Here is a 144,179-nt window from a genome sequence, read left to right on the forward strand (position 1 = left end):
ATATTTCCCTATGATTCAATCATTAACATTCATTTAAAAAAGATTAAATTCTATCATTATATATCCATATTTCTTTTATTTCCAACCATATACATTATGTATGATATATATATATATATATATATATATATATATATATATATATATATATTATATATATATATATATGTATATATATATATATATACATATATGTATATATATATATATGTATATATATGTATAATATTTCTATTACACACATTTATTGTCATCCTCAGTCAAAATGATTTGAATTACGCTGTTGTGGTATATACAGCTAGGGTGCCAGTTTTTGTAACTGCGACCGGCAGCCCCACACGCACAGCGTAGATGCGTATGGGGCAGCGTAGATGCGTATGAGGCTGCTGGTCGTAGTTACAGTTTTCGGCACTTCAGCACATTTCCTTGTTTACGCGTTACCATCAATACTGCACCATTTTAGCTCGGAATTTCGATATGAAATTGAACTATTTAAAAGGCCAATATTAATAATAACAAGTTCGGCCTATGTTCAAGCTAACAACCTGTTTCTTTCACGGGACGAAACAATACAACAGTCCTGCTTAGCGACGGCGTTTACGCTCAATCGCACGCACTACCGTATACGGCGATAGCTTGGATGTGTAAGATAATGACCCAATCGCAGGACAGGTCTATCATTAACTATTCTAACCAGATACGGCAGCCCGAATGTAAAATGAAGTGCGTTTGTGTCCGTGCCGCTGAGTCGGTAAGCGTTGTGTGTCGGCTGCGGTGACTTAGTTGCCGCAAGTTTTTAACTCACAAACAATAGGAAACAGTAGAAAGAAAGGCACGCAATGCGTATTACAACAAGCGTCTTTTAGCGAGGGCCTTGATCGCTTCCATTCTCCTCCCATGTTGTTGTCAATGGAAACTAAAGGAGATGCGTTCAGCAAGTACCAATACCTATAGTCCATGGGCCAAGAGCCGAAAAATGGGTTGTTAGTACCACTCGAGGTGGCAAAACCTTTTTGGTGTCATTTTGTTTGTCGGACATAGATACGCTTATCAAGCTATGATAGCATTTCCAAATGAGTAGCTTAGTCATAATAAATTAATTTTTAACCAATTTGGTCTCGCTTTTAAATCCCTATACTTCTGAATCGAAACTAACGCTATACAAAGAAGAGCACTGCCTTCTGTATGTCCACAGGTGTTCTGTTGTTGTTGTTGTTGTTGTTGTTGTTTTGTGTTTAGTGGCGTTTTCCATTCTCTTTAGAATATTTACGCCAAACACTTATCTATAGATTTCTTTTCCTTTTATCATTTTTTTTTTCTCCAAAAAAGAATATTGTAATGAGTATCCTTGGTCAGCTGTCGGTACGTCTATTTGCCTGCTTAAAATATCATATCTTCTGGCCAATCCGGCTCATTGTCTCGAGCAGACTTCTCAGCCGTTAAAACGGCCTAGGCCCCTCCGATATGCAGGCAGTAGAGTCCGATGCTTACCAGCACAGGAACCTCAATTGGTCCGATACAGAGCCAAACAAAACAAACGAGCAATATTAATAAATTACAAATGTATATAATAATCACATATACATTCTTTAATAAAGTAAGCAATCTCTGGGCTGTGGGGCGCATGAAAAGCCTCTTCAGGGTACCTCGAGGCAGAGTTAGTGTAATTCTATGTACACTCAGAACATGCATGAAAGTTTATCTATCAGAAAACTCGTTGTGATCTTTTAACATATAACACAAGAGCTTTTTGGTATACTGGGTTAGTTGAAATTAGTAAGCTTTGAATGCTGTTCTCATGAATTTTTGTTTCAACTAACATCATAGCTCTGGGTATAATATATCTGGGGCAGAACATAAGAAAATGATCAACTGTTTCTGGGACGTTACAATATTCACACATACCCGACACATGTTGGTTTATTTGAAACAAATTGTCATTTAAACCTAAGTTCCCCATCCTGAGGTGATGTAGGATTGTCTCAGCTCTTCTGTCATTCAAAGTGCATAAATAGGTCTGAGAAACCTTTCGTTGAACATATTTCAGGGGGGAGTTTGTCTCCTCCCATTTAATTTGCCATTTTGTCATATAACACCTTTTCAGTTTTTTTTTTAATTCATATTTATTCAACTTGTTATTCACTTGTATGGAAACATTTTGTAAAGCCTTTTTTGCTGCTTTATCTGCCACTTCATTTCCTGTTATTCCACAGTGTGCAGGAATCCATTCCAAACACACTAATATTCCCTTAAAGTATAGATTAGTACAGAAACTTAGAATTTCTGTAACAAAACTTTCTTCTCTTTGAGATCGAATGGCTTCAAGGGCACTGAGTGAGTCACTAAAAATAACTACTCCTGTTTGAAGTGGTGGTAGTTGATCAATCCAATACAAAGCTAACGTGATAGCCGCCAATTCGGCTCTATAAGCAGATGTTTGGTTCTGCATTCTTTTACTCTGAACATAGTTATACACTGGCACATAAAATGAAGAGGCTACCTTGCCTTCAAGTGATTTGGAGCCATCTGTATATACATGTAAATAGTTTTGCCATTTGGTATACATCACTTCCAAGGAGGCCTGTTTTTGGAAGGCTGTGTTGTCAGTCTTTGACACACACTCTTTTAATTGTGTCGATACACACGGAGGCTTCCACATCCAGAAAGGCACGTTGGGAGGTTTTACACACAATTCAACATGAAGTGGATCTAAAAATTCAAATGAGTTTTGAGTCCTTTGTCCGAAAGGTTCTTTTGAAGCAGTGTTTTTACAAAATTCAAATTGCCAACAATTCTTAAGCCCTTCTTTCATAGGATGATTGGGAGTATTCTCAATACGTGCTTTCAGTCTAGCCGAGAGCATCTCTCGACGTAACTCTAGGGGCATTTCTCCGAATTCCACTTGGAGGGTTCTCAGGGCTGTCCCTTTTTTTGCGTTTGCACAAATAGTTAAAGCCTGATATTGTATGGAGTTTAAAACATTCTTGACACTCATAGTAGCAGAATCATAAGCCTCACAAGCATAATCTATTATGGAGCGTATTAAAGATCTGTACACGCCTAACAATTCTTGTATGCTTTGACAAAAATTTGTATGAGCTAAAACTTTCAATATATTCAACCTCTTCTTACATCGCAGAACTACGTCTTGCAAGTGTGGTCTCCAAGTCATCCTCCTATCGAATATCACTCCTAAATATCTATGCTGAGGAGCAAATTTCAGCTCATTTTTCTCCAACAATAGAAGAACACGCTCATCTGTGTTTCCACGAGAGAAAAGAACAGAAGTGGTCTTCAACGGTGATATTTTCAGTCCCCGTGAAGTGAACCATTCATTCAAAACGTCTAAGTATGTTTGAATTTGAACAGTCATTTCTCTAATATCATTTCCTGATGTCCAGATAACGCAATCATCTGCATATAACAAATTATAAACATTATTCGTTCTGCTTACAGGCACATCAGAAATCATTAGATTAAACAATATAGGGCTCAAAATACTGCCCTGTGGGAGACCGTTTTCCATATGGAAAATATCAGATTTCTCGTTTCCTATTTTGACCTGGCAAATGCGATATAATAGAAAGTTCTTTATAAACTGTAAAATATTTCCTTCTAAACCCAAATGACGGAGTTTTACTATGAGTCCTTTTGTCCAGAGTGTATCATACGCCTTCTCTGTGACCAGGTCAATGAACACTGCTAGAGACTTCACACCAGTTTCTAAATTCTTCATTATTTCATTTTCCAAATGTACGATATTATCAAGAGTGCAACGGCCTTTTCTAAAGCCATGTTGAAAATTTGCGAGCAGATCGTGTTTTTCTATAAAATATTGCAATCTGTTTTTCACCAGCGTTTCCATTATTTTCATGAAACATGATGTCAACGCTATTGGGCGGTAGGAGCACAAATGGTGTGGGTCCTTACCCTGCTTGAGGAGAGGAATCAAAATCGAGTGTTTGCATGCTTCTGGAATATCTCCAGTATCCCATATTTGGTTGTACAATTTCAGTAATATCTCCTTTTTTGACTCTGGTAAATGTTTTTACACTTCATATCCTATCTTATCTTCTCCCGGTGCTGAAGCCTTTTTATCTTGCAGAACTCTTTCCAATTCACTCATCACAAAAGGCTCGTTTAAGGCCAGTTGCAAGTCTTCCTTCTCCTGAACCTGGATCACATCAAATTCTTCCTCTATCTCTTTATAAATTTTACTTTCTGTATTTCCTTTCCCTGTATGCTTCAAATATCTTACAAATTCATTTGCTTTGTCTTTATCATCAACAATAATACGTTCACCTACATATAACACAGACATGGTATGGGTTTTATTCCGAGGAATACCGTTCATACTCTTAATGAATTTCCACAACGCCGAAACAGACGTGGATCGATTCAGACTTGCACAAAAGGCTTGCCAAAATCTGGCTCTTGCCTGCCGTATCGTTCGCTGCGTTTCTGCTTTCTTCTTTTTGTACCTGTACAAATTTTCCTCAGACCAACACCTAGAGAGTCTATTTTTCAATCTATTCCTTTCTTTAATTTTCAGAGAACATTCTTTTGTCCACCAAGGCTGTGACTTTTGGTGTTTATTTTTTTCTTCTTTTACCTCCAACTCTATCTTCGAGTACCTCTGTTATGTGTGACATAAACATCTCATAAAACATTTTAGTATCCACGTTAATATTATCTATATTCATAACATTCTCACACAATTGAGCAAATTTTTGCCAATCCATATTTTTTAGATTCCAACCATTGCTTTCATTACTCATTTCTCGAAGGAGAGACTTTCCTCCAACACACAACTCAATACAAACAGGAAAATGATCGCTGCCTAGTTTGTCTGGCTTAACATTCCAAGTGCACTTACTTGCTAACTGAGATGAAATCAGAGACAGATCCAAACAAGATATTTTTCCTGAATGGGGGTCAAGTCTCGTGCCAGATCCGTCATTTAATATGACTAGATCATTTTGTAAAACAAATTCCTCAATCAATTTACCATTTCTATCCAGTTTATCACTACCCCAAAGGGGGTTATGGGAATTAAAATCACCTACAATCAATAATTTTGCAGGATCTTTAGCTTTACTTATAAATAAATCTACAGCCTCACAGCGTATCTCTCTACAAGGGTTATAATAATTAACTACTGTGAGGAAAAACTTACCCCAAAAAATATCAATCACTTGCAATTCAATTTCAGACTCGCCGCCTTTATAATCATAATATAGATAATATAGATAGAAACAACACCCTCCTCTACTTTGTGTTGTTCTATTTTTAAACAAACAAGTATAATTTGGAATCTGCAAAACATTATCACTGTTAAACCATGTCTTCTGTACACATATCAAATGTACAATATCAGATTTATTTGTACTTAAAAATTGTATCAATTCTTGTCCGTGTCCACTCATTCCCTGAGCATTCCATTGGAGAACGAGGAAGACCGACATATATAAACTAGCAAGTTTCCCCAACATCATAGCTGTCTTGTCCAAGAATTTCATCCTTTGATTTATCTTTCATGAGATTCATGATCAAAATAACGATGAAGTTGATCAGCTCATTGTCTGTAGCCTGAGCTACAAAGTTTACACCTAACCTGTTTTTGGCAGGTCCCTCTCTTTCTTGGGGTAGCTTTTGCATGTTTTGCTTGGGCTGAGCTTGGTTTTTGCTTTGGTTGGGAATCAACGAAAAGGACCGTGTAGCTTTTGATGGGGGGTTGTTCACTTCAGCTGAATGTGGGGTATGACTCACGGGTTGGCTTGCCCGAGGGGTACCATGCTTCATTTCTTCAGTGCTCTCTTTAGTTTCTTTCACTGCAGGCTGAGGTATGGGTCGTGTCTCTACTGCAACATTCGGCCTTTGCTCATGTTCTTGCCATTTGCGAGTGGCCTGTGCGTAGGTTAAGTTGTTCATTACTTTCAATTTTTGTATCTCTTTAGCCTTTTTCACCTCTCGGCATCCGCTGTATGCAGCCGAGTGGTTTTCTCCGCAATTAATGCATTTTGGAGTGTCTTTCTGTGGACATTCCTCAAAGGTATGCGGGTCGCCGCATCTCACACATCTTTGTTTTGCCTTACAATTTGCAACTGCATGCCCAAACCTTTGACAATGGAAACACCTGAGTACAGGGGGTATGTATTGTTTGACCTGGAATTTCTGGAAGTACAAATCAATGTCTTGGGGTAATGTGGTTGCTTCAAAAAATAGTATGACACTGCGTGTCGGGGTGAGCTTCATTTGCTCGTTTCCTGAGTTGTTTTGATTTTTCTTTTGTTCCTTTCTCATTATTCTTTTCACATGAGACACCTTTTGCTTTTTCAATTCCATCTGAATTTCTGTCTCAGTCATTTCCGTGGGGATCCCAGATATTACTGCTTTAATGGTGTACATCTGATCTTGCACCTTTACTGGCATTGTACCAATAGATTGAAGTTCCATCAGTTTTCTGTACTGTTTCTCGTTTCTACATTTCACCATAATGCCATTTCGCGTAGACTTAACAAACTCTGGTGGGGATCCACAGCAAGTATGGATGGCTCTGGCTACCGTAGCCAAGCTTGTGTTTTTTAGGGACCTTTTCTTGTCTATTGGACATATGTACAATCTCAGATCAGGTGGTTTAGATCGGGGGGTACCAAACTTTTCATTACCATTCATAGATTTATCATGATGGTCATCCTCCGAAGAGGAGTCTACTCTTGTCGCAAGGTCCTCAACATCAACACTTCCTTCGCGTATTTTCCTCTTTTTTCGACAGACTTGTCTATCAGACACAACAGTTTGAAATTCGTCATCAGGTGTCGCAGTACCCACTTCCGAATCCATAAATGGATCCGGGGGGTTTGCGGCGGCCATATTGGCGCTACTCAATAAAAAGGGCGGGAGATTCAAAATCTATGTGTAAATCTATGCTAGCTCTAATAAATCTATACTAGAATCGTTAGTTGTGCAAAATGGGGTGCAAATGAAGCCCAGAATGATTGCTTACCTCTGAATGATTCTATCCACAGTCATGAATCCATTTAGCCACAAAAATGGAAAAACAACGAGAGACCAACAACCAACAACCAGCAACCCCGTGTCTGCCTGGAGCGCCCCCGAGAACTGTAAACGCGGTGCGCTTAGTCTTTATTCAAGGCAGCAAAGGGAATATCTAAAGGGTTATGATGTCCACAGCTGTCACGCGGTGCGCTTAGTCTTTATCTAGAACAATGTACCGTTATCATATCTAAAGTTCCTAATAAAAGGGATTATCTATACTGTTTTTATACCACCCTCTCAACAAATACATCAGTTATAAACAAAAATCACTCTGTTCATTTACAACATTATTAACTATAATGTATTGTAGTGTACCGGTACATTGTTTTTGCATAATCTTTCATTGTTGAATGGAAATAAAGCGACATTGGCATGGTATTAGCGTTTTCACCGTAGCGTTTTCAGCGGAAAATGATAAATAATTGAAAAATACGCTAAAATTCACGAGAAATTGCTTTGTTGTTGTTGTTGTTGTTTTAGATAAAGGGATATACACTTTATTATAAGCTTTGGATATTCCCTTCGCCGTCTTGAATATTAGACTAAGCGCCGTGGACATCATAACCCTTGGATAGTCCCTTCGCTGCCTTGAATAAAGACTAAGCGCACTCATTGGTGGTCACGGACGCCGGACGTGTCCACCTCTAGCTCCGAACTTGGAATCTTAGTTATTTGGATAATTTTGATATTTTGATATTTTGGACTCACTTTGCATGTTTTGGGCCATAGTTGAGGCATATGGAATATACGTCTTTATAGAAGCACGCCGTCGAACAGTTTTAAGGTAAGCAAACATCCGGAATTTCGCACTTCGCACCAATATAGATAAAACTCAACTTTCCCGCCAATTGGCGTCTTGTGAAACCATGGCGGTGGCTGCCGCCTCACGAGAATACGATAGAGCTGTAGACCCCAAAGGGGCTTTTGACCCCAAGGGGACAGACAGCGACACTAGCTATGATAAAGTTCATGAAGAAGATTACAGAGTTGTTTCAGGCAGACGTAAGAAACGAAAGTACAGAGAAGGCTCAAGTACGGTGGAAGAGATAAGCACCAGAAGGGACTCTATGTCAAATTCCACAGATACCGAAACGGACTATGACAATTACGAAAACGTTTTTCGTACGCCAAAAGCAAATCCTCCAGATCTGAAAGTGTTTATCACCCCCATCGAGCGTTCCAAATCTCTTCGCAACATAAGGTTACTGGTAATTGCCAAATCAATCCAAAATGTGTCAGGAAGCCCGCCAGAATTCATGAAAAGTATGAACGCAGGAATCTTAGTTAAATGCCGCAACGAAAAACAACTCAGACAAATTTCCGATATTCAGCAAATCGGTAATGTCCCGGTCAAAACACAAAAGCATCAGAGCACCAAAGGAGTTATCTCAGGGGTACCCATAGAAATGGGAGAGGAAGAGATCAAGTCAGAACTAAAAAGACAAAAAGTGATTAATGTAAAGAGAATAAATAGAAAAACCTACAACCAGGAAAAGAAAGATACTCTCTACACCCCAACACGCAGTGTCATTTTAACATTTGACTCAAAACAAATCCCTGAAGAGGTAATTCTCTGCTTTCAATCATTTAATGTAAAACAGTGGATTCCACCTGTTGTAAGATGCTTTAAGTGTCAGCGTCACGGTCATACGGCAGCCAACTGCCGTTCAAAGATCCGATGTGTCAGATGTGGGGATTCTCACTCTTTTGAGGAATGTCCCAGAAAAGAAAATCCCAAATGTGTTAACTGTGGCGACGACCACTCGGCGGCTTACAATGGATGTAAGATGATAAAGAGAGCGAAAGAAATACAAAAGCTAAAGACGGTGCATAGTTTGTCATACTCCGAGGCCGCAAGAACGTATCGGGCAAAAGAAGAACAAACAAAAGAAAAGACACAGAAAACTCCTCTTCCCAATCGAGTGAGCTATGCCTCAGCGGCAACCATGGCAACCAATAATGGCAATCTGCCGGTAGCCGGTGCCGAAGGGTTGGCAAGAACAAAACCGCAGAAACAAACGGCCCCACGCATTCTCCCATCTCTCCCTTCCAGTACTGTAAGCCAAGCTGTTGAAACTATCAGCAATCTGATGGTGGGAACAGACAGAAAAACAGATACAAATAAGGGTAATGTAGTGGAAAGCCAAACATCAAACTCAACTACTGACAAAACTGAACAAAAAGGAAATCCACCTGGAAGTAACTTTCTTGTGAATGCTTCAAACGAGGAAATAATTTCCTTTGTGGTCAAAATTGTTCTAATTTTCGTAAGTGAACAAACGGAACCAGAGATACTCGCACTCATTCGTTCTCTTGTGGAACAGGTATTGGTCGAAAGATCAAAATGCAGCCGTTAAACAGAAACCTTTTCATGACTGCGCTGGTCATTCTCCAGTGGAACGCCCAAGGGATGAATGCTCATGGAGGGGAATTGATTAGATATATAAATTCTGAACATGTAGGAGTAATTCATTTGATATGTATACAAGAATCTTGGTTTGCGGAAAATACTGAGTTAAATATTCCCCAATACACCACACTGTCAAGAAACAGAAAAAATGGACAACGTGGTGGAGGGGTAACTATATACGTTCATGACTCAGTAAGTTTTGAGGAGGTTCGAATTTATGAAGAAATAGAGATGCAACTGACTGATATATATTTGGACGATTACGTGTTGTCGGTAGTGAATTATTATAATCCTTGCAAGAAATTAAATGATGATACTCTGAATATGTTACTTTCGAAGGTGAGAGATGTATCGAAAGTATTAATAGTCGGTGATTTTAATTCTCATAATGTATTATGGGGTAGTTTACGAACAGATCTCAACGGTAAATTACTTGAAAAGTTTATGATGTGTAATAACTTAGTTGTTTTAAATGATGGTTCTGGAACAAGACTGGATAGTCACACAGGCAAGACATCTTGTTTAGATCTGTCTATCACATCGGCAACCCTGGCCGGTAAATGCATGTGGCAAGTGTTAACAGAATCACTTGGAAGTGATCATTATGTAGTGTGCACTCAGTTATACATTAGCGCAAATCCTTTTCATTTACGTGAAATCAACACAGGAGGCGAAAATCAATCTTTCAGAAAGATCAACTGGAAGAAATTTGCCTCCTTATGTAATGATCAGTTAACTGTTGATTGTGTTGACAAATTCGAGAAAGACGCCTCTCCAACAACGTTGTTTGAAGAATTTATGGTACGCGTAACCAAAATATTAGGAATGTCAAGCTACCGCCCAAAAGACACAAAGCGCAACCCTGTCCCATGGTGGACGAAGGATTGTACGGACAAAATAAAACAGAGAAACAAAATACAGAGAAAGTTAAGGAGACAATGGTCAAAGGCTTTGCAAAACGAATTCATACAAAGGAAAGCAGAAGCCCAGAGGACCATCCGTAAAGCCAAACACGACTACTGGCAGTCCTTCAGTGCGAAACTAAACCGCTTCTCCTCAGTTTCAAAGGTATGGCAAACAATAAAGAGGCTAAACGGAATACCTGTGAAACAAAAAAACATGCCTGCTTTACACTCCGAAGAGGACATTATCATCAACGATAAATGCAAAGCACATGTTTTAGGAAAATATTTCGGTAGTGTAGGCGGGAAAGAGGAAAATGATGAGAATTATAAGGATATATGTTAATTTTGGGGATCGGTGAGGACAGATTCTGACAGCAGTCGTGAATTAGTTTATAATGAACCTTTTCAGTTCCGGGAATTAGAGAGAGCACTTAGTTCAAGAAAAGGCACTACGCCTGGATTGGATGGAATAGGATATGAGGTTTATTGCAACATGCCCATACATTCTAAAGAACTTTTACTCTTAATCTACAATCGAATTTGGGAAACTGGTCTTATACCACAAGCATGCAAACACTCAATTTTGATCCCAATCCTGAAAGCAAATAAACCCCCCACAGATTTCAGTTCTTACCGACCAATTACATTATTACCCTGTTTTATGAAAATTATGGAAATTATGGTTAAAGAGAGGATAAACTATTTGGTGGAAAAGAATGATTTATTATCTCCGATACAGAGTGGATTCCGTAAAGGCAGAAGCTGTGTGGATAATATAATTCACCTGGAAAATGAAATAAAGAAAAATTTGAAAGTGAGTATTAAAACAGTCGCAGTATTTATTGATCTAGTTAAAGCATATGATAGACTGTGGCCCGAAGCCGTCCTGGTCAAACTGTGGAAGGCAAACATTCGAGGGAATTTGCTACATTTTATAGCAAACATGCTGTCAAAGCGCACCTTTCAGGTGCGTGTGGGCAATGCACTATCTGAAAACATGGAGATGGTTAACGGATTACCCCAAGGAAGCCCTTTGAGCCCCATTTTGTTCAACCTGATGCTCAGGGATATTCCAGTTAGGCCTAACCCCAAAGTCCTATTATACGCCGACGATTGCGTAATATGGCAATCAGGTAACGACATCACCGAGGTTGTGTTATGCTTACAAGGATACTTGAATATACTTAACGAGTGGTTCAAAAGATGGGGCATGCTCATCTCATCCCCCAAAACAGTGCCAATACTGTTTTCACGATCCAACAAAGAAGAGCCCATTTTACTCTATCTAGACAAACAACCACTTATTCAGAGAAAAGAACACCGATATCTCGGAGTTATTTTAGATAAGAGGTTAACGTGGAAATCTCATATACAAGACTTGGCATGTAGAAGTAAAAAGAAAATAAATATACTTAAATGTTTGGCATATGCAAAATGGAGTGGTGGAATAAAGGATTTGATAACAGTATATAAATCCCTTATTCGTTTTTTATTGGATTATGCATGTGAAGCATATGACTCGGCATCTGATTTTGTCAAAAATATACTCAATTCAGTTCAATATCAGGCTCTGACAATATGTTTGGGTAGCAAAGTCGGAACCTCCCTGAGAACTCTCCAAACAGAGTCAGGAGAGATGCCCTTAGATATGCGGAGAAAATTGCTGAGTGCAAGGTATATCAAGAGAATTGAAACAACTCCCGACCACCCCTTGCTGGAAGATGTAGGGGACTGTTGGCAATATAGATTTTATGATAACAAAACTTGTTCAAGTAACTCCTTTGGAAACAGGATAAAGCAGATGAAAGAGGAGGTCTACCTCGATATGCCTGTTGAGCCGGTAACTCCTTTAACTATCCCACTTTGGCATATCCCAAAAGTGAATGTCTCAACTGAGTTAAGTGGATTAATATCGAAGTCAGATAATCCATTATTTCAAAATCAAATGAGTTTAGAAATTACACAAAAGAAGTGGAGTCACTACTTGCATGTATACACGGACGGATCCAGAAGTCAAACAGGCATAGTGGGAGCTGCTTTTTTCGCACCCTATTACAAATATAGTGAATCGAAAAGACTGCAGGATTTCACTTCATCATATAGGTCGGAACTTGCTGCAATTTTTATGGCATTAACCTGGTTGAGACAACTTAGTAATGTGTATACAGGAGTAGTAATTTTTACTGACAGTTTAAGTGCTCTGCGGGCCCTTGAAACATGTAATTTCGAGGATGCTTTTGTGAAAGAAATACACGTTCTTTCGATGCACCTGCTGTTCAGGGGTATGATAGTACACTTTGAATGGGTGCCCGGCCACTGTGGCATCACGGGCAATGAGACAGTAGATAAAGCGGCAAAAACAGCCCTACAAGAGAAACATATCGGGATCAATAATGGACTCAATAAGACGGAAGTCAAATGTGTTTTGAGTAGTCATTTTAATAAGAAGTGGCAAAAAAGATGGGAAGAAACACAGTCCCCTTTAAAAGAAGTACAGAAGTATGTAACTGGAAAATATGAATGCAGATTAAAAAACAGGAAAGAGCAAATCCTTATTCATCAAGTCCGTATGGGTAATATTGGACTGAATTATGATAAGTGGAAAGTAAATTTGCATGAAACAGGCAACTGCCCCTATTGCCCAGAAAAGAAAAATTTAAGTCATTTTTTATATGATTGTCCGAAATATTTGATAGAGAGAGCCATGTTGATCGCAGACATTGGAGGCAAAGATCAACGGGATATCAGAAAAGTATTATCCACAAAAAATGTTGATCATTTGAGGGCATTAATCTCATATGTGAAAAGAACAAGAAGGTTTTCCAAAGGACTTATATAAGTCTTATAGAGTTATACAGATAATTATCTTTTGAGTTTTATTTAATTTAGATTTGCACACTGCACAACCGGATGTTTGCTTATTACATAATGAAAAAAAAAATAATTATTTGTAAATTATATGTTTATTTAATGGAAAGTATATATGAAATAATATTATAAATTTGATGTTTATATATCGCATTCGGGAGTCTGCTTGTGCACCATATATGCGTTGGGCAGAAGGTCCTGAGTGCGGCAAATGAGGGATCTAGGTCTGTGTGCGCGACCGAGAAGCCTGCTCAATGTAACGAGCCGGGCTGATCAGAGTTTGCCATCAGCATGCACCAGAACTTATTTGCCCCAACCGTATAACAGCAGACACATAGCGCGCATAAAAATGATAGTAAAGAGTTATTATTTTTTTATTTATTTATTATATGTAAAATAATCATATTATAAAGATAAAGGCGTAAATATTCACATTTGAATGACGCGCCTCAAATACAAAAACAACAAAACAACAACAACAACAACAGAACACATGTGAACTTACAGAAGACAGCGCTCTTCTTTGTATAGCGGTTGGTCTCGATTCAGAAGTAGAGGGATATAACAATGAGACCAAATTGGTTTAAAATTCATTTACTTTGACTAAGCTACTCATTTGGAAATGCTATCATAGCTTGATAGGCATATCTATGCCCGTCAAACAAAATGACACCAAAAAGGTATTGCCACCTCAGATGGTACCAATATCTGGCCTGGCCCGTGGACTACTTATAGAGTGAATAGAACCTGAGAACCCATTGTAGGCGGATATTCAAAAGACAGCATCAGTAGAGAAAGTTAATGAAGTTAATTAACGATAGTCGTCTTTTCAGATCGTGTTCTTTGTGTGTACTAAAAACCCTCTAATAATGCACATGGTCGTAATGTTGCAGAGCATCAACGACTGCTTTCGTGCCTGCTCTGCTGCAGCTGTATACAGCCGTAACATTCTGACTTCCCGCCATATTAGGCACATTTCCCTTACAGGCGTTGCGTCCACATTATTTATCGCTTTTATCGCGCTTGCCAAAGCTGCACATGATTTATACTATACGTATCAGAAGCAAATGTTGATGTATAGGCCTGACAGCTTCATGTTGTTTTTTATAATTATGATTGTATCATATTAATTTAAAATTATTGTACTTCTTATTCTCGGTCACTTTTGTGATACCATAGCATATAAAGGACCGTTAACATGTAGCTGAAACCTATCTTTATTTATTTATTTATTTATTTTTTACAGAACACCACATTTACAGTTGTAATCTTTCTGCATTTGAGAAGTTGAGTACAGACCGATAATCATATTTACAATTATATTCGGAATTAATACTTGAAAGGCCGTCCTCGTTTCGTTTTTGTATTCACAAATCTTATACTGAAATAAGTGATTGCTTGATTACTTTCGGGTAAAGGAACCACCGGAAAAGGAACGCATTTATCTGTTTATTTTTTTTTTCTTAACGAACCTAAGCTAATAGCGAACCATATAAATTTTGTGATCTATGAACCTTCAGAGTAATCAATAACCCCCCCCCCCCAACAAAAGGAAGCATTTCATTGTCATACGTTGTCAATAGTGATAAAAGGCCAGTTTTTATTTCGTAGTGCGTCTCAGTACTCCTGTGTTTATTTTTAAGGATGTGGCTTCTCTTTATGATTGCGATTGATGTTCAACTATTTCTTTCCCGTAAGCTTGAAAAAGAAGAAGCTAAAATTCAGGTGGGGAGACGAGTTTTCTTCCATAAGATACAATCATTAAGACATACATTTATTCCCAAAAGTTGTGTGATTGCTTATGCGCTAAAGAATTTTGTCCATTACATGTATCAGGCACTAAACAAAACGGTTGAAATCTGCTGAAAATTGAACTTCGTTTTCTTTCTTCTTTTTTTTGTGTGTGTAATTTCATCTCCATTTCAAGCGGGGATAGACGACTAGAAATTAGTTTGTCTATACTGGTGGGAGACATTAGTGTTCCAGTACATACTCCGCATTTAAAGAGTTGTCATATTTTCGTAGTCATCATAATCAGATAATGGACACGTGATATATTATAAAAATGAAAATACAAAACAACAAACACGTCATATTATGTACAAACATTATTAGCTTCAATGAATTATACTTACCTGAAATATTCTGCTTTAAAAAAAAAAACACGCGTGCCAATTAAACAATATCAAATCAAACAATATCATAGAATTAAACGAACACACAGCGATATCATCACGGCAGATCAAATCAAGTTCAGTTGGTGAGAAAGCTAATTGAAGTTATAAAGTTGACTTATTTACGTTTTCCTTTCTATTTATGAAAACAGAATTACATTGTATATCTATTGACGCGGATTGTCTCTTTTGCAAACTATTGCCAATGATAGCATTGTTAATCCTCTGAGCAAATCCGAATCCTTAAGGTACTGTAATTTTTGCTTGATAATGTAATAACCCATATAACTTTATAAAGGACTCGCAAATTTAAAGTTTCAAACCGAATACTAAAACATTACATTGTACACGGTCTATTTAAAAAAAAAAGAAATCATTTGAATGTGTTGTGTTAGGATTTAATAGCATCAATCTGCCTTTTATTTTCCGTATGTAAAGCGCACAAAAACGTAACCGACATTACCGAATACAGTGGAATGCCTTGTACGGCGTGATATTATCATTAGAAGTATATCCCATTCCTTTTCCTTTTCTTTGCTTGAAGCAGTATAGTCAAACCATGTGTCATTTTCGAAGCGACATCACTTGGGAATTAGAATGTATGAAGATGATCGTTACTCGTGTATTTCGCGCTATTGTTAGATATAGTATTTGCATTTTCCAACTGTTATTGACAGTATTTTGTTACTGTATGCTTACGATTACGAATGTCGGTTATGAATTCAAAAGACTAGTTCATCAATCGAACTATAAAGGTAATAGTTGTGTTGAAAGTAGTTCGGTACAAGTTCAAAACGCAATCGAAGTCATCGTCACAGGGTGAACTAATAGCTCTAAAATACTTGCTTAGGCCGTAAAGATTGCCGTATGCAATCTTTGTAAAAAGTTTTGACTGAGGCCATCTTTTGAGTATTTTGAGAAATTACATGAAGATTTTTTTTTTAATTATGTAAATAATTAGTTTGATTTTGACTATGAGAATAAAAAGGCGCGGTTACCTTAATCATGTCGTAGTTCGATTAGGCATGATGGGTAGAGTGAATTCATGACTTGTTGAGAGAGAGAGAGAGAGAGAGAGGCCAAGCAAGAGGCAATAGGCTACTTGTACATAATGCCCACCGACAGACACAAGCACAGTATATCACAGCTAGTAGACGCTTATAATTGACCATGTCAGTTACGCTGGGGTCGCTCATAACACACAAAGGGCATCCATGGAACACGTCAATTTCTATATGTGGGACAGTACAATATTTTCGCGATTTCGTGCCGAGTGAAGGAATGATATCCTTATAATTTCAGCTGGCGCGCGCTGCTGACCCATCTAATCATCACGTTACACCTTAGGTATCATCTTATAGCTGGATAATAATTTACCTTTTACATGGTATGCGTTCGTTAGTGCCCTACAATGAAGAAGAAGACTCTTAGGGGAATTTTAGACGAGTATGTGAACCCATTATTTCCGGGACATCGGTAATGAATTAGCCATGCACGAAGTCGATGACCTTTCATGTCGCTTTTGGAAAATTTAAACAATATTGCATTCAGGTTTTAGCCTTAACCTGTAAAAAAAAAAAAAAAAATCATGTGAAAACGTAATTCAGTGATCATGATCTGCGGGGTCAACTCGATGTCACCTGTGCGAGAACTTGGATATTCTAGACGGGGTGTTTCGGCTTGCCGACTGACTGGCAATGCGCAAGCAAGGGTTTGAAGCTCCTTGGCGCAAGTAACAAGCCTTGTATTGTCGGGAATCGTTTCATTTCACGCTTGCGCTGAAACTGTCGGCCGGGGAATGGCGCATGGACTCGCACGCGGTATACACCTGATACACACGTACCGTGTAAGCACTGCGCGAACCAGGGAGGTGAGATGGGATCATGCGGGAACCAAGCACTGGCGGCACGGGGCCGTGCGAAATCGCACCCCAAAGCCGCACGGGTCCGTGCGCCAGACCCGCACGGGTCCGTGCGACAGCGTGCGAGGGAGTATGGATCCGCACGCAGGCGTGCGGATCTGCACGGGGGCGTGCAGATCCGCACGGAGGTGCACGACTACGCACGGGCGCGTACAGGGGCGCACGGAGCCATACGCTCCCGTGCGAGATCGCACGAACCTGCACGCGGCCGCACGAAGCAGCCCCTTGCGCAGTGCGTGCGGGAGTAACATAACATAATGGTCTGACTGTAAATGTGTGCGGGCTGCATTCGAAACTTGAACTTGGTATTTTGCCAGAATGAAAGATTTTGACATTGCTTGTTTTAGTGAAACTAAAACGGACTGTGTTGATGAAGAGTTAATTCCATGTGGATATAAAGTGTATAGCAAAGAGAATAATAATAGGAAACTACGGCATGGCGGAATCCATGGATTGTGTATTGTTGCTAAGGAAAATTACGACATACAAATATTAACTGATTCAAACTCAAAATATGTTTTATGGGTCAAAGTAGTGATTTCTTCTAAAGTGTCTCTTATTTTAGGAGCAGTTTACATACCCCATGAAAAATCGAAGTACTATGAATCGGATATGTTTGAAGATGTTGCATCCTCTATTGTTGATATCAAGGGTAAATTTGAGCATCCTGTGTGCTTAATTGGAGATTTTAATGCTAGAACTGGTAATTTGGATGATTTCGTAGATGAAGGTTATGGCGGTATCAATACTGATTTTACGCAAAGTTCAGAAACTCCAACTGTTGGTACATTACCTGTTAGGCGGAATGTGGATTCTCAAGTCAATTTGAATGGAAGAAAGTTGTTAGAATTATGTAGAGCGTTCAAGTTATCAATTTTAAATGGGCGCTTTGGTGGCGAATCAGGTGTGTATACCTTTGATAATTCAAGTACTATAGATTATTGCTTGATATCTAGTGATTTGCTTGACACTGTAAAGAAGTTTGAAGTGGACTGTTTTTGATGATACACTATCTGATAAGCATAAAGCACTACATGTTTACTTTGATTTTGATTTCGATGAAATTAATGATGAAACTACATGTGCACATGGAGAGTGTAATGCAGTCCAAGGGTCGACAAAGATTGTGTGGGATCAGGCAAAATGTTCTGATTTCTGAAGTGAAATTAACGAGAGCATCGTAATAGATGACATCTCCGCGAGAATGGACTCTGTTGAATTGAGTAATGTCAGTCAAACCGTGATAGATGATTTGTTCGTTTCATTACAATCTATATACTTTACGGCAGCCTCAAACACAAATATGGTTAGAAGGTGTGTAACAAAGGCTCAGGGTAATTTAGCAAAATCTTCAGATAATAAACCATGGTTTGATGAAAATTGTAAGAAACTTGGAAAAATATTTATCAAATTGAAAAAGAAATGTAAACGTAATGGATTCAATCGTGATGTAATGGATGAGTTTGAAAATTTCAGAAGATTATACAAGAAAACCTTGAAGAAAGCACAATACACGTTCTTTAAGGACACTCATGAAAAATTACGTACGTTGAAGTCTGAAAATCCAAAGGAGTATTGGAATATACTAAATCCCTCCAGAAAAACGAAATCAGAGAAGTGTTCAATTGACATTGGAACTTTCCAGAAACATTTTAAGAGTTTAAATGATATTAATGATGGTATGCTGAGATCAACACCGACGAGTTTTGCAAATACTTGTAATGCAGCACATATCCCTCTTACCATGCATATTGAACATGATTATAATGACCGAATATCTGAAGAAGAGGTGACTGCTCATATAAAGCAATTGAAAAATAATAAGGCACCTGGTTTTGATTTGATATTAATTGAATAAAAAAAAAACAGCAATGCGTCTCTAGTGAATGTAATAACCAAATCATTTAATTTAGTTTTAGATAGCGGAATAATTCCAACGGATTGGACGATTGGTATGATACGCCCTATCTACAAAAATAAAGGTTCTGTTAGTGACCCTGATAATTATCGTGGCATATCTTTATTAAGTTGCATTGGCAAATTATTTACTTCAATAATTAATGATAGATTGACAGATTTTCTCGATGATAATCATGCCATTGGGGAAGAACAAGCAGGATTCAGAGAGACTTATTCAACTGTTGATCATATATTTGTCAATTATTGACTTGTATTTATCACAGAGAAAAAGATTATATTGCGCGTTTATAGATTATAAGAAAGCTTTTGACTCTGTCGGTAGAACATTGCTATGGAACAAAGTTGCTAGATGTAACATACAGGGAAAAGTTTTTGATGTAATCCGAAATATGTATAAAAATCTAAAGTCATGTGTTGTCAACGATTCAGAGCGTTCTGACTTTTTTTAATTGTAATATTGGAGTGAGGTAAGGTGAAAATCTATCTCCTTTGCTATTTGCATTGTATATAAATGATTTTCAAGATTATGTAAGTTCCGCATATAATGGTGTTGATTTTTTGCCTAATGATTTGTTGACCGTATTACATGATAAAGGAATAGATGTATTTCTAAGACTCTTCTCATTGATGTATGCTGATGATACTTTAATCCTAGCTACTAGAGAGAACGAATTGCAATCTGCACTCAATGCTGTAAGTGATTACTGCAAATTATGGTTACTACAAGTTAACGTCAGTAAAACAAAAGTAATGATTTTCTCAAGAGGAAAAGTTAGAAAATTCAAGCCCTTTATGTTTAATGAGAATGTTTTAGAGGTTGTAGATGAGTATACTTACCTTGGAGTGATGTTTGATTATAAAAATGATTTTAAAAAGGCCCCAACTAAACAAGTTGATAAAGCGAAACGAGCAATGTATAGTCTATTGGTGAAGTCTCGAAAGATGCGGCTTCCAATAGATATCCATTTAGAATTGTTTGACCGGCTTGTTGTACCTATTCTTATTTATGGTAGTGAAGTTTGGGGATATGAGAATTTAGTACTCATAGAGAGTCTACATTATCAATGCTGCAAACATTTACTGAGACTAACAAAAAATACTATGAATAGCATGGCTCTGGGAGAACTAGGAAGGCTTGAAATAGCCTGTACTGTTAAAGAAAGAATGCTTAATTTTTGGTTAAAGATTATTACAGGAAAAGAAAGAAAATATTCATCTATTGTATGTAATATCATATCACTTTTGCATAATTATAAGATATATTCATCACCATGGTTGTTGAAAGTTTATGATACAGTAAATGAGTTAGTAATGTTTTTGTTAGGAATAACTTTGAAAACGTAAGTTCTTCGTGGTTTAGTTGTTCGATAAAACTTAGATTAAGAGACGAATTTGTACAGAATTGGCAGTCTAAGATAAGTAACAGTTCATGTTGTACGAATTACAGAATCTATAAAACGAATTTATGTTTAGATCCATATTTGTAAAAAATCCCTTGCATTTTCAGACAACTTCTTTCCAAATTTCACTGCGCCAACCACAGATTGCCAATTGTAACGGGTAGGTATGCTGGTATTGAACATTGTGATCGATTGTGTAATTTGTGTAATTCTAATAGACTAGGGGATGAATTTCACTATTTATTTGAGTGTCATACATTGAATAATGGCAGGAATAAATTCATTAAATCCTATTATAGAATAAGACCAAACACTTTAAAGATGTCTCAGTTATTTAATTCCCAAAATCGTAGTGAGTTGATAGATTTAGCTAAATTTTGTAAGGAAATAATGAAGCTCCATAAGAAATAATAATCATTAATATCATTATTTGTATTTTTTTCATGTAAATATAGCTTTTTACAATGTTTTGTTTGTCTTCCTTCTCTCTTTCCTTCTCTCTCTCTCTCTCTCTCTCTCACTCTCTTTCTCTATTGTGGGTCCTGCACCATTCTGTATATTTTGTATATTTTGTAAATATGCAATTTTCTGTATACATATGTAATTTACAATGTATTAATGTATCAATTAACTGATTTTATCTGTTACGATGTTTATTTGAATTTTCTTCAATACCCTGACTTTGGGTGACATAAGAAAAAAAAAACATTGTCATTGTCATTGTCATTGTCATTGTCATAGGGTCCTACACTGTCATCTACACACAGTGTATTACTGTTATGTAGAGTACACGTTTACTGTCATTCCGCGAGGTGCGTTCAACTCTCCACTCAGAGGGAATTAACCAATCAGAAACGCGTATTCGCGGCAAACTGAAATCTCGTCAAAAATTAACTGTACAACGCAATGATTTATTCGCCAACCTGACGCGTTCATAGGATCAGTCCACACAAAGTCATTATGTTTTCAAAGAATGATATTTCCTCTTTCATTTTATACCTCTTCCATTTTGGTCCACCTTAATTTCGTCGGTCTAGTGTACCCCTTAAAATGAATGAAAAATATGCAAATTTTGTGTTTTATAATTTCTTTGTTCAGTATATTTTATATGTCATAACCTTTCAAGTGGTCGAGTTTTATCAAAGTACAACTCTTCAGCTTTTTATCGATATATAAATCGTGAAGATTGATAATGTCGTTTAGATTTACAGACACTCTAAAAATGTGGTCTCCCAGCTCATTACGTATTCATGTCCGCGAGGTCCATGCATATGCGTACGATAAATGCGAAGGCTTTTCAGGACGTTGCGGTCTGACTGTACGCCCCTGTTCTAAGCTGGGAGAGAAATAAAGATCCCTGACGTCACTATCCTATTTCTCCTCCTACGCGCGGTGTTACAGAATACCAATCGCGTATTTAGGAGCGAGAGCTGTCCTAGGATCGTTACAGAATACCACCACCGGATCTCCCATTCATCGTACACAATTACTGTACTACACGCCGATTGCATTCATATAGTTTTCTATTGTTGTATGTACATGTCAAAGCTACGGGGAACGAACGGGAGGCAATGGGTTACTACCTTGTTATTTTTTCACGAGTATGTAATCTCATTTACGGTTTTTACGTGCTTTATTCCGTTAAGGTAAACAGATGTTCCATTTTAGGAATGCTGTAAATGAACCAAGTGAAGCAGCTTTTTGCTTGCAATGGTAAGACTACTGTTTGTTTACATAATATACACCTGTTGAAGCCAAACGGGTGGTTGCGTTAGATGAATGTCCGTCATGACTTGCATTGGCATTGCGGCCATCAAAGTATAAGTTTTCATATTGATTTTTGTGATCGACAATCATTCAATAATTATAGTGTACGTGGTTTAAACATTGGTAAAACGAAAGGTTAACCAGGGTTTAATAACCGCTGTTCTTATGCTATCATACAAGGTTCCATGGTTAGAAATTCCAGAATATGGTTTTATTACTATTTTTCTGCACTATTATGAAATCACGGTTGAAACCATTGTTAAAATAATGGTGTAGGCCTATAACCACTTTTTCAAACGTGGGTAAACAAAAGTTAAACCACGGTTTTATAACCACTGTTCTTATGAGCTATATACAACTATGGTGAAAATCATGGCTTTTAAACCGCCTCTTCACTCTTATAAAATCACGGTAAGAACCATTGTTTCATAACCATCCTTTGCACACTTTGATAAAAACCATGGTTCAAATCCTGGTGTAGCTACGATCGTTTTCAACTTTGGTAAAATGGAATTTTAACCATTGTTTTAAAACCGCTGTTTTCACACTTTCATTTAAACCACTGTTAAAGCCATGGTTATATAACCATCATTTTTTTTTTTTTTATAACTATGATAAAACCACGGTTAATGTCATGGTAAATAGCCATCGCTTTCAACCTTTAACCATGGCAATATAACTAGTGTTTTATGCTATCATAAAACCACGGTTAGAATTATGGTCTTACTATTGTTTTTACACTATCATAAAACCATGATGAAATCATGGTTTTATAACGATGGTTTTCAACCTTAGTAGAACGAGAGTTACACCATGGTTTCCTAACCATTTTTTATACCTCTGTGAAACCATGGTTACAACCAATGCTATATTATTATGTTATTTTTACCAAAGTAGAACGATGCCCTTGTCGTGGTTTTCTCACCATTGTTTTTTCAATTTCTGAAAACTGTGGTATAACGATGATTTTTTTTTAACCATAGTTTTAAAACCGTTAGTTTTATCATGTTATCATAACTATGGTATTTTTACAATGGTATTACACTGTATTACACTTCCGTCACACATTTATCATGGTTATGAATTAAAAATCATGGACTACCATCGATCCATTGTAAAACCGTCCATAACCATGGTTATGCCATGGTTACGCCGTTGTACAACCATGTTTTTTTTTCTTTTTTTTTATAAGGGCCCACCTCACTCTCCCCCAATTTCAAACGGTAACTTAATCTGTCGTTATCTTCCTACATCAGTGGTCACATTTTTGCTTCTAATATTGAGTAGCGCGCGCACTAGCGGGATCTCATATATGACGTAATCTCACCCTCCAATTACTCATAAGATTATATTAAACTGCAAACGGTAAGTTCTCGTTTAATCTTTCGTTAAATAGGAAACTGTTAGCAATTCAACCTGGCCTTTGACCCTTGACCTTTGACCCCATGACCCTAAAATTCCCAAAAGGAATCACTGTCATGCAGAACATGCATAGAATATGTACTTAATTTAATGATGATACCTTAATCAACGTCTGTGAAATGGAGGAAGAAGTGAAATCCAGCACTTTATTGTTACCGTGCACCACAAAACGAACAAAAAGTCGCACACACTGATTTTGTGTGAGGACTGAAAATAGGTAAAATTGGTCAACCTGACCGATCTTGACTTTTCCATATTTTCTGAAAGAGCAAGTCTTCTACTACATTATGCTAAAATTTGGATTCGTAAAACGGGCAGGAAAGTGTGTTTCTTAGCAGTTTATCTTGAACATTTTTTGATAGAACAGTGTGATTAGGTGTGTTTTTAGAATCTCCTTTCCATTTCTTAAAAACCTTGTACACACTTTTCACTTTCACCTCTAATAACTTTTGAAAGGATGATGCTACTGCTTTGAAAGTTAGCATCAATTATGAACAGAATGTGTGAATAAGGCACGCTCAATTTCACTTTAATCTAATAATCCCTTCATTGTTGTTGCTCTGGTAGTTTACATCCTGTTTTTTGTCCCATTCGTTGCGCAACTAGCGCGGCTTGGTTAAGATTTAGCGCTTGAATAGACACTGCACTTCAGAGCCTCTTTTCTCAGTTCACACTTTTCCTGAGTGTGTGTTTTCTTTCCAATACTTAGATAGGTTAGGAGGGTCCAATTGAATTGAGTTATACATCATTTTAAAGCTTAAAGTCTGCTCTTCTAGATTGTACTCTTAACTAAAAATTCATGTCTGGCGACTTTCTGTGCGTTTTGTGATGCAGGGTCACAATTGATCTTTGACCGTTTGACTTTTGACCCTTAAAAAAATTCCCAGAGAATCTCTATTGGGTAAAACAGGTAGGGTCTTACATCAAGTTCAAAAAAACAAAAAAAAAAAAAAACATTTTTACAACCACTACTACTACAACTGCATGTGCAATTTTCTTGATTTAAGGGATTTATTATCTCTTGCGGATGTAGTTTTCAGATTTCTCAAAGTGCCGTCTTTTTCTTCTTATCCAGGCTGGCTGTCGGTGGAAAACATTGGATCAAAGCAGGAAAGCATGTTGGAAATGTTTTTGATAGAAACTGGTGCACGAATTGATTAACAATCGATTGAATGTCTACATATATTATGTCCGTGGGTGGATGTGATAACAAATATCATGTACAAGGATAGCATGAATAATCATTAAATGGCAGATGCTTATCCCCCTGAATTTACACACACACACACACACACACAAATCATGCGTTTTGGTGCCAATGACCTTTTGCTGCTCATGCGCAAAATAGAACTACGAACTGGCTTATTGACGTTGAGTTTTAAAGCCACTGTTTGTTCCATACGCAATATCGGATGTTTCGTCGCGCTTGCCGTTCCTTTCCTTCACTTTCAACTTCCCTGTATATTATGCACATATTTTGGTGCATAAGAAACATCCTTTCTTGATGTTTTTGTTTTCATGGTTGATAATTCTCTCTTTCGAGAACTGGAAATCAGACCGAGCAAAAACTATTTGCGTGGTGATTTTTCATCGGGGTAAGTTACTCGCCGTATAGTTACTCCAATATGCACGAATCATGCAGAAACAGCCGGAATTAAAGGATTTTCAAAATTTGTGCCTCATTCGGGAGAAAAATACAAATTCTAACAGCTTGGTAGGGAATGGTGTTCGTATATACTTGGAATGCACATCGAACCCTTCTCGAATCATCTTGCACATTGCGAATAAATTAGATCTCGAATGCTGCTCGAATGTACTTGGAACGCTGTAGGAATATTCAGAGTGCTGTTAGAATGCGGTCAGAATTCTTAAGAAAGCATGAATGCCGCACGAGCGCCGTTCCATTACTGCCCTAGGTCTGATGGTCGGAAAGCGCCTCGAATGCAGTACAAACTCATTTCGGTCAGAACGTTCCCGGAATGGCTACTAAGTATACTTTGAATGTTCACGAATTCAAACAGAATACAGCCCGGAAAAAAAAAAATCGAATACACTTATAATGTCATAAGAATGTAACACGAATGTCTCGTGTATGTCAAGAATGCCGCCGGAATGGTCTCGTATAGCGTAGAAAATGGTGATTTTCACCAGTCTCAACCCGACCATCCTTGGACTATGTTGCTATGCTACAGATTGCTGTCCTCCAGCAAGATCTCCTTGAAAGAAAGTGTCTAGGCCAATTACTCCTCGGGCAGTTACCCTAGACAGTTCCCGTGACCCTAACCCTACTGCTAATCATGAATCTAATTCTAACCCTAACCCACACTCTACCCCAAACCTAACTCTGATCATTACTCCAACCTTTTCACTAACTAGTATTTAACTGGGGGTAATTGTATTAACATTTCTAAATTTGAGATATTTTGGCAGAATTTGAGGTGTCACACCGTTCCGATTCTCCCTCAATAATAAGGTTAGGTCGTTTCAAATGCTGTTAGAATGCCGTAGGAATATTTTGGAATGCAATGAGAGTCCAATTAGAACACCCTTCTTGACACACACGGGACATTCGTGTTGCAGTCTAAGTACATTCTAAGTGTATTCCAAATTTTCGGGCTGTATTCTGTTTGAATTCTTGAACATTCAAAGTATATTTGGTAGCCATTCCTGGAACGTTCTGACCGCATTCGAAATGAGTTTGTACTCAATGCAAGACGCTTTCCGACCATCAAATTCGGGCAGCAATCGAACCGCGCTCGTGCGTCATTCGAAGTGCTTTCTAAGATTCTGACCCCATTCTAACAGTATTCTGAATATTCCTACAACGTTCCAAGTACATTCGAGCAGCATTCGAGAGCTAATTCATTTGGAATGTGCAAGAATGATTCGAGAATGATTCGAAGTCCATTCCAAGTATTCGAAGAGCATTTGCTACCAAACTGTTAGAATTTGATTTTTTTTTTCTCTCGAATGTGGCACGAATTTGGAAAATCTTTAATTCCGGCTGGTTCTGCTTGATTCGTGCTGATTCCGAATAAGTGTGACGGGGGGTATATTCGGACTGGCCACAAGAATGGCCCGAATGTTTCGAACGCACTTAAAACCTCGTCAGAATTTTTATAATGCACTTCGAATATGCAGAAATGCGGGAAGAATTTTCATTCCAACGGCATTCCGGCTCTTTTCGCCTCTGGTGTGGTTGGGGTATAATGTACATAAATGTAGGATGATGTGAGAATACGAATTTGGCAGCAATTTTGCAATTCTTTTCGCACAGCTGCAAATTCATAAGTTTACGAAACTAGTACGTAGAGACGTAAGCAAACAACACTTAACATTTTCATAATTGAACATAGAAAGGCCTTAATGTTGTTACACGGAGAGCTGTTTGCAAAACCTTGTTGCCGTTGTTTCAGTTGTCAACTACCGATTTTTATCTACCCGAATTTTAGGTCTTGTCACCAAATCCTCACTGGCAACTAAGAAATACATGAATCATGGCAAGGTTCAATCGCTCTAAATTTTGGCACAATCTCATCATCTCAACATCCTTAACATCTCTTCTTAACAGACTAAATACCAGGCTAATCCACAAGTAACCGGATTATTCGACGAAACAGGTGGCGAACTGGTCATGGAAGAATATGGGGTGAGGATGCTGATACCACCTGGTGCCATCGGGACAGGCCGGAGCGAGCTCATCTCAATGGAGCTCCTTTCTACAACTCCTCGGATTAATCTTTCCCCGGATGAGATGATAATCGGTTGGGCACTCCGGTGCGAGCCGTCCCATCTACAGTTCAACAAAGCAATCACAATAACAATACCGCACTGCGCAGAGATGGTCAGACCAGACAACATTCGTACTGCTTGCTACTGCTGGTCAGAGTATCGAGATGGTAAGACCCTCTTTTTTCTTTCAGTCACTTCCTCGAATTATCTTTCAGTTTTCACACTGCAATTTCATTCAGGAATTAGTAAAGTTTAAAGCCTTACAATCGTGGCGAGTGGTTTGTGCTGCACGGAGACGAACGCAACACTCTGCCTCCCCCATTCTGTACCAAATGTAGTGACACCGAATGAGAATATCGCTGGCTCAATGGGTCAGCGAACAACACTTTAGACTACAAATCTCCTGGCCCAAAATGGCTGCCCGAGCCACGAGAGCTTTCGAATGGACGCACACTCTCAGTGCGCATGCGCATGAAGAGAGGCCAAAAGAGCTTCTGGCCTCTCTCCAATCACCGCAGCTCGCGGTCACAATGTTTGTGTATGATGCGTACACACACACACACACGCGCGCGCGCACACACACACACACACACACGTGTCTCAGTGGCAGCATTGTCCCACACGTTTATGGATATATCACAGAGTCTGGAATTGCGCAATTGCTTGCACAAACTTCGGTCGTTCGGGAGATTACGAAATAACGCACCATTAGGGGTGACGATCGTCCGACTTCAAGACTCATAACAAGCATTTTTAGCTCACCTGAGCCAGAGGCTCAAGAGTGAGTCTTCAGCTCATTTGTCTACATAGTACAATGTACTTGGCAGGTATTTTTTTTTTTTTTTACCAGTGTGATGGAATATGCAATGGACACCATGCGCCAAACTCTTAAAGCTGCCCCCACCCCCAAGTTCCCAATATTTTCAGGTCTGTAAGAATACATGGAAGGTGAACTTGCGATACTCGGGTGAGGGCAAAACCCCGGAGTCTCTTGTATGAATAATGTTTTATTTAGGGACTGTCATTACATCAGATAGAAATGAAAGTGTGAGACTCAGTCAGCTTATTTTTCTTTGGTGTACAATTGAAATTATATTCCTTCCGTTTCTTTCTCCGAGAGTATTGACAGGTTTTCAAGCAATCCTACTTTTCGTACATTTTCCTAGGTTTTCATGGCTCTTCCTACTTTTCCTACCTTTTTGCGCAAAAATCCTAATTTCCCTTTTTTTTTAGATTTTTTTTTTTAAATCAAAATCCGAAGAAAAAAGTGCAAGGCTATTTCCATACTTGATATTCAGAAATAAAAGAAAGTAGTTGCAGATTCTTACTGGGGGAGAGCCTCTTCAGCATGAATGAGGAATAACACAGAGCAATCAACTGCAAGACTGCTGCGAGCCTCAGCTTTTGTTCCTGTGCAGATGTGATTGATCCCACTGATATTGCAGCCTAGGACATGGATTAGTGCTCAACCAGCTCTCATCATCGCTCAAATTTACCAGGTAAGCTTGCCATACGTTTAAAAGTAACATTTGACATGACACTCCCAATGAAGACATGAGGAACAAAATGTTGCCCACAGCCAGGTTTACTTGATGTAGAGTTCAACCATGTCATTAATTAAGCTCAGATCTTATTTTAGGTACCTACCAAGAAAATGGAGTTTGATTGAAGTAGCATGACAAAGGTTCTAAAAAAGGCAAAAACTTGATGGAATATGTGGAAAGATGATTGATTCACATTGAACAAAGCGTGCTAAATTTGACAAAAATTAAAACTTTGAAGATTTTCAAGGTTTGACTTGAAAATTAACTTGTGACATTCATCTAATCATGGGCAGGTGGTAAATAAAACTACTAGATTTTTTTTTTCTTACAGATCTCTCTCTTTTTTTTTTGGCAAGGAATGAGAACAAAGTAATTGCTGAGCCATCTTGAAAGAAAACAGATTGACAGGAGAGCAGAAACCTCATTATGGACCATTTTAAATGTTGTTGGCTGCGTACATCTTGCCCAGTATTGTTTAAAGGTGCATAGTCCCGGTAGTGTAGAGGGCGCAGTTGATGATACTGCCGATCACCGTTAGCATTGATACGAAGATTACCGAAGTTGAGCTGTCATCAAGAGTAAAGTGCGTAAGTGTTGCTAAGTAACGTTGCCTTCGTTGTCTTCTCTGTGCATCGCGCAGTCTGTAGTAATGCCAGGGTGCCGTGCATATGTGCTTGTTATTATGACATCACAAAAGAAGTTTGCTAAAGCTGTCATCCCTCTCAGCCGAATCATGAGCCGAACTGTGATCCGACCACTGACTACAGTGAATCGGACTTCTTCGGACTCCGGGAAGTGGGCCAAAACGTAAGCGATAAAGAGGTGTCGATAGCGTAGGTCTCTATAGGAAACTTGCGCCGTCCGCTCGCGCACGAATTTGACTAAAACACGGGGACCGTGCACCTTTAAGAGTTTGAATTTTATAGGTAGGAGAAATCACCTGGAAAAGCTTAGAATAATTTAGAAAATGGAAGACCTTCATTGAAAACAAACACACACACACACACAAATGTTTCAATTTGTTTACGGATTGATTGAAGTTGAAACCATGAGACATTGAAGTCAACTTCCTGAAGACACCTACAGAACCATCAAGAATATTAAAGGAAGCCAACTACGTAGTAAAGCATACTTGGAAAAAAAAATCAGGAAAGATATGAATGAAACAGTCAAGAACAGTTTGTTAAGATTGGTGGAAAAAATTGCAGAGAGATATAAGAAGCCAGTAGAAATTTCAGCAATGTCTTTTTATTTCACTAATATTGCAAACTTTAGTTGATGAGGCTGAATATTTTTTATTTACACATGAAATTTGAACAAGATAAGGAAAATGGTTTAGCAGAAATATCTTAATGGAGTGGTTAAAATCTGATGGGATCATTTGAAGTGACATACCCAAATATATTGAGCCATTTGAAAAAGTCTTGGTAAGATGTGAGACAAAGAAACTTCCTGAAAAAAAAAAAAGTGAATAGCTGGATGCGTATTCCAAAATATGTGATAAGCTTCGTCGGAATGAGTCAAAAAAAGTCGCAAAAAATGAAATCGTAGTTATGCCTATATTTGAATTCTACAGACTCTAAGCTTTACACTGATATGTAATACAACTCATTTCGACATCCCTATAGATCATAAAAACAAATATTAACTACGCTTATGATGTCAGTCCATTTTCTAAATAACGTAGAAAATCGCTCTCAAAGTTCAGGCTATATGTTCAAGCTCACAACCTGTTTCTTTCACGGGACGAAACAATACAACAGTCCTGCTTAGCGACGGCGTTTACGCTCCATCGCACGCATTACCGTATAAGGCGATAACTTGGGTGTGTAAGATAATTAACCAATCGCAGGACAGGTCTATCATTAACGATTCTGACCAATACGGCAGCCCGAATGTAAACTTCGGTGCGTTTGTGTCCGTGCCGCTGCCGCCGCATGAATGAGTCGGTACGTGTTGTTTGTCGGCTGCGGTGTAGTTTGCCGCAAGTTCTTAACTACAAACAATAGGAAACAGTAGAAAGAAAAAAAGGCACGCAATGCGTATTACGAGAAGCGTCTTTTATCGAGGGCGTTGATCGCTTCCATTCTCCTCCCATGTTGTTGTCAATAGAAACTAAACAGGATGCGATTAGCAAGTACCAATACCTAAATAGAACCTGAGAACCCATTGTAGGCGGGGGTTCAAAAGACAGCATCGGTAGAAAAAGTAAATGAAGTTAATTAACGATAGTCGTCTTTTGAGATCGTGTTCTTTGCGTTTACTAAAAACCTTCAAATTACGCACATGGTCGTAATGTTGCAGAGCATCAAAGACTGCTTTCGCGTCTGTTCTGCTGCAGCTGTATACAGCCGTAACATTCTGAATTCCCGCCATATTAGGCACATTTCCTTTATAGGCGTTGCGTGCACAGTAATTATCGGTTATCACGCTTGTCAATGCTGCACATACTATACGTATCAGACGCAAAGGTTGATGTAGGCTTGACAGCTTCACGTTGGGTTTATATGATTGTATCATAAATATATTTCTTATTCTCAGTAACTTTTGTAATACCATAGCATATAAAGAACCATTAACTGGTAGCTTAAGCTTAATGTTTTTTTTTTTTTTCATCACATTTACAGTTACAATCTTTCTGCATTTGAGAAGTGGAGTATAGATAATTATACTGACAAATAATCGGAATTAATATTGACTTCCTCACTTCGTTTTGTATTCACAAACCTTATTAGAATAAATGATTGCTTGCACTTTCGGGTAAAGGAACCACCGGAAAAGGAGCCGCATTTAATTTTCTTGTTAACGAACTTAAGCTAATAGCGAACCATATTTCATTGTGTGATTAACGAACCTTCAGAATAATCAATTGCATTACCACCCCCCCCCACAATAAAAGCCTTTCAATTCATTGTCATGCGTTGTTAACAGTGATAAAAGGCCTGTTTTTATTTCGTAGTGTGTCTCAGTACTCCTGTGCTTATTTTTAAGGATGTGCCTCTCTTTATGATTGCGATTGATGTTCAACTACACTTTCCCGCAAGCTTGAAAAGGAAGAAGCTAAATTTCAGGCAAGGAGACGAGTTTTCTTCCATGAGATACAATTATTAAGACATGCATTTATTTCCGAAAGTTGTGTGATTGCTTATGTGCTAAAGAATTGTGTCCATTACATGTATCAGGCACTATACAAAACGGTTAAAATCTGCTTCACTATACAAAACGGTTGAAGTCGAACTTCGGGTTTGTTTGTTTTTTATTTCATTTGCATTTCAAGCGGGGATAGACTAAAAATTAGTTTGTCTATACTGGCAGGAGACATTAGTTTTCCAGTACATACTCCGCATTAAACAGTCGCCATATTTTCGTGGTCAGAATCAGATAATGGACACGTGATATATTATAAAAATGAAGATACAAAACAACGAACACGCCATATGTACAAACATTATGAACTTCGATGAATTATACTTACCCGTAATATTCTGCATAAAAAACAAGCACGCCAATTAAATAATTGAATAGAATCAATAGAACACACAGCGATATCATGCATGGCAGATCAAATCAAGTTCAATTGGTGAGAAAGCTAAATGAAGTTAAAAAGTTGACTTCTTTTTGTTTCTCTTTCAATTTATGAAAACAATTGCATTGTATATCTGTTGAAGCGGATTGTCTCTGTTGCGAACGATCGCCATATATAACATTGTTAATCCTCTGCGCTAATCCGAATCCCTAAATACTTCAATTTTTGCTTGATAATGTAATAATCCTTATAACCTTATAAAGGACTCGCAAATTCAAAGTTTCAAACCGTATACTAAAACATTACATTGAACACGGTGTATTAAAAAAAAAAAACACAACATTTTGAATGCGCTGTGTGTTAGTATGTTAATAGCATCAATCTGCCTTTTATTTTCCGTACATAAAGAGTACAGAAACGTAACTAAACGTTACCAAATACAGTGGAATGCATTGTACGGCGTGGTACTATCATTAGAAGTATATCCCATTCCTTATTACTTTTATTTGCTTGAAGTAGTAGTCAAGCCATGTGTCATTTTCGTAGCGACATCACTTAGGAATTAGAATGTATGAAGATAATCGTTACTCATGTATTTTGCGCTATTATCATAGCATTTACATTTTCCAACTTTTATTGACAGTATAATGTTACGATTACGAATGTTGGTTACGAATTCAAGACTGGTTGATTAATCGAACTATTATGGTAATAGGTGTTTTGAAAGTAGTTCGGTACAAGTTCAAAACGCAATCGAAGTCATCGTCATACACTCTAAGAAAAAAAGGTTCTCAAATGGTTCTCGTCGGCTCCAAAATGGTTCTCATCAGATGGTTCTCGGAAAATGGTTCCGATGAGCACCTATAAATGGTTCCCAATCGAAATGGTTCCGTTCGTCACCATTTGCTAGTATGCGATCCAGTCCCTGAGTGTTATTTGTGGTACTCCTGCAGGTCAAACAATATCTTTAGGTCCACTTTCATTTTTCCCCTTGCTGTATATTCGAATGCCAGATGTAAGAATCACCAAAACTGTGGTATTGGTACAAAAATATTGTATGTGTTTCTACTGCTGTGATAATAAAAAGTACATATTGTTTTTTATCGTAGACTAATGACTTCTCTTGGCTGCGTGACAACTGACAGCTGCCACCATCCAATTTTGGCGCTCGATCAGATATGCGTACGCGTAAACGTACACATACTAGTACTGCACTGTAGGACTATGTAACCGCGGCGGCACGCGCCGCGGCTATATGTAGCCCCGTGCTGCCTGCCTGCGCCTATGCAAACCTACCACCGCACAGCGGCAGAGTGCCAATGCAATACCCATGCATATCAATGATATGCAGCAGACGGCTAGTAGACACTTACCGGTACACAATACACATCACACCCATAACAAGCCGCACCCGGTAACGTTAGACATTAATTTTGACAAAGTGGACTGGAAACGTGTCACTGTCAATTCCATTTTCGCCATGGCAGTCATCACAATTTAGGAGAAGAGGTAAGATTTTTAGTTTTAATGTGGTTTTATCTCATTTTTAGATGACATTCGTTGGTACAAAATCAAGTTAGAATGTTAACGTTACGTGTTACTGTTCGATTCATCACTCAATTTTCGTTTTCAGTCAGTGATAAACCTTAACGGTTATAGCTAGATCCTAATGTTAGATCTAATTTGATCGAAGCTGCTATCTTGTGTAATGTTTACCAGGTACAGTAGATCCAGATCTAACAATAACATGTTAAGCCTGACACTTCTCCCAATAGACCTTATGCATTGACGTCATCACTCGCTTGACAACCTCTCGCGACGCCATCTTAGAGGGCAAGCGAAGTCCTTGACATCGCAGAGGCGTGCACTAGTTATGTGCTTTTCCTATGCGCGCTAGCGGCGATCGCCTCACTCGCCGCCAGTCCCCAGGCTAGTGGCAGGTTTTTTTTTTTTTTTTTTTTTACCATCAAACAAGTTTGACATGACATGACACATTATGCAGCAATATTTGGGTAATTTTCTCACATTGTGCAATCGAAATACTTACAGTAACTACAGAATTCCTAGGTTATATATCGCAGAAATTTGTATCCATAGCGCAACATCGCCGTTCGCTGAATGTATGTCGCCATTTTGAATTTCATTAGCCAATCACATGCGAGGTACGTGTTTTAGTAAAAAACACGTAGAAATCTACCTCGCATGTGATTGGCTAACGGATTCGTAGGTTGATGAGCTGTTACGACCGCTGGTAGTTGCATCTTTTTTCATGAAAATTGTGCCAAAATGTTGGATATATCATTAACCTGGTGAGTACAATGCATACATCAAATGTCGATTTTGCTATACAAGCTTGAATTTCCCGATCTAGGGCTGTAGATTACATGCAATAGAAAAGACAGTAAAAGAAACACCGATGTTGTGTGTAAATGCCCATTGCCTCGCGTGTAAAAGCACGCTCTAGCAACGCATCGCTTGCCCTCTGAGGGAGGGCGCCCTTCAGTTAGTAAGACCGTGTGACGTCATATGCATAAGGTCTATTAGAAATTTGGCATACCGGTAGCCCGACCAGACGCTGTTAATATACGCGCTACGTATGTACACAGCGGCGACTGGGCTGTGTAGTTAGCATACCGGTAGCAATGGCTCATGGGCTAGCCCGAACAGACGCCGTGCGGGGCCGGAGCATGGCTGTCACGTTTTTACAGCGACTGGGCAGGGCTAAGTTACTTAGCTAGGTATGCATGTAACGTTTAGACATTTCTATGCCTATTAAAAATAGAGTCTACTGATTCCGAAACATAGCCCAAACGCCGAACGCAAAGATAACTGTACAAGGAGCGCCCCGGGGTAAGGTCTATACCGTCTACATGCAATAAGGAAATTTGTTCTATATTCGCACTTATATGTTATAACTGTCAGTGTTAACGTTAGAGCCAATAGAGGTCTGTCTACAGCCCAGTAGGCCTAACTGTTAGGTCAAAATCTCAGTATGTTTTCAGGCTTGTTCTAGAAAGTGCATAGTCACGTCATGTAATGCCGTGTTCTGTTTATCGAATTATAGCAGTGACATTGTTTTATTAACGCGGTGTAGGTCTATTGTATCTTTCAATTCTCATATATCAGGGAAGTGGACACACCGACATGCACAGAAACCAGGGAACGAGTAACTCTGGCCGGGACAATGAAGCAGTACGTACGTGTTCGGGTCGCTGGTGCGGTTAGGGAAAAAGGTAGACTCTACATTGATCAGAGAGACAGCCCGTGACAGACCGTTGACAACATCGGCCAGAACCGTAGGCTTAACACTAGCCAAGAATGAGGTGGGCGGCCACAAGAATTCATCGATCAGAATAAGAGCCCGGGATAGCCCATTTGCAGCATCAGCCAGAAACCTGGGCTAGTCAAGAATGAGCTGTGTGGCTAAGACGATACATCGATCAGAACGACAGCCTGTGATAGCCCGTTGACAGCATCAAACAGAACCGATGGGCTAGTCAAGAATGAGCTGGGTGACCAAAAGAATACATCGATCAGAATGACAATTTTAGCCCGATAGCCCGTTGACAGCATCGACCAGAAACCTACGCTAGCCAAGAATGAGCTGAGTCAAAGAAAAAACACTGATGCTGCTAGAGAAAACATTTGAGAAATATGTAGATGGGGTAGGTAAGTCCGTTTGCATTGACTTATAGTGTATTTTATAGCTGCTCTTTCAGAATCTGCCGTCAACCAAATATTCATGTCAGGCGACTTTTTGTTGGTTTGTGTGATGGAGGGTCACATATGTTTTGTTATGATCTCAATACAGTATTTGCAACTTACAATGTACCAGTGATAATGTTTCACTATAATTTGCATTTAACAGCTTTGAATCAACTGTATTGGGGGGGGGGGGTAGACGTAATGAGATCAGACCAGATGCCAATCTGAGAAGTGGAGTCATTCATAGTTCTAAACTTTAAAAGCACAAATATATATAAATATACTTCTCCAGTCATTGTGTGGTCGATTTCTGCACACTTTTAAAGTTTGCACCTAGACTGGTAAAACTTATTGCATTTATACCCACGCAGGAATAACATATTGTGTAGAGAATTGAAGATTATGTAATTTATTTCAAAGCATTGATGCACCTCTTGTCACCAGTTTATATTGCTTTTGCAGAAATACAAATTGTACATACGTGGTGGTGGTGCTTAAAAGACTTGGCAAATTTGGTGAACAAAATGACAAATGCTAACAACATATTATTGTCATAGGCAGGTTATAGGACAGCAAATTCAAACCTCAGCTTTAGGCCTGCATTGTATATAGTTTACTCTAATGAATTTGTTGTTCTGCTTTTAAAAAAAAGTGTAAATGAAGAGTTTGTTCGCAAAAACCGATAAGTCCATATTTGCCAAATGGAGATATTTGCGATTAAAGGTCAAGAAATATAAAGAGAACAATAAGAACATTTTTGTTTCTTTTGACCATAACTTGAAAAATGTACCTTTATATGTAGTAACCAATATATAATTTAAAAGGTATTATTTTGTACTTTATGACAGAGACCGTACTTCAAAATCTTCAAAAATGGACTTATCGGTTTTTGCTATCAAACTCTTTAAATTTTTATCGATTCCCAATGTTATATATTTTAGATCATGGTTGAGGAATTTTGTTCATTCATGCTTGTGAAACTCTGTGGGTGTGGTATCCTAGCTCTTTTCCCCTTTGGATTCTTATTATCCTTCTCATTATAAAACAATGTGTTTTTTTCTTTTCTTTTCTTTTCTTTTTGTGTGTTTTCGTAGGACATGCTGTAAATTGTCAGAAGTCATGATTAACCTGAATTGATACTCTTCTTGTATTTGCAGTTGTATAGATGTGTCTATGGTGCTTTCAAATTGCAGAACAACAACAACAAAAAAGGTCACTCGTATACAAACAAAGATAAGTCAATTCAAGTACTCGACGTTATGAATGTGAAGTGAAGTGAAGCGAAGAAGTGTAAAGCTTATCCTATCCCAAGTATCATACCAGCAATATAATATATGTTTTCTGTGACAATACCAAAGGTCCTGTTTAATGGAATTGTTTTCCTGCCCTTTGTAGTTGCTTTTAGGACAAATATGCGTTAAAAGAAAAAAAAAACAACAACACCGAACAAACTAGCAAATAATTATGTGGAAAAAGTTCCTCATACTACTTAAGCAGGTAATGTACTTGACTTCTGCCTATCTGAAGACTTACACAATTACTGTATCTCATCCATGCAGGAATTATTTCACAGAGAATTAGAAATTTTGTTATGTATTTCAAAAGCCTGATGCACCTCTTGCTATTTCATATCATCTGTACAGAGATGTGTGATGGTGTTTCAAGAACTGCTCGGTACACAAATGACAAATATTGTGGGAAAAAATTAGTGAACAAATGAAAATATTTTGTTAAGAATATTTGACAGATTATAACATGACAAATACAAACCTCAACTTTAGATTGTAAAAGTGAAGGTGAATAAATACATTTCTGCGAATTTGTGAAAGAGCAAATTTCTATGGTTTTCAGTTATTGAGTAATGTTTCATGAAAAAATATTGGTGAATGTCATGTACATGTATTCATGCTTGTGAAAGTGTGTGTGCATGGGTGTGTTATCCTTGCTCTTTTTTTTCTAGTGTCAATGATAATGTATGATATGCTGATGTATTGCTAATATACATGTTTTGAACGTATGTTTGACTGATCAGATGAAATTCAGATGAATTCATTTCATTTCAAATGAGTTTGTGATGCACATTTTCAATGCAGATGGGTAATGTACCTTTAAGAATGGTGCCAGTGAAGCACTTTACCAGCACTGCATGTGAAACACACCAAAAATACACAGACATCAATTCACATACTACATTCTAAGAAAAAAAAAGGGTTCTTTTGAGCACCATTAAATGGTTCTCAGCACTGTCACAATAGCGACACCTTTTTTGGAGCCTGTGAGAACCTTTTTTAAATGGTGCCTGTCAACACCTTTTGACATTGGTGCCCATTAGAACCTTTTCCAATGAAATGGTTCCCATGAGCACCTTTTGAAAAGAGTCAAAAAGGTGCCCATCTTTAGTCAAAAAGGTGCCCATGGGCACCTTTTAAATGGTACTCACGAGCACCATTTCATCGGGAAAAAGGTTCTAATGGGCACCTTTTGCAAAAGGTGCTGACAAGCACCATTTAGAAAAGGTTCTCACGAGCACCTAAAAGGGTGTCGCTATTGTGACAGTGCTGAGAACCATTTAATGGTGCTCAAAAGAACCTTTTTTTCTAAGAGTGTAGGGGGAACTGATAGCTCTAGAAAACCTGTTTAGGCCAGTTAAGATTGCCGTATGCAATCTTTGTAAAACGTTTTGACTTAGGCCATCTTACGGAGTATTTTGAGAAATTATATAAAAATTATTTGTTTTGATTATGTCAAGAATTAGTTTGAACCATGAGAATAAAAAGGCGCGGTTACCCCAACAATGTCGTAGATCGATTAGACCTGATGGGTAAAGTGAATTCATGACTTGACTAATTCTTACTGAATTGATGATCACTTCTGTAAACCATCACTTAAGTCTTGTAGATGATACCTCTGTAATCGTAGTCAAAATTCTTTTGAGCGATGAGACGAAAACCAACAAACAAAATGCCATGTATCATCGCTCGAGATTCCAACATTTGGCGTCACCCGACCAACAATAAGTGACAAATCAAATGGAACATTATATTGTGGGATAGCAGACTGTGTTACGATTTTTTGATGTTGCGAGCAATTGTTAAAAAAAAAAGAAAGAGAAAATGAGGCAAAGTTCAAGAAATTAGAAAAAGCACGTAAATGCAGGCGATCATGTTTGATAGTCAAAGTAAGAGATTACAATCGGCCATGCGGATGTGTATGATTGCCTTATTTACATGTCTGATTTCTGTAAACTATGCTATATTTAAATCTAAGTTCCCTTCCCTTCTTGATAAAAGTTGTGTTGGGTTTTCGCTAAAGGCATTTATTGGGAAACGCTGTAAAAACGACAACAAATGCCTACTATCAAAAAAAAAAAAGAGAGAGATGACCTTTACATACATTGAACACAAAAATTCTGTACGTTCTGACATAATGCAACTGCTTGTTGATTTGTTTGTTTGTTTGTTTGTTTTTTTTTTTTTTTTTTTTGAATTACCATGGTCTTTGTCGGGGGAAAGATGAAGAAAAATATTAGAGTGTATCACTCTCAAATCCGGATGATTGCGATAAGTGTGTATTCCCCCCCCCCCTTTTTATACAGGTAAACGATTTAAACTTGGTATGCTTTTACAAAAGCCTGGTGTCACGCAGAAGTCCCTGACTGTGGTTCTGAACACAAAAGGGGACTGAAAAATTCTTTTACAAATTAGCAGACATAATGCCGATCCTCCAACACTGTTGCTCCATTACGTAACTGATTCTGCTATCAATGGCGAAGAAAGAATACTGGTTGCGTGATTATCCACCCCTTGATAGCAGGAAGTTTACCTTTCATTGTTCAAGGCTTCGTTGATGCGGGGTTTACTCGGATACAAGGCGTGAACAGTGTCGCCCGAGTTCTTTCATTCGGAATTCCTCAGAATACACAATTCAATAGGCAATTAGCGCTGCCACTTCGCAAAGCTGTTAGCCAAATTCTTTGCAGACTTGACCTCTCACATGTCAGCTACACGCAATACACGACAAACAGCTATCATTAAAAAAAACAAAACAAAATGAAGAAGCACACTTTTGAGTAGCGACACAGCTTTCTGTCACTTTCTCAAATAGGTCCTACTTCTAAAATATACACAGATGACAAGAGTCAGAATATCCTCCAAAGGGAACACAAGCTATTTGGGCATTAATAATGTTTGTCTTCCGATTTCTCTCCATGCCGTCGCGGCCCAAACCATCATAAGAAATAGGGCAGTAAGTTTTATTAACCAGGGAAATAATGGTACGCATTACATACATTTGGGTAATTCGTCGGTGGTTTCATGAACCGACGCTATTTCGTTTTTGAGCGAAAATACAATTCTGAGAAAATCGCGTTTAAAGATCTCACAAGTTTTAGACAACGTTTTCAATGACTTTTCCTGTCTTGTGTGTGAAAATTTTGACAGGGTGATGAGAGTGGAAGTTGTTCTTCCTATCCATAGTGTAATTTTAGTGTGAATTCAAAAAATTTACGATATCTCTGTCTTCAAACTCACTGCGTCGGTTCGTAAATCCATCGTTTCTTGCGCGCACCATAGATTATGTACTTAAGCGCGGGTCTCACGAACCGACGTAAGTTGTATTACGCCGGTTCGTGAGACCCGCGCTGTAGGGCCTGTACAATAGGTAACGTGCAATACGCGTGTATTTACGAACCGTCGTTATTTCATTTTCGTATGTGTTTACATACACTATTAGGGCTATACCTGCTTATGAACAATAACCTTAATTGAAATCAATTGTCATGTAATGATTGTTGTGATGATTATAATACATTTAGTGATAATTAAGATGATAATACAAGCCAGTTTCTCTTAATTGTTCTAAAAAGCGTGTTGTCATTTTTTCATCTTCATTGAGTATTGTTATTGAGAGCTGTCGTTGATCGTTCCAAAGATTTCTTTGCCCCCCCCCCTTTTTTTTTGTGGATATGTTACTTAACACTTTTGCATGTGGACATCTATCATTTGGTAATACATGTACTCGGTATACTGTGTTTCATATTTTTTACTTTTTACTGGTTTTTTTTACTTTTTTAACTCACTTTTTAATTTTTTTCACATTATTTTTAATTCAAATTCAGTTCACTTCTTTCATAATAATTATAAATGTTTGTTCCAAGATGAAGGATACCACTAAATATTGAGAAAAAGACGTGCCAGTCAGTAATAATTACTTGCATTTACTCATCTTTCATACTCATGCACTCTGTTATTTCTTTCTCTGAAATAATCTATTAATTTCTTTATTTCTTATTATTCCACATATTTGTGACTTTTACTTTGTCACAATTTTTATCGGTGTCATTATTGTCATTTGGCTTGCATGCGAATTCACTCATAATTCCTCATTTTCCATCTTTCTCTTTTCTGCACAACAGATTCTATGATAGCTGCACTTGATCATATAAAAACATAAAACTCATCCTGCATGCACTCTTCGAAACTGATAAACTCCTAAAAATACATAAATATCAACACTATCAGAATTTCAAGCTTCATTTTGAATATGTAATAATGGTCATGTTTTATTATGCCTTTTGCAGCAATATATTGAAGAGATACATTATGAAATCGAAGAAACATAGGTCCTCAATAAAATATCAAATTTGAATTATTCAGAGATGAGTAAATGACAATGGGAAGGATAACAATTGTGGAAGAGCTCCATAAATCAATTAATATCAATTAATATGGCAAATGGAGATGGAATCAAGATTCAAAAATATGTGTAATTCAAGTTCTTGTGTGTTCACAAAAAGAGGAACACAGTTCGAACATGCACACCAAATCTTACAATGTACATTTACATCTATAGCGTGCGGATGGAACATATACAAGAGAAAGAATAACATTCTCAAATTAATATATCAAGCATAACTATGTATATGAACACACAAAGATGTTGCTGCATATGCATGAAGCTTGAGAGTGCTGCAACACCCATATGCTCAGATGGAAACTTGATGTATATCATACAAAAGAGAAGAGGTACTGCATGTACATGTAGTTATACTATTCACAGGACAGTAGAGAAAAAGCAAGAGAGAGAGAGAAGGAAATGGGTGTCTAAAATAGGTCGATGTAAGGAGTGCCAAGCCAATTAAGTCTCTAATAGAAGTCATACCTATATGAAAAGGAAACAAATTAATCACAACATAAATGATCGTGCTCATGTTAACCAATAATTAGCATCTAAAAATATGTGTAGAAAGCCCATAATATCAGCCTTTCGCCCCGTAGGCTTGTTACATATGAGAAAAGAGAAATTTTGGCCGACCCCCCCCCCCCCGTGAATCCTTCATCCACAAGTACTATAAACACATTCTGAGAATGTGTTTTAGTACATTGTACTAGCAAATTCACAAGAGGGGTGGGGAAATTCGGCCAAAATTGTGTCTGGCTAAAATAATTAAAAAGAAAGGTCATCAGCAAAACTACGGGGTGGATGCAGTCGAATTTTCATGTGATGACTAAAAAAATGCAGCTAAAGAAAAAAAAAAAGGACGGTGGAGAGGGGACAAGGCTAATTTGACTCCCCTCCCCCCCCCCCACAAAAAACGCCACTGTTATACAGCACCTTTAAAGGACTCTGCTTTTTTTTTTAAACAAACGTCTCGAAGTAAAGACTTCCATATACTGTAGTAGGCGAAATGTAAACCGATACAGTGTATAAAGTGTACTTTGTTAAAAACAAACGTCTCGAAGTAAAGACTTCCATATACACGTACTGTAGTAGGCGAAATGTAAACCGATACAGTGTATAAAGTGTACATCCCAAGCTATTAAAGAAAAAAAAGAACAGATTATGAATATTATTTAAAGTAAGAATTTCAGTGTGTTTAATCATCTTTAGTTGAGTTGCAAATGACACGTACATACTTAATAAGAGCAGTAAACTTCGAAGTGCCCCCAAGCCCTTTTATATTTAATTATTCATGTGTAAAGGTAGTGCTAGGGCACTCCGGTGGTCTAGTGGTTATGACACTGGTCTAGTAATCCAGATGTGCACTTAGAAATCTACCAAGATGTATCACAAGGTTATGATTACCACACAAAACCTTCAAGATTTATTATCATATACATACCAATGAACACTTTAAAAAAAAATCTAACATTCCATATCCACATGAAGCTTGCCTTGATATAAATGTCTCTCTGTAGTGTTATTAAAGTGTAGCAAAATTGTAATTACGACATCACAGAATGGAATGCATTGTTTTCACCTTCAATCTTAGAATCTCCTTTCATGTTTCCACTTTACAATCACAGTTTACTGTAGATATACCGTCCTTATGTTGTCGCCCTTCATCCCAATTTCTCCCTTCTGTCCTATCTGTAGATTGTCTTCTTTCCTAAGCCATTGTATTCACATTCCTTGATGATAAGCACGATGCTGTACTTTTTGTTCTTCTCTGAAACAGTCCAGCTCTTCGCTACTGCATGGCATCAGTCATCTGAAAGAAAAGACAGAAATTACGAACTTTCGATTAAAATCAAACATCATGATACAAGATACAACTTTCATTTTGAGAAAAAGAAATCAGCCAACTAAACTGTAGTTGAAATTATTTTGCTCTATTTATATTAAACATAAAACAAAATGGTATACAGGATCAAAGAATGTCAAAAAAGACTGCTGTTCGTCTTTGATGCATATTGAAATTGTCTCGCCTTTTACATATTTTAATGATGCAAGATCTTATGTTTAGCACTTAGTAAGTCTCATGTAGAAATTGAATTACAATGTATCATTCACATGAATATAAATCTACATGTCCTTGTAAACAAGGCATTGCTTTGAAAAAACTGAATATTACTAACTGCATTTGGGAAACAGTCTACGACAATCAAACTTGTTTATTATCAGAGACTTTAACATCTTAATTAGACCTAGACTCTACATTACCATTGTATTCACATCCGTTGATGATGTACACGACCCTGTACTTTTCCTTTTTTTTTCTGAGACAGTCCAGTTCTTCGCTACTACATGGCACCAGTCATCTGAAAGAAAAGAAAGAAATCAAGAACTTTTGATTAAAATCAAACATCATGGTACAAGATACAACTTTAATTTTGAGAAGAAAAAAAAAATCAGCCAAGAAAACTGAAGTTGAAATTATTTTGCTCTATTTATATTAAACATAAAACAAAATGGTAGGCCTATGCAGGATCAAAGAATGTCAAACAAAAATACTGTTGTTCGTCTTTGATTCATATTCAAATTGTCTCGTCATTTACACATTTTAATGATGGAAGATATTATGTTTAGCACTTAGTAAGTCTCATGTAGAAATTGAATTACAATGTATCATTCACATGAATATAAATCTACATGTACTTGTAAACAAGGCATTGCATTGAAATAGCTGAATATTACTACACCATTTGGGAAACAGTCTACGACAATCAAACCTGTTTCTTATCAGAGACTGTAACATCTTAATTAGACCTACAATTTGTAGACTCTACATTATCATTTAGCTTTTAAATGTATTAACCATTCACATATAAAACAGTGGCATTGTCATGTGCATCATATTTCTTTGATACTGCACATATTTTCATGAAGTCTGTGCAAGAATGCAAATGAAACACGTCTGCTGTTTGGTATTTATAAAAAAAAATAAAAATCACTAACCCGGAAGTCCTTGGCCTTAGGAATAACACGTGGCGAGTTAGCAGTAATTGACGTTAAAATAGAATAAGAATAGATCTACTAAATAGGCCTTTGCCTCATGAATGTCTGGTCTAATTATAGACTAAGTGAAGTCTAGACCTTTCACTTTTAAATTACACAGATTTTATATTACTTACATCTAGACTACATCTAGATCTAGACATCTAACACTATTAGATCTTGGCAACTTTTGTCTTCGTGACACGAAATTAACACGTCACGGATGATATTTCGGCGATGTCCAACAGGATGACAGTACCACTGTTACTTAATCAGTAAGTTGACATAGATAACTAACATCAACTTGTTAAACACGTTAGAGATGGCACCATAACCGGTGACACTGACACTGACAGATCTAACGACTACGTTTAGACTAACGTTAAAGAGTTTTAGACTCGCCATCTCAGTAAGTAGGCCAAAGACAAAGTCAATACAGAGCTAAGTCAGTGTTACTGTTATGTTAGCCCTAACAAACGTTAACGGTTACTCGGTTAGGTTAGGTTTACCAGGACTCAAGAGTCCTGGTTAAATCAGTCGAGGGACATTTCTTAGGAAGTCCTTCGATTCCAAGAATAAATAGGGTGAAAGAACAAAGGGAAAAAAGGAAAGAAGAAAGGAAAAAAGATTATGTATGGCTGTTGTGGAAATCGACAGCGCCACTGTATCACTATCAATCACGCGTAAATATGTAAAAGCCATTTGGTTGGGCCGCATTCACAAGTTTTAGGGAAAAAAGCCCCACCGCTGTGCTTAGGTACTCCACTCGAACTAACATTAGACATATGAAGAGCTTGCAACCAAAAGGCGCTAAATCCATTCCGGCTACTTTCGAGTAAATTGATGTTTTTTTTTTTTTAATTACACATATTACAGCTTGTTTATTCATTAACTCTATGCTCCTAGTGGAAGAGCCATCACAGTAGGTAATAAAAATGCACATTAAAAAAATCCTGCACACACCATTTATTTTTTATGAATTTTTATATTTCAGATTTTTTTCGGATTTAGCGCCTTTTGGAAGAAATCATGGATTTAGCGCCTTTTGGAAGAAATACTTTTGAGTTGTTCAATAACATTGGTACTAGGGAATGTCATTACTGTGCAATCCAGGTAAATACTAGAGAACTGCATAAATTTACATCACAGTAGCCACACATACCCACACACACACACACCCACATACACATACACACACAAATGCACCAAAACACACACACATCAAAATGTGAAATCTTTCCCAGCATACTGCTTTTAATTTTACTCATAACAGCAGCATACTGTACACCTATTCATTATACATTCCACACATGCAAAATACAACTGCAGCAGCAACAACAACAAATAAAATACTTTGATCTCCTAATGACACTTTGCACTGAATATCATGAAGTCTATACAGAAGGTACAGTGACTCAAGGAAAGTGAGGACTTGCAGAGATTGTGAAATCATGTTGACTGATCTAGTATTTACTTCAGGTGAAAATAAAATACAGGTTGTCATGCAGAAATCTGACTGCAACAGATATGAAAACAAATCACTATGATAAGCCCTCACATTGTATGTTTTACCTATTAATACTAAAAAAGCATCGCAAGGCTTTGCTGGAGGCTTTTTGATTTGGACTAACCAAACATCTGTTAAAAAAAAAAATGTCAATTTGCTAAAACTGTAGTACTTATTAAGAAGGCAACAGATGCACAAGTAAGCACATCTGTGGACAAAACTCTTTGTTTATACATAAGTCAACAGCAATAAGGCCTACATCTAGGCATCTGTGCTGTGAATCACATTGTCTTTTTTTGTCTTCTTACCATGTTCATTTCTAAAAAGTAAAACTTGAGTCATTTACAGCCAAAATAGGAGGTTTACCGCATGAAATGCATGCCATCAAGTCCATGGCAGAATATCTCAACTAGTTAAAGTGCCTGCCCTAGGAATCATAATGTCTTGCCATAAGCTCGAGTCAGAGTTCCGTTCATCATTGGTGGCCACTGTTGCTTCATCCTCATTGCCTGAGATGTCCACTGTATTCAATATCAAGGAAGTCATTCAAAGCACTGGCCACTTGGTTAGTCCCTCGCCCAATTCCTGTCCACTGCCTCAATGCAAGCAATATCACCTTGATGTTGTTGTCCAGGGATGTTTTCTCCTCGTCTCAGCTTATGTTCAATGATGTCAAAAACACATAGCTACTTGAAGTACGTTTCACCTACCGGCGGACTCAAGAAAGCTTGATTCAGCATTCAATGAGATTAAGACCACTGTGATGATTCCGTTGTCTGGTTCAGTACGCACGAGCTCAGAAATGAATGATAAGCTCTGTGATTTCTCGCAATCCTCTGATTCACTTAAGAAATCTTGGCCTTTCATGTACTGCTACGAATGCATCCTGTCACCCTCCTGGTATAAGGCATGGTAAATGTCATCGATGTGCGCTTCTTCTTCTTCTTGCGTATGAGGCAGCGGCAGCTAAATAACGTCCCTCAGTTGTTGTAGCCAAGTTACAGTCTCAGGAGTAGGGTGTGTCAGGTCCATGTTGTCAGGACGGCGGAGATCAGGGCGCTCTCTCAAGATGTGTTGAGCAGTCTGTTCTGGTGCACCACACTGGCAGGCTGCTGACGGGCGTAGCCCCCACCGATGCATGGCTGCGTTGAAAAGCCCAACTCAGGTTCGAATCCGATTTAATGACACCCACTCCCTCCTTGGGAGGTCTGCTCCTGGGGGGACAGATGTATTGGGCGTGACAACGAGTTGGGCAGGTCGTTGGGTGTCTTGCCAGCTCAGTGACACTTGCTGCTTGCAGATATGCTGTAGGTTGTATGACTTCCAAGGATGATTTGCCATTAACCTGAATTGGGAGGAGAATAAGAGAATTCAATCAAAAGTAATTAATACCGATGGCTTAGAATATCTGTCCACGAGTAGCAACACAACCTCAAACTTCCAATTTTGATACATTTCTCAATAGCTTCTAGACAGCCATAGTGATTTGGAGCAACACTTACTCTACTAAAAGACCAAAAAGAAAGGGACTAGTTTGATTTACAGATTTTTTTAACATATTTTTTTAATGTTTAATACAACCATAAAAAAACCACTAATGCAATCATATCAGGATTATAAGATCCATCAGTGAATATTAGACCTGCTCTATCTAATTCTATCATTACCAGGGAAATGCACCCGTGCTGCATAGACCAACTCGAACAGTTAGAAAAGTAGGTAACCAGGTCATTACCATTGCAACACAACATAAGCAGTACTGTATAGACTGACTTGAATAGTTACACGCTGTAGATCTACAGAAAACTTAACTGAGAAAATGAGTCAAGGTAACTTCATTTATTGAATACAGTTCCTTCAACAGATAATTAGTGACATACATAGTACTTGTGAAATGGACCCCACCACTGTCTCTCTATCATCAGTACTAAATAATACGGCAGCTTGCCTGTTACATCCTCACCATGTGGTGTTCAATTTGGTGCTTTCTTGCACAATACAGGGCTAATACTGAGGAATGTATGGCCCCACCAAACGACACTTTAATATGCATGATTGATACAGCAACAGGACCAGTTTCCACTGCATACAATGTAGCAATAAACTTCATTTGGCATACTCGTGAAGTAGGCCCCACCACTGCGTGTCAGTACTAATACTACAGCGGCTCACCTGTTTATACTCGTGAATTCAGCCCCACCGTGTGGCGTTCATCGGTACATAAGCACGGCGTTGGGGCTTTCTTCCACAGTATAATACTTGTGAATGCAGCCCCACCAAACGGTGTTTACGAGCAATTGATACAGAGGTGGGGCCGATTTCCACAGCATAGTCCTCCCTTTCTCCCTTTTTTTTTCCTTTGGTCTCCATGTTTTATTCTTGGAAAGACTCCCTAATGTCCCTCAACGAATTTAACAGCCAATTCAACTATAAGTACAACCCTAACCTAACCTTGCTTAATTGCTAAATGCACGAGTGCAAGCACACTGCTGTGGGGCCGATTTCACGATTTTGCCCTTTATTCTATCCTTGGAAAGACTTCCTCATGACCCTTGATTATTCTTACCATAGGTATACAACCCTACGCTACCGGGCCTAGTAACTAACGGCATACTTGTTTAATAGGCCCCACCACTGCATGTCAGTATTGGTTCACAGCGGCTCGCCTGTTTATACACACGCAGCCCTGTTGCTGTAAGTCCACCCTATGTTAGTAACGTTAGTAGTAATTTACCTTGCTTGGTATTGCATCGCCGAAAAGTACCCTGTTTATACACACGCAACCCTGTTGCTGTAAGTCCACCCTATACGTTAGTAGTAGGCCTACTGGTAATTTACCTTGTTTGGTATTGCATCACCGAAAAGTACCAGTAAATTTACCCTGTTTATACACACGCAGCCCTGTTGCTGTAAGTCCACCCTATAATATCTGTTAGGTCCTAGTAGCTACTAGTGGGCCTAGGCTAGTAGTATAGTAGTAAATTTACCTTGCTATAAGCTTGGTACTGCATCGCCCAGCAGAACCCGTAGATCAAAACGTTTAATTTACTAAAACATATTATATAGTACTAACATTTAATAGAGCTCTAACGTTAGAGCTCTACACTACAGCCTTGTACAGGTAAACATTTAGCTGGTAGCCAACACGTAAATACATAATTTACATTGATGCACGACGAGCCCTGTTTGTTGTGCCGCGGGTGCATGGTGGGGCCCATTTCACAATTTTCCCCAGCAAATTATTGATCCCAGTGAATGATGAATTATAAAATTTGTAACAAAACTCAAATTTGACATTCTACGTTGCTCATAAATCGACTCAACATGTTCAAAGTAGGGTATGATGCCCATCTCGGTCCCAACACCAAGATGCACATATGGGACTGACTTAATCTGGGCGTCGTACAGATAAGTAAACTCACCTTTCACAGCTGTATTTCCACTGCTTAGCCTTGCATTTCTTCAACACTGCTTCATTTTTCCACTTTTCGTACCACTTTTTAGATCACCGGCAGTCTTGGGTCTTTCATCCAATATGAAACTGTCATGTACTTTCGACTGATAGCCATGGTTCTGTACAGCACTACAGACAACAGTGGTAGTGATCCATTGACCGTGAAGAATTGCCATTGAACTATGTAGTGCAGTATCGCTGCATGTAATAGTACGTGTTGCATGTTCTCATTGGTCAGAGCACCCCTTGCTGGCGTGCTTTGACCAATCAGAGACCGGAATAGAGAAATTGGATATAACGCCTTTTGGTTGAAAGCAAAAATGGATTTAGCGCCTTTTGGTTGAAAGCGTGAATTTCATGTTTGATATTTTCATATTTCCTCAAACAATTTTAATAAAATTTTTAGTGCCTTACATGCACATGACAAAGATCTGTTCGAATCATGCGAAAGATGGAGTTCGATAAAAATTGGATTTAGCGCCTTTTGGAAGCAAGCTCTTCATATCTACACACAGTACGGTACTAGGGCTGAATTCACAAGTATACTATAACACTGCACTGTACAGGAAAGCCACCTAACCTGTAGAGTACTCGTAGTGTTTAGGTAGAATCACTAGACCACATACTGTCATAGATGACATCTACACCAACGCTGCACACTGGCACTGGTCCGACGGTCCCTGACCAGGAAAAATCACTGTTGGACACTGACCAGTAACTTTTTCAGGAATGGACCAGTAAAAATTGGGGGAAAAATGGGTGGACTATACCTACTCTTACCACTAGTCTAGATGTATAGATCTAGAGCTAGACTATAGACTCTAACTGTGTTAATTTGACTTGGTCTTAGACTTCAGCTGATCTTAGTTTTAACGCGCTAGTAACTGGTATTACAAGTAAAGTCTTAACTTAGACTTAATAGTTAGACTTGAAAGTTAAAGTCTAACATGTCTAACTGTATTCTTTACTCTTCCTTTGAGTTTTACTTTTAGACTTTTTGCTATTTTTTTTTAAGTTTAGTAGGCCTACTTACTTTGTCAATCTCATGATTTCATTTTCACCTCAACAAGTCAAGGCTTAGCCATGAGTGTCTTCGAGACTTTGACATCTTGCATGTCTTGCACACAGAAATTACGACTACAGTACTCAGTAGTCTCAGAAGTAACGACATAAGTTGAAAAGAAACTATAAATAATATGATTTGGGATCTAATTTGAAATTGGATGGCGTTTACAGACTAGGCTTCATAAGCATCACGCGATTGAATACATGGGACTACACTCTACCGCAATCAATGGTTATGGTAGTCCAACTGAAACTGTTATTTTGAGCATGATTTTAATAGGATTATAGCTTACCATTCACTTCACTCGTGGTCAGTGGGCTGGCTTTGCCGTCATTCATCTTTCAGAAGGTTTGGTTCTCACTCTGAGATCTGGATTAGGGCAAAAACCTAATTCTAGGCCAGTAAGTTGAACAAAGCTGAAAATAATGCAACTGCGACGGTTCGTAAAACCCGCATTGCTCTTCACCCTAACAATTCGGGTTTTACGAACCGGCGTATCTTTATTGCGTCGGTTCGCGAAACCCCTTTTTCTCAATTTCTCGATATTTCGGGTACCGTCGTTTTTTTTTTTCTTTCTTTAATAAAATTAAGAATAATTAATTTTGTGATCTGAAATGTTGGAATTTGGTAGAGTTTTGAAAGCACTTTCATTTGGTACCAATATCTCTTTTTTGAAAATTTTGACCAAAATCGAAATAGCGTCGGTTCGTGAAACCACCGACGAATTATCACCCGAATAGTCGACTTTATAAAAACGAGAATAATTGACAACTTAGGCCTTACTATATCTCCAAAGATTAACTTTAAACAGCAAGTCAGATACCAGGGAACGAAAGTTATAATTATTTGAAAGAATTCATTAATGAGTCCAATAACTGTTGTAAAAGTACACACACGCATAAAGAGGTTTCAAGTTCGATATGTGATCATGTACTAGGTCATTGATAAAGTAACATAAATTTTGCGTGATCGTTCGTTGGAATTAATTTTTTCAGCGCGATTTGTGCGTCACATCAATCACCACTTCATGAAATGTGGTGCATGTATCAAACGCAACTAGCTGGTCATGCAATCGATAGCCTTGGTCAGCTCACTATTATTGCGTAATTCTAAAGCCCTCGCCGCTTGGCCGCCGACGCCGCCGCGCGCACCATGTTTTATTTTGTCTTCAATGGGGTCAAGAGCAATGCTTCACTAGCATACGCCCTAGCAACGGAGGCGGAGTCTCGATCGGGCAAGAACAATAGGTGCGGAAACGCAACGCAAAGGCGAGCGTTCGAAAAAAAAAATGTAACCGAAAAAAATTGTCTCAGAAAAACTGTGATTTGGGACACTTGTACTCATTTTTACATGCTGAAATTTTCTGTACAAATAAATAAAACATCAAGAAATCAAAATCCGTCACAAAAAAAATCCGACCAGAGCAGTGCTTCCCCTTCATTTTTGGCTCATTACGGGAAAACTCCCCGTGCGACTTATGACTCATTTTGTCGGAGCGCCACATATATATGTCAACAAACACAATGTATTAGTTACATGTGAAAACCCAAAGAACAGTGGAGAGTATTACAGATGAAATGTAGTTTGAGGCAAATACACTGTATTTCAGAAAAAAAGTAGGAAATGCGTGGGAAGTATATACAGATTTTGTAGACTGGTTTGCCCTTACACAGCCAAAAAACAAAACAAAACGGGAATTTGCTGAGAAATTAGAGGAGCCAGCAAGGACTTGAATGATGATGACTATTTATTCCCCAGATCCTTCAAGAGGTAGTTTATAAGATTGACTTACTGAATCATTGAGCCAGCATAAAGTGTCTAGAAAAAGGAAGAACAGAATCCCACCCATATAAAATCTCAGAGGCTGATGGATATTATGCTCTCAAGATTGTATGAAGAAAATTGATTACAAGAATACTGAATTGCTCTAAAAGACACTGGAAAATTGCATAATGGAGAAATCACCTGAAAAGAACGCATGGTTGTGTGTGTATTCCAAAAAAAAAGGGTCAAGATGAACTGAAAAAAGTTGAATGTAAAGAATTATTACCTATTTTCAGTGATTGTGGTAAACAATTGAAGAGATTGTTCGCAAAAACCGATAAATCCATTTTTGAAGATTTTGAAGTACGGTCTCTGTCATAAAGTACAAAATAATACCTTTTAAATGATATATTGGTCACTAGGATATGAAGGTACATTTTTGAAGTTATGATCAAAAGGAGTAAAAATTTTGCTATTATTCTCTTTATTTTTCTTGACCTTTAATCGCAAATATCTCCATTTGGCAAATATACGCTTATCGGTTTTTGCGAACAAACTCTTCAATTGCAATCTATAGAAAATAATTGGAAAGTACAGAGTGACAATTTTCAACAACTTTTTTCTAAATTAGTTAACACAAATGTAAGTTAGATCAAGAATACGTGGAATCTAGCATCTAGAGAAAATCCAATAATGAAAGAACACTTGTTATATACAGAAAATTGTCTAAAATTGTATTTTTTGCTACATATAAAGTCAGTGGGAGTACAGGCAATGAGAGAAAAAAAAAACAACAACAACCGGATGTGCTAGTATACTCATGTCTTCTGAAGTGGAGTCATTTGGTTTGCGGTCTTCTGGAAATCTACATGTGACAATACTACATTTCCCTGATTTATGCTGAAATGTAAAGTATATGCTATGTTCTCTCTCTCTCTCTTCTTTGATGCTTTATGCTCTATTGGTTAAAATGTTTAAAATTGAGTATATGAATATAAGAACGACCCAAGTCCATGGAAGACCATTTCGAGTAAACTAAAAAAAAAAAAAAAAAAAAAAAAAAAAACTTCATATCTTTTTTATTTGTCCAATTATATTCTATTTAACTGTGATGGGAAGGCAACATTGTATATACAAATTAGAACATATATTATTATGACAATTAACATTTACATTAATTGTGGAGAGGCCATTTTGTGTGGTGGACTTGGGTCGTTCTTTGATTCATATACATGATATTCTGTTATAGAGATGAGAGGATGAGAGAGGGCGCTATATATATATATATATATATATATATATATATATATATATGAATGTAAGAATGACCCAAGTCCTTCATTCTTACATTAATATAAGATTTAACTCATTCATTTTAGGCACTTTCGGGGGTAATTAGGATTTATCATTTATACACAAGATGAGTCCATGCATAAGCTACAATTTCCCATGTCAAACTGAATTTGGCCAAAAATTGGACTTGGGTCGTTCTTATACTATTCAGGTCTTCAATTGAGCTTGCCCTAGGTTCCCATCTATTCTATGTAATTATACCGAGATAATCATTTCATTTCATTTTTCATTTTCATTTCATTTATTTCCACATCCTGATAAAAAGCATTTACAAAAAATACAGGAATGATACATACACAGTAGGACATTGCAACAATACAAGAAAAATAAGTGCAACTTACAAGGATTTTACAACAAGCAAATACAACATGATACATTACTGGAAATTCAGTGATGTACACTGTGCCATAAACTCACAGTGTTTGAGTGTGTAGATTTGCAGTGGGCCAGGATTTACAAAATAAAGATATCAAGATTGACGGATATAGTTTCACTTCGCAAGAACTCCCTGTCATGAGACATCCCATTTTTCATGCATGTTTTGTCTGTACAGGTTTTATAGTACAAGTATAATGTGGTAACATGATGCTCTCAGCGCCTAATACTGAGCGCTGTAAGTAGTTTTAGTAATGTTATCAATTTTGGAATGTTTTCAAATCACTGCAAATATCAAGTGCTTATTTGAAATTGAAAATTTCCTGTAAAGTTAGTTTATTGCTTATCTCATGATCATTCAACTGGGACTGAAAAGCATACTTATCTTTAGCATCACCTGGATAGCTTTGTCAGACATCCTTATTTCCAGGCTTTTTTGACATTTTGAAATGAAAAACATATCTTCACAACTTTAACATGCAGATGAATGTAGATAAAAGATGTCATTTTCTTTTTAAAGGAGGTGTATAACTTCCATTTGGCATTAGCTTATAACTTACACGTTATGATACATATACAGTATATATATATATATATATATGTATATATATATATATATATATATATATATACATATATGATAGTGTTTATGTTATTCAATCACAGAATTATGTCTTTTCTATGCAGGTATTGTAGTAAGTGATCAAGATTCATATTGCCTGTACTGCTGAACATGTATTATTGTTTGTTTCGTGACATTGTTCTACAAAATGTATGCCTTTTTTATCTTTCAGGCTCTCCTAGGAACAAACGTGAGGCTGGGGCAGCGGGACTGTGAGTAAAAATTAAGATTTAGGCATGCATGTACCATATGGAAAACAACTGTGAAACAAAGGACAAGCAGATTGCAGCACTGCAGAAAGACCTTGACGGCAGGAAAAACCAGATCGAAAGACTCACCGCCAGCACGGAACAGCAAAATCAGTATTCCAGAAGAAATAACTTGAGAATCTTCGGAGCACCACCTGAACAACCTGGAGAAAATACTGATGCCATGGTCTGTAATGTAGCGCGACGAATTGGCATGGACCTCAGCACTCCTGAAATTGAACGCAATCACCGTGTGGGGAAGACAACAGAGATGAGGGACAGGAGTCGCGGAATCATAGTGAAGCTCTGCTCCTACCGTGTGCGCCAGCTTCTAGTCAGGAACCGTTGTAAAGCTGAAAGGCTCCGGCATTTCTATCCACGAAGGCTTGTCATCAAAGAATCTCGAGCTAAGAAAGCAGACATGATGACATTCTGCGTGGTCTTCAGACGGACGCATATTTGTGAATGTAAAGACAAGCTTCAAAAGAAAAATGTGAAGGTTTGATCACACTTAATGAGTGTTTACACAGTCTCAAAACTATGAGGAACAATAAAACTCCAGGGACTGACGGCTTCCCGTGTGAATTTTATAAATTCTTTTTTAGAGATCTTGGAGAAATGTTACTTAATAGATTTAACTTTTCTTTTACTTCTGGCAAATTATCCCTGGACCAAAGGAGAGCAATCTTCAATCTTATTCCAAAGAAAAATCAGGACTTACTTTTTTGAAGAACTGGCGACAAATATCTATTCTAAATACTGATTATAGGATTTTGGCACAATGTCTTGCCCATAGGCTAAAGAAAGTCTTGTCTGACATAACAAGTTGTGATCAAATCGGTTATATGAAGGGCGATTTATTGGTGAAAATATTAGACTGGTATTAGACATGATTGACTGTGAAGCTACTGGTTTTATGCCTTTAGCAGATATAGAAAAGGCATTTGGCAAACTGGAATGGTCATATATGTTTCACGTTTTAAGATACTTTAGATTGGAGATGATTTGATCTCCTGGGTGCAAATTTTGGATACTGATATTAATTCTTGTGGTGTAAATAACGGGCATGCCTTTGAGTTCTTTAATCTTACGCGAGGTGTGCGCCAGGGATGCCCCCTAAGCCCGTTACTGTTTATAATCTGCAAAGAAATAATGAGTATATGGATTAAAAGAGATGATAACGTTAAAGGGATCACAATCAATGATGTCGAAATAAAGATAATCATGTATGCTGATGACACAACTTTTTTTTTAATGTTCAGGATGCAAACTCTCTTGTCAGAATTGTGTATATTATAAATCAACTGAAAATATTTTCTGGCTTGTGTATTAACCGCAATCATTATTGCCTTAGGATATTACAAAGCCCATCCTCCAGATGTTTCTTTTTTGTGTTTCACATATTCATTAGGGCCTTATCACCTTGGGGAATACGTTTTACTACAAAATCAAATGATTTATTTGAGCTCAATTTTAAGCCTAAAAGGGAATCATTGAAAAGAATGCAGGGAGTTTGGGCTCCTAGAAACTTAACCCCAATAGGTAAAATTACCCTTGTTAAATCTCTCGGTATATCTCGATTGGCATTTTTATTCTCTGTTCTTCCAAAACCTCCAGATGATCTTATAAAAGAAATTGAGTCTGCTATATATTCATTTATATGGAGCAAGAAGCCAGATAAGATAAAACGTTAAATTATTATAGGAGATTATAGTTAGGGAGGATTACGAATGGTAGGCCTACACATTCAGTCAATGATTATTGGTTTCAAAACGATTATTGAACCCTGATAGTAAAGGTAGCTGGAAATGCTTCTTTGATTTATCAATAAAATATCTCGGCGGAGACCTATTTTGGATGTGCAATCTCGATTACAAGGATACGATTAGTCAGGTCAGAAATACATTCATACGAGAAATTCTTTTCTGTTGGAGCAACTTAGTCTTTTTTTTTTCCAGAACCCTCCTGAACGCTATATTCATAAACAGGTTATATATTGAACCATTCTTGCATCAGAATCAATGGAAAAGTTATTATTAAGCATAATTTGATAAATAGGCCTAAAGATATTATAAGAACCTATTATTTGTTGAATGAACCGGGTAATTTCCTTTCATTTTCACAATTTAAAAACAAATATGAAAGTCAATGTAACATTTTGGATGTTTTTTTCCAGCATTTCTGCAATTCCTCTTAACTGGAAAAAGGCTGTCAGAAAACCTCAAATTCAAAATAAAAATTATCAAGAATAATTGATTCATGATATTAAGAAAGCTCCTAAAGTATGTAGATTTATTCACAAAAAAAATGCGTTGATAAACTTCGTGAAGTTCAAAATTACAAGAAAAATGGAATTCAAATTTCGTCGTTCACACCACGAAGTGGCACTTTGGCGCGTGGTTCACGAAAACCGCGTTTCGAGAAAAACGCAATCAAAGTTTTACAAGTTTTGAAATCGTCAACTCGAGTGGATTTCTGTAACTAAACATGATAAATTGTACATGAACGGAAAGAGGAGAACTTCTTCTTTACATTCACATGCCAATTTCAAATAATAAAGGTGAAATATTGCGACCACGAGGCAGGGAACAATTGTGCCGGTTCGTGGAATAAATCATACGCGTAAACCGCGGTTCGATTGTTTCCACGAAGTGGCACATTGGGTCGCGCCCCATTGTGTCCTGTGTATTCGCGAGTACAATACGAGGTTTTCTGAGATGCGATATTGAAATTGCTCTTACGATCGGTTTTGGGGGATATATATATGGTTTACTGATTAGAAAATCAAGAAGGATATTTCTCTCACCAACTTCTATGATTTTTTCAAATCAAGGAGATAATATATTAACACCATAAAGTTGCAAACATAATGTGTCACTTCGTGAACGAAATCATACGCCCAAATCGACGTTTCATTAATTCCACGAAGTGGCACATTGCACGCGCGCGCGACGTACCGTACGTGCGCCTTGTTCACAACAATGAGGTATTCGCGCGTGTTGCAATTTCCGAATTACTTTCAATCATTCGTGCAGCCTTTACAGTGAAAATTTAAACAGTTTCGCTATTCTATTATAAACCCCAATGTCTTCTTGGCTATATATCACAAGAACAATTTCATGTAATAAAAACAAGCAGTGTTGCTGTTATGTTCAGGACTTTCTGTGTTTATGATGACAAGGGGTTGATTCCTAATCAAAATTATTCACCTCATCTGTACATTTACTCCAATGTATACTGATCTTTTTTCTTGCTTAATTCTATGTTTCACCATGCTCACAGTTATGTTCAACGTCTCATAACTTCACATGCAGACTTTATTTTACAGTTAAGTCTACTTTCTCTCCCTCTCTCTCCTGGAAGCAATCTCATGCCTACCTCATCCCCCATCAACTGCCCGTATCCAGTCTCTTTTTTATCATACTTATTATTCTAAAAGAATACTCACTACTTTCAATCGTCTATATAAAAAAAAATAGCAAAACAAAAACAAATCCACGTGATAAAGGTTGAAGAAAGAATGTACGAAAGAAATGATAAAATCAATCCCCATAAATCATTTTCTTGTTAAGTGATGAAAGCACTTCATATTTTATTTCGTTCTTCACTGACAAAGAAAAATGGTCAGTTGATAAAGCAATGACAATGATCTTTTACACCATTTCAGACTTGAAAAAGTGCTTACATTTCAAAAATGTAATCGAAATTAAGTATTAAAAAATTGACAGTACCTTTCAAAACTACATTGTCAGCTTATTGTTATAACATAATAATATTCTGAAGGTATTTGAAACAATAGGCCTAGATAATTATATTTCTATACACAAGTTATAGGATAGGCTAGCTGCGGAAAGGGTTACAAATAACACTGAAGAAGTTTCTTTTTTTTTTCTGCCAGATAAGACGAAGAAACTTAATAATTCTGTGGAACACGTACCTGCGTCCCCTTAATTAACATCAACCTCCATTACCCTGCATATCAGCACTTTAAAACGCATCAGCGATCACTAATTCTACGTTTAATTAGATCATTGACTTTCAGCACAGTGTATTACGGCTCAGGAGGTGAAATAATTAAATGAATAGATCAATTTTTTTTTTTCTGAATGTCCAATATACGGGGTATATGTTGTACCGCCAAATCAAGATGCGTGCTGAAATTAACAAAAGCGTGTAATTTACAACCCTCCCATACACTACTGGAAGTAGAAGGGAACATCTATTTATTGGTCTTTGTTGTTGTTAAATTCTCAATTTGTCATTCTTACTCTACTTGTAACGCCTGCAAACATCTATGCTGTGTTTGTATCAAAGATGTATAGGATAATTTTCTTATAACGTTACAGGTTATGTACACTGTCATTCTTGCTATAAAAAACAATATGATAAATTGCCTTGGTTCGTAGATTTTGAATACTTTTTAATTGAGTCTAGTAGAATACAGTACATGAGGTGCTTTTTTTCCATTATTGATTGTCATGATATTCAAGTTCTGCTTGAAACTAACAAGCATGCTAATCATAACGGTATTGCAATAAACATGTTTCAAATTACAGAAAATTGATATTGATATGATACATCCATAAATGGTATCAGTCATGGCATTTAAAAAAAAAGATACATCAAATGCAAGATGCTGCACTAGTATATTTACACGCAAGAATTTTTTTTATAATGATAGATGATTAATGAGACATTAATGTTGTATCACATCTAAACCCATTCAGTTGTGATTATAATACATTTCTCACAAAAGTGAAACTTGAAAAGGCCACTCGAGTGTATATGCCAATGTAGCGAAGTACCCATATGGATATTATCATTAAGCAAACTGATTTGAATTATGGAGTGAACAGTAATGTGTTGTGCATTCTATATTACATTTTGAGCCTGCATCACAAAACCAACAAAAAGTCGCCAGACATTGATTTTCAGTTGAGGGCAGATTCTTATAGAGCAGACTCTGAGCTTTAAAATGATGAATAACTAAATTCAAATGGACTCCCCTAACCTATCTAAATACTAGAAAGCACACACTCTGAAAAAGATTGAACTGAGAAAAGAGGCTATGAAGAACAAGGTCTATTTAAGCACTTAATCTTCACCAAGTCGTGCTAGCTGTGCAATAAAAGGGACAAGACACACCGGAACAACAACCACCGTAACAACAATAAAGGAATTATCAGATTGAACTGAAATTGAGCATGTTCTATTAACACATTCTGCCCTCGATTATTGCCAACTTTCAAAGCAGTACAATTATCCTTTCAAAAGTTATTAAATTTGAAAGTGAATAGTGAGTAAAGGATTTCAAGAAATGAAAAGAGGACTATAAGACATACCTGATCATTCTGTTCTCCCCCAAAAATGGGTTGTAGAAAACTGCTGAAAACACACTCTCTCATTCATGTTATGATCCCAAACTAAAGAATAATATAGAAGGATAGCTCTTTCAGAAAATATGAAAAACTCAGGACTGACTCGGTTGACCCATTTTAACTTTTTGAGTCCTCACGTAAAATCAAGGGGTGCGACTTATAGTTTGCTTTGTGATGCACGGTCCATTTACAGTGGTGAAACATAGTACATTTGTATCACCAAATTTTGTTTGATTCATAGTTCTTCGAATATTTCTAATTAAATAAAAAAAAAAAACACATTGCTCTAGGCAGGTGCTTTCTTTTGCTAAACATGTCTTTTATCATCAATCTTACGACAATAGGATAACTGAACCTAAAGATCATTTGAAATGATTACATGGACACATGAGTTAAAGTAAGGCCTGACATCACTGTCAACCATTGGTGGTAAAGATGTTAGGAAGGGGTGTTTATGCTTGAGAGTCTTGAAGAAAAAAAGAAGAAAAACATTGCAACGGTTGGCATGTATAATTTCTCCACTAGTTGCTGAAGTACACTTTCGTTACACAGTACTGGCGGTGAAACATTGTCCTCTGAATCCGAACCGCTTTCTGTAGAGGTGGGATTCTGGAGATGGAAGTACCCTGCACTGTTGGTATCTGGATTAATTAGATTGCAGAAACACAGACATGTAAATTATTACATGTGTATCTTGGTGACCTTGTAAATCTTAACACATCCAGGGCCTTTTATATCAAGAAAATATATAAACGCAATTTCAAAAATTATTCTGGATAGCTCTGTTACTTTTCAAATTGGTAAATGCATTGTCAGAATAATTGCATATATATATATATATATATATTCAACGATGAAGTAGCACAAGACTGTGAAGATGTTTCCCTGAAAACCTGAATGCATAATTCTCTAGAAATTAGGAATCTATCTTTTTTTTTTTTTTTTTCCGGCAAACAGCCCTGTGATTTTTTTGTTTGTTTCATTTTTAAATGGGTGTCTAGAATTTTCTTTCATCGTGCTATATGGTCTATCTACATCTTGATAAGGTCAAGTGAGGGTGTAGGCCTAAATAATCACATCATGTTTCGCTCCCTCGCAAATTAGTTTCATGTCTATGTAAATTACTAGACTGTGATCCGTTTCATGAAAGCCTTAGGACTCAAATAGGAGAGACTTTTCGCTCATAAGACACATCTATGAGAGATTTAAATATGTGATGACTCCATAAAACGGACCCGTCTGAGCCCTTGTTAATATTATTCCTAGTATTAGAGGTTCTACTGAACTTCTAACTGTTACAGATCCTCTAGGTTTAGAAACTAGACTTTTCTACAGGCACGAACATCATACACATTGACTTCTACGCAACTGACAAGCAAATAAAAAGGCGGAAGGTCTAAGTAGGCAGACGTTTCTCCAGAAAAATAAAAAGGGTAATGCTGGCAAAGCGTGAATTTAATTTATATTTTCTTGGGGGGGGGGTGGGTGTTGATAACTCATAGCATACACGGATCACAGTACGTGGGCCTAGGTTAACTTGAAAGTTGCGTTCTACAGTATGAACATCAGACCCTTGTCTTGAACGTCTCTAATGTTACGTTATAGCGTTGTAATGTCAAGTCAAAATAAAAGTATGCCAAAATAATTTAGACCCCTAAAACCCAGGATAGCCAAAAGTACGACAAAATAAACACTATTTTCACAGATGACTAAAATCTACCCAGAGTTCTTACCTTCTTAAAAGCATGGTTCTTGGTCTTTCACTGGATATAGACGTGATATCGTAGCTTCGCTGCAAGTGGTCCGCGTACGGTGCGCGTAGCACGTCTTAACACAGGGCGTCTATGTACTGTGCCACTTCGTGAACTAAGCAACACACAGAGCAATTAATTCCACGAAGCGGCACATTCGTTAGTGCCACCTTTGTGAAATTACTGATCTGCGTTTTTGTGCATTGTGCCACTTGTAGAAATACTTGTTTTTGCATAAATAAGCATAATTCTGACCTGAGATTCTGTGAAATGATAGAGAATAACAAATACATAACAAAAATGAAAAAAACAGAAAATTGATTTTCTACGCGATTTTGGCCAAAGTGCCACTTCGTGGTGTGAACGACGATTTGATAGAACCAGTCACTGACTGATAAAAAAAAAAAAAAAAAATATATATATATATATATATATATATATATATATATATATATATCATTCCTTTTAAAAGTTCATTGTCGACAAAATTACGTTATTTTCAATCAAAGATTTTATATTACATCCTCGGAATGAATACATTGCTAAAACAAATTGGTTTGTCAGATTCTGATTTATGCAGCTTTTGTTCAGATACAAGCGTGACGATTTCACGTTTGTTTTTGGGAGTGCCCTTATACTTAACGTTTTTTGAAAGAGTTCCAAAGACAAGTTTTGAAAGACGAAGTTATTCTCACATTCAACCATTTCATATTTGGAATTTCAAATGGTCCTTTCACTACATTGAATTTTGTTTTTCTATATGCCAAATGGTACATATTCTTCATAAGATGTAAGAATGGTGTATTATCTTTGGCGTTATTTGAGAAAGCTTTGAAACATTATTATGAAATTGAAAAATTAATTATATCTAAAACAGGGTAAAATCATCATGGTTTAGATAAATTGAGACATGTTCAACTTATTTGAACTGTCTGTTATTGCGTCATTAACATATTCTATTTCATGCTAATTTCGTTGATGATCAAAGGATGGGACTGATGCAACATCTTTATTTGGTCTGTAGTCAAATTTATGGATATCTGAAGAGTTTGTTTGCAAAAACCGATAAGTCCATATATGCCAAATGGAGATATTTGCGATTAAAGGTCAAGAAAAATTAAGAAAATAATAAGAAAATTTTTGCTTCTTTTGACCATAACTTCAAAAATATACCTTTATATGTAGTGACCAATATATCATTTAAAAGGTATTATTTTGTACTTTATGACAGAGATCGTACTTCGAAATCTTCAAAAATGGACTTATCGTTTTTTGCAAACAAGCCCTTCATTTGTTCTCCTTGCACTCTAAAAACGCAAATGTTGAATCAACATTTAAAAGGGCCGAGGAGTGACAGCATTTTTTGAAGTGTTGCATCCAACTTTTAAAATAACATTTTAAATGTTGAATCTAGCAGGAAAACCAACACTTTGAAAATGTTGTCACTCCTCGGCCCTTTTAAATGCTAATTCAACATTTGTGTTTTTAGAGTGTGGTAATTGGTAACATTTACATTGTGTTTATAGAAAATAATTACATTCATGGAATCCATCTTGCAAGCATTAGTTGTTACTACGTCAGGTGGACATCGAGGGGCTTGCGGGTTGCCTGGAGCAACCGTTGCTGGGGAGCTATGCATAAGATTAGTTAAAAGGTCTATGTACCCGTGAGTTTGTTCTTATGATGTAAGCTAATTTATGCATGCTTTCAGCAGGGTATGTCCTTGGCGACCCGGTGGCTTTCTAGAGGCCTAACTGGGCGTGGCGGCGGCGGGTGCATGCGGTCGGTCAATTAATGGATGTCTCTTCTCGTGGGCCCATTGATGAATTTCCTTTCATTAACCTGTACATTGCTGTGATACTGCGGTACTTGATCCAATTTGCATGTACGCGTTGTCTCGCAAAATCTCAAGGGGGGGGGGGTACATTATGTGACGGTGTGAGATCCTCGGCGAGGGAGCGGAGCGACCGAGCGGAGATAAGGGTAGGGACCTTTTGTGAAAAAAAAAAAAGAATAGGGGTAGGAAGTTTTTGTAAAAACAGAGTAAAAAAGTCGCGTTTATGGAACTTTTAAAATCAAATTTGTAGGAAATTAATCATAGTGGAAAAAAATTAGTGCCAAAGACTATGATTATAACATAAGGGAGTACATTTATGTGACGGTGTGAGATCCTCGGTGAGGGAGCGAAGCGACCGAGCGGGAAGTTGGTGAAGGAGGGGGGATATCCCCCTCCCACGGTAGGGACTTTTTGTAAAAACAGAGTTCAAAAGTCGCGTTTGTAGAGCATTTAAAAGCAAATTTCTAGGAAATCAGACATAGTGAAAAAAAAAAGAGACCGAGCGGGGGGCATTTTTTTTTCCCAGGATGGGAAAGTCACTAGTGTGTATAAAGTCTACGGCAGTCTACTGACAAAAAAGGTCTGAAACCTAAGACTATAGGGAGACAAATTGTGTTCGCATACTTCAAAAGCCCAATGACCATCACTCTCGGCAGCTCCTCGCTGTGGCACGATGTGTTAGTGCTCTGATCAAGGAGCTAGCAGTGATGGACGGTAGTACGAACCCCACGCTGGGTTTTGCTCAACATCTTGTCTTCATTTTTGCTTTTAATTTCTAAAGTATATTAAGCTTGTAACGGTTTATTCCGTCAGGCTTAGAGAGAGTAATAAAGTGAAAGACTTCATAGTTATTCTCTATCCAAGTCACCAAGACAAATAAATGCCTTTCCCATCCTGGGGAAAAAAAAAAATATCGCGAGCGGGGGGAGGGTGTGGGAGGGGGTTTCTCCCCTCCACGCTATGGACTTTCTGTAAAAACAGAGTACAAAAGTCGCGTTTATAGAGCATTTAAAAGCAAATTTCTAGGGAATTAAACATGACGAAAAAAAAAAAAAAAAAAAACCTTAGTTTGAAGAACTACGATTGTAACATACTGGGGTACAATATGTGACCGTGTGAGATCCTCGGCGAAGGAGCGTTGCGACCGAGCGGATGTGGGTGTTGCAGGGGGTATCACGGTAGGGACTTTTTGTAAAAGCAGTCGCGTTTACAGAACATTTTAATTCAAATTTCTAGGGATTAAACATAGTAAAAAAACAAAAACAACAACAACAACAACACTGGAAAGAATTATGATCACAACTTATGAAAACTGTTCATTTTATTATAAGTACGGGCAGAGTGAGTGATCCACTTTCACTTTGCCATTCGTCTAAAATGTATTAATTAAAAGCTTAAACGTGATTGCGTAGTTCGAGCAATGAAAATTATTCTTAGTATTGCTAAAAAGCATAGAAGAAAGGGAACATTTAAGGTTTTCTAAAGGTATGTTTTATAGAGCACACTCGAGGACGCGATTAGTTTTACTCATAAGTAAATACTGGTGTACATTTAATCTATATTAGTAGCGTGTTAGGATTTTTGCACCGTTAGGGGCGAAAATTTCTCATTTTCAGTTAAAGAATTGACAATTTTTAGACAAGAAAAATGCCCTTATTGTTAAGTTTGGTCTTTAAATGATTGATTAATTATTCGTTACAGGGGACACGGGGGGGGGGGGGTTTCAAAAACTCGTTTTGAACCCACAACATTTTATGGGGGGGGGGGGGCGGTGCAAGTGCTCCCCCCCCCCGTGCCCCCTCTTCCGGTGCCCTCTTCCAACAAAGTATGAATAAATTACAATAGCATTTTTAATGCATAAAGTCCACTTCGCGTGCATTGGATTCACTTGTAGTTGCTTTCTTCTTGGGGATGTGGAGGTGGGTTATTCCAACAAAATGTGAATAAATCACAATGGCATTCTAGTGCATGGAGTCCACTTCGCGTGCATTGGATGTTATTGTGTAGGGCAGAAACATTTATCATTATTCAGTCTATAGGTAACTGTAAATGATAAAAAGTATTTTTGTTCTATAAAATGATAACTCAAAGCTTGAATTCCGCCTTGTATGCATTAGTTATTGCTACATCGGGCGGACATAGGAGGGGTTTGGGGGTTACCGCGGGCAACCTTTGTTGGAATGGAATGCATGTAGTTATCAAGCGGGCTTCTGTAACTGTAGATTTTTTCCTTTTATGGTATAAGTAAATTAATGAATGCTTTTCGGGCAGGGTACATCCTTGGCGACCCGATGGCTAGCTGGAGGCCTGCCTGGGCGTGAAGACGGCGGGTACATAATGGTTGGCTAATTTATGGATGTTTCTTTCCATGGGGCCTTTTGACGAATTTCCTTTTACACCCTGTACATTGCAATGGTCATGCTGTACTTATTCACCGTGCTTGCACTTGTCGTTGCTATGTCAGGTTGGCCTGGGCAGGCTTTCGGACTGCTAAGACGTATTTTGTCTTATTTTCGAAATAGAATTGAGTGTATGAATGTGAAGGCAGCCCGGGTCCATGGTTGGCCATTTCGAGTAAAGTGGACAAAACTTAATACTTTTGTCATTTATTCTTACACTAAAGCAAGATTTCACACCTTAAATAATTATGAATAATTATGTTAATTAAAACATATTTTTATGTGCACTACGGAGTCGGGCTGTTCATAATCAGCTGCTTTTGTAGGTCCCTGGCAAACCACTTTTGAATGGGTGCAGCCGTTTGTCTGCATTATTTTGTACCCTTGCACGCATGATAGAAATAAAGATATTATAAATGTGACCCTGCATCACAAAACCAACAAAAAGTCGCCAAACACGGATTTTTAGTAAAGGGCAGATTCTAAAAGAGCAGACCCTAAGCTTTAAGATGAAATGGGTTTTCATAACCTATCTAAATACTGGAAAGAAAGCACACACTCAGGAGGCTCTGAAATACAGGGTCTATTCAAACGCTTAATCTTTACCAAGCCGTGCTAGCCGTGATGAAAGGGAATAAACACAGGATGAAAACAACCGGAGCAAAAACAATGAATGGATTATTAAATTAACCTAAAATTAAGAATGATCTATTAACACATTCTGTCCATTTCTGTCCTTTCAAAAGTTATTAGACTTGAAAGTGAAGAGTTTGGAAAGGATTTCAAGAAAGGAAAAGGAGCCTCCAAGACATACCAGGGCCCTGTTGCATTTAAAGCCTTAACCAGAGTTTTTTTCATGGTTAAATCGAGAAACTCTGGTTAAGAATTTTTAACAAGAGTTTTTCTATTGCATAAAGCTTAACCATAGTTTTTTCTCAGGTTAATGTTCATGAAACTCAGGTTATTTAACCTTAGCTTTCTGACCAAAGGTTAAATCTAAATTTCTCTGGTTAGCCCCATTTAGACTCAGCAGAGCTACCAAGGCTGCCATTCTGGAAACAATTTAGCTGGGAAGATTTCGGTGCAGGAGTCAGAAACGCAGTACAACAGCTAGTGTACACTCTACTACTAGGCCTAACAGTTAGATCAAGTTCTCTAATTATAAATTAGTTCTATCTATCGTAGGTCCCTCTCACCTTTATGAATGTAGGCCTTCTAATCGATCTAACGTTAGATCCAGCTAGGTTCTTACTTCCTAAATCCTAGAGTGCTAGACTAGTTAGAATCTACTCATTAGACACTTTAGTTTTAGACGTATAGTATACTAACAGTTATAGACGTATCGTATACTAACAGTTAGAACTAGATCTAACGTTAGACTCTAGAACAATCTAGTTCTAAATTCTAGAAGGCCTGACTTTAGAGCCCTAGATACGTGAATGAAGGTAGCACCAAAGAGGTAGATTCAATAGTACTAACGTTATTACAGGTAGACCTAAGCCTACTGCAAGTAGCTGTAACATAACCGTTGGGTACAAACTGCGACCAGCCCGAACGAAGCTAACGTTATACAGTATCTGTGTGAAGAAGCGCCCCGATGTTGATGCAGCCGAACATTTGAGTTAGATCTAGCCTACATACAGGTACTTACTGTGCCTGTAGATGTGTAGGGTGTTTGCACTTTCGTATCCATGTCGATAGCTCAGCTTCCATAATGTCGTATTGCACCAGAATCACAGATAAATCCCTATAACTCATAACTTATTTCCGAAAACAAAGTGGCAATCTGGAAGCTTGTAGCAGGCTCACTAGCGGACATACCGCTACTCGTACTAACTGCATGTTTCATGTTTGTGTGGCAGCGACAGCATACAACGAGATACTGTCATGTACTACAGTACATTGTACATTTAGACAGCGCGTAGCGGTGATTGCTAGCTGCGCGCGGAGCGTAAAACTGAGAAAACCACTAGCACTTCCGCATTTTGTCCTCGTCCAAGTTTATTTGAATAAAAGAAAGCCGAAATACCGTAACCTTAGTTTTTTTAACCAGAGAAATTGACTAACCATGAAACTGAGGCAGGCACCCGCCTCTAACCCGAATTTTTCTCAGGTTATTTATGCAACAGGGCCTGGTCACTGTACTCTTTCCCGAAAAAGGGGTTGTAGGAAAACTGCCGAAAACACACTTTCCCATTCATATTATTATCCCGAACTTAAGAATAACGTAGAAGAAGGACAGCTCTTTCAGAAGGTATGAAAAATCAAGATTGACTTTGTTGACCAATTTCACCTTTTCTTTTTTCAGTCCTTACGTAAAATCAAGGGGTGCGACTTTTTGTTCGTTTTGTGATGCACGGTCACAAATAGTCTCTGCGTGATATCCATCGGATGATAATATAGCATTCATAATGAGTATATATATTGTGTATTGATGGTAGAAAACATGATTATAGTATATCCATTCATCGTATTTTGCTAGTAAGGAGTTACTTGAATATTTGAAAAAAAAAGAAAAAAAAAAACACTGTCACAGGTAGTTTTTTTTTTTTCCAACAGCAATATTTTGAAATTTGGAGAATAAGTATCAGAAAAATGAAATATCTGAAATCCGTAAACGAAAGTTTTTCTCATTTGCTTTATATTTATATCCCTGACAGGAAGATGTTGTCAAGAAAATACGTTTAGGCACAGTTGTGTTTGTAAATGAAAAAATAAGTAGCTTAGTGGAAATGTATTGAATCCACCCAGAGAGGGAGACAGGTAGTATTATGTAATCGCCTCCAGGCAAGGGTGAATGTCAGGGATACTTGGAATGTCAAGACCCGCCCGAAGCTACAGGTTGTATTGCCACAATGTAGGAGAGAGTCACCCTTCATTCTGGCAGCAGAGAGTCAAGTTGTGTTCTGAGGAGCCAACAGGCTATGTCCCTTGAGTTCGAGTACTGTTAATTTTGGGAGGAGTTGTGAGCCCACAATGGTGGTGAGTTGAATAGTTTTTTTCTATCAGTTTTACAGTCAGCGCTTAAGAAAGTGACAGCATTATTTTGTACTCTGAGAATATTATCTGAATGTCAGAAAATCTGAGGAAGTTGAGATAGATGTGTGTCAGAAACAGAAGAATAACTGAATTTAACTTTAAATCATTATGGTTGTGATGGAATCTGAAGGAAGTTTATCAGTAAATGTTATCTTATAGAGATAGTTGATATGCATGATATATGTATGTTGATGTGGAACGGATAATTGAAACAGGGAGTTGTGTCAGGGTAAGTGATAACTTATCCAGCTGTAAAATGAATTAGCCATAGGTTAATTTATGGCAAATGTATGTGAGATTTATGAGGCATGGATTGAAAATGCGGAGTTATTATATATATGAAATTTGGATGCGGTTTTCAGCTAGTGGAAATTTGTTCCAATTTCTTAAGGGTTTTATCCTGAGTTCATACTCCTACCCGGAGTTCCTGTACTGCACATACTCCGAGCCGAGTTCGTGCTTCACTTTGAGTCGCATTACATATTGAGTTCGTACATCGCCGAGAAAGAGGGGCCAACTTGTTTCAATGCCATGGTACCGTCAATGCAGCATTGATAAGACGAGTACCACAGTATCTACCCACACTGGGGATGCAGCATGCATGCTGCCTCATGAGCGTCAGATGTTTCTTTTGGGCCGCCGTGTAGAGCCCACTAATGTCAAAATCGATCACTAATGTCAAAACAACCACTAATGTCATAACACGTCGACGACATGTCATAACAACCACTAATGTCATAACACGTCGACCACTAATGTCAAAACAACCACTAATGTCATAACACGTCGACGACAAAGGTCATAACAACCACTAATGTCATAACACGTCGACGACAAATGTCATAATGACCACTAATGTCATAACACGTCGACGACAAATGTCAAAATCGGATTAACCACTAATGTCATAACACGTCGACGACAAATGTCAAAATTTCCATTTTTACTGCAAATGTCATAACACGTCGACGACAAGTGTCAAAATCTCTAAATTTTACTGCAAATGTCATAACGCGTCACAGGGGCATATCCAGGAATTCCGTTAAGGGGAGCTAACTACATTGGAAGACAAGATCACCAACTCAGATACACAATCCCTAGATCCACCATTGACTCCCATAAGTATTCATTCTACCCAAGAGCCATAAGACTATGGAACCGCCTGCTGGGACCAGTAGTAAGCACCGCCAACCCAACATCATTCCAAGGAGCTGCGTTGCCCATCCTCAGGGCAATGCAGCCTCCTGCTGGATCTGCCACTGTGTAAGAGGATCGACGCTGTTTTTACTCGCACTGAGCACCTATACTCACATTTTATTGTATGATAGTGAGACATCTGTACATATACTGAATGACACCCCTCATGACACACAGTTCGAGTTCATCCCACTATAGCTTCATGTACAAGCTGCTTCAAGGGATTACTACATCAAGGTCAAGGTCAAGGCTCAGAGAGTGTTTTCTGAGTAGTAACATTACGATTGCGAGATGGCATTAGACAGCAAACTTGCTGTCATGCCCGGAAGAGATCGTGTCCGTTTTATAACTAACTGTTCTCCCACCTGGGTGTTCGACTGAACTGAATGCTGTGTGTGGTGCCATGCTTTGCAGTACATCTATACACTAATTAACTGATAACGAATGTTCCCGGTTAATTCCCTGCGTTCACGTCACAAGCAGAGAAATTATTCTCCCCACTTTCGTTACAATATTGTAGCGCTAGCTTTCTTAAACGCTGCCTATAAACTGATAGGAAACTGCTCAACTCACCAACCATTGTAGGCCAACCTCCCAAAATGGACAGAACTCAAGCTCGAGGGCCATAGCTTGTTGGCTCCTCAGAACATAACTTAACTCTCTGCTGCCAAAATAAAGAGTGACTCTTTCCTACACTGTGGCAATACAATCTGTAGCCTCGGTCTTAGCAATTTCTTTCCTTCAAGTATATCATAAACAAATGAGAAAAAGCCATTTCTTTTGCAGATTTTTAATAGCACAATATTTGTTATACTTATTTGCAAAATTTCAGAATATTGCGGTTGGGATCGAAAAAAAAAAACTAACTAACTGTGACACTCTTTTTTTTTCTATTTTTAAGAGCTCGCGGTCATGCATTTTTTAATTACTTTACATTACTTTACATACTGGTAATTGCGTAGCCGTAGGCGGCCGTACGGTAGCTCGTACCTTTTGTACGTAGCCCTGGGCTATATGCTATACGTTAGAACAAATCTACAATAGATGTGAACCTACCTGGCTACACCTCCACAGTACATGCATAAAATACACATATGATCTTGATTGCTAATTCTAGCTACCGTACGACCGCCTACGGGTACGCCATTACCAGTCAATGTGTCCGTGTTGAAAGTTAATTTTGCCCTAAATAAAACTGACTGTTTAGACCATGTTTCAGGCAATTATTTATATGAGTGTTGTGAATGAGGTGGGTACTCACCGATGAAAACTCCTATGTATTCCTCTATTCCGCATTCCTCTAGAAAAGTGCACACCAATTCCGAGTAATTACTACACCAAAATGGGTTACTTACAATGCGGGAAACGACACCGTATCAGAGTGAAATTGTGATCTTATGAATCGGAAATTCGTGTCATTTTGCTGGAATAGATTGCACCTAACTGACCCCATTTCCGAGTCAAATTTTGACACTTTCCGACTTAATTTGACGCCATAGAAATGACTCGGAAAGTCACTCGGAATCCGAGTGAAATCATTGGACTCGGAAGTCCGAGTAGCTTTCACTCGGAAGGAGTTGACTCCCAGCTGGCGCCATTTCCGAGTCACATTTCACACTTTCCGAGTTATTTTTGACGCCGTAGAAATAAGAGTGTATGTAACTTCTGGTGTTTTATTTGCAGACATTAGTGATCAGTTTCCCATTTTCTGTGTAACCAGTCAAAGTAACGATTTTCGGTCTTGTGCAATTTTTCAAAAACGTGACATGTCTGAAAAAGTATTCATAATTTGTAAATGAGATATCACGAGCATGTTGGAGAGTGGAGAGCAATGATGTCAATGACGCTTACGAAGCTTCTTTTAGCAAAATATTTATCCAGTCATGATTTATGTTTTCCATTTAAAGCAAAAAAAAAAATGAATATTCAAGCAAACTGTGATTTAACAAAGATTCATTGCTGAAATTGTGCAGGAAAAAAATGTAGATTGTGTAAAAATTACCTTAAAAAACCCTGCTGAATATAGATGTAATGTATATTTAAACACAATAGAAATATGGTAACCCGTGAAGTTAAACGTGTTAAGATAAGTTATTATATGATAACATTTGAAGATGCTGCAGGTAATATGAAAAGTACCTGAAAAGGTATAACCGGTATTCGTAGATATAAAAATAAACGTAATGATTTGTTTAATATGGTTTTGCGCAAAAGTAGATGTGCCATTGATTGATTAAAAATATGTGATTCTTTTAATGATTTTTTTTTTTGTAAACTTCGGTTTTGATCTGTTTCGTCAATCTGAGGATACCTTGGTTTAAAGAAAAAATGAACATAAGAAGTACATGTAAGAAAATGATCCAACTGCATTTTTAAACCCATCACTACAAAATAAGTGATAGATATTGTGTGTAGTTTTGTTGATGGTAAAAGTTTTGGGTTTGATGGTGTGAAAATTGATTTGGGGGGGGGGAGTAATTCTTATTATCTGTTATCCTTCATGCGAAATTTTCAACATGTCTATGACAAGTGGCATTGTACCGAATCAAATCAAATTAGCTCAAGTGGTTCCAATTGATAAATCTGGTCATGAGGAAGAGATTTCAAACTATCAACCAATCTCCAATCTCAATTTTGCCTGTATTTTCAAAGGTTTTAGAAAAAGAAATTGTTTATATGATCGATTATCAAATTTTTAGACACATGCATTATTGAGTAATTCTCAGTACGGTTTCCGAATGGGCCACCCCACATCTTCTGCTTTGATTCCGTTTACTCATATTGTTGTTAATGTATTTGAAAATCAACAGATTCTGGCTGGATTCTTCTTAGATCAGGGCCCTGTTTTATCAAAAGATAAATTTAACGTTAAGTCAAAATAATCTATGATTAACCTCTCAAATCAACTCTAAGTCCACTTAATCTATGATTACCTTCCAAGTCTACTTGAAGTCCGTCTTATCAAGACACCAAGAGTTGACATCAACTCCAACTTCCTAAAAAATCAACACATAAGTTTTCTCAACCGCTCCAAATCTATGATTAACTTAACAGGTGATAAATATCAACTTTAAGTAGAAACAGTGTAGGTAGACTCAATTGTAAGGCAATTTACAGAAGAAAGATAACTGTCATACTTTCCTAGTCTAGCTGGGGTCTTGTCACAAATGTTTGTCTGTTAAATGCTAACCTTTCTCTAACATTTTGTTGCGTTTCTTTCATGTAATTATAGTCCTTTGCATGAAATTCACGATCGGCACGCATTGCTTACGCGACTGCTGCACGCAAACACCTTCGACAGCAGTCGCAATCCCAGCCTGCGCGCCCGGCGCCTCGGCACGCCGTCCGCCCGCCAATCAAGCTATCGCCAGCAAGCAAGTAACCGAGTACAGTACTGCGGTTACTGGAACCGCGTCTTAGTCTGGGTGCCAAAGCCACTTTTTGGGCCTAACCTTGTTTTACCGTCCACCCAATGTTTTTTGATGGTTTTACCCTATTTCGGGGGTGCTGAATCCGAATCCGGATGATGCAACTCTTGCATCCTTGAGGGTTTTGAGATATTCAAGATGGCCGCCAAAATGGCCGCCCGAACTGGAAATTCCCACGTATTTCCTTCTAAATGGTGATAGATTGAAAACAATTGACGGTTTCCTCGCATATGGGTTCTTTACTTTGGCAAGATATGCATTACACACAGATAGTCTGGGTGCCAGAGGCTGAACCTTGTTTTACCGTCCACCCAATGTTTTTTTTTTTATGGTTTTACCCTATTTCGGGGGTGCTGAATCCGAATCCGGATGATGCAACTCTTGCATCCTTGAGGGTTTTGAGATATTCAAGATGGCCGCCAAAATGGCCGCCAAAATCGAACATTCCCTCGTATTTCCTTCTAAATGGTGTGAAATTGAAAATAATTGATAATTCTACCCTATTTGGAAGGTGCTGAATCCGAATATGGATGATGCAACTCATGCATCCATGAAGTTTTTGAGATATTCAAGATGGCCGCCAAAATGGCCGTGTCAGTTAAAACCGGAAATTCCCACGTATTTCCTTCTAAATGGTGAGAAATTGAAAATAATTGATGGTTTTACCCTATTTCGAGGGTGCTGAATCCGAAACTGGATGATGCAACTCTTGCATCCATGAAGTTTTTGAGATATTCAAGATGGCCGCCAAAATGGCCGCCAATTAAAAACGGGAATTCCTACGTATTTCCTTCTAAATGGTGAGATATGGAAAACAATTGATGGTTTTGCCCTATTTCGAGGGTGGTGCTGAATCCGAATCTGGATGATGCAACTCTTGTATCCATGAAATTTTTGAGATATTCAAGATGGCCGCCAAAATGACCGCCAAATAAAACCGGAATTTCCCACGTATTTCCTTCTTAATGGTGAGATATGGAAAACATATCATATTGTGATAGTGTACTGAAGTAGAGAAGTGTACTGAAATTACCTAATATTACCTGTCTTAATCCATGAGCAGTTTTAATCTCTTCATCCATGAACACTCAAATTGGTTATTTGGTCTATATTGATGGTCTTGGTGACATTGTTGAAGACACGAGTGGGACATTTTTATAGTTATGCTTCATTTTTTTTTTTAATTATGATGTTACATTATATATACACGAGGGGACGGTCATATCACAGGTAACGCGAAAAAAATTGAGTAAAAAAACAAACGACAACATGGAAGGTAATAATTTAAGTATAAGAAAATGTTAAGGAGTTTCCGTTCATACAGGACATTATAGATGTCCCAAAACCTTAAAAGACCTTCAGCACCCTCGAAATAGGGTAAGACCATCAATTTATTATAAAAATTTTACCATTAAGAAAAAATATATTAACATTGGAATTCTGCCACTTACTTTGGCTGTCATCTTGGTCGTCTAAAAACCATAAAGAATGGATGAATTTAAACAACCAAGTTTCGAGGGTGCTGAATAGGGTCTAAAATTTTCCAATTTTTGGCAGTTATGTTGGCGGTCATCTTGGTCATCTCAAAAACCCTTAAAAAGAATACGAAAGTTGCATCAACCAGGTTCGGACTCAGCACCCTCGAAATAGAGTAAAACCGCCAATTGTTTTCAATTTTACACCATTTAGAAGGTAACAGAGGGCTTACATGGAAAATTTCGTTTTTAACGGGCATTTAGGGGCCATTCTTGCGGCCATCTTTATTATCTCAAATCCTTCAAGGAAGCAAGAGCTGTATCCTGGAGCTTCAAATTCAGCAAACTCAAAATAGTGTAAAACCACCAACTGTTTTATATTTTACACCATTTAGAAGGAAATAGGGGGTCTACATATGAATTTCCGTTTTTGGCGCTCATTTTTGGCGACCATCTTTATCATCTCAAAACCCTTAAGGATGCAAGAGTTGTATCCTGAGCTTTGGATTCAGCACACTCAAAATAAGATGAAAACCACCAATGGCTTTCAATATATGGGAACTTCCGTTTTGGGTGGCCATTCTGGCGGCCATATTGAACATTTCAAAATCGTCAACAATGCAGGAGTTGCATCATCCAGATTCTCATTCAGCACCCTCGGAATAGGGCAAAACCATCAATTGTTTTCAATTTCTCACCATTTAGAAGGAAATACGAGGGAATTTTCGGTTTTGGCGGCCATTTTGGCGGCCGTATTGAATATCTCAAAATCCTCAAGGAAGCAAGAGTCGCATTATCCAGATTCGGATTCAGCACCCTCGAAATAGGGTAAAGCCATCAATTGTTTTCCATATCTCACCATTTAGAAGGAAATACGTGGGAAATTCCGGTTTTGATTGGCGGCCATTTTGGCGGCCATCTTGAATATCTCGAAAACTTCATGGATGCAAGAGTTGCATCATCCAGATTCGGATTCAGCACCCCCGAAATAGGGTAAAACCATCAAAAAAATTGGGTGGACGGTAAAACAAGGTTAGGCCCAAAAAGTGGCTTTGGCACCCAGACTAGAGTTTTTGGGCGCGCAGTCTCTCGATTATCGCAATCAGAAAATTTGTGCCCTCTCTTGTTCGCACCAAGGAAAAGGGGACGGAGCCCAGACTATAACCAACCGAAAGCAAGGACAATGCTCATCGGAGACCCGCCATTCACCTTGACCCGTCCAAATCCATTCAACTACAGGGACAAATAAAAGAGATAATCTCTGCAGAGCCATTTTGGCGGCCATCTTGAATATCTCGAAATCTTCATGGATGCAAGAGTTGCATCATCCAGATTCGGATTCAGCACCCTCAAAATAGGGCAAAACCATCAATTGTTTTCCATATCTCACCATTTAGAAGGAAATGCGTGGGAATTTCCGGTTTTGATTGGCGGCCATTTTGGCGGCCATCTTGAATATCTCGAAAATTTCATGGATGCAAGAGTTGCATCATCCAGTTTCGGATTCAGCACCCTCGAAATAGGGTAAAACCATCAATTGTTTTCAATTTCTCACCATTTAGAAGGAAATACATGGGAATTTCCAGTTTTAATTGGCGCGGCCATTTTGGCGGCCATCTTGAATATCTCAAAAACTTCATGGATGCATGAGTTGCATCATCCATATTCGGATTCAGCACCTTCCAAATAGGATACAATTATCAATTGTTTTCAATTTCACACCATTTAGAAGGAAATACGTGGGAATTTTCGGTTTTGGCGGCCATTTTGGCGGCCATCTTGAATATCTCAAAACCCTCAAGGATGCAAGAGTTGCATCATCCAGATTCGGATTCAGCACCCTCGAAATAGGGTAAAACCAGGAATTGTTTTCAATATCTCACCATTTAGAAGGAAATACGTGGGAATTTCCAGTTCGGGCGGCCATTTTGGCGGCCATCTTGAATATCTCAAAATTCTCAAGGAGGCAAGAGTTGCATCATCCAGATTCGGATTCAGCATCCCCGAAATAGGGTAAAACCATTAAAAAAAAAAACATTGGGTGGACGGTAAAACAAGGTTCAGCCTCTGGCACCCAGACTATCTGTGTGTAATGCATATCTTGCCAAAGTAAAGAACCCATATGCGAGGAAACCAGTGTTTTCTGACGTGCGTAAGCCTACGTAGAGCTAGTTCGGCAATAGATACTAATTAAGAGTTTAGTAGGCATATACAGAAAATAAAGAGTTTATAGCACCGAGTAGTAACTTGAGATCCAGCTTAACATTAGGCCCAACTGGTTATAGATAACGTTCAGCGAGTCGTTTGTACTTACCGTAACACGTAGTGGCGTACTGCTGATTAGAGCGTCTAAGTCATTCTAAAATTTCGACATGTTGATGATGTAGACTTGCGATCTATTCTTTACAAAGCCGATCTGCGCCGTAGAGGTAAAAACAAGCTACTGTAATCACCACACTCTCACAAGTTTCCATAATCCTACACGTAAACACACAGGACTTCAGCCTATAGAATTAAGACTTGAAGTAATCCTACGTACAACTGTATGTGCGGAATCTTTACGGTACACGCGTACGCAGATTTTCGTTGAGCTCGGGATGTGCTAGATCTATCTACCTACTTTTTTTTTTCAATACAACGCAAAACGGCGTATTTTGCGGTTTTGTTGCAAACTTAGTACGTGTACTTTTAATTCAGGGCTGTATAGCGCTAATAATACTGCGTCGCACTAGCAGACTACAAATCCGTGGCCATGGCAAACAATCATGTTTTTGTTGTTTGTTTTGCTTAATGTATTGTTTTGTTTTTAAGCAGACAGTACCGGAAACCAGCCTCGTCCCGTGTTTTTAGTTTTGACTAAATCAATAATTAAGTCATGGTGATGAGCTATAACTATAATCGACTATTAAGTCTCTTCGTAAAACGGAAACTTGCAGTTGATTTAAAGTTATAGCAGACTTCAAGTTGGATAAAGTTAGCGTTGATCTCACAATCAACGCTAACTTTATCTTGATAAAACAGGGCCCTGAGCAAAGCATTTGACACGTTATATCACTCTATATTAATTAATTAATTACATACTTATGGTATCAGAGACATTATCTACAATGGTTTGAAAATTATTTGAAAGATCATAGCAATTCGTTGATATTAATAATATGCAATCTGAAATATCTTCTTTAAAATGTGAAGTGCCACAGGGGTCAATACTGGGACCACTATTGTTTATAGCATTGTGTAAATTACACGTGCAATATATCTCCTGCTTTGGTTATTATTCAATTTGCAGATGACACCAGTATTTTTATTTCTGATGCTTATTTTGACAGAATGAAACATCAAGATCAATGAAGAAATGGGAAAAAAATGATTTGGCTTCAAGGAAATAAACTTTTATTATGTATAAAAAAGACTCATGTGTGACCCGCTACAACAAAAAGGTCCTAAAGTCGCGCACGGTCGAAGCCGTGAAAATCGTGTTTGAAGTCAGAGCATCAAAATTGGTCAAAACTTACGATTTTCTGAATTTGACATATCATTAGAGTCTAACATGTCTTCTATCATCTGTCGAAATTTTGAAGGAAAATGATCAAAGGAAAGACAAAAAATAGCGTTTTTCTGAGCCATGTTTTTTGGCGTTTCAACGAAGCAGAAACTGGTTCGAAAATTTGGATTGAGCGCCACAGATAGGTTCCGCCCCTAACAACGAACAGAGTGATCTCATTGGTCAGTTTGCTGCTTGCTGCTAACCGAAGCGTGAAGCTCGCACACTGCCCAGTCGACTGGTGCGTGCGGGCGGGGTGCGCTATGCTCAGCCGCTTCTCACATCCTGGTCACTGATTGGTTGGTGAGGAGACCGCCGACGCTGATGTGCTTGAATGAACTCGTCGGGGGTTGCTAGGGCTTACCTTCTATTGTCCAGAGGTGAAGACTGACTTGCGTGCCCCTTGATCGCGATTGCGTCGAGAGGAAGACTTTTAGGGCGCTTTTCTCGAAACAGTGATTTCCCAGACGTCTCGACACGCTCTCTTTTAAACATCGATATCTCCGCAGCCGATTATTTTTATAAAATGAGTTATATATCAATTTAAAGCAGAAAGATTGGGGAATTATATCATGCAATTTTCAAATAATCCACCTCGCCCGACTTTAGGATCATTTTGTTGTAGTGGGTCATATTTTATTGTTTTTAGTTACAGATATATAGACCGTGATGACGTCCAGATTACATTAGAGAATTAATTTCAAGCTGTAAATTTTTAGGAGTTACCATTGATGAAAAATTATCGTGCAATGAACATATTGGTGCGATCTGCAATAAATTGGCTAAGAGTGTTCGGGTGTTGAATAAGTTCAGATTTTTTTTCCTAGAAATGTATTGTTGATGTTGTATAATACACTCTTTGCAATCCATATCAATTACTGTATTACGTCACTGACCAGTACCACAGAACGAAATATGAGTCGATTGTTCAAACCACAAAAACGTGCAATGCGAACTATAATTCAATTCCTCATATTATGTCCACACCAAGCCAATGTTTGCCTCTATAAAAGTTCTGAATACTTAAGATATACATATTTTCCAAATTGCTATTTTTATGTTCATGTATTCACACAACCTCCTCCCTATTTCTCTGCAAGAATATTTCACTTAAAATTGGTCCATCCATGATTATCATACAAGAAATTCTTCCCGTCCGTACGTACCTGCATGTATATGCTCAAAATGTTGTTTTCTCTAGAGACCCTTTGATGTGGAATAATTTACCATGTAAAATAAGAACAATATCTTCACTAAATCAATTCAGAAGCTATATAAGTTGTATTTATTAGATTTACTTAATTTGCAATGATCTTGCCACGTATAAAGCGATGTGTCACGTCATAACATATGTGTATGTGTATGTGTGTGTTTGTGTGCTTGTGTACTAATATGTAGATCTGCATGATTTATTTTCTCATCATCAGGGTTCAACTTCATATAAGGCAATTAGCCCTCCTGTTGTGCCCTTACACTTTCATAATGCTTCTTTTCCATCATTTCTTCTTCTGTCCTGCAGAGGGTTGTATGATTTTGTTGTGTGTCTGTTGTGATTTTTTTCTATGAAAGTGTTGATTAAAGAACTTGAACTTGAATTTACAGTTCTTGTGAGTATCAACGAAAACTACTCAAAAAAAAGCCTGCAGGTGTCCTAATTTATTTCTCCTTTTTTTCTAATGCCCTAAGTATTCCCTCTCATGTCCTACCTTTTCCTCTCTTGTTTTGAGCGATTTCATTCCTTCTTTATTCCTACTTTTGTACATATCTCGCTTGAAAAAGCAGCTGGTATGGCTTTCAAATCATAAATAACAATGTTGTAGCATGTACAGAAATACATAGATAGTCAGTAGACTTGTATCGTAGAAAGAGCTCTCGTTATCAAACTCCGAAACGGTATTGGTTACTACAATCTAGGTCAACCGTACGCAGTGACAAAGATTGAAGGACACCAGCGAGAAGGAGGCAGCGATGTCCAGACATGTACAGTTCTTAAAGGGAGTGTGGAGCTTCGCATCAATCACTTCTGTTGGTATCTGGTGACGATGTTTTGGAACAGTATTTTTTCGTGGCGCCGCATAAGGAAACGAGTTCTTATCACGCCGTTCATGCCTAGATCAATGCCGCAGTCCCGAGTCCTGTATTTGAGGATCCACGTGTATGATGACATGCCAGGCATTGATAAGGTAGCTTTATTTATTTCATGTACTGCAAAATGTAGGCACGATATGATTAGCTTAATGATTTTATTGCTAAAATGTAAACTTCATTCTTTTGTTCACGTCGATATACACAGTAGAAAAATACACAAAGACGTCATATCTCCCGGGAGAAAAAAAAAATGAACTGAGGGCCGGTAGTATGCACAAGCTGCAGCAGTGAAACTTAGTACTCATGTATAATAACGGCAATGATATTTTCTGCTTGTGTGTATGTATGATCATACCATCTTCCTCCGTTCTCCCTCCACAGAAAATCAGGTCTGAAGAACACGAGTGGGGATACAACATCGTCCATCCCAGCGTTGATCTCACATTTGATCCAGGAATGGACGTCACTGTGCGATGCTGCGATCATGCTTCACAAGATGTCCACGAAATAGTACTGAGTGTTCTATTTTCTGTTGCTATTTTTGTGAATTCTTTTTTTTTTTTCTCCTACTTGAACGTAACGTTGACAAAGAATCGACCGGAAATGGAAATGGGTCGAAACGAGACAACACGTTGAAGAGATCCAGAAAGTATTGAGTTTACGAAATTCAAAAAAAAAAACAAAACAAAACAAAACAAAACAAAACAAAACGAAACAAAACAAAACTAATCATTCGGAGCTAACGATCTTTTTGAAATAAGAAAGCGTCTTACTTTGTCTCACATGCATGAAGCAACAGACATAGATTCTTCGTTTGACTCTATGGGCAAGTCAAAGATAACATTCACGTTACGTATGAGACATTTCAGAGGCTTATGTGGCCTGAAAAATAGTGTTCCTGGCCTTTAGTTATATTGAACTTTATCATGGTGATTACGATCAAAGAGAAGAATAAGCATGTTGAAAATGGAGAAAAATGACCTTGACAATCATATTTTAGAAGAGAAAATGGAGAGTTCGGTTTCAAAAGATACTACATCCATAATTTCAAGTTCTGATTATCATATTTAGCAAATTCAGACTGGAATTGTATTTCCCCTATTATACTGCTACTGGCGATGAATTAATCATTTTTATATTTTTGTTTGTGTAGTACCTTTTGAAACCGGAACTGGATGTTTTTGTGGATGTATTACCTTTTGAAACCGAAATTTCACATACCGGTACCTGATATATATTCAGTGTGATGTGGGCATGTATCGCGGATTGATTTTGTCTGGCAATAGTGTTGATGGGAATGGGATACGAGGTCAAGGGGGCCCAGGGAATTGCCAATGCCCTGCCCTATTTAGCAGCAAGAATAACAAACCGATGTGCACAGCAAATGCCCCACTTCTCCCTTGCTGACCAATATTTTGAATGAATTATTGTCATTGGTCATAAGCATTCAATCAATTTTCACCTGCTTCAAATGTTCTGGACCCATCGAGCATGGGGGGGGGGGGGAGGGGATCCATTATGCCTAAACAGTTATAGATGGGGAGGGGTCACAATATCTCACCAGGTGATTTCTCTCTTCCCTTTTCTCCTTTTGTTTTCCTGTCACGAGCTTTATCTCATGATTTCTTTGCTTTTTCTTCTTTGTACTAAATTCTTTGGCTATTTTTCTCTCTGTCAATTCTCACTTCACGTGTCTCAAAAATTCTGTTTTCATTATCTTTTTTCTTCATTTTTCTTCAATGGAACTTCGAAGAGAAAAGGTGGAAAAGCAGCATCTGAATGTGCTGTATTTTCTCAACGCTGTAATCAAATTCATTACATGAATTTCTGTCTGGTATGTTCTTTATCAGGTAAGGTGAAACTGGTAATCTAAAAGCTGATAAATTCAAGACCGTCAATGAGTAATATGACCACATATACTAAACGCACACTTGGTATTACCTTTGTGACATTGTATAAGTAAATGTTGTCATTTACATGAATGAATATGAATCTAGTTTTCAAATCTTTATGCCACTACGTACTTTCCAGCCTTGGTATTTTACATTATTATGCATGTATATAATACGACAGCATATCCATTGGTAAAGCACTGTTGGTAGGTATGTCAGAATTTTATGTCATTGTATATGAAGAGTTTGTTTACAAAAACCGATAAGTCCATATTTGTCAAATGGAGATATTTGCGATTAAAGTACAAGAAAAATAAAGAGAATAATAAGAAATTTTTTGCTTCTTTTGACCATAACTCCAAAAATATACCTTTATATATAGTGACCAATATATCATTTAAAAGGTATTATTTTTGTACTTTATAACAGAGACCGTACTTCAAAATCTTCAAAATATAAATATATATATATATATATATTCAGAAGAGCTTGTTTGCAAAAACCGTTAAGTCCATATTTGCCAAATGGAGATATTTGCGTTTAAAGGTCAAGAAAAATAAAGAGAATAATAAGAAAATTTTTGCTTCTTTTGACCATAACTTCAAAAATATACCTTTATATGTAGTGACGAATATATCATTCAAAAGGTATTATTTTGTACTTTATGACAGAGATCGTACTTCAAAATCTTCAAAAATGGACTTATCGGTTTTTGCAAACAAAGCCTCCATATATTGGTGTACTTTTTCTCTTTCTATGATATCTAAAATTTTGAACCAGGAAATTAGACCCTCTCAGAATTGCACTCCTAGAACATTTGACATTAAAAAAAAATAGTAATATAATAATCCTTGGTCTGGTATTCAACTTGATTGTATACTATAGGTAACTTTGTTGTTAAAATGCAAATAATTTGTCTATTTTATTTTTGTCTTTCAATATGTCTATCATTCTAGAACTTAGAAACCACACAATTTATTTTTTTAAGACAAACGTAACCACACAATGTTTGTGTTGAGAGGATTTGTATAAATGTAGAGACTGCAACACAAGTGTAGAAGTGGGTAGACGATACTAATGTCAAGTACGGTCCAGTTATACAGTTGTAGCAAGCTCTTCATATAATGCAAATTTCAGTAAAGTTTCACATAATTGCTACATATTTCATGGATCCTTCCCCCCCCCCCCAATTTGCGCAAAAAAATGCCAGCGATTAAGTGCACACTTTCTGGTTGTGTGTGCTTGTATCTAGAAACAATCCTAATATTAAAGTTGTCATTTCATGGGAAAAAATAATTAGATAAAACAGATGACGATAGATTTCCGTTATATATGCAGTTTGTAGCTGAAACTTCTTGAAAAGTTGGAATGTTACCATTGCGCTATGTAAGACAGATTTTTTTTCCATTCATTTACACACAAAAAATGAAAAATTATAGTTCATTTAAGCAGTAATAATAAATAAACAGTATCCAACCATCATTCATTAAATTCAACATGCAACTATAAGACCAATGTGTGTTTCCCTGTCCCCAGAGGAAACATGTAATCATAGAAGGTCAAAAATGGTGTGTTTATACACTGCCATTTAGCAAATACTTTGGGGCTCTTTTATACCAATTTTCCTGTCTATGACCTTATTGTACACATTTGAGCATTCTTTTTGGGTGTGTATATTTCTTGTGTTTGAATGTACATTTTTTTTTTTTTTGTAAAATATAACGCTTGTAAAACTGAATTGGCATTCACGTAGCTTGATTCGTATTTTGCATTTAATTGTAAATCTCAAAAAGTTTGAGAATTTCTTCAGACAAGATTTCCATTGCAATTTTTGTGTTTTATTTTATGTATCGAACTCATCTTCCTCACAGGTTGTTCCGGCTAAGGAGATATTCCATAATTGCAGGAATATTGTCGAGGTTGAGCTGGATTTCAGGCACCAACGAAGAAACCAGAAAATCATCACATTACAAGTCGACCACGAGAACATGACCAGAACTATGCAGTTCATCACATTTAATGGTATAAAAGATACTGTATAACCGTCTTTGTCTACTTCAAGTTTTGTCAGTTGAAGTATATGTGATTATAACATACATAATATTCATATATATCAACAAATTTACGGGGAATACACGTATAAAAACGAAGTAGGGGTTTAATACAAGTAACACTCTTGACTCCCATTAAATTTGACAGTATTTCTACTAGTTTCTCATCGTCCGACGTATAACCCCACATCTTACTCCATGTAGAGTGGATATTGCTGATGGGATAGTATGTGTAGACTTTGGACTGCATCAAAAGGGGATGGCTAGTAACTGATCAGTGGCAATCAGTGGGAATGCTGGAGGATGATTGTTCCAATCCTTGTTGGATTCATTTGAGAGTACATTATATATCTATTGTTCTGTGAAAATTATTTGCTTCAGAATAGTCTCATATTCAAGTAATGTGCAGTTTAATGTTTCCAGGTTAGACCAGGCGTCCACTAGGGCGCGGACAAGACGCGGACAAGACCCGGAAAGCAAATTTGGTATTCCACACTCGTTCGGCAACCTGTCCGCACGTTCCTGAAAGTGTCCACTCACTGTCCTAAACATGTCCGGGCGTTTCCGCACCTTCGGGAGAGAGAAAATTTCCGCGTCCAAATTTTGATCGAGACCAAAATTTGGACGCGGAAATGAACTTGACACCTTCGGCAACTTGTCCTGACGATGTCCTCGTGACATCCCGCCTGTCCAGAACCCTTCCGCTCCTTCCGCAAACGCCCCTGAACGAATCCCGCGGTGTGGGGAAGCATCGCGAATGAACGCGAAATACACCAGAAATATTTTAGGACAGCGCGGAGCCGATGCGGATCCAATATGCAAGTGTCCGGAGCCGATGCGGACATTTTGTGATCGAGACATAAAGACCCGAATTCACGAAGGTGGTACAAATGAAACCATGGTTTAAACCATGGACAAAAACCATGGAGCGCCAAGTGTTGCATGGAATATTTCGTTACGAAATCAGTCATTTCTTCGATGAAATGACTATTTTGTAACGAAATGACAACATTTTGTAACTAAATGAACATTTCGTCCACGAAATGATAATTTCGTTAACGAAACGGTAATTTGTCGACGAAATGACCAATTTAATAACGAAATATTCCGTGCGACACTTGGCGCTCAATGGTTTTTGTCCATGGTTTAAACCATGGTTTCATTTGTACCACCTTCGTGAATTCGGGCCAAAGAGTCAACACGTTCAATGAGCGAAATGATTTTGAAAGTTGAAAAAAAAAATCGATCAATGCAGCATTATGTCAATGAATCCGCAAAAAGGCCAATAAGGGACGCGAGGTCCCCATGCAAGCTCCACAACCAAACCCCTCTTCCACTGATTAGGAAAAGGTAAATATCAGCATTTTCCATTCCCAAATGAAGGAAGCACAGCAAAAGGCAGTGGATATTTTGCAAATTATAACTAGGAAAAAGAAGAAACAGCACTCTCTGCTACGTTTTGCGTTCTTTTCAGAAGTCATTTTCATTTGAGGGACTTTTGATAGTTGCCATTACATCTATACATAGTGCATCGTTTAGTTCGCTTTAACGTGACCGCCCAACTCAAACACCACAAAAGTGGAACTAGGTCATATAGGCATAGGGCCTATATACTTTTGTTAAAAGTAAGGACTACTATGTTATAAGCTTGAATATTATTTAACTTGTTTGATAATGACCATCCTAAAGGGGCCAGGGCGTACGTTTGTTCGTATTTATTTTGCTTCTCAAATCAAATCAAATAAAAAATAAATTACATCAATGTGACAAATTTAAACCAAACATGGCCAAATGACAAAGGAGCAACACAAACGTTTCTACATTACAATAGTATGCTTTAGAGAGAAAAGAAGATGTGAGTGCTGTGCGAGTGCAATAGGTGAGTTGAATGTTTTTGTTGGGGTCATTTTATTATTATTCTTCAGTATATCAGTTTAATAACACTAATGAATTCAGACCAAAACATGAACAAACTCATATCAATTATTATACTCTATTTTACTAAATATAATGAGTTAAATTATATTTCTTTAAACTAGCTTTGAAAGAAAACAGAGTTGTTCGTGTTTTAGGGAGTCGGGTAAAGCATTCCATGTATCAGGTCCGTGATTTCTCACTGACCTGTGAGCTATAAGTGCTATCTCAGCAATCTGTCACAGCTGGTATTTGAAGCAATAGGGCAAAGCGAATTTCGGCTGGTGTGACCTCCATGACGGCTAGCAGTCAAATGAGGAAAATTCAAAGTCAGCGTCAAATTTATACCTTTCCATTTTCCTGGTATTGTCCGCATGTCTAACTTATGTTGTCCGGAAGACATCCTGATTGTCCGCGTTCATTCCTGGTGTAATCCTAGATGTTTCCGCGCTGCCCGGCTACGATTAGCATATTCCGAGGTATTTTGCGCTCTTCCGGAGTGATTCCTAGGATACTCCTGGGAATGTCCGCAGTCAGTCCGCGGACAGTCCGCGGACATTCCAAGGAATGTTCCAGGACAAGCTGATTTTCACATTTTTTTTTTTCCGCGTCTGACGCGTACAGGATGCCGAAATGACAGAATTTGGTTCCACAACCCTTCCTGGGCTTGTCCGCGCCCTAGTGGACGTCCGCCCTTAGCATGCCTGTACAGTGACGGGGCATTAAACTGCACATTGCTTGAATATGAGACCGTTTTGAAGCAAATAATTTTCACACAACAATAGATACATAATGTACTCTTAAATTAAAAACACAAGAATTAGAACAATCATCCCCCAGCATTCCCACTGATTCCCACTGATCAATTACTAGACATCCCCTTTAATATCATATAGGGAATATTGACAGCGACGAAAACATTTAACCCGTTCCTTCCGCAATTCTCTGAGTGCCTTTAATGCCCCCAAACGAGATTCTTTTCGCCCGTCGACAGAGAGGCACACAGGTTGGTAATCCAGCTGTGTGAAGGCAGTCAAGCGGTTCATTGTGTCCCCCTTTCTACGGTCAACTACATGTGCCCGCGAACAATGGAAATATCGATCGGGTGCGAGGTATGAATAGAGCGTGCGCTGATTAGCTCTCAGAATCTTTTGTTCTACACAAAACCAGGTACCTGAATGAGGTGACTGGGGTCAGCGAACCCGCATTTCTAACTGATCTCAGCCTTGATTATTATGTACATGTTCGTACGAGTTTACAGCAGAACAAGCAAAAAAACTAAATCAGGAAAAGGTACATAATACTGTGAAAACCCCTTTTTTTAAACAGCAGGAGAACAAATCCTGAGAGAATAAACTCTGATCTTTTTATCAAACCCACTTTTTTGAGCATTTTAACACAAAGAAACATGAATTTAGGCCACTGAAGCAGGCACCCTTGTCTTCATTTTGGGAACCTGGTAGACCAGGTTCCCGTATATCAGTTGCTCCCACGGGAACCTGGTAAACCAGGTTCCCGTAAGGAACGGGTTAATGTGTGAATTTTGGACTGCGTGAAAAATAGGGATCATGAGGGAATGTAGAATTTTTTTCTGATTTCTATTCCTGAAAGATTATGAGTCACTTTAGTTTAACAACTAACGGTAAAACACATTCTTAAACATATTTTGAAGAAAAATTTGATCCAGCTTAAGAACAGATATAGACTAGAAAAGCACTCCGAGAGCGCAGACCTCCGCTAAGCAGTTACTTTCCACCAATGATCTTGCTCTTCCCTAGAGATCAATGATTTTCACCGACTGAAAAATCGCCCGATTTCCCAATATAGAAGCCTTTGTTATGTCACAAACCCTCAGATGCGCGGCGCGCCTCGCCCCAGCAGAAACTAGAGCACGCACTAAGGGTGCGTTTATAAGATTTTTTCTTTTGGCCAGAAACAGTGTTTTGAAACACTGTTTCTGGCCAAACAGTGATTCTAGCTCGAAAAAAAAATCTTATAAACGCTTGCCGTGATTTGAAACAGTGTTTTGAAACACTGTTTGTAAACGCACAAAATAGTGCGTTTACAAACAGTGTTTCTGTAGAATTAGTGTTTCAAAAATCTTATAAACGCAACCGCGATCGTAAACACTGTTTATGTGACGTCACAATACCTTGCGCGCACCCTGTTTGACCTTTTGCCGAGGAAAAACTGCGCAGAGTAAGTTGCGCAATGGCACAGTCTGAGCGAGAGCCCCAACACGCTCGGAGAAAAAAATCTTATAAACGCTCTCCTGACGAAAGTGTGTTTTGAAACAGTGTTTCAAAACAGTGTTTCAAAACAGTGATTCTAGGCCCGCAAAATCTTATAAACGCACCCTAAGTCTTTAGTGCGCGCATGAAAACTTCAAAAATGCGCAGCTTGAACTCCTAAGTTCATTGACCCTATACGTGGCAAAATATCGAAAATTCTTCATAAAAATTTCCGGATCACTACCAAAATTTAATCATCTGTTTCCTGTGTCATTTTCAACCTTTCCTGCAAGTTTCATTCAAATCCGTTAACAACTTTTTGAGTTATTTTGCACACTGACAAACAAACAAACTAACTAACTAGAGAAGCACTCTGAGAGGGCAGACCTCCGCCAAGCATGCGGCTCATTTTCCACCACTAATCTTGTTCTTCCATTAGAGATATCACTGATATCCACCCATACGTATTTATAGCATTAATGTGCTGAAAGTCGCCCGATTTCCCAACATAGAAGCCTTTGTTACTTGATAAATCCTCAGCTGCACCGCGCGCCTCGCCCTAGGCTGCTCAGAAACTAGAGCACGCAATTTAGTGCGCGCATGCAAACCTGAAATACGCGTAGTCTGAACTCCCAATTTCATTGACCCTACCTGCCAAAATATCAAAATCCTTCATAAATTCCCCAAAAATTTTCGGATCACCCAAAATTGATCGTTTGTTACTTGTGTCATTCTCAACCTATCCTGCAAGTTTTATCCCAATCCGTTAGCTACTTTTTGAGTTATTTTGCACACAGACAAACTAACTAACTAACTAATTACACCTGTAACTAACGAACAAACAAACCAACGGTAACGAAAGCATAACCTCCTCCCTTGGCGGAGGTAACTAGAAAAGCACTCCGAGAGCGCAGACCTCCGCCAAGCAGTTACTTTCCACAAATGATCTTGCTCTTCCATAGAGATAAGTGATTTTCACCCACTGAAAAATCTCCCGATTTCCCAATATAGAAGCCTTTGTTACGTCATAAACCCTCAGATGCGCGGCGCGCCTCTCCCCAGTAGAAACCAAAGACGCTTAACTAATAAGACACGAAAGTGCGCGCTAATCCTGTACAAAACAAATGGACAGCGCGCGGTCTTCAAGCGCATACGCACATCACCTGAGACGCGCTGCCTTGACGCTTGATAAACATCAGCAGCGGCTTCAGAGACAGCGCGTCTCAGGTGATGTGCGTCTTTGCCTGAGACGCGCTGTCTTTGAAGATGTTGTTGTTATCAAGCGTTTTGATTCTGAGATCATGTTGTTGCCAAATTTTTACCTCCACGAAATAATCCTTATCAATTTAAAATCTCGTTCTTCAAAATAATCCCCTTAATCGAAAAAAAGCTACGACTATAATTTTTAAATCTTTTTAAGATAATAAAAACACCATTACCTTTGGAAATGAGTGATGTTCCTAGGTGTACTGAGTTTGTACTTAGCTCTCTTTCGTATCGTCATGTAGGGTAGCCATTTTGTGTCCATTGTTATCGCGCGCCTTCATATCTTATTCTCTATTATATCCCTCATGTAAAGCTTCTTGCCATAGGATTGTACAGAGCACGAACATGGTGTAGTTTTACTAGCTAGCTACGAGCAGCTGGATGCGGTGCAATTGGTTACTAGCCAGCGTGATATAGTACTTTTGGGAATCCACGATTTGCACCCAATCGTGATCATGTGATCGATATCTACATTTCTCACTTAAGAATGTACGTAGTGCGCGTAGTAGCGATACTTTTGAGCGACAGTCCTGTGGCTTGTAGCGAGCTAGCGCTAGCATGCAGCGCGGTGGGGTGGTTGGTGCGCGACACAGCATTACAGAAATCGGTGGTGCAATGGCGTGTGTGTGTAACGTTATTGGCAATTAATGTGATCAATGCATTCAGCTCAATTGACAAAGTGACTGGTTCAAGTAACGGAGGAATGATCGCAGGAGGACACCATATCAGGTACGAATTAGGAATAAACTAAACCCGATTTTGAAGATGATCTGGGTAACGAAGCTGCTTTAGGCCTACTTCTAACGTAGTCCTGGACCTCCTCGATCTTTCGGAGTTTTGCACGCTGTAGTGTAGCTCGTGTGTAGGAATCAACAACAGCGCAGCGGTGTCGTTCGCTACGCGCTGCACGCACTGCTGCTGCACAGCTACGGCCTACCGTTAGATTTATCGTTCAAGAAACCTGTACATTTTTCCAAAAGGGAACCGTCATTACTCTAGTAAAATGCTCGAGAGGGATATAAAACAAATATCGACTGCTTTCTTTCGGGCCATGGTAAAACTATTTGACCTCGGTGATTTCTCAACAGTGCCATGTCCCTCGACTTCGTCTCGGGACATAGCACTGTTGAGAAATCACCTCGGTGCAAATAGTTTTACCATCTCCCTCTGCAGCAGTCGATATTTGTATACTATCTTTGGTAGAAACTAGAGCACGCACCAAAGACGCTTAACTAATAAGACACGAAAGTGCGCGCTAATCCTGTACGAAACAAATGGACAGCGCGCGGTCTTCAAGCGGATTACGCACGTCACCTGAGACGCGCTGTCTTGACACTTGAAAACGACAGCAGCGGCGTCGGGGATTGCGCATCTCAGGTGATGTGTGTCTTTGCCTGAGACGCGCTGTATTGAAGATGTTAGGGAGCTTTCGATTGAGGACGCAATGAAATCTGCGACGTAAATTGTGCGCGTCGTGTGCAAATTTCAGCCGTTGGCATAGTTACAAGCTTGAAGTCCTGCGTCCATCTCGAATCTACTTCGGTAGTAAGCCAAAATAACGTCGTTCTAGAATCACGGACGTAAGCCACTTGGTAACTAAGGGAGTTAGCCAATCAGAGACAGACGGACCTTATTTGGCAAGTCCCCGTTTATGAATGCTTGCATGCTCTACCCATGGGATCTCAACTCCATGCTATGACCCAAGGAGCTTGGGTTAGGTTTAGGGATAGGGTCCCCGATAGATTTTTAGTTTCCCCAATCTGTGCCGTCTAAAAAAAACACGCTGCCCGCCCGCCTATTTTGCACACTGAACACACAGCTAGCTAGCTGAACTAGCAATAGCTAGCTAAATAGCTAGCTAGCAGCAATTTTTTGAACCATTTCTGTATCGCTTGCAATGCATGAATGCCGCTAGCTAGCGCATTTACAGTGTACGTGTGTATGGAGGAGTAGTAGCTAAAGTAGTGGGCTGTGGTCATCCGCTGCATCGGGGCTGCCGTGTGAGAGGACTGCGTTGCACAAAGATCTTGGATATGGATTCTGAAAACAACGACGCCATTTCGGTAAATTTAAACTAGAATCTAGACTATGACTAACTGTTGAATAGTCTAAATCGACATCTATCTAAATAATGTTCACGTTAGTTAGACTCAAAGTCAAACGTAAAAAAAAAAAGGTTAGGAGGTTATCTGACAAGACTTCACAAGAATCTCTCTAACATGTTAGCAAGTAAGTAGGCCTAACAATTAGACATCCCTCTAACGTTAGGCCTACGTTAGATGATTAGATCGTAGAATAGACTAGCTAGACGGTCTATAGACTATAACGTTAACATTGTTAGTTAACTGTTAGACGTAGGCCCTAGACTCTAGAACTTAAGTCGTAGAAAAGTTACGACTAGAAGCCTAGACCACTATTAGTGCGAGTAGGCTACTTAACGTTTCTTTCTAACAGGTGTAACACTCTTCTACAGTAACACGGTCACGGCTACACGGGTCGCCTAACGTTACTTCTAATCGTTCTATTCTATCTAGGTTTCCCTAATGGTTGTTAGGCCTACTAGTATTAACGTTGTTGTTAGGCCTAACGTTAGAACCTGTCTCAGTCAACATTAATAAGCCTAGGGCCAGTAGGGAGATCTAACTTAGGCCGGATCTAACGTTATCGTTAGGGGTCTAACTGTTAGCGAATCTAGATAATTAGGACAGATTCTAACGATAGCCAAACCCAGGAAGTAACGTTGGTTGTACGTCCGTGTAGACACCTTTATACTGTTAAAGTCGTTAGACATTTCACGTTAAAGTTTAACGTTGGTCAGACTGACTCATGTAACCGTTAACTGTTAGGCCTAACGTTACAGCAATACAGGGGCCTAACTATGGATGTCAAGATCTTGGCGTTTACAGCACCGTAACACTAACACTAACAGTTAGGCCCTAACATTAAAGGGGCTGTGAAATCCACGAATTTGAGCTCTGAGAGGGCTAAGATGTGTTAATTCTTTGATAATCTTTCACCAGTTGTTTGTAAAAAGCACCTGTAAGAGAGAAAATCCAATTTTGCTGCCCTGATTTTGTATATGTCCAAGTTCCTAAGCTCCGCCCCTTAAAAAAGTGAAATTTCGACAAATGTGAGTCACGTGACCGAATACGTCATCTCAAGAACCGAAGCTTTCGTAGCAGACGACACTGCTACACGTTAATACGCACACGGCCCATACCTACCCACGTATCGCGTATAATGTGTACCCCGCTGTTGTGTGTTGATTATTCGCAAGACGTCGGGTTGTTAAACGTTTGATTGCAAAAATATAGTTTGAAGAGATCTTAGCTACACCCTGAAAACGAAGCATTCACACCTTTCCCAACGATCAATATCTACGAAGAATCTGGACCACACGAGTAAAACTGACAAGGGCCGATTGGGACGGGCCCAGCAGCTCAAGTTTGGTGTACGTGTGCAGCGCCCACTTCCCCGGTCCCGAGGATGCATTCGAAGAGGGGCTGCATAACCAATTTCAGAAGGCTGAAGCCCGATGCTTTGCCTGTAATTAAACTGCCACTGCAGCATGGCGAATCGTCCGAGTTGAATTAGAGGAGTGGCAACAACAACCAGCCGCTGAGAAGAGGAGGAAAATGAGAGTGAGTACCATAATGACTATCGGTTACGAAGTCCACCTACGTTCGTTCGGCATTACCGTGAAATACTGTAGTCCACCATTGTGCACTCCATTCACCGCCATTCATTTCGTCATAAGCCGGTGACTGCTTTCAACATCCATAGACTTTGCACATACCAGTAGACCACGTCTAGATCTAGTGAAGACGCACACGCAGAACAAGAGGGGACCGATATTGCGTTTTTGTAGGCTCGGCATTTACTTACAAAATTAGAAATTCGGTAAAAATGTGGGGTCTTTCTTTGTGTTTTCATTCGTGAATCGAATATGTCACGGTAGCAGCTGGCTATGCTCTGTGACTGTGCGAGTGTGAGTGTGATGTGACTGCAGTCATATTCAATACACTACACTAGTTGCAGTGACAAATGAAATACCATGGGTACTCAATAGCAATGACAATGATTTATAAAAATGACAGGGTGGTTAGTATAAGCATAATGACAGGCTCAGTTTTTTTTTTCCCAAAAAAATAAGAGCATACTGGTTTGGGGTACCTACCTGTATGGCTGTAACTCGCATCAAAGAAAGCCTTTATAGGTCACCTATGTTCTAAAGTCAAGACAAAGTTCAAATTAAAAGTCAAAGTTGTATGGACAAAGAACTTGCTCGTCCTAATTGTGAAGAAAGGCAGTGACATAAACTGTAGTCGCAACTCGGTCGCATCAAGGCAGAAGGGCCAGGACCATAAATGCAGACACATCCATGGGTCAATATCAGTAGGTTTGTGTCTACGTGTAATTTTTTTATATATAATTCAGATGCAGACTTCATTTGCAATTTATCCATATGGGCAATTCCACACTATCGGTACCAGGTACTGTAACTGATGTTACTATACAGTGCTTTTACAACATTCTGTTGTCTGTAGTACCGGTAAAATGCATATAAAATACCTTTGAATTGTAATTGATATAGCTATAGTTTATAGGTACCGGTATACAAGGTACATTGTAGCCTTACTGAGGCTAAAGTAATTAGAATGATAAATTTTGCACCAAATCTGCATTTCTAAATAATTGCAAGAAAAAAAAAATGCATCAGTAACTGATGTTACTGACAATTTTGTCAGTGATCCACTGCCGGGTTTCAAGTCGTACAAGTCCAGGGAGCTTATGGGGGAGGGGGGAGCTACATAGTGCTTATATGACACAAAATTTTGGAGGATGAAATTGGGTGGGTAGCTTTGCATAGTACATGTTCTCCCTCCCATATCGAATATCAGCTGAGAAGCAGAAAAAAAAAATCCTTGTAAAATCGTAGGGGGCAGAAGTGCACAATGCCCCCCCCCCCATAGGTACGGTACAGTTGTGAATGCTTCTACCCACGATCAAGGTTGCGTGAGAGTGTTAGATGAGGCATAGCTATTTTGTTGAATGCATAATCTGGCATATTATCGAGCTAAAAAATTTTTAACTGCATAATATTTTGTCAGGATATATACGGTACCACTGTTCGATAGTGTGGAAAATGTGAACCTGTGACTGAATGCTTAAAGGTGCAGATTTAGTGCTTGAGAGAGTTAAAACCTATACATTTCATTCCATAGTTTCTTGGCTTTTTAAGTTTATTCATTTGAATATATTATCAGGTGCTTGTCAGTCAGCTTGACGAATGAGAATTTCTTATTATGATTATAGATCATTGCTCAACCACGCTGTAAAACTGCAGGTTGTGAGAATTATAAACATTTTGTAAGGAACTGATTTGGCATGTATTGTATGGATTTTTTTTTTTTTTTATGAAGTTGACCATATATTCTATAAATATGCTTTCTTATTACATTTGTGTTTCTTATTTACTAGTATTTGTCAATTTTGAGCATTCATGGCATATGCCATTGACCAAATCAAAGGCACAATCATGAACTTTTCTTGTTTCACATTACAGATGCTGGATGAGATTCTTGCTAGCCATGAGCATGATCCCCCTCAGGAATCTCTCCAGCCTCAGGAATTCAATACTGTATAAGGATTTGTTCAAACCAGAGACTTTTAAAATTGATTTATTGGTTTCAAATTCTACTTCAGACTCCAACTAGCTGCACTCCACTACAATGCCAATAGCAACTGTCCGCAGGCAACTACCAAGAGTGGGAAAAAGCGGTACAAAGTCATCAAGCCCAAGTATAAGCCTGAGAAAGCATCAGTTAAGGTATGCAAAGGAAAGGTCTCATTCTGTAAGTGAATATAATTTTGTCATTACCCTCTCTACAGGAAAAAAAATGATCACAGACCACAAATAATAATGTACACGGATAAAGAAAGTATGGAAATTAAATTTAGATTACTTGAAATTATAACTCTGCCATGTTGTGATGTATCTTTTTGTTCATTTGTTGCAATACAAATTCAACACATTTCTTCAAAATCTGAAAGTTCTTTGTCCTTCAATGGCCTGCTTTTTGTCTATTTATGTGTTTTAATATACAGGCATGGTTCTTTGGGGTTCTGAGTCACCCTTCCCTCCCCCCCCCCCCAAAAAAAAGAAAAAGAAATACGTAATATTTCATATCTAGCTTGTCAACTTCAGTGGGATCACTTGTTGGTTATCACCTTCCCTTACCTCTCACTTTAATTAGGTGATACGCTATCAGCGTATCACCTATTGTGATTGTCAAAATCTCTCTTTATTAGGTGATACGCTATCAGCGTATCACCTATTGTGATTGTCAAAATCTCTCTTTATCTTTTTTTTATTCTTCTTTCTTTCTGGACAATTTTGTGTCGTCAATATCTCAAGAATGACATTACGAAATAACATGACATTTTCAGTCAATGTCTCATGACAAAATCTAGCCACAATAAGGTTTTCATGACAGTAACATATCTATGACGTCATCTAGGCGCCATTTTGTGATTTTCGGACCTTGTCACATGATCGATCATAACTTCATAACTAGATGTCATTTCTGTATCATTTTCGGTGGACATGAAGTTCAGGTCACGCTCTATCTTACTTTTTAACGCTAGTTACACAGGTCATCATTACGCGCGCGTAAGCGCGCGTCAAAATTTTAAAAGGCTCAAAACGACTTCCCAATGGGAAATCTCGAAGTTTCAGACAATTTTAAGCGTTTCAAACATTTTCTCGCGTGCGCGTCCGTCCGCGCAATTTCGCGCGCAGAGCCCGTAAGCAACATGAAAATGCAATTTTTTTGACTGATTTGGATTCCTGATACTTTGAGTAATAATATCCATTGATTTCCGATCGATTACGACCTATATCAAAGGAATGCACTGGCGTCAAAGTTGAAATTCCGCGTGCGCGTCTTTCTGCAAATATAGTGAAAAAACATGTCTTTGTTTATTTCGCCATAGCTCTTTAAATCGTCCGTTGACCCTATATTTCTATTGCATATTACAAAAGTATATGAATTGTAAGTAACATTCCAAGTATCAGTATTGCCAGGAATACGCGATGACGTCATCATATCGTCATTTTAAATCAAAAAAGTGGAATTGATTTTTTTGAGGTACTGTTTCTGACATTCATTTGCTCGTATCTCTGTTGTTTAAGCTCAATATTACCCCAAATTCAGATATGTTGCACTTTGAACATTTGCCTTTCAAGGCCATGTGATGGTTTTGAAATATGATGACGTCATCATACTAGAAATTGTGATTAAAGGTAAAGACTCAAAATCAGACAAGTTTACGTGTTATGTCTATGGGAGGTGATTTTTTTTTAAACCATGCATTGACTTGACAACGTTTAAGCACCTTTACCTCATCTGATTTTACTCCATTTCCTCTGAAACGTAAATATGTTGTAGCTGAGACAACAAGCTTTAGTAATCATGCATTTTATGTTTTCAAATCTCCTCATCAGGTTGACAATTTTGCAATTTAAAACTGAAAATGAGAATGCAATCTGTACGGAACGATTCCCAATTTTTCTTTGCAACTGTATATTGATCGAATCCACGCTGCCACTTGTGGGAAGTTGAATAGCGCCATCACAAGTCAACACTGTCACGATAGTATTTAGATTTAAGTTTCGCACTCGATCTTCAGGACAGCCATGTGGCATAATCGGTTAGCGCGCTGGTTGTTCATAACGCCATACCGGAAGGCGAGAGGTTCGACTCCCGCAGGACTTTTATCCGTTCTTTTTTTTTCTCTCTTTTTTTTTTCGGCAGTTCAGCTTTACTCCGATGTCATTTATCGTATTACTTTATCAAGTGTACGTAACCCGTGAACACGGCTGCTCTATTTCCCTTGTTTTGTATTGGAGTTTGGAGATTGGGTTTGCTTCATTAATTTTGTCACACTTAATGTTGTAAATTGCCCCTTGTTACAGTGTCCCGCTTGCCACCTTTCGTTTGCTCTTTCCTTTTCTCTTCATGGTTATTGTTATACTGTAACAGGATAGGTAGGAACATGTATGTTTAAATAACTTGCAGGAATGGGAGCTGAATTGATTAACTCTAGTCCAGGTGTATGGCGTCTCGCTCATCTCTTTGAAATTCCAGGTTGTTATTGTTTGACCCAATAACGAAGTTGTAGACAGGTTATATGTTGTTATAGAGGTATCTTGTGCCACATGAATGGAAAGCATCACTGTTTAGTAGTAGTAATGAACTTTTTCATGTTGTATATGGTATAAATATTTAAGATATATATATATATATATATATATATATATATATATATATATATAATAAAAAAAAGATTAAAGATAAATTTCACATCCAATCTTCGGTACAGCCGTGTGGCTTTATAGTCACTTAGCGCGCTGCATGGTCATTATGCACTACCTTAGGACGAGATGTTCGAGACCCGCAGGACGCTATCATTTTTTTCTCTCTCTTTCTTTGTGTTTCTTTTGGCAGTTCAGCTTTATTCCGATCGATGTCATTTATCGTATTATCTTATCAATTATACTACCCCACGACACACAGTCGCTCAAGTTCCTCTTTTTTTTTTTTGTCGGAGGCTCTAGGTTGGATTTGCTTCATTTATCATACGTATTGTTTAAATTGCCCTTGGTACAGTGCCCCGCTTGCCACCTTTCCCTTTCCCTTTCCTTTTCTCTACGTTTGTTCCTGTTATATTGTCACAAGACAGGTCGGAAAATAATTTGCATAACTCAACTGGAGCAGGAATGGCAACTGAATGAATTAACTCTAGGCCAGGTGTATGGCGTCTCGCTCATCTCTTTGAAATTCCAGGATGTTATTGTTTGACGCAATAACGGAGTTGTAGACAGGTTTTATGTTGCTATAGAGGTATCTTGTGCCACATGAGTAGAAGGCATCACTGTTCAGTAGTAGTAATGAACTTTTTCATGTCCCTCCATGTCAATTATAGTGTGGTTTAAAGGGGTTGTGTGTCTATCTGCCAAAGAAAAGGAATAACTTATTTTCGTCATGGCTGTTTCTCTATACGTAGCCGTAGGTAATGAGTGTTGTTGGTATCTGAGCAGTGAAGAACAGAGCATCAGGCTAAAATCCCCCTTAGTTATACGCGCTAAGCGTTCAATTTGATATATCTTTCTTTATGAAGTCAATCCCTGCTAATGGAGTTACAGAATTATGTTATGACACGTTTCACTGAAAGTTTGTAAAGCAAAGTTTATGGACAAGGCAAGCAATTGTACATGAATATACCTACCATTGATTTCAGAGGGAAATTATGGTATGCATAAATGTAAGGGTATCATTGCTTTGGAATTGCTGAGACAATATGCTTGGCACGAGGGCTTCCACTTCTAATAACTGATCCCTTTGAAGATGTGTCGGTCATGGGTGATCGTCATGATTCATCTTTCACGTAGAAGCTTGCGTTCCACACTCTTGGTTCAAGAAGACTTACCATCATACTTCAAATTGTTATTAAAGGTAAAGACTCAAAATCAGACAAGTTTACGTGTTATCTCTATGGGAGGTGATTTTTTTTTTTATGTGCATTAACTTGACAACGTTTAAGCACCTTTATCTCAGATGATTTTGCTCCATTTCCTCTGTAACTTAAGTGTGTGGTAACTGAGACAATAAGCTGCAGTAATCATGCATGTTATTCTTTGAAATCTCCTTATTAGTTTGACAATTTTGCAGTTTAAAACTGAAAATGAGAATGGAATGTGGACAAAACGATTCCTGATTCATCTTTCACATACATAAGTTTACGTTCCTCTTTTTTTTCTCGTCGAGACGTATGGCCGAGTGGTTAAAGGCGACGTCTCAGAGACGTGAGGTTGCACACGTGCGGGTTCGAACCCCACAAGATCACGAAACAAAATACCTAGCTTTTTTACTTTTTTTTTCTTCAATTTTGTATTACATATATCGTCCATGTAGAAATCACATTCGTATATAAACGCACCTATACACACACACAGACACACACACACACACACAATATCCCTCTGTTTTGTGTTGGAGACCACATTGCTTCGACTGCTGCAGAATGTTGCATCCTGACTCTGTCAAATAGTATGTAATGACGACAACGGAGGTGTTGTACTTTGAGCAATTGTCTTTCAAATCCATGTCATTGTTTTGTACTTTGATGACGTCATCACACTGAAAATTGTGATTAAAGGCAAGGTATCAAAATCAGCCGATTATAGGTTTTATGTCTGCGGGACGTATTTTTCCGAAATTGCCAGAAATGGCACAGCGACCCCTCAGTCGTTACAAGGCCGCATTTCCTTCTAGCAATGCAATACATGTTCACGCGGCCACGATTGCTGAGTGGGCATTGACTTTTTCCCCCTGTAATATCTATACATTTTTTTTTTCGGCCTTACCGTTTCCGTGGATGTCCCGTGGCCGAGTGGTTAGAGAAACCGTTTTGCATGCACGCTCAATACAACTTCAAGGTGCCTATATCACATTCTTTTCTTTGTCGATCACAGATGACCGACATCTGATGACCCCAGGCGTATCACCTAACTCGTCAGTGTGACGAGTTTCATGTCTCGTGTTATTGTTTCTTCTGCTATGCTGAAAGAATCACACCATGTCCCTCCACCAGCCCTACCCCCAACCATATACTAGTTAAAAAAGAAAAAAAAATCCCACTTTTATTGATATAAGTAATAACTGAATAGTCTACAATTTAGTTGGAGGTGATTTGAATATGAGAGCATGAATCAGTTTCGTTAAATCAGAGATTAGTTTTAAAGTAAATATCCAGGCTTTGGTCAATTTTAACCCTTTGTACAAAATTGAACTTTACACACAAGAGCCATGTGTATGTGAGTGTGTGCTGTCAATGACCCTGAACAATAGACATGAATACCACGAATACCACCTTTTCAGAGCTCTGCTCACTAGGCTTCCCGACTATTGCTCCAAGGCACATGAATGCTTTATTAATAATTCATGATGGATTGCCCTAGGCACTGTTACTGTTAGTCTGAATTCATGGTAAAGAGTAACATGCATGCACGGATGAACAAAATCAGCACATGTTTTCATGTGCTTGCATACACTACATTTCAGGATGAATAAAGACTAGCTGTGAAAGTGGAATTTCTCATGAATATGTAATAGACCATTCCAATCCTGACCATTGTTCAGGACCATTGTCAGGGTGTTAACCACACACTCCCATACACATCTGACCCCTGTGCAAAATTTAAATTTTGTACAGAGGGTTGAAAACAGAGCAGAATCTGAAATCTAACTTCAAAATGAATCTTGAATTTACTGAATCTGATTTATGCTATCATTTCTAAAGCACCTCTAAAAAAATTGTACATTAATCTGCTATTGCACATATCAATGTCAGTGTTATCTGATACATACTTTTGAACTATTAAGGATCCAAAGTAGGAAATGCTTTTTTTGTAACACCTAGTGTATATATATATATATATATATATATATATATCATATGTGTGTGTATATGTATTTTTTGTTTCCTTTTTTAATAGAACCATGTTTGTTGATATGTATTTCTAAAACAAATATATATATATATATATATATATATATCATATGTGTGTGTGTATATGTATTTTTTTTCCTTTTTTAATAGAACCATGCTTGTTGATATGTATTTCTAAAACAAATATATACACATCTTTTATGATATTTTCTTTTCTTATGGCAGCTTATGTTCATGACCTCATGGAAGAGGCATCCCGTTGGAGTGTCAACTACAGCGCAAGTGAACTGGAAAAGAAAGATGCCCCACCATTCCTTAGCAGCCAGTACACATACCAGGCCAAGGATGAGCTCATTCGCCAGCATACAAGCCACTTCTGTCTGGATACCTGATTATCCATCCTATATCCATCCTATATCCATCCTAGTCCTTTCATCCATATGCAAGAAGTATGCTAGACACATAGTTATAGACGAAGGTATCATGAAAACATGAACACTTTTTCATGGATTTACTCTGTACCCTGTTTTCTGTGATACATGTACATTTACTGTATCATGTTCATAATCATGTATGCTTTGGGAGGCTGTTCTAGCAATAACTTAGCTTATGACACACATATCATCTATATATATATATATATATATATATATATATCATATTGATGTCAAGATTATATACAGTGTATGTCATATGATGTAAAATGCACTCCCGTTAGAACAAACATGGTTATAACGAAATTCCAGTTATAACCAAGTAAAAATTTGGGCCGTAACGTTATCCACTTTATGTGTTTTTATTGTTTATTTGTTCGGTTATAACAAAATTTCAATATAACGAAAGAAAACTGCGGGTCCCAAGGACTTTGATATAATGGGAGTCCACAATACAGTCATTCAAGCATGAAAGAGGTTAACTTGTGGCTTGGATTGCATAGTCTTACATTATTATCATAAAAGTACTCCTAGGTGTACTCCGTTCCTTCCTCTGGCAGATTATCATACACCTGCCAAACATAGTGTGAAGGGGTATGTGATAGGTATCGGTGTGACGTTAGTCGGGCAGGTGATTGACAATCGACATGAAAATCGGTGTTTGTGATGAAATGAAGGTGCAGGTGTGCAAGACTTATTTTGTGTGTGTGTTTCAGACAAAGTGATGCCATGTCAACCAAAGTTTTATCAAAACGTTGTACAGCAATAACTTCCACAGCATTTTAGTAGTTAAAAAGTTGGTGTTTGTGATGGTCTGTAGCTATTTGTGCAAGACACCCTTTGTGTTTGTACCTGACCAAGCATTAGCCATAGTTTTCTTTTTTATATTTTATTTCAGTTGAGCCAATTACCACACAGTCAAGAGATGATGTATATTGAAGCACTGTGCAGATATCTAATCACCTTCAACTTTTACAACCTTGCACTTTTTGTGGTCACCAAAAAGAATAGCGGTACAATAAAACAAGGAGTACTCCGCATACAAGCTGTATAAAGAGATTTAACAAAGACAATAATGCAGTTAATGCCAATAACATGTAAATGGGAGTTATATTTAGGCAAGGTCAACTGCGATACTGTAAATCAAAGTCACAGAGAAGCATACTGTCAAACTTCATCAGTGGCGAATCCAGAGGGGGCGCAACACCCCTCTTTATTTATTTTTTTTTTAACAAAAGAAATATAACAAAAAGGGGAGGGGGTTAATTTAGAATGGCGCCTACCCTTTATGGAATTCATGGATCCGCTCCTGTATATTCACATCTATTTCTATTTTTACTTTCATGTAAATTGTGCACAAAGTTCTTGTTAGTACATGTATTGGGCACTAATTTCTCAACATTTTATGAAAGCTTCATTGCAAAGAGATCATGTCAGAGAATGTTGCATTTAAGGTAATAGCATTTAGTTGAGCGCTTTAGATAAAATATGTACAGTGTACATGAAAGAATACCAAGCACAGTTTGTGTTATGAAAGTTTTCTTGACCATGAGTTTGTTTTTTGTCCTTTTCAGATACTATATTTGTTTGATATGATTTCTTTAATTACATAATGTAGCTTTTTTCTTTTAGGATTATTTTTCATATAAATTTCCTTTTGACGTGTTATATGATGAGCACCAACTGTTCTTTGATCATGCAGCTTTTTGAATAATGGAGAAGCTCTTGCCAAACTATGAAGTTGTGTTGTGATTTTTTTTCCCACTGTTGAATGCACAAAATGAAACTTTTTTGTTGTTGTGTAATATGTGTGTGTGTGTGTGTGTGTCTATTGGTTGTGCATGATTTTATTTCATGGAACATGTACTCTCTAAAAAAAATAACAAGCAAGAAATATGCACTCTTGGAGGATTGAATAAAAAAAAAATGAATTTACAGTGAAATTTGAGTGACAATTTGTATTTCCACTTTTGTGGAGTGACCTCAGAGATAACTCCGATTTGACTCTAATTTCACTCAGAATTCATTCTTTTCTCATATTCATTCCTTCAAAAGTGAACATTTTCACTTGTTATTTTTAGAAAATACACATGTATGTTCTATTATGGTGCTATGGATTATTTTTTTTTCAACACAGAAACATATATAAAAATCAAACAGAGGGCTTCAGTTGGGGATAGGATTGTGTGCTTGGGGTAATCACACATTTTATTTATCTTGATTGATTGATTGATGTTTATGAGTCTGCTACGAAGTAGTGCGGAAGCATTGTGTGTTTTCAAGTTGTCCGTTCGTCAATTCACGTGTCCGTCCGTCTGTAATGAATTTTGTGGACAGCATAACTAACAGTTTAAGGTATAAATCCTAATGAAACTTGGAATGTATAACTGAGTGCATGGGCAAGGTTTTGCCTATCAACATTCACGTGCACATGCTCAAGGTCAAACGGTCAAGGTCAAATGTTCAAAATTTCTCTATCTCCCCCCCCCCCCCGGAGGTATTTTCTTGAAATTTAGTGTATGCATGTACTACCAAATAAAGATTCTCAAGAGACAACATGGGTCATGAGATTAAAAGTCAAAGGTCAAGTTGAAATGTAGAAATTTCTAGTTTTTCTCTATTTCTTGCAAATGCTTCAATTAAGGTATCTTCATTGAAGTTAGTATAATATGTGAATGTATACTGACTGGCAGTGATTATAGAAACTTTGGGGGTCAGTGGTCAAAAGTCAGCAGTCAAACGTCAAGGTGAAAATCTGTAAATGTCAGTCTCTTTATGGGTTTTACAGCTGGAATCCCTTGTACTCCTTAGATGGAAATTGTGACCCGCTACAACAAAATGGTCCTAAAGTCGCGCACGGTCGAAGCCGTGAAAAACGAGTTTGAAGTTAGAGCATCAAAATTGGTCAAAACTTACGATTTTCTGAATTTGACATATCATTAGAGTCTAACATGTCTTCTATCATCTGTCGAAATTTTGAAGCAAAATGATGAAAGGAAAGACCATAAAATAGCGTTTTTCTGGGCCATGTTTTTTTGGCGTTTCAACGAAGCAGAAACTGGTTCGAACATTTGGATTGAGCGCCACACATAGGCTCCGCCCCTAACAACGACCAGAGTGATCTCATTGGTCAGTTTGCTGCTTGCCGCTAACCGAAGCGTGAAGCTCGCACACTGCCCAGTCGACTGGTGCGTGTGGGCGGGTTGCGCTATGCTTAGCCGCTTCTCCTGACATCCTGGTCACTGATTGGTCGGTGAGGAGACCGCCGTCGCTGTGTTTGAATGAGCATTACGGGGGTTGCTAGGGCTTAACTTCTATTGTCCGGAGGTGAATACTGACTTGCGTGTCTCTTGATTGTGACTGCGTCGCAAGGAGAACTTTTAAGGCGCTTTTCTCGAAACAGTGATTTCCCAGACGTCTTGTCATGCGCTCTTTTAAACATCGATATCTCCGCAGTCGATTATTTTTATAAGACATGATATATATCAATTTAAAGCAGAAAGATTAGGGAATTGTGTCATGCAATTTTCAAATAATCGACCTCGCCCGACTTTAGGATCATTTTGTTGTAGCGGGTCACAGATGTTTTGCTGATCATGTTAACCGCAGATGAAGGCAGTGGTACCCACACAGATCTTCCAAGGAATCTCCAACGCCATCTCGCTAGCTGTCGGTAGGCAACATGGCGGTTTCTCCTGTACAGAAAGGAAAGAAAAAGTACATGTACTTAATTTCAAATTTATAATGGAGAGAATTAAAAAATCAAAGAAGTTGAATTTTCTTTGATAAATGGCTTCCTTTACTTTCCCAATGTTTCCTTAATATGCATAAGATATTGATTAGCAATGGTGTGAAATATGCCTTTATGTGATACTAGATGACTGTAGAGATATATAGTGCATGAACATATTACATGTACACCAGGCTTTCATATTGCCACTGTGGTGAATTTTCAACTGGGGTGGGGGTGGGGGGGGGGGGGGTTGGGGGCCAAGGCGACCGAGTGGGAGAGGGTGTGAGAGGGGGTACACCCCCTACGGTAGGGAGAGTTTTGAATATCAGTTCATGAAATGACACGCACTGAAAGTCCATATTAAAGGTGTTTTTTTTTTCTTTCTTTCTTTTTTTCTTTTTTTTTTCTCCCCGATCAAGGGGGGAGGGGGGCACGGTCCTGTGACCCCAGCTATGCCAGTGCAAATTACTCATTTGTATGTGTACTCGTGCATACATTTAATCCACACATGTATACTCAGTAGTGAACGTACGCTAGATAATGGCCTAACAACTTCCCCTTAATTCAATAATTTTTTAATTGTTCACATGTTAAGCAAGACACCAATGCTAGATCTGTGTACAGTGTATCCATGAAAATATCAGTCAAAGGCTGCATATGTAACATAGGGCCTATATACACTATTTCTTGTGAATGGGTTTTCACTTTTTTGGCCTAAAAGTTTGGCACAAAAACACACAAACACACACACAAACAAACTTGGGTATATGCAAGCATATTTCAAATCTAAACTACAGTATAACTAAAATTCTTATAAAACACACAAAAAAATAATAACAAAAACATAAAAACACTTGTTGTCTGTGGCATCACCTCTGGCATCTTCATCATAATTATTGTTGTTCGTATACTGATAGTACGCAGTCTCTAAGTGTAATACATATGTGATGCGCTCCGTCGGAATGAGTCAAAAGTCGCAAAAAATGAAATCATAGTTATGCCTATATGTGCATTCTACAGACTCTAAGCTTTACACTGATATATAAAACAACTCATTTCGACATCCCTATAGATCATAAAAACGAATATTAACTACGCTTATGATGTCAGTCCATTTTCTAAATAACGGAGAAAATCGCTCTCAAAGTTCAGGCTATGTTCAAGCTCACGACCTGTTTCTTTCACGGGACGAAACAATACAACAGTCCTGCTTAGCGACGGCGTTTACGCTCCATCGCACGCACTGCCATATAAGGCGATAGCTTGGGTGTGTAAGATAGTTAACCAATCGCAGGACAGGTCTATCATTAACGATTCTGACCAATACGGCAGCCCGAATGTAAACTTCGGTGCGTTTGTGTCCGTGCCGCTGCCGCCGCATGAATGAGTCGGTACGCGTTGTGTGTCGGCTGCGGTGTAGTTTGCCGCAAGTTTTGAACTCGCAAACAATAGGAAACAGTATAAAGAAAAAAAAGGCACGCAATGCGTATTACGAGAAGCGTCTTTTAGCGAGGGCGTTGATCGCTTCCATTCTCCTCCCATGTTGTTGTCAATGGAAACGATTAGCAAGTACTAATAGCTAAATAGAACCTGTGATCCCATTGTAGGCTCGAGTTCAAAAGACAGCATCGGTAGAGAAAATCAATGAAGCTAATTAACGATAGTCGTCTTTTGAGATCGTGTTTTTTGCATGTACTAAAAACCCTCAAATTATGCACATGGTCGTAATGTTGCAGAGCATCAAAGACTGCTTTCGCGTCTGTTCTGCTGCAGCTGTATACAGTCGTAACATTCTGAATTCCCGCCATATTAGGCACATTCCTTGATAGACGTTGCGTCCACAGTAATTATCGCTTATCACATTTGTCAATGCTGCACATACTATACGTATCAGAAGCAAAGGTTGATGTAGGCCTGACAGCTTCACGTTGGGTTTATATGATTGTATCATAAATATACTTCTTATTCTCGGTCACTTTTGTAATACCATAGCATATAAAGAACCATTAACTTGTGGCTTAAGCTTCATGTTTTTTACATCACATTTACAGTTACAATCTTTCTGCATTTGAGATAGATAATTATACTAACAAATATTTGGAATTAATACTTAGGCCTTCCTCATTTCGTTTTGTATTCACAAACCTTACTAAAATAAAAATGATTGCTTGATTACTTTCGGGTAAAGGAACCACCGGAAAAGGAACCGCATTTGATTTTCTTGTTAACGAAAATACGCTAATAGCGAACCATATTTCATTGTGTGATTAACGAACCTTCAGAACAATCAATTGTATTACCCCCCCCCCAAAAAAAAAAAAAAAAATCAATGTCATGCGTTGTCAATAGTGATAAAAGGCCCGTTTTTATTTCGTAGTGTGTCTCAGTACTCCTGTGTTTATTTTTAAGGATGTGCCTCTCTTTATGATTGCGATTGATGTTCAACTGTTTCTTTCCCGCAAGCTTGAAAAGGAAGAAGCTAAAATTCAGGCAAGGAGACGAGTTTTCTTCCATGAGGTACAATCATTAAGACATACATTTATTCCCGAGAGTTGTGTGATTGCTTATGCGCTAAAGAATTATGTCCATTACATGTATCAGGCACGATACAAAACGGTTGAAATCTGCTGAAAGTCGAACTTCGGTGTTTTTTTTTATTTCCATTTCAAGCGAGGATAGACTAGAAATTAGTTTGTCTATACTGGCAGGAGACATTAGTTTTCCAGTACGTACTCCTCATTTAAACAATCGCCATATTTTCGTGGTCAGAATCAGATAAATGGGGCAATAATGTTTATTAACCAGGGAAATAATATTACGCATTACATACATTTGGCTAATTATCACACGAATTGTCGACTTTATAAAAACGAGAATAATTGACAACTTATTCCATACTATATCTCAAAAGATGAACTTTAAACAGTAAGTCACATACCAAGGAACGAAAGTTATAATCATTTGAAAGAATTCATTAATGAGGCCAATAACCGTTGTAAAAGTACACACACGCATCACTAGAAAGGTTTCAAGTTCGATATGTGATTATTTTAGCTCATTGATAAAGTATCATAAATTTTGCGTGATCGTCGTTAGAATAAAATTTTTCAGCGCCATTTGTGCGTCACATCAATCACCACTTCATGAAATGTGGTGCATGTATCAAACGCAACTCGCTGGTCATGCAATTGATAGCCTTGGTCAGTTCACTGTTATTGCGTAATTCTAAAGCCCTCGCCGCCGCCGCCGCACGCACGCACCATGCTTTGTTTTGTCTTCAATGGGGTCAAGAGCAATGCTTCATTAGCATACGCCCTAGCAACGGAGGCGGAGTCTTGATCGGGCGAGAACAATAGGTGCGAAACGCAACGCAAAGGCGAGCGTTCGAAAAAAATGTAACCGAAAAAAATGGTCTCAGAAAAACTGTGATTTGGGACACTTGTACTCATTTTTACACGCTGAAATTTTCTGTACAAATAGATAAAGCATCAAGGAATCAAAATCCGTCATAAAAAAAAATTTCGACCCGAGCAGTGCTTCCCCTTCATTTTCGGCTCATTACGGGAAAACTCCCCGTGCGACTTATGACTCATTTTGTTGGAGCGCCACACATATTCATCCAGGCAAAAATGGTCTTGAACCCTAGGTGCATGGTGATGCAATCCAAGTCGTCGCCAGCAAAAGAGTCCATCTTTTCCACCACTCGTGCGATTTCTTTGCAGCACACAGACTCCTTGACCGTCGGCATGGCAACACATCCGCTCCACTGCATGAGCACCTGAACAAAAGACAGAAATGGCGGATTAAGGAAATGACGATTATTGCTTGCTTTCTGAAATAAAAAAAAATGTGTAACAAAAATAACTTTTTTTTTATTCAAAATAACCATTTTTAGGAACACTTCCAGTATCATATTACATATGACCTCTTTCCTGAGTTCCCATCTGCTATTATGCAAGGTTGAAAAAAGTGTGTATAGCTGCTGAGTATCCCTCTTGTGTAAAATGTACACGAGATATTATGTCATTGAGGCATGGTTTGCAATATATTACAAGTTTGCCAAAATTCATTATCATGCACCACGGGCCAATATTTGCAATCCTCTCTCCCCCCCCCCCCCATGTATAAATACACTAGTATTCAATACTCGTAGAAGAAAAAAGATGTATGTAAATCAATGAATTTAAATGAAGTAAAAACAAAATCATAATACTAGATGATACTAGATGAAACAAAAAATTAACACTTTGCTCTGAAATTTGAATGATCAGAGTTTGTCTCTTTAGTTGACGTAAACATTGATTAAAAATATTACAATTGCTGAAGAAAAAGAAAAGAATTTCCACATAGGGGGGCATAGCCCTATGTGAGGTCTAAACTCTAATAACGTTATAGATAGATCTAACAATGTTAGAACCTAGGTAGCCTACATGCAGCTACATGTAGGGCCTATTCTGCTGTAAGATTTTCAGGAAAAGCAGTAAAATGCAGGGTTGCCAACACTGGAAACTTATCTAGTTGAGAGTGAGACTCCCATAGGCCCATGCTATAATTCAGGAGTCAAAATGAGTGAGATCAATAGAAATGCATGCAAATGAAATAAGAGTGAGAAAGGACCAAAATGAGTGAGTCTATCAAACGGCTCAACGCTCAATGCATGAGAGCTGGCAGCTCTAAAAATGCCTGATTAAAATTCTGTTCATTGTAAGAATGCACATAAATTTCAGATTTAGGTTTTATGATCAGATAAAGAGCAGGGATAATTAATGAAATGAAACATCATCATTCATCAGCATGAGCCCATCACAGTGCAGTCACGTCTTGCACGTTGCAAGATTAGGCGCAGCTGTTGTTTGTACATGCACCAGCATCGGGAAACCGCCGGGGCTGAGCTGGTGGGAGCCCGATCAATACATAATTCCCTATTGGCTATAGGCCTAATGATTAGTCCACAATAAAAAATGTTTTGTTGTTGTTGTTTATTTTTTATACAGAGTCCAGCCCATTACCGTAAATCAACATCATAGCTTATGCAAATGTGATTGCTGAGCGAAACAAATCTCAATTCTGCTCATTCAGTTACGAGTTCCTAGGCCAGCTCATGAAAAAAAAAAACAACAACAACGATAAATCTACGCCAACGCTAAACCCGGTACCCCGAATACATCGATAGTACGGCCATGCATGGCGCGGCCAGCTTGCCGAGCGGCCAGGCTCGGCTGACAGTGACTGTGCACGGCTATGGCAAGCGCGCACAGCTCCCCAAGCCGATTGGGTAATGCACGTCGAAGCCGCAAAAGTACGGGTAAGGGGCAAATTGGTAATAACTAGGGAACTACAGAAAAAAACAGTAGAATTTCAATTAAATGAAAATCAACAGTTTGACTTACCAATCTCTGTTGCCCAGCCTCCTCTCAATGTCTTTTGGCTCATTCTCGTCTTCACATCCGACTGCACCTTCATCTTCCACTTCATTTTCGAGCTCGGGCTCAAACTGTAGCCGTGGAGGGCCTTATTTCTGCACGTTGAGTAGGTAGAATAACTGGAATTTGGTCATAAAATTCAGCAAGACTGTCATATTCGGAATCTGAACTGGAAGAGTGACTTGCGCTCTCTTCCATACTACTGTCGATTTAAAGCCTCAAGGGTTATTCATAAGAAGAATAGCTAAACAAGTTAGAGGTCTCACTAGTTGTGTTGCTATCCGCTAACAGAACTACGTGCTATAATATAGCTGAGTAGCGTCTGCTCGGCTAGCGCTCGAACTCGATCGTTCTTGAGATGACGTATGAGGACTTACGCGCGCCGTGGGCGTGTTTTTGACATTTTTTCAGGGGGCGTTCCCAGAGCTGTATCTTCTCTCAAAATAACTCTTTTATTCATCAGAATCATCAAAAAGTAGTTGTAAATGCGAAATCAGCACAAAACATTACATAAAGTTGGCCTAAACCTGAAAAATAGGTTGATTTGGGCTTCACGGCCCCTTTAAATCCCCTTAACAGTGAGTTAGATCTAACGTTTAATAGAAGGTCTAAGTTAACGTTAGAAACAGTTTAATAGGGCCTATACCGTTAACAGTACAGTCATTAGACTTCTGCGGTTAGATCTAGGGGGTCTACCTCTAACGTTAGATCTAATAGACGTCTAACCTTAGATCTGGTACGATGTGGTCCAATCATAAATCCCTATTGCAATGCAATATAGCATTAACTCATGAACCGTCTGTAAAATGCAAAATCACTAACTTCTGCTTCTAATACATAGAAATACGAGACTGTAAAGACAGAGTCTGAAAATACCAGGGGTGTTAGGTGGTGATTGTTTCAGCAAGAAAAGAGTGGTAGGCCTACTAAGCGTATGCCTAGTGTATTCCCTTCAGCTACGTCGGTGATTCTAGAACGACCTTATATTGACCTACTTAACGTAGTAGATTCGAGATGGACGCAGGACTACAAGCTTTTTTTTTTGCACACGACACGCACAATTTACGTCGCAGATGTCACTCCGTCCACAATCGAAAGCTCCATTTTAACCTTCTTGAATCACCGACGCAGGTGAAGGGAACAATGGTGTTGATGACGTGATACGCACATTTGACAATAGCAGCGCGCTCACACCACTCGAAACTACGCGTGAGAAAGTTCATTTGAGGCGGGGTTTCACTGACTGCATGCATAAATTATTGACGTCAGCCATACATTCCCCAATCATGATGAAGCAAAATACGCCCCACGCCCATTTGCACCTGGGACAGCCCACTCGGCTGAGCTGCTCCGTTGCAGATTTTCGAAAGCGCATTTTAGGGTCAACGGAGTGATGGACGCGGACATTCCGCGTTGGTTGCTTTGTGCGTCCCAGATTTCACTGCGTTCTCAATCGAAAGCTCCCTGTTGTTGTTGTTTATCAAGCGTTTTGATTGTGAGATCATGTTGTTGCCAAGTTTTTACCTGCACGAAATAATCCTTATTACTTTAAAATCTCGTTCTTCAAACTAATCCCCTTAATCGACATGACGCAAATCTCTCGTTTGAAGAGGCTACACCCCCGTAAATAATGCCAGTGTATATCTTGGCAATCAATGACTTAAAGTCAAAGATATAAAACACCTGTTTCTTGACCCTGGCCTAATCTACGCATCAGTCATCGCCACAGCGCCACGAGGGGGGGGGGGGCACATCGAGAGGAGGAGATTGTTTTGGTTTTGGCATGGGCTATGTAGCTCCATGGTGCATGGCCTCCAGGTTTGTCACGCCGAGCAGAAAGTTTATTTGCAATGGACAAATACTTCGACCCCCAACTCCCAAACGAAAAGTCTTGAAACCCCACTTTGGGGACCCCCAGTTGGGGACTCGCCTCAAACGAGGGATTGACGGCATGAAAAAAAAAAAAAAAAAAAAAAAAAGCTACGACTATAATTTTGAAATCTTGTTATCTGCTATCTTTGGCACGCACTTTAGTGCGCGCATGCAAACCTCAAATACGCGCAGCCTGAACTCCCAAGTTCATTGACCCTACCTGCCAAAATATCACAATCCTTCATAAATTCCCCCCAAATTCTCGGATCACTACCAAAAATTAATCGTTTGTTACTCGTGTCATTCTCAACCTTTCCTTCAAGTTTCATCCCAATCCGTTTAATACTTTTTGAGTTATTTTGCACACGGACAAACAAACGAGCACACAAACCAACGGTAACGAAAACATAACCTCCTCCCTTGGCGGAGGTAACAAAGAAACCAATACGAAAACATAACCTCCTCCCTTGGCGGAGGTATCAGAAATAGGCCTACATGTGAAGCGCAAAATTCAGTACATTTGCCCTTAGACAAAACTATTTTTTGTCAAAATTGCCCCAAACTACCGAATATTATATGCACCCCCCGACTGAAAATAGTGTCATACAAACATATGTGCTGTATATGTGTGTATTTGTGTGTATGTGTGTGTGTGTGTTTGTGTGCATATATGCATAATATAATCGTGTATATAACAAAATTGGCAGTATCCGCCAATTTCTGACTAAATAATCGCCCCAGAGACTTGACACACAAATCAATTATCTGCAGAGAGTACAAAATTCTGCTGCCCGGCTTATTGCCTAACGTCGTTCACGTGAGTGTGATATCCCAGTGATGAGGGAGCTGCATATGCTACGAATTTGGGACGAATAAACTTTAAGATTCTTTTGTTAACTTTCAAACGGAAACACTACACCCCAGTCTATCTTCAACAGGTAATAACAGAATACTTTACCATAGCGAAACTTGCTGTCAAATAATCAATCTCTTCTATTAGTTACTCCTGTCTATACCCAATCTTACGGTTCACGATATTTTCAGTCAGCATCCCCTTAGCTGTTGAATAATCTTCTTGAATGTACAAAACAAACTGACTCAAAAGAAAAATTCAAATCGGTGTTAAAACGTATATTATGCTCATTTAATAGTCTTATGCATGGGCATGTGCGGCTGGTACTTTTTACACGTCTGAACATTCTGTAACTATTCATTTTTCCCTCTCTTTTTCTCTTTCTTCTCAGCCCTTAAAGACAAATTAGTGTCATATGCGCTAAATAAGTATTGTGAATTATTGTAATTATTGTTTATGCTTACGCAATTTGGGAAAACGTGCGCAGTTCCATCTGTTTTGGAGGTTTTCAGTGTGTGTGTGTGTTTTTTTTTTTTTTTTTTAAAGACGTGTTGCTTTCATAATGATTATACTCATACTACTACTACTACTAATAATGATAATAATAATACAGTGCCTATGATACTTGTATAGCGCATGCACAGGTCCACTTTTAAGTGCTCATTTTGCTTCAAAAATGAAAAGATATGTATACATAATATGTTCAAACATGTCATATTCAAGTAATGTGAAGTTTAATGCCCCGTCACTGTGCAGGCATGCTAGCCTGGAAACATTAAAGGGGGTGGCTAGTAACTGGTCAGTGGGAATCAGTGGGAATGCTGGGGATGATTGTTCCGATCCTAGTGGGATTCATTTAAGAGTACATTCTATGTCTATTGTGTGAAAATTATTTGCTTTAGAATGGTCTCATATTCAAGTAATGTGCAGTTTAATGCCCCGACATTGTACAAGCCTGGAAACATTAAACTGCACAATACTTGAATATGAGACTGTTCTGAAGCAAATAATTCTCACACAACAATAGACATAATTATAATGTACTCGTGATGCATCCCACAAGAATTGGAACAATCATCCCCCAGCATTCCCACTGATTCCCACTAATCCGTTACTAGCCATCCCCTTCATGCCCTTTAAACTGCACACTACTTGAATATGAGACTATTCTGAAGCAAGTAATTTTCACACAACAATATAATGTACTCTTAAATGATCCCACAAGAATTGGAACAATCATCCCTAGCATTCCCACTGATTCCCACTGATCAGTTACTAGTACTAGCCATCCCCTTTAACTGCTTGCAAGTATTGTATTTGTACTGGCTCGTGGATTGTTACCACAGATGGATTGAAGCGAGAAGTATAATTGTATAAGTCAATTTGGACTACATGGACATATCAAAGACAGACATTTGATAATCAGGTTGTCCGTAGGTTTATGAACACCTATGGAGCCCTGTGTCAAGAGGGTTTTTGTCTCATTCATCTGTTCGAAGTAACGTTTGATATAGATAATCTATCTAGACATATTTTGATATTTCGATGTTCGTCAAGCCACAAAGTGTGTAGACAAGTAATGCCCCTTGTTTATACTGATTTCCGGCTGACAGTCAAATCTAATTCGTTACGCTTGCCATCTTATTTACTTATCTCTTTTTTTTTTCTTTTTGGTCATAACCAGTTGTATGCCCTAGTACCAAAACACATTGTCCAATGTATAACCATGTCAAACATTTTCTTTCCTTCTCTAGATGCCGAGATGGCGGGCAGAGCTCATGAGGAAAATAGGTGAGAGCTAAATCTACACATTCTAGACATCCATTTTTTTTTATTAAAGGCATAATTTACCATTTACAGATGAAACAAAAACCCAGCATTAGTGCTTTAAAATAGTTCTAAAACGTGAGTTATATAGGGATAGAAACAAGCACTGTAAAAATTTGAATTCGTATTTTTGATGTTAGCCCAAGTATTGTTAAGTACACAAAATGTGAACAATAGTTATAATAAAAATGTTTCCAGACTAAACCGTCTCGGCCGTTATGGTTTATTAAGAAAAATAGTGATATCTCTTTATATTTTAGGCTTTATTGCGAAAATTTTATATGGTGGGATGTTTTGTAATACAACAGACCTACACATATGCATCAAATGTGATATCTTGAATTTTTTTTTTAAATCACTACTCCCAAAGGTAAACTGGACCTTTAAGAGCGTTATAATACGTCCATTTTCGCAACTGACCGCAATTAACCACTGAACCTACCTGACCATCTGCCAAGTTTCATGGCTGTAGATGACAAGTTTGCGAAAGATCAACATTTAAAACCTTGGGTTGTTTTTATTGTTATTCAACATAAGTTCTTTATCAAGGAATTAGAACAGACAAATTTAACATGTATAACCTCTGTAAAAATGTAAAACGTCTTCATAACTCAGTTACCACTTTCCAGTACAGTTTGCACATAACAGTATTTTATGCAATTATGTGTATGCGTTGTATGATGAGTACTCCCGTTGCCGATGCACGTGATACGAGAGCATCTTACAGTCCGAGGATGCCCGGAAAGCGCGTATTTTTATTTATTTTTCTTTTTTGACACCGTTGTTCCGTCATTTTCGAGAAAAATGGCAAAATACCGGCTGATTTGATAGTGTAGCGTATTTTTGTGTCCTGAAAGAGTTTTGCCTAAATGCTTCTCTCCAACAAGCACACTATCCCGAGGAAACACGAGGTAAAATCTGCTTGGGTTGCTTGCCAAAGTTTATGGCTGAAAAGGCACCCCCTTTGTTCTAACTTGCACAGCACATTCATGACAATCATGCCACGCCCACAGTCATGTACTCAAATCACCATCACCAGTAACCAAGTCATCTCAGAAGAGACTTAATAAAGTAGGTCGCAAGACAAGTACATACCGTTCGCTGTTGATTTTATTCAGGCAAGGATCAGCAGTAATACAAAGACAGACTTGTCCACTGGAGATACGTTTCTTCCACCAGGGCCACAACCAGAGAGAGAGAGTGTGTCCACTCACCTGTTACTCGGACTTTTATAGTGACCGATGCAACTTCTACCCCCTCTCTCTTTCCTTCTGTCACTCTCTCTCCCTCTCTCTTACTATCTAGCTAGTTACATAATCCTGAGTGTACACAGCCCTGCACCAGGGAGGTGCTCCCTGCCTACGCCCAACATCCCTTCACCATGCAAGGAGGATACCCCTCTCTTGTCCACACACACACACACACACACTGCTACAGTGTACATTCTAGCTTTGGGTCAGGGAGTATACAGTCATGTACAGCATAGTAGGTCTGTTCTCTGGGTGTTCCATTCCTATGGAAGGAGTAATTCTAAGCATGATCTATGTTTTAAGTCAATTTTGTTACATAACTCCCTACCCAGCTTGAAACGTCCTCGTTTCAACGATTCCATGAATAACAAACAAAATTGGACGGTTATATAATTAGAAATTATAAAAATATACCAAGTTCAGCATATAAAAGTTATACTAACGAACACATTTACACCGTACACTACTTGTTACATGTACATCCTTAATCCCTGACTGGAGAGGTACATTTATCATAACTGTATGCTTGCATTATACTCGTACGTCCATAAATCCAATGAGGACATACAATACACAAAAAAAAAATGGCACACATGTCAATATTGCAATATTAGGTAATGACATTAATCCACTCTATTATCACCATAGCTAGTGAACCTATACAACGAACACCAGCACACTTAACCTGTCATGGGTGGTACAGTAATACACAGACCTGTAGGAGGGAAAGGGAGCACAGAATGAGTGATAGAGAAGGAGCCAAAGTGTAGATACAGCTGCAGATACAGACAGGTTGAGGAGGATCTGGAACAGGTCGAAAAGAAGTCAAAGCAGTAATCTGATAAAGGAAGAAATGTAAGACAAGAACAATAGAGATACCACCAGACAAAACAACGACAACAAAACATAGGCACAGGTAACTTTCCTGCCTATCAAAGTACATACATGTATAGAAAGAGTTCACTTCTTGAAATGCAAAATGCCCTTCTGTAAATGAAATATCCTTAATTGTTTTACCATCGCAATTGCTTTAAATGGTATATTTGAACCTCAATCATTTACCGACCATCCTTTGAGTTCAACAGAAAAACTTCCTTCCTCGTTACTCCCATTACTGTGTACAGTAATGAGCATTTCATTTAATGACACTATCAAACAAAGGCTGATGCTTCAGTTTTCAATCTCCACATTCATTTCCGTTTACATCTGTACACAATAGAAGCATAAAACAACATCAAATAGCATACTGCATCTTAAGAAAGATACATGCATATCTGTACAAGAAACATCGTAGTTCTTTGGCAAATCTTTCCATATTACTGTTAAGTATCAAAACTTCAGCTGCTGGCATGAGAATAATTGTCCTCATCTATGTAAGAACAGCTTACATGTACAACAAACTGTCTTCACACAAATACCGACCCATATTTGCTGCGATATAAAAATACCATTATGAACATGTTTATCAAAATTACATTGTTTACTTTCAAGTAAGTGGAATGGATCAAAAAGGGATAGTTTCACAGAGAAAATAAAAAAAACATAGTTCAGAATAGTACAATAGATAGTGACAGGTATAGAGGGAAGATATATTAAAACTTATGTGAACACATGACACCAAGTATCCATTTCTTGGTTTGCAACATTTTGTATGCAACATTTATCTGTAATAACTCACACCACTGGAGTACAGTTCTTGAAGGTGGAAGGTAGTAGGGAGATAGTTTGATAGAGGATAGAAATAAAGAAAGAGAAAGCATTTAGATATGGATAGAGGAGAGGGAAATGGAACTGACCAGTGTAAAACATTAATGCATTACATTTAATACAACATGTTATATAATCAAGTTTGCACTCACTGAACTGCAATTTGGGTCAAGCTGAGCATAAGCAATGAAATCTAGTTTCTTTTTTGTTTTTCCTTTGACACACATGTTACCACTGTTACACTTATCAATAACAACAAAAATTATGCTTAGGTTTTTGTTCCCAAAATCTCATCGGCTCAGCATTTACACAACAGAATACTTCTTTCTAATTATCTTTTGGCAAACCTTCATTGCAGTTCACTGAGTTGTTCCAATTAGATGGGACGACCTTAGTGTATGTCTCTATGTGGTCAATTTGCTTGACTAGGCAACCACCAATAAAGTAACGGGTGGTAGTCTTTTCTACCACGGACGCGATAGCTGTTTGGGACTGCTGTGTTCCGACTGGTGCGCTGTCAGAATTGTTTCCGCAAGCAGGGGTGTCTTCCTGGTTAGTTGATTCTCCTTCGCTGCCAGAGACAGCTTCCTGGTCCCGAAGTTGCTCCATCATCGACCGTAGTTTCCCACTGGATGGGGTCGTAGGGACTGATGGGGCTGATGCCGGGGACACACCGATAGGGGATGGCGCCATTATAGACAGGGCAGGCTCATGGGGGTCGTTGATGGTGTCGGTGTGGGATGAGTCCGTTATGTTGGCTTTCGGAATAGTTATTGTCAGAGGCGGTGTTGGAACATTCAGTGGCGATGGGGTTGGAGTGTGGTTCGTTGCTGGTTGACGCTGAGAATGGAGGGAAGACCGTGATCGGGAACGGGATCTGGAACGGGAACGGGAACGGTAGCGGGGATGGTTGGAGGAGGCGCCCGGGTGGTTCGACCTTATGTGCCGTTGAAGATTGCTGGACTTAGAAGGCTCATAGTGGCACAGTCTGCATTTGTATGATGGCCCCCGCTGGATGCCATGACTCCGCCGAAGATGGAAATCCAGACTCCGTCTCTCTGCATAGGAATTTCTGCATCGCCTGCAGACATGTCGCCTCCTCTCTCCCCCAGCATGAACGACACGGTGAATCTCCATCCTGTACACAAAATTAGAAGTAAACAGAACATGTAATATGGGATATTCACGGTTTTCCATAATATTGTGGAGATCTACGTTGCCGCACTGGGTAACGCCTTTCTTCTGCGTTACATGCCTCCATGTCTTTAGTTTGCCTTACTGCTTTTGCTAGCTATCTTAGCATTTACATTTTCGGCTTCAGAAGTCTGTATAGGGCTAATTTGTGACGGTACTGGATGGACAGGGGTGTTTGTATTTGATTGAATGACTTCAGGGGCCTTGTCATCGTGAGGTGGGGCTGGTGGTAGAGAGATATCATCTTCTAGTATGACAGTTGGCTGTTTGTAGTTCCATGCTTTTCGATCGTCTCCACGATAGGGTTGAGTCGATCACAGTGAGTGACGATCGGTTTTGCCCTTTCTGAGGCTTGCACTCTGAAGGTTACGTCTGACAGCTGAGTCACGATAAGGTAGGGATCCTTCCATCGCAGCTGTAGTTTTGGAGAGACGCCCTTTTTCTTGGAATGATCGTACAGCCACACGAACATTAATTCCCTCAGTTCTGGGCTGGCTGTCCGCCGGTCATATTGCTTTTTCTGTTTGACCGCACTCTTCCCAGAAGTTTCGGCCGCAGCTTGGTATGCGTTCTGGAGGCGAGCCCTCAAATCTTCTGCAAAATCACAGATGACCTCACCACTTTCTTGTGCTGAGGGCATTGTCAAGTCTATGGGGAGGTGAACTTCCCTGCCTAACATAAGCATATTTGGAGTCTCACCCGTGGATTCTTGCATAGTGCTTCGATATGCACTCGTAGCGTATGGCAGTTTCTCATCCAATTCTTTGCTGTGTTCGTCCTCCAACATCATTGCAACAATATTTAGCAAAGTTCGGTTGAACCTTTCGACAAGGCCGTCTGATTTTGGGTTATAAGCTGTTGTTCTTGATTTATTGATTCCAAGAAGCTGACAAGTCTGTGCAAATACCTGTGATTCAAAATTGGACCCCTGGTCCGAATGCAGCTCGTGGGGGACTCCAAACCGACAAATGAACTCCTCCACAAGTTTCCTGGCCACGGTTTCGGCTTTTGCGTCGGGGAGGGCATACGCCTCCATCCACTTTGTGTGGTACTCCCCTACCACCATCACCCATTGATTTCCCTGCTCTGTTTTGGATAGCAGTCCTAGCAGGTCGACAGCCACTCGTTCCATCGGCGCACCAACTCGATATTGTTGCAAGGGAGCTCTTCTTTTCTTGGGCGGGGATTTCCGTCGTTCGCAGAGATTGCATTTTCGCAGGCAAGATCTCACATCTGCAGTTTGTCCTGGCTAATAATACCGCACTTTAACCTTCATTAAAGTCTTCTTCAGCCCGAAGTGCCCACCTAACGGCCCGGCATGCAAGTCTACAATTGCGTTTTCTCGGAGTTTCTTAGGCAACACTATTTGCCTCCGCAGAGATCTTCCATCTTCTGCCTCCCAACGCCTACATAGCACGCCCTGATAGGTTTCCAGCTGCTTCCACTGGGCCCAACACGTTTTGGCCTCCGCAGACATGTGTGAAATGTCCTCCCATGCAGGTCTCTCTTCTTTCCGCTCTTTTGCCTCCAAAATCCACCGCAGTGTTTCGTCATTCTGCTGCGCTTGTCGGATGTCTTGCCAAGTCATCGTGGGACTGGATGAAATGCCCCTGACTATCCTATCACTCTCCTCCCCCGTTAGTGATCTGGGACTGTCAGAAGGTTCAGCATGTTCATCTGAGTCCTTTTGGGGATTCAGGTACTGTGATATCACCTCTGTAGTTTGTACTGGTTGGATGTCATCTGGGGTTGTTGAAGGAGTGGATAAAGTGTCCCTGACTATCCTATCACTCTCCTCCCCCTGTAGTGATCTGAGATTGTCAGATTGTCTAGCAACGTCATCCATCTCTTCATTACGACCACATTGCTGGCACGTGATCCGAGAGAGACCATCTGCGTTGGCGTGTTTCTTCCCAGGACGATGTTGGATCTTCAGGTTGTATTCTGTTATCTGCTCCAACCATCTCGCCATCTGTCCTTCTGGGCTTTTGAAATTCATGAGCCATCGCAGTGATGCATGATCCGTTCGGACATTTACTTCACGCCCATAGAGGTACTGACGATATTGTTTCAGCCCCATTACCAACGCAAGTAGTTCTCTCCTTGTCACACAGTAGTTTCTCTCAGGTTTGCTCAACTTCCTACTGAAATAGGCAATAACCTTTTCTTCTCCATTTTGGACTTGAGATAAGATAGTGTTACATAGAGTTAGGCAATTCTCCATTACCTAACTATGTAATATAGTTTCCATTCGTGCTTTAGTCCTTTCCCTTGTATAATGTAGTTCAATAACCCATAGCACAGTAACCCCAACACCTGTCCATCACCCATCATGTCAATAGGAGTCTTTATGTCAGACCACCAAGGTTAGTTTCCTCCTAACAACCCCACATCAAAGTATCCACTCCCATTGTGGTCAGAAAGTTATCACCCCTTGTCCAGTTCTCTTCCTGCAAATCCATCTCCCATTACTCTCAACACTGTTCCTTTGTTTCAGGCCCCAAAATGAGTAAGACCACACCCTACGTTTCCATGCCTACGTTGAATTGACCAATCATATTGTGTATGGACCATGTGCTTTTCAGGATGAGAATTTCCCCCAAGTTTTAGATGTAACACCATGGTTAGTTTCGGAAAGTAGAACCAACACTTCTACTCCAGGCTTCAGCCAGATGAGTTAGCATTTCATCTGCTCTTTAAACATGTTGTGATTTATCTGTGTTACCAGCATTGGAGATACTTGTAACTCTTGCAACTCCTATGTTACACTTTGGCTATTTTGCTGTCTGAGTTTCGGGACTCAGAAATAAACACTTCAACTGCATATTATTGGACCCCACATCTCCTTTATTTCGTCGATGACTTTATCAGCGTAATTGCATGTTTGAATCTGTACCTCTCCACAATATCATAACTCATGGCAACTTCGATCCCAAATGGCGCCTAGCGCGCTAATACACAACAATAGCACCCATGGCGTCTGCACTCACATCAGTGTCTAGCAGATAATTGCCCTCTGGCTGTGGGTATGCCAGGATTGGAGCAGTCTGTAATCTGCTTTTCAACTCTTCAAATGCTGTTTGGCAGCGTTCACTCCATTCAAAAGGTTTCATCTTTGCTGTCAAATCATGGAGTGGGCTCGCAATCTCCGCAAACCCCTTGATGAATCGACGATAGTATGAGGCTAGTCCAAGAAAACTGCGAAGCTCCTTCTTCCACCTTGGGACTGCCCATTCAGCGATAGTCTTCACTTTGTCACGGTCGGTAGATATGCCTTCTCCTGACACAACATGTCCTAAGTACAACACGGATGTTTGAAAGAGATGGCATTTACTTGGCTTCAGTTTCAATCCAGCTTCACGCAGACGTGAAAATGTGATTCTGAGCCGTGAAATCTCTTCCTCGAACGGAGCTATTCAAGCCAAATGGCATGACTTTCCATTTATAGAGACCATTTCTGACAGCAAAGTTGGACTTCTCTTGTGCGTTTTCGTCGAGGGCAACCTGCCAATACCCGGACAGATCAAGCGTCGAGAACCATTTGGCTTCTCCCAAGGCTTCCAATGTTTCATCGATTCGAGGCACTGGATATGCATCCTTGATTGTCTCAGCATTGAGTTTCCTATAATCAATGCATAGCCGTTTCGTTCCATCCTTTTTCTTAACGAGTACAACATTTGCGGTCCAGGGGCTATTGGAAGGCTCTATCACTTTCCTCTTCTCCAAGTCTTTGACCTGCCTGTCGATCTCCTCTTGATTACACCGTGGGTGACGACGAATCCTCTCCTTTATGGGTTTAGCATCGCCTGTCTTCATGCTATGCTTCACAATGTCTGTCTGACCTATATCATTGCTGTTTGTGGAGAAAACATCTTGAAAGTCAATCAGACATTGTTTCACGTCGTCATGGAAATTTGGATCCAGATTTTCTGTACTTCTTGTGTACAAATCTTTCAGGTGAATGGGGACTTGGGGCGACTCTTCATGCTGAGCACACAGGGGGGCTTCTTGCAGCTCTACAGGTGTGAGAAGTCCAACGTATGATGACTTCAGTTTCTCCGGGATTCAACACCCGTACTGGTAACACATCATTTTCTGCTTCCACCATCGCTCATCCCACCGCTGCCACCATTTGTAGCGTATTTTTGTGTCCTGAAAGAGTTTTGCCTAAATGCTTCTCTCCAACAAGCACACTATCCCGAGGAAACACGAGGTAAAATCTGCTTGGGTTGCTTGCCAAAGTATATGGCTGAAAAGGCACCCCCTTTGTTCTAACTTGCACAGCACATTCATGACAATCATGCCACGCCCACAGTCATGTACTCAAATCACCATCACCAGTAACCAAGTCATCTCAGAAGAGACTTAATAAAGTAGGTCGCAAGACAGGCACATACCGTTCGCTGTTGATTTTATTCAGGCAAGGATCAGCAGTAATACAAAGACAGACTTGTCCACTGGAGATAAGTTTCTTCCACCAGAGCCACAACCAGAGAGAGAGTGTGTCCACTCACCTGTTACTCGGACTTTTATAGTGACCGATGCAACTTTTACCCCCTCTCTCTCTTTCCTTCTGCCACTCTCTCTCCCTCTCTCTTACTATCTAGCTAGTTACATAATCCTGAGTGTACACAGCCCTGCACCAGGGAGGTGCTCCCTGCCTACGCCCAACATCTCTTCACCATGCAAGGAGGATACCCCTCTCTTGTCCACACACACACACACACACACACACTGCTACAGTGTACATTCTAGCTTTTGGTCAGGGAGTATACAGTCATGTACAGCATAGTAGGTCTGTTCTCTGGGTGTTCCATTCCTATGGAAGGAGTAACTCTAAGCATGATCTATGTTTTAAGTCAATTTTGTTACAATAGGACTAGCATGCAAACTTACTTGTGGATTCTTGTTCGTGAGAGTGTTTCTACTAAACCCGGCAGTTTCGTCACATGAAAAGGGAGCCGATTTCTATAATTTGTATACGAAGAGACACAAGGCGGCCTCATGGAGTGTGTGTGTATATGTGTGTGTGGGGGGGGGGGATAGATATTGAATATATATATACGATCCTATTTGACCCATTTTCCCCCGGAATGGTGAACTTGAAGGGGTAGGACATCTGTTGATTGGTCGGTTACATTAGTTTTATTTTCATTACTCTTATTATTGTTATCATTATCATTATCATTATCATAATTATTATTATCATTAGTATCATTATTATTACTGTTAAGTAATGATGATAAAATTGACTGAAATAGGCATGTGACCCTACTCCACAAAACCAACAAAAAGTCGCCAGACATGATTTTCAGTTAAGAGACACAACTGCTGAAAGAGCAGACTCTAAGCTTGAAAATGATAAATAGCTCAATTCAAATAAACTCCCCTAACCTACCTAAATAGTGGAAAGAATGCACACGCCCTGGAAAAGTGTGAACTGAGAAAGGAGGCTTTGAAGTACATGGTACGATTAATCTTTACCAAACCGTGGTAGCTGTGCCATGAAAGGGACAAAACACAAGATGTAAACCGCCGGAGCAACAACAATTAAGAGATTATCAGATTAAGTTGAAACTGAGCATGTTCTATTAACACATTCAGCCCATGATCAATGCTAACTTTCAAAGCAGTAGCGTCATCCTTTCAAAAGTTCGACTTGAAAGTGAAGAGTGTGCAAAGGATTCAAGACTTGGAAAGCGGCCTCTAAGTCACACCTGATCATTCTACTCTTCCCCCAAAAAGGGTTGTAGAAAAACTGCTAAAAACACACTTTCCCAATCATGTTAAGATACCAATCTGAAGAATAATGTAGAGGAAGAATAGCTTTTTTCAGAAAATATGAAAAACTCAAGATTGACTTGGTTGACCCATTTCACCTTTTTGGAGTCCTCACTTAAAATCAAGGGGTGCGACTTTTTGTTTGTTTTGTGGTGCACGGTCACATATAGTATCACTATATGACATCAATACCTTTTATAGCCTGATCACCATCACCACCATCATATTTATTGTTCCAAAAATAAATCAGAATATGTTCTTTCTTTTTTATTTGACAAATCTTATTAATATCTGATGATTTACAATTCATGTACCAATTTTGTATCTTTCCTTTCGTTAATCTATTCACACATATTTAAGTATGAATTGAAATATTTATTTCATTTCAATTCATATATATTACTCCATTTTTCATCTTTAGCAATCATCTTATATTACATTTCGATCATTATTATTCTTATCACTAATACTTGATGATGATGATAGTAATTAAATTATTATGATAATTAGCATTATTATAATTGTAATAGTAATTATAATACAAAAAAAAAACAACTAATGTGGATATAAAAAAAAACCGACCAATGAACAAACAACAGATGTTCTACCCGATGAAGTTCACAATTCTTGGGAAAATGGGTCAAATCGTAGTCGTATATTCCATATCACCCCCCCCCCCCCCACACACACACACACACATATATACACACACACACTCAATGACGCCGCCCTGTGTCGCATTGTACAAATGACAGAAACCGGCTCAATTTTCATGTGACGGAACTGTGGTTAGTAGAAATCTTGGTGAAACACTTCTCACGTTAACCCTAAAAAGACGGGGGGGGGGGGCTTTTTTTTCGCGATAAATCTAGAACGTAAAAATCTCGCGCCGCGACGTCTCATGACTTTTTTTTTTAAAGTCTTGCGCAACTTTTGAGACCAAATTCGTGGCGCCCGGGTACGTGGTTCTGAAGTTATGCAATATTTTGTAAGTGCATGTCAGACCCGAAATTGCTCAAAAACGTGATTTCATGTACAAATCCAATGCAAATATGTTTCTGACCAAAATTCGTAAATGTATCATTATTTTTACTTTAACTGATCAAAATAAATTAAATTCATGTTCTTTATGATCGAAATATTGTCGCCGATGATTTCCAGCGAAAAAACAAAAAAAGTCAAAAACAATGAAATACATAAGAAATTTTAAAAACAAGAAAATACATGAGAAAAAAATTTTGATACCGCCGGTTTTTTTTTATGTACATTCAATAAGAATCCTACACAGAGTACCTAAGCCAAAAATTAGCAGTTTTGGACCTTTAATTACAGATCTACAGTCATTTTTTTTTTTATTCATGCAAACATTAGCATAATTAATTGATTAAAAATAAATTTGAATATTTGTGAAATAATTACCTATTCAGTTTTGTAGATTACCTTGCGGGTGACGCGCGTGCCAATTTTCCTTGCGATCGCGCGGTCAATGGCCAAGATCTTAAGGGGGGAGGCAATGAGCCCCCCCCCCCCCCCCCCAGTCATACGAGGCATCAAAATAGCCCAGTCTTTTTAGGGTTAAGTTTGCATTCTAGTCTTGGCTATTCAACCTGTCTTTGGATGTCTTTGGCAAAAATGACGGAACAACGCGTTGAAACGGTGTAAAAAAAAAAAAAAAAAAAAAAAAAAAATTAACACGCGTCCGGACCGGCACTCATCTGCGGCACTCATCTGAATATGGGAGACGCGATGTTTTAATTCACGCAGCTGCCTAAAATGTATAGTTATATTCAACCTATTGCAGGTATAGCGTCTGTTGCGACACGGATTGTCGCCCCTACACGGATTGTCGCCTCCTGTTCGGGGCGACAATCCGTGACGGGCGCTGGCGGCACGGATTGTCGCCCCCTACACGGATTGTCGCCTGGCGACAATCCGTGACGCTTGTGCAGTTCCCAGTTTTTGACCTCGAAGGCGACAATCCGTGTTGGCAAAAAAAAAAAAAATGTTGCGACACGGATTGTCGCCCCGTCACAGATTGTCGCCCCGGGCTCGGGATGGTTCCTCCGGTGTTAAGCTTTGGTGGGATGGGTATGACTGGTAAGTTACGCGTATGTGTGTGTGTGTGTGTGGGTGTGTGTGTGTGTGCGTGTGCGTGTGTGTGTGTGTGTGTGTATTGTGAGCTGCATGATATGTGATGTGTATGATTTGTTGTGCGTGTGTGTGTGTGTGTGTGTGTAAGTGTGTGTGTTTGGAGTATAATAATACAATATGTAGAAACTGTGCATGTGTGGTGGTCATAGTGGTAGTGGTTTGTTTGTCTGTGTGTATACGTGTGCCTGTATGCTTACGTGTGTATGTGGAATATAGCGGCGCTACTGTGGCAATACAAACGCCTTCAGAGTGTATGAGCACGTGTTTAAAAAATTCACACCAGCGTTGATCTAAAAATAGTATGGGTGTGTGAACCAATATCAGCGGTGAGGCAGGCTAGGCGAGAGAGAGACCGAGAGAAAATACATACGAGGGAGGTACCCTCCCCAAATGTTATTTGTCTTTGTTCATTTTTCACTGCAGTCATTTTCTTCCATCAGTCTTACAAACTAGAACGTCCATACCACTATTCTTTGTCCCAGAATAGGTTTGGCATGCTTTATGCATGAGCGAATAATTTCCACACGCCGTAAAAAATCTGTCAATCGTTAGTTGATTTTAGCACAAACGAACTGCCATTGCACACCGCTAATACATACGTAATACAAGCAAACACCAACAAACACTCAAACAAATCCTCATAATGCAAATAAACCAAATCAACACTTTTTTCTTGATATTCATTGATTTCATTCAAATCATTCATAAATCGACTCATTCTGGGTGTAACATGAAAAAAAAAAGTTACAAATGGCAATTCGAAACAGAAACAAATCCATTTGTCAATTTATACCACAAATAATCTCACTTCAACATAGATAACTCGATTATAGACCAACCCTACTAACAATTTCTTCACGAGAAAGTTTTGACATGTAGGGCCCTACCAAACCTATATTCCTTGAATACATTGGTTTGGATCATGTAACACCTTCTTTCTTACAAGGGCATATACATAAAAAAACCCCACAAATACATTACACGAATCTAGAATGAAATCAGTCATAAAAAACCCGACAACCCCCTCCCCTCCCCATCCGAAACAAATCTAGGGCCTACATCCTCTATCCTAAATATTAAATCCTACCAACATCTGTCATACCATTTATAACTATCCTTCTTCAAATCCAATCCCCAACCCACCAACCCCTGATTAAACAAAACCTAAATCATCCCACACCCACATTCACCAACCCAAATACATACACACACACACACACACACACACGAAGGTTCCGTTATTCCGAAGTTTCGTTTTTTCCGAGGCTTCATTTTAATATCCGAAACACACAATTCCCTATACCTAGAAGTTCGTTGATCCAAAAATGAAATTCGGAATAACGAACCTTCGGAATAATGAGCCTTCGGACGAATGAGCCTTCGGACGAATGAGCCTTCGGACGAATGAGCCTTCAGAGTAACAAACTTTTGCAATAACGAAATGTAACCCCCTTCCCACATACCGACGCACACCCGAACCGATACCACATTCCTTCCTGATGAAACGATTTCCCAATGTTGATAAATAAGACATAATGGACTGTATGCAGAAAAGCAGCATCTGCCCGCACGCAAGCTCCACTCCGAATTCATAATTATACAAATCTGCCAAACAAACTCATCAAATTCAAAGCTGCTGATAAAATCAATATCAACGTTTATGCCAGCAACAGCTTACTAGTTATCCCTCCCCACGCGCAGCTAAAAAAACACATACGCAAAAAAAACCTGACATTATAAACACATTCTTCCATATCACACACACACACACACACACGCACAAACGGACACTAAATTATCATGTGCATGCGCACATACACACTTCCTTGAAACCTCACCATGACTTTTTACATGGCATGTTTGCATGGATATAGCCATGTAAGTTATGTGTTAGTATTTCAATGATTATGTCCAGAACGATATTACCCAGCAAAATGTGCTTCTAGGGCGGGCGACAATCTGTGCCGCCATCCCCCTACACGGATTGTCGCCAGGCGACAATCCGTGTAGGGGGCGACAATCCGTGCCGCCAACGCCCGTCACGGATTGTCGCCCCGAGTAGGAGGCGACAATCCGTGTAGGGGCGACAATCCGTGTCGCAACAGCGTCCACTGAAACTCTTTCTTTGCTATCAGCTCAAAATTACATGTTTTTTTTTTTTAAACCAAAATGAAATCAATTAATTGACAAGCTCTTTGGATGATTTACCTCCGTAGTAAATGTCTGCATGCATGTTATGCAGATGAAATTTGAAACCGCATAAAGAGAGGGCGGATAGGAGACTTCGGACTATACTTCGATACAAAGACAGTGTGATATAGTATACAGAGTCATTAATCATGCAAACTTTTTGTTCATTCAAAGGGCATGGGATCTTGCCGATGATCTACTCTTCAGAATCGCTAGAGAAATTACATCCATCAAGTACTTCGAGTTGGGCCTTCTCATGGGTTTTACATTTGCTGAGCTGACACAAATTCGAGACCGCAATCACAATAACCAGATTGCTATCATGGAAGTCATGAATAGATGGAAGAGGGGTCGGGGAGCAAACCGTCGTTCTCTAAGAAACATACTGGGTCAGATGGGATTGTCACACTTAGCACAGAGGCATCTCGGCATTGCTCATCCGGTAGAAGCAGAGGCGGCAGCTGAACCTGGCTTGGATAATCCATAACGTAAACGTTTCTCTCAGTCAGCTAGCGTTCATCATACACACATAAAACTAGACAACAAAATTGCAGTGATAGGAGATAACGTCAATTGCTGGACAGACAAGGGCAAGAGTCGTTCGAATGGAGTACGAAACCTTTGTGTCCAAATAAATGAATACATTGGTTTCAGTTTTGGAGCTGAACGATATACTCAAGTGTATGCACATTTACTCCTCCCCTAAACGTGAATGAAAACACTGCAATTTTAGATGATGTGATCATTCTCATGTGAACGTTTATCGTTAGCACATACCTGTTGATAAGTTTGATTCATTGTAGGCATCCTACTTGAGCTCCTTTTTGCTATTTCTCATTGTCAGCAATGAGTCAAAAGCAGATTTGTTTTTCTCCGTTTTTAGACTCGCTCTGAATACCTTCAGATAAGTTATTTTTGTATACTTTTGTGGAAACCCACCTTTTTTTTCCTTCTGTGTCCATAGCTCTTCATATCAATGTTTGTTTGGTTTTTGCTCTCTTTTTTTTCCGGGCTAACTTTATCTGCACAATATGACTTGGATTTCATGTCATTGAAAGTGAACATTGTAAAAAAGTAGGTGCATGTTATTTTTACACATTTTTTTTTTTTTTTATATCATGATAATGTAAAGTTGTTTATTCTTTCTATGTACGATTATCATGTCAAATACCATTTGTTGTAAAATATGGGGCAGATAATCAATTCAGACCTAATTAGAGTATGGAAACATCTGCATGATATATTATGTTTCTTTGTTTTGTTTTGTTTTGTTTTTTGTTTTTTTTTTACTCCCGTAGCGTTCATGCAATGCACAGCACAGATTATCATTTCAGTATGGCCTATAGTATCCCTACTCGAACTCAAGTATGAGGGCAATTCTCAATTGTATGACATCATTTCTGATTTAAGAAGCTTCTCGTGATCTGAGGGTCATTACGAAAAATTGCTCATATACTTTTTTTTGTCTGTTTGATTGAACGAGTTTTTCATTTTAATGTTTTTCCTTACCCATAGCTTTTCATTCCATTTTTTTTTGGGGGGGGGTGGGGATGGCGAAGTATTTCCGCACATATGATTTTTGTTTTTATGGCGTTGCTAATGAACATTGTAAATATTAGATGTATGCTATTGAAAAGCATCTTTTCTAGATATCGTGGTACGTATGTAAAGTCTTTTCGTTTAGTTTTTTTTTTATGTACGATTACAGGGAAATACCGTTTAGTGTAAATATGCTGCACATAATGAATTCAGACGTATTTAGAGAATGCGAACATCTGTGTTTCTCTCATGCTTCCATAATGTTCTTGCGATGCACTGACAGCATAGATTACGGAAGATTAGTATGTCCTATCATATAGTACCCCTATACCTGAACCCAAGTATGGGGGCGATGTACCATAGTTTATTGTGTGATCTTATTCGTGATTTAAGAAGCCTCTTGTGATCAGAGGTTCACTGTGGTAAATGGCTCACATCATTTTCTCTGTTTGATTTTATGTTTACTGTGGTTTATCTGTAAATTGATTATAATCATTCAATGTCTACATAATGTTTCGCCAATTGTGTGACGGATTGTTACACGGTTCTGTGATCTTATTGGATCTTAATTTCCCGAGGCTATTATCCTAAATGCCTTGTTATTAACGACGGAGTCGTTCATTTCATTGCTTTCATTTCTTGTATAAAATATGTACATTTATGTGAGCAGACTTACAGTACAACCGGAAAACTCTGTGTTCTTATGCTGTAAGCATGTTTGATAGTTTATTATGCATTTCTCTGCTTTGCACCTGTTTTGCATGTATTGTATGAAGGAATTGATAATTTAGTGTCTATGGCAGGCAGAATGTTTTATAAAGTCAATAAACCTGGTTTATCGGTCGTTTCTACACTAGCTCTGTATACCTCAACATAGTTACCTTGTATGTTTTTTTTTTCTTTTTTTGTACATCTCTTTTGTAATCCCCTACCCCTTTTCTTTTTTTCTGCTCGTAGCTTTTCATTCTGACATTTTTTTTTCTTTTTTCTTGCGGGGGGGGGGGGGAGCGGGAGGACAAAGCTTTTCCTAACATATCATTTGCCTTTTATGTGGTTGATAATAAGCATAATTGTAAAAAAAAAAGAAAAAAAAAACTAGAGATTGTAATTTGTCATCACTGACAAATTAAGGTGGTCCGATTTTTTTCATCAATGATTCGAGTCCTGATCGCAATAGGCATGACCATGCAAGTTTCATCTGTGTTTACAGACATTGGCCGTGTGATGTTTGCATTCTCATTTAGCAAAGGGAGTCATATCTGCCATGTTAGGTACCAAATTCTGTATACACTATAACAAAGAAACAGCAACAAGTGCATGTGACCTTTGACCCACCCTTTGCACTCCCAAGGTTATTTTGTGAAATGATTCTCGCGACATCGTCTATACGTGTGAAAAATATGGGAAAGATAGGACAGGTATTCACTGAGATACAAGATGAAACAATTATGACATTTGACCCTAATTTACATACCCAAGATGTTGTCCGATCTAGTAGTTGTTATTTTATGTAATAATGTACGTGACATGAACTAAACATGTGCAAAATATGGGGGTGATAGAGCGTCTTTTTCTTGAGTTATTGCAAAGAAAGTTGCAGAAAGAAATATCTCAATACATAGACGATAAGCTTTAATTTCAACCAATTTTTTTATTGTAATCCCGACATTGTATGAAAAAACGAAGGACACATTCACGATAGTGCAAAGTCTCAGCTACAACATATTAAAATCTGGGAGAAATTCACCGAAGGGTAAGTGAGCTACTGCTCGATAAAGACAATCATGTCAATTTTCACATTAAAAAAAAAAATTCCCTCCCATAGAGATAACACGTCATAACGAAGATACAAAAAGAAGTACATATGACCTTTGACCTCAATTTGCACAGACAAGATGGCATCTGAGTAAAAAGTAGTTATTTTGTGAAATGATTCTTGTAACATGGTCTTTGCGTGTGCGAAATATGGGAAAGATAGGACATGTATTCACTAAGATACAGGGTGAAACACTTATGACCTTTGACCCTAATTCACATACCCAAGATGGCGTCTGATCAAGTAGTTGTTATTTTGTGAAATAATGTTCGTGACATGGACTAAATATATGCAAAATATGGTGGTGATAGGGTATGTTTTTCTTGATATATCGCACAGAAAGTTGCAGAAAGAAATATTTCAATACATCGTAGATAAGCTTTAATTTCAACCAAGTTTTTTCACGTAATCCCGACAACGCATGAAAAAAACGAAGGGCACACTAACCATAGCCCAAAGTCTCAGCTACAACATATTAAAATCTGGGAGAAATTCACCGAAGCATAAGGGAGCTAGTGCTCGATAGAGATAGTCATGTCAATTTTCATTTCCAGAAAAACTGCACTCCCATAGAGATAACACGTAAACTGGTCAAATTCGACAAGGTTACTGTCAATCCATTTTTACTAGGTTATGCTGTCATTCAATCAAAATTGTTTTATTACATAACTGATAGAGCATTAAATTAGCTACAGCATACTGAAATCTGGGTGAAAATTGGTCAAGGATAAGAAAGATACGCTCAAGTAAACTTGAAATTTGATGACGTCATTTTGAAAATTTACTGTTTTTATTTTATTGATAAATTTGATATCTTTTCATCATTTTTCCAGCATCGCCAACCCATGAAATGACATGTACAACTCATCAGCTTTCAAAATATGTAAAGCAAATGGGGGGTCACCGTCCATCCTGGCGAGTAAAATCGGATTGAAAATTGGCGGTTTTTTGGCTTAGTTGCACTGTATATCGCCATTGACGCGCGCGCGGAATTTCAACTTTGATTAGCCCGTATGACGTCATATTGAGTCGGATCGACTTGAAACTTGGTAGAAATATGCCTTGACATTTCAGACATTCGATCCGTGCGATAAAACGGGAAATTTCTATTCCATATGAGCTGTGCGTGCGTATATGCGCGCGCGCGTACGCGTCCGTCGATTTTTTTTTGAAATACTGTAAATGACCTGAAACGTGTGCAAAACAATTTTGAGGTTGATTAGAGCATATTTTAATTTCAACGCGCGCGTACGCGCTCGTTTACTATGAACGTGACTAAATTTTATGAAATATATCAATAGACCTTGACTTGAACTATATGATATCTTAATTTCATTAAAAAATGCCGTTCCATTAATGAGATATTGATGTAAACGTGATTTCCGATAATGACGTCATAATGACGTCACGGTTAACTGATCACATTGATACACTAGATCTGTCGTCCTTAAGACATGATACATATATGGTATAAGTTTGAAAGTGATAGGTAGGGGATTTTTTTAGTTAACGGCTGCACAAGATTTGAGGAGAAAAAATAAAGAAGAAGAAGAAGAAAGAATCCGTACAGATACAATAGGTGATCCGAGAGGATACTTGGATCACCTAAAAATGGGTGCATGTTATTGTTAGACACTGTTGTATTAAATGGTAATATAACATCTTTAATTTTTATGTAAGATAATCATAATGAAAAACCGTTTGCTGTAAATATGCTGCACATAATGAATTCAGACGTACTTTGAGTGTGAAAACATCTACACAAAGATTTCCTTTCGCTTTTGCTTCCGTAGTGGCATACAATGCTTTGACGTTATTATTAATAATAATATTATTATTATTATAATCATTATTATCATTTTTATTATTATGAATATCATAATAGCATGGCCTATTTCATCCCTACTAGAACGCAAGTCTGAGGGTAATTCTCAATTATATAATCTTATTTTTGCTCCAAGAAGCTCCAAGAAGTGCATTGTGTGTAATAGTTTACGTGCATTTTTCTATTTTGCACCTGTTTTGCATTGCATTGTATGTAAATGATTAAGTCTATGGCGAGCCGAATTTACTTCTCGTTTTGTCTTCACCAACTCTGGAACGGATTATCTTCTTTCGTCATTAGGCTTGTACACTGTTACTAATGACATGATTTTTTTTTTTATCGTTTTGTGATTTTGTCAAATTTGTAACGTTTTATTATGTCTGGTGTGATCACATTCTGTTTCCGTCTACAAATCTACAATTAGAGCAATTTTAGTGACAATGTATCGTAGAATGAATTAACGTGCTTAATTGATTACAGATTTCCATTCCATCTGGTAGAAATCACCTTTATGTATCTTTGTAATTATGAGTACCTGCTTACACAGAGAAGACTTTTTTTAATAGATCGATTATGTGGAAACAATCTTATCGCATTTATGAGAGTATTTAGAAACCACGGTTTGTTACGAAACGTTTTTCAAACATAATCAAACTTGTCCTGTGTTTCATACGCTGATAACATTAAAATGCGTATCCCGACCTCAGCTTGAGTAGGTTCACGATGCTCATCTTTTATACTCTTCAAAAATGGAGGTTATAGTCAAGAGTAATTTTCTTTAACAACTTGGTTTGCTTTGAATTGACACGATATTATGTCTAGATGTCTAGATTTCTACATTCGATATCTAACTTCAACTTTCTCCCCGTTTGGGAACGTTTTTTTTTTTTTTTTTTTTTTTTTTTTGCCTCGACTGGAGATTTATTCAGGGTTCCATTCAAAATGAACAATCCTATAATATAATCACACCGATATCACAATATATAGGAGCAATATCGCATAATATAGGAGACATACAAGCAGAATCAAGCATCAGATTTTCAACAATTTTTTTTTTTTTTTGGGGGGGGGGAAATAATCTTCATTTTTACGTTTTTCCCTTTTATGTATTTTGTATGACGTATTTCTAAATTCATTGTACTTTCTTTCATAGATACACATTTTAAAGAGCATTTTCTTCTACCATAAGATCTGTTTCGTTCTAAGATGATATAATAAATAATCCAAAATGCAAAGTGTCAAAACAGACTGTACTGGATTCTCCACTGTTATTTTAATAAATATAAAGTGTCAATGTTGATGCATGGTGCCTGGTTTCTATCTTATCATAAACATACTTAATGTGAAAACATTATCGCTGAGTAGTATTCAATGAAGGCATGAAAAATAGCATGTCTAAGATTGCTATATTCCGATACAAATCATTTAATCCCCATCCATATAAATCACTTCTTGCACTACATTATATACAGTCATTTCAAATTGAATTCCCGGATCTTTTTTTCTTTTTTATTTATGTCATAGGTTATATCTCAGTACGCGTGCCTAATCAGCTTGAAAACTAAACTTGTTCTCCCATTATGAAGAACATGTATTGGTTAACTAATTTTTTGAAGAGTTCATCTTATATAATGCCGTGCTGCTTAAATCCGTGATAAAGATTACCTAATTCTTGGTAACATACAAACTTGGAACACATCTCCAAGATATAATATACCACGTACTGTCATATCAGTCTTTGTCAAGCAGCAAATGTTTATCGAACAATACACATAATTATGTATATATATAATATATATATATATATATATATATATATATATATATATGAAGAGTTTGTTCGCAAAAACCGATAAGTCCATTTTTTAAGATTTTGAAGTACGGTCTCTGTCATAAAGTACAAAAAAATACCTTTTAAATGATATATTGGTCACTACATATAAAGGTACATTTTTGAAGTTATGGTCAAAAGAAGCAAAAATTTCTTATTATTCTCTTTATTTTTCTTGACCTCTAATCGCAAATATCTCCATTTGGCAAATATGGACTTATCGGGTTTTGCGAACAAAGTCACCAGAGTTTGTTTGCAAAAACCGATAAGTCCATATTTGCCAAATGGAGATAATTATTATTTGCGATTAAAGGTCAAGAAAAATAAAGAATATAAAAAGAATTTTTTGCTTCTTTTGACCATAACTTCAAAAATGTACCTTTATATGTAGTGACCAATATATCATTTAAAAGGTATTATTTTGTACTTTATGACAGAGACCGTACTTCAAAATCTTCAAAAATGGACTCATCGGTTTTATATGTGACCGTGCACCTCAAAACGAACATAAAGTCGCACACACTGATTTTGCGTGAGGACTGAAAATGAGTGAAATGGGTCAACCTATCCGAACTTGACTTTTTCATATTTTCTGAAAGAGCGGGATTTCTTTTATATTATGCTAAAATTTGGTATCATAAAACGGGCAGGAAAGTGTGTTTTTTTAGCAGTTTATCTCGAACATTTTTTTGTAGAATACTGTGATTAGGTGTGTATTTAGAATCCCTTTTGCATTTCTGAAAAACCTTGTCCACACTCTTCACTTTCAACTGTCATAACTTTTGAAAGAAAAGTGCTACTCCTTTGAAAGTTGGCATCAATTCGTCGCTGAATCCACGAACCGGCACAAACCCCGAAATTACGAAAAAAAAAAAAAAAAACAAATTTGAGTTTCATTCATTTTTAACATCTATTTGCAAAGGTCTTTCATTTACATGAGTTTCAGAATGTATTTTCGCTTAATTAATGAAATATTTGATGTCACTAAAGCGACATTAGCCCCAAAAGTCCGAAAAACATTTTCACGAACCGGCATACAGGCGTGTGACACTTCGTGAAATTGTAACTCCGAGGGAAAGGAAATCCACGAACCGGCACTATTGCGCGCGTGCGCGCACTGACACACAACAAACGGGTCTAGCCATGTAGACGCATCGCTGAGCTACTCCGGCTAGTCCACTGGCCTACGTGCAGAGTATCGACCAAGCCGCTTCCGTGGTCACGTTATTGCCCCACCTATCTCTTTCTGCGTACCTTTCGTAAGTTACGGTCTCTAAAAACCCAAAACCGTTTATTCATAAAACAATCAAGAAAATAATAGTCTAGGAGTAGCTGATTTGAACAGTAAGTCAACGAGGCATTATAGGCTAACAATTAACATAGGGGTTTTGCGTATCTTGTATATAAACGTCATGTTACTTAACCCGTTTAGGACGGTTTGCTTTGGCGAGCGAACACCCCCACAGACGGACAGGTTTTCCAAAATCGAGCCCGAACCGAGGGTTACTAAGGGGGTGTGACTTACGGTCCCGCTTTACCCAATCATCAAATTGCCGTGTATGCGGTGTAGGAATCCGCTTTCTGATTGGATGAATAACGACCGCTCATGAATAATAATGTCGCTTCCCTTCGCTATCTGGGTTCGCGCGCGGTTTGAACTTCACGTACTGTACTATCGTCAATTTACGTTCCCTCGTCAACTCAAATGAATAGCGTCTTTTATTATTGGGCACCAGGCTATGTCGAGGGTGTCGCAAATTTCTACTACATAATTGTCTTGAATTTACTGATTCATGGAGGCAATCTTTTATGGAAACTGTAATCCGTTGATCACAAGCCTTCAAAGTCTTTCAATGAAAAGCGATCGATCGGAGGATTGTGTACAGGCTTGCGTATTTCCATTTACACGACTGTAAGACACGCCAAGTAAATCTCGTATTGTGGCGATATCAAAGGCACACGAACCCACTCTTGACTTCCTGTTGTTCACAAAATTCCTTACCATACCCATAGCTAGTCAATGAATTTTGGAAACAGAAGGAAGTTTATTCATTGTATACAACATTTGAAAATCTGTTACACCTTGTTTGTCCCCGCTACTTGTATCCAAATACAAAGCTCGCGTGTCTGTAACAGAAGCACGTGGCTTTTTTCAACACTAAGCAAACCATCAACGATGTAATATTACAAGTAGAATTGGTGATACTGATTTATCAAAGTCGAATTTCGTAATAGAATAACGTCCACTTGAGTTTATTTCTTGGTTCTGTTTCAGTAATTCCCATAAAATTGACAAGAGCCTGGAATATGTTCAATATTCAAACAAATCTTTGCATCTTTCTAACTTTCTTTGAGACGAATAAAAATACATAATCCACGCTTGCGCGATACCTGCCATCCCCTGAAGAAGTCTGTATAAAGAAGTTTGCTTCCTGAAATTATCAATCGTGACTACCTACAAATTTCGATCATGCGACTTATGATAGGTTTTCATTGGATGCATACAAGATATCACCGGGTGGATTTGTGAGTTTATTATCGGGGTTTGATGCTGCTATTTTTCTGTGCGATCTTACAATTCCTTTACAACTTCGACGTAATGTCGGGAAGATAATGATTATTCACTATGTATCAAGTGAAATGAGATTTCACACAGTGATACAAGACATATATTTAATTATTATAAAAAGTAATCACCAACCTAAATGAATATCGTTATTTCTTACATAGAAAAAAAAAACTAAGAATAAAACACCGGTCCTGTTTAAGCCAGTTGACAGAACATGTATGAGCTCTTCAGATGAAACAGGGGAGTCTATACGATGAGAAGAGAAAAAGGAGAGAAAAATAGGCTGGTCATCTAAATTTTGTTTGATTGACGGTAGATAATCTGAAAAGATTTTTCAAACGTAATGTAAAATTATACAAGATGAGGTTCGCCTACAACCTGTGTTTTGGTAATATCTTTCTACGTTTTATATGATACATATGTAATGTATATATATATATATATATATATATATATATATATATATATATATACACATACATACATACATTGTATGGGCAGAGTATCTTGGAGAAGCAATCATCACCATCAATGATAATATTCAATCTACACGTTTGTATATATGGGAATGAAGAAGGGGATAGCTGGAAAGGAAAGTGATGAGATGTAATGAGATAAAATGAAGGAACACTAATTGAGACAAATGTATTACAAAGGAAGAGCAAAACGGCAAAAAAGGGCAAAAGGGTACAACATTATGCAAAGATTTTGCAGTCATTTTTTGTGTACGTTTGCCTTCCAATTTCGTAGTTACGTAATTCAAAATAGCCAACAAAAAAAAGAAAAAAAGATAGCGCCATGAAGATGTTCATTCAACCTCGTTTGCCTTTCACTATGTTCTATCACTTCAAAAAAATGTAGCATTAGCACAATTCAAATTAGAATTCCCATCGAGAATTCAGATTCGCATCAATGTAAGAGAGCAGGTGAGCATTTCCGAGTTCGTCAGAGAAGTTCATTCATATTAGAAACAAAAAGGTTGACCACCCGCCAAATGATAGAAGAAGACGACATGACCATGGGAGAACGGCGAGCACATGTCACACAAGCTTGAAGGTCTAAAATCATTACATCACTTCAGAAAATAACGAAAAGATATGTTTGTTGAAAAAAACGACATTTCTCCCGACATTCTTCGATCTCTCATAACAGACGGTTAATTTTGCTGAAGTGATCTTCTCTTATGTCATGGGTGTAAATCAATATTATTTTGTTTTATTGTGTATACCAGTCATCGCCCGGTAAAAGACAGAAAATGAAGTACTATTCTCATTCAATAAGCATAATGTATAAAGGAAACGAGCATTTGCTGCAATCGTTTATGAATATGAAAATGCTTCAATGCGATTTCACGAAGTCTAAAGGAATGAATGCAAGTAGGTCTACGTAAATACAGAGATGTATAATGCATTCATTATAAAAAATACGCAGCCACGATAAGTGCATAAACCACTTCAATAGCAGCATGAAAACATTTGATCACATCAATATATGAGATGGACAAGAACATTTCATGCTTTTATTGCTCGAAATTCCTTGCTCCTAAACAAAGTAGAGTGTTCAATTGAAGCGACGGGTTATCACATCTCCATCTCTCGCAAAACTGAATCATAACTTCGCAAATTTGGAGTGCTTTGTACAAATTTACATATTTTTTTTTTTTTTTTTTTTTTTTTTTTTAGGCATGAGTTACCATATTCTACTTATTATAAATCGATTGAGCTACAAAACGGTAGTGTGTTGCTAAAACCATTATAACTCAATGATCGCGAAATCATTTGACTTGTGAACTTCCGAAAGAGATGGACTGAAAAACCCAGACTTCTAAACGTATAAATAATTGACAGAGCGACTATAGCCGAAAATTAGCATATTATGAAGAATCCATACAAAACTAGAACCAAAAAAGACTAAACAGTCAGCATCACCATTGTCGGTATCGTCGTAATATGGGATGTAATTTTATTTTGACTGTCTCTTTGAAATGCTGCAAACATATTAATACTGAACATCATCTATAGTTTTTATTTGTGAATTCTAAGCGTATGAGAGAGAGAGAGAGAGAGAAAAAAAGACAACTTCTGCCGTATGTCTTGTTTCTCGCTTTATTGCAGCGTATGTCATTGTCGAAGTTTAAATTCTGTAATACATGTTCGTATCAAGTACATGAGAACTTGCACATTGGATTTTCAACAACCATAAAATCATTGGGGTCCGTAAAAGCGGTTACGTAATACATACGAAGCACATCACTCTAATCAGGGAGGTGACCACCTCCCTGCTATAATGCATTCTATGGACCTGTGCAGAATAAAGAGACTGTCTCTGTAATCGGCCTTTGAACTTCTCTATTATGCTCATAATCCCCGACTTTTCGGATGGCGTCTACGAGTGCGTCTTAGGAATGTTTTTGTATCAACATCCTGTCTATTCAAGGAGGTACAATGTAACCTGATACTCTGGCCACCTGGTCTATTCAAAGTGTTCTTGCCTATAACACGCGCACATGTTACGCTGTGTTTCACCATGATGAATATAATTGTAAGACCCCATAGTGGCAATATCGGCTCTTGCATTGTATGAAAATGATGACTATTATACAGTATATCCTCTATTTGGTTCGTTGGCCGAGTAGATTTTTTGAACGATCTTATAACATAATCACGCTGTCATTCATAAGTATGAGAGAGCGAAAAAAAAAAAAGCTTCAAGCAACATCGAAGTTGAGTTTCTCAAACCAATCTTCCATTTGAGTTTGTTTCTTGGTTTTGTTTCAACAATTTTCATAATGTTGACAAGAGCCTGATGGGATGTTCAATATTCAGATAAATCGTTGCATCTTTCTTGCAATCTTTGACAGCTAATGGTGACTAAACCTGCGAACTCCATGCATTTTTGTATAAAGACGTTTGCTTTGTGAAATTATCCATCATGACTGCCTCCAGATTTCGACCATAATTATATGACTTAGGTTTCCATGAGATGAATAAAGGAGATCAACGAGCACATTTGTAAGTTTACTGTCGGGTTGTATGTTGCAAATTTTATGTGCAATCATGATTCCCTTAGAACTCTACCGTAATGGCGGGAAGGTATTGTTCACTGCACATCACTTGAAATTAAATGTCACACAGTGATATGATAATCATCAGCAAACGGGATAGATTATTGTATATATATATATATATATATATATATATATATATATATATATATATATATAACACCTATTCAAGTCAGTTGATGGAGCATTTATGAGCTCTTCCGGTCTGCAAACGAAACATCGGAGTCTATGCGATGAGAAGAAAGACTGAGAGATAAAGAGATAAAAAATAGGCTGGTCTTCTAAATTTAGTTCCATGGACGGTAATCTGAACACACTTTTGCAAACGAAATGAAATATTACACACGCCTAGGTTTGCCTATGATCTGTGTTATGGTGATATCTTATGAGATTATATATAATAATACGGGCAAAGTATCTTGGAAAGGTGATCGCCACCATCAATGGGGATATTCAATCAAAACGATTAATTGTAGATGATGGGAATGAAGAAGTGGATAGCTGGAAAGGAAAGTAATGAGATGCAATGAGATAAATCGAAGCAGCACTAATCGAGGCAAATGTATTACAAAGGAAGAGCAAAACGGCATATTCGAGTGTTCAAAATGGTTGAACATTATGCAAAGATTTTGCAGTCATTTGTGTGTGTGTGTGTGTGT

The 144,179-nt window shown here is 38.4% G+C and overlaps 2 protein-coding genes across 2 annotated transcripts; one reads left to right on the forward strand and one right to left on the reverse strand.

Annotated features, from left to right (window-relative positions):
- Positions 1 to 27,471: 27,471 nt before the first annotated feature.
- LOC140234089 (UNC5C-like protein) lies at positions 27,472 to 85,527 on the forward strand. The gene is made up of 4 exons (XM_072314170.1): positions 27,472 to 27,745; positions 81,420 to 81,688; positions 81,975 to 82,103; positions 85,357 to 85,527. The coding sequence occupies exons 1-4, from the start codon at positions 27,481 to 27,483 to the stop codon at positions 85,525 to 85,527; spliced, it is 834 nt and encodes a 277-aa protein (XP_072170271.1). The 5' UTR covers positions 27,472 to 27,480.
- A 17,898-nt stretch (positions 85,528 to 103,425) lies between these two features.
- On the reverse strand, positions 103,426 to 110,376 carry LOC140233876 (uncharacterized). The gene is made up of 3 exons (XM_072313965.1): positions 110,240 to 110,376; positions 106,437 to 106,590; positions 103,426 to 103,467 (listed from the first exon to the last, which is right to left on the reverse strand). Exons 1-3 carry the CDS (start codon positions 110,374 to 110,376, stop codon positions 103,426 to 103,428), a joined length of 333 nt encoding a protein of 110 aa, XP_072170066.1.
- Positions 110,377 to 144,179: the final 33,803 nt, after the last annotated feature.

This window comes from Diadema setosum, chromosome 10, assembly GCF_964275005.1.
Source record: "Diadema setosum chromosome 10, eeDiaSeto1, whole genome shotgun sequence".
NCBI lineage: Eukaryota > Metazoa > Echinodermata > Echinoidea > Diadematoida > Diadematidae > Diadema > Diadema setosum.

Bases quoted from the DNA above. Each gene is read 5' to 3' on its own strand.
- LOC140234089 (XM_072314170.1), top strand. From the start codon at position 27,481: ATGGAAGAATATGGGGTGAGGATGCTGATACCACCTGGTGCCATCGGG. The intron at 27,746-81,419 runs GTAAGACCCTCT...ACTACAATCTAG, and splicing joins CTGGTCAGAGTATCGAGATG to GTCAACCGTACGCAGTGACA. The intron at 81,689-81,974 runs GTAGCTTTATTT...CTCCCTCCACAG, and splicing joins ACATGCCAGGCATTGATAAG to AAAATCAGGTCTGAAGAACA.
- LOC140233876 (XM_072313965.1), bottom strand. From the start codon at position 110,376: ATGCCGACGGTCAAGGAGTCTGTGTGCTGCAAAGAAATCGCACGAGTG. The intron at 106,591-110,239 runs GTGTGGCGCTCC...CTTTCTGTACAG, and splicing joins ATTTTTGCCTGGATGAATAT to GAGAAACCGCCATGTTGCCT. The intron at 103,468-106,436 runs GTCGATTATTTG...TATGTTTGGCAG, and splicing joins TGATCCTAAAGTCGGGCGAG to GTGTATGATAATCTGCCAGA.